At 37.6% G+C, this 144,179-nt stretch overlaps 2 protein-coding genes across 2 annotated transcripts; one reads left to right on the top strand and one right to left on the bottom strand.

Moving 5' to 3' along the window:
- Window positions 1-19,566: 19,566 nt before the first annotated feature.
- On the bottom strand, window positions 19,567-23,946 carry LOC122738799 (60S ribosomal protein L38-like). The gene is made up of 2 exons (XM_043980707.1): window positions 23,887-23,946; window positions 19,567-19,761 (listed from the first exon to the last, which is right to left on the bottom strand). Exons 1-2 carry the CDS (start codon window positions 23,944-23,946, stop codon window positions 19,567-19,569), a joined length of 255 nt encoding a protein of 84 aa, XP_043836642.1.
- Window positions 23,947-35,989: 12,043 nt separating this feature from the next.
- On the top strand, window positions 35,990-125,257 carry PRELID2 (PRELI domain containing 2). The gene is made up of 7 exons (XM_043980963.1): window positions 35,990-36,189; window positions 62,882-62,939; window positions 64,280-64,353; window positions 66,588-66,748; window positions 90,485-90,590; window positions 120,035-120,104; window positions 121,675-125,257. Exons 1-6 carry the CDS (start codon window positions 36,115-36,117, stop codon window positions 120,092-120,094), a joined length of 534 nt encoding a protein of 177 aa, XP_043836898.1. The 5' UTR covers window positions 35,990-36,114; the 3' UTR covers window positions 120,095-120,104; window positions 121,675-125,257.
- Window positions 125,258-144,179: the final 18,922 nt, after the last annotated feature.

Here is a 144,179-nt window from a genome sequence, read left to right as displayed (position 1 = left end):
GAAAGCAGATGCCAGAGTTTTTATGGAGACTTTGGGAATGGATTAGATATGTTGGGGTCGGGGGAGGCAGGAGGATTATGGAGAAAGAAGAGTCAAAGATAACCCTGAATCTGTATGCCTGGAAAGATAGTGGTACCCTTAAAAGGAATACGCACATTGGGAGAAAGGGCAGGTTTAGATGAAAAGACAATTCAGTTTTGAACATTTTGCATTTGAAGAACCTGCAGGGCATACAGGTAGAGGCAGTTGGTAATTTGGGACCACAATTCAGAGGAGAGCTCAGATTTAGATATATTGTTTGCAAAGTCATCTGTACAGGTATAATAATTGAATGCATTGAAGATGAGACTGCTCAGGAAGACACTATAGAGAAAAAAAGGGAAGAAGGCCTATAAGAGAACCTGGGAATAGGAGTAGATAGAAGCCAGAGGAAAGCTAGTAAAGTACACTGAGAAGGAGCAGTTGCACAGCTAGGAGAACCATGTAAGGACATTGTTGTGATTGTTGTTTTTGTTATTTATCCTTCATTCTTTTTGGGGGGGCAATAAGGGTTAAGTGACTTGCCCAGGGTCACACAGCTAATAAGTGTCAAGTGTCTGAGGTAGCATTTGAACTCAAGTCCTCCTGAATCCAGGGCAGGTGCTTTATCCCCTGAGCCACCAAGCTGGCCCATCCTTCATTCCTGAAGAGGACCAATGACATCAGGAGGGTGATGGGTGATGTCTTGACTTATAGGTGAATTGGAGTGAAGCAGAGCTGTGCAAAGTCATTAGCCTCACTTGCTCTTCCAGAATCATGTGAATACGGTGTTAAGAGATATGACTAGTGACAGCCCAGGATGCAGTGGGAGACCTTGCCCTTTTTAAGCTAACATCTTTTTCAGGTCTCAGTTTGTCTGAAGCAACACACATTCAGAGATTAAAGACTAGGTAAGAACGGAGGCAAAAGAAGGCCTAATTTTCCTTCACAAAAAAATCATTCTGGGAGGGGAAGACTTTCAGAGTTTCTGGCCAGAACAGAAACAATTGCTATTTGTACTCACTCTGAGCCAAGAAAACCAAAGAATGGGCAAGTGAGGCTTGGGCTGGGACCTATTATTGACCAATTAGTGAGAGCCAGAGTGATTTGGGTTTAAAGGCATAATCAAGTAGCTCCATTTGAATCCCAAAGTACTTTATCAAAGTCTGGTTTTCCAGAGCTATATTTCAAGAAATCATAAATAAAAGCTACATGAGACAAAAGAGTTGACTCTTCCAGTTTAAAAAAAAAAACACCCAGTAACAAACCAATTATAGAATAAATAGTGAAGAAAAAAAAATCTAGTCTCCGAACTCTAAGATAGCATGTGAAATATAAGAGATCTAAATTTATATTCCTTTGGATGGAGCCCCCACATGTAAGGGTATGACTCCACACTTGAACAGAGGAAAAAGAGGAAGAGAAAGAGAAGGAAGATGAGGAAGAGGAAAAAGACCGTGTGGTAGAAATCAAGGGAGTAGAGGCTATTCCAAAGAATCGTAGACTTATGGATGTAGAACTGGAAGTGACCTTAGTAGCACATTTACTTCATTCCCCTAATTTTAAAGATAATGATTCTGAGATTCAGGGAGGTTGTGTCTTGCCAAAGATTACATTGTTGTTGTTGTTGTTGTTGTTTGTCCTTCATCCTCAAAGAGGACCACAACAGATATCACAACTTTCAATGAATTGGATTTAAGTGAGGAAAGGCTGTGCAAAGTCACCAGCCTCACTCTTTCCTCTAGAGCCATCTGGGTCCAGTGACAAGATATATTATCAGGAATACTGGAGATGGCCCTGTATATTTTTTAAGGCAATTGGGGTTAAGTGACTTGCCCAGAGTCACACAACTAGTAAGTGTCTGAGGTGAGATTTGAACTCAGGTCTTCCGAATTTCAGGCCCAGTGCTCTATCCACTGTATCACCTAGCTATCTCAAAGGTCACATAGTTAGTAATGGTCAGAGGTAGGTTAAAGCCAGGTCCTTGAGAGCCAGTGCTAATTCCATTGTGCTACAGACAAGGTGGGTCACAATATAGAACCCTGAAGAAGTGGCAGAGAGGATAAGCACTGAGAAAGGCTATTGGATTTAACAATTACAAGGCAATTGGTTGCCCTTTATTTAGCAGTTTCAGTAGAGTGATGGGGTCAAAAGCCAAGTGGCCAGAAGTTAAGGAGCACTGAAAGGGTAGTGAGGAAGTAGAGGAAATGAATATAGATTACTCTTTCTAGGAATAGAACGGTGAAAGAGAGGAGGAATATAGCACAATAGCTTGAGATGATAGTAGGGTCAAGTGAAAGGTTTTAAAGGGTGGGGTTATGTTTATAGGCAGTTAGAAAGGTGCTAGGAGCTAAGGGGGTAATTGAATATGAGAGACAAGGGAATAATCAATGGGTAAAGATTTCAGAGGATATAGGAGCACATAGAACCAAAGGCACAAGTAGATAAGGTATTGTTGATAAATTCAAGGACTACTTCATTCTCTGAGACTGGAGGAAACAAAATGAAAATGGTTAAAAAAGATGAAGAGGTTTTGATATGTAAAGTAGAGGGGCAGGAAAGGAAATGAAAATGCATTTCCTTAATCATCACAATAAAGTAAGAGCTAAAGTTGTCGGCTGTGAACTAAACAGACTCTGGGCTCTGATTTTTTTTTAAACCCTTGGATATATGAACTATTGCTTGTGTTAGTGCCCTTGATTACATACCAATAATTGGTCAGTTCAAATTTTTTCAATTGTAGTTACTTTTGCTCTGCTGGATGTCTTGACAAGTTTTACCCTCAATTACTTCTATGAGACGATTTTGCTGAAGTGGTAAAGCATTCTGAAAGCGATATAGGAGATAGCATGTGTCAGACAAGTCAAATCATCTTAATTATCACCTCCCCTTAGACCTTAATGGAGACAGTCTAAGATACTAAGCCCAAGAGTCCTGGAAACAGCAGTCCCCCCCAACCCGACCCCCACCTCCTCTTTCCCCTCCTCCTCCTCCCTTCACCCCTAAACACTGTCTTTTTCAGCCCAGCTCTGAAATTTAGGGAACCACCCTCATGAAGATTAGACCTAATAAATTCTTCTGCAGTTGCTGCAGTTTTTGTCTCTTCAGTAGCCACATCTACTGACAAAAAGGAAAAGAAAGTTTTTCCCACCAAATTTTTTTTTTCTTTTTCTTTTTTTACCCTTTCAGGGCAATGGGGGTTAAGTGACTTGCCCAGGGTCACACAGCTACTACGTGTCAAGTGTCTGAGGCCGGACTTGAACTCAGGTCCTCCTGAATCCAAGGCTGGTGCCTTATCTACCTAGCTGCCCCTCCTACCAAATTTTAAAAGCAGTTCATCCTCTGAAATGGATATAATTTCATTAGTAGAAATAACATTAATGACAAAGCATTACCATCTACTTTGATTCTGCACCCTAAGGACCATTAGGCCTTTGCATCTTACTTGCAACTGAAACCTCATAGATGTGTTGTCTCCCCCTATTAGAATGTGAGCTCCTTGAGACCAGGGACTGTCTTGCTTTGCATAGTGCTTTGCACATAGTAAGTGCTTAATAAGTATTGTCACCAATCAACTGTCATTCATTCATAATAATCTATCATCTTTATATGATTTTTCAAATGAGTTTATATTCTAATTTGATGTTCCTTTTGGCAGCTATCTCTTTGCATTTGGCAAGTAAATCACATCTGTGAATTAAGGTGCTTTCTGGATCCTTTTTGTTCTCCTTGTTGTGGAAATTAACTTACATTGGGTTAAAGTCCTGTACAAAAGCACAACAATCAATGTTGATGTCATTTCTCATTAATTTCCTATTTTTGATTGTCCACTACTTGTTTAAATAATTGAATATTGGATTGTTTCAATGCCACAACTTTTCCCCATTATAATTTTCTCCTTCTGGCTTTTAACTCATTCTGATCTTAGTTCTGATAAGTCCATGGTCTGTCTGTACATCGAAAACTGATTCAGGGAGAAGACCTATATCAATAAGATGTTTTTTATCCTTGTTTGTTAAAATATCACCTATTTTATTTTTAATGATTTTTGGGGGGTGATCATCATGTCCAGAGCTTACTAATTCTTTTCTCAAAAATTTAAGGCATTAAGGAGTAAAAATGAAAGGGCAATAATCAGAAGACAGTGGAATCTGGGGCAGCTAGGTGGTACAGTGTATAAAGCACCAGCCCTGGATTCAGGAGGACCTGAATTCAAACCCGGCCTCAGACACCTAACACTTACTAGCTGTGTGGCCCTGGGGAAGTCACCTAACTCTCATTGTGAACAATGGAATCACCACATATGGATCCTAACATCATCATTCCAGATTTGTTTCTAGAAGTAGGAATGTCACAAAAGAGAACAAAGATGGGGAAAGCATCTGGATTCAACTAAGTACTTGCGGAGGAGATTCATGCTGGAGATAACACAATTGTAAACACATTAAACAATAAACAGATGAAGTTTCTAAAGAAAAAGAAAGATGTCAGAGGCTTGGAAATTTTTTGACTTTATTAATAATGAAAAAGGATACATAAGAGAATATCAATATTGATGTCACATTGTGTCTGCCCACACATTTGGGGTCATCTATGAATTATGGGTATCCTCAATGAGGGTATGGATAGGAAACTAGTGGACTTTATTTTTTTTTTCAGGGCAGTGAGGGTTAAGTGATTTGCCCAAGGTCATACAGCTAGTGTCAATTGTCTGAGGCCAGATTTGAACTCAGGTCCTCCTGAATCCAGGGCTGGTGCTTTATCTACTGCACCACCTAGGTGCCCTACTAGTGAGCTTTCTTAAGAAATATTCAACTATAAACTATATTTTTTTTATCATTTTGCAATTAGTTGAACAATGTAAGTCTCTGCTTATCAAATGTTGATTGTGAAAAAAATACTTAAGTGTAGCAAAATGCCACCTCATTGACTCCTCCTCCCACAATAAAGTACCTCCATTACATCAACATTATTCAAGATTTTATGAAAGATAGGGACTTAATGGTAGGGAGAATTTTCAGTTAAGGAAATGCCTTCTTCCTTCAAGTCAGCATGTTCTCTTCAACTTATCATCTTAGAGAAATGCTTAGAGCACTAAAATATATGACATCCTCAGGGTCAAACAGCCATATGCCTCAGAGGCAGGACTTTAATTCAGGTTTTCCTGATTCTAAGGCCATTTCCCTATCCACTATACTAGGGCTGCCTCTCACTTAAGAGATATAACAAGTTAAATAATCTTGTTCAGTGACCCATGAGCCACAGATGGGACATAAAACAGTATGCTCACCCAGTGTTCATCACTGTGAAGGGGCCCAGGATAGAATCCAAATCAAAGAGAGATTCCCTGTGTATGTTGAGTTCCTTGAGATACTACTATTCGTTGATGTCATTGTATTAGATTGCATCAAACACTGTTGTTATTGTTGTTTGTCCATCAGGGTAATGTCTTGACTTGCACTGAATTGGATTTGAGGGAGGGCTGTGCAAGGTCACCAACTTTACTCTCTCCTCCAGAGCCATCTGGATCCAGTGGCAAGATATATATCAGAATGACTGTATCAGAATAACTGGAGATGGACCCAGATGTTTTAAGCAATTGGGGTTAAGTGAATTGCCCAGGGTCACACAGATAGAAAGTGTCTGAGGTGAGATTTGAACTCAGGTCCTCCCATCTTCAGGACCAGTGGTCTATCCACTGCCCAATCTAGCTGCCCCTATCAAACCCTAGAATATTACAGGGAAGAGTTCTGCAATCACTTAAAGGAGTTTGGCCTGACCATCCATACAGTATAGACTAATTTGATAAAGAAACCCATTTTTTCATACTAAAACATGCATTTGGATAGATACCTTATAGAATGTGGCCAGTATATATATTGGGGATAGGCAATATAGATAGAGAATTCAGAGCTGAACAAGAAGAGGAGGACAATGAGATGGAATGCTGTTTCAGGAAACTGCAAAACTCCTTTAATGATGCCAAGCTTCAGTGTCTATTTACAATAGTCACAATTTCATCATCGCTGCTCTATGGCAGCAAAATATGGAATAGTCCTACAAGAATTAAAAATGGATATTGCATAGAGAGCAATAGAAAGCCACATGGCCATTATGAAGAGGCAATATATAATTAAGGAGGAATTCTGGAAAAGAACAGGAGTAAAAAATACTGCCAAGGAATTGCAGGATGGAAAGAATCTGGTCACAAGATGGGGGAAGGGTTCAATGTAGGCATTTAACCAGCATGCTCCGCATATACTCTAGCAATTCCAAGAGAAGTTGAAGAAGGCCTCCAACATGTTGGGTGGATCCTTTGTTACAAACTTACAGGAGGACATGGCAGGAGTCACAGAGGAAGGGAAGCCATGTATGGGTTGTGATCTTCATGTTGGAGTGAACTTCTAGATCAATGAGATCAAAGATCCATTTGGGAATCTGAACTACTAATATTGCTGCTGTGCCACTGCCAGTGATCAATCAATCAACAAGTATTTATTAAGTACCTCCTAGGTGCTAGATACTGTACTAGGTGCTGGGGACATGAATACAAAAGTGAATGAGGAGTTTACATCCTACTGTATGGAAGATACTGAAACAGGAAAGTGTGTATTGATACTTTGTTTTCCTCTTAGTAGGAATGGTTTTGCATTGAACTAGTCACCCTAACCAGCTCCTTATGGTACAAAGTCAGTTTATTTATAAGATAAATTCTTTGTTAAGTGTCTATTGTTGGGGGCAGCTAGGTGGCATAGTGGATAAAGCATTGGCCCTGGATTCAGGATGACCTGAGTTCAAATCCGGCCTTAAACACTTGACACTTACTAGCTGTGTGACCCTGGGCAAGTCACTTAACCATCACTGCCTCAACAACAACAAAAAAAGTGTCTACTATTTTCACTGCACAATGTTAGGTTCTGGGGAGATATAAATTTTAGATGAGATAAAGTCCCTACCCACATAGAATTTATAAGTTAATAGGGCCATTAGACACCAATCTACATAGCTTATATATATATATATATATATATATATACACAATTATATGATATATACTATTATATGATATATATGATAAGGGACACTATAGATTTACAAAATGAAACATAAGTTGAGAAGGAAGGTCAGCACTGTTAGAGATCAGTGAAAGTTTTTTGGAAGAGGTTCAATTTCTATCAGGCTATAAAAGATAAGCTGGACTACAACAGGCAGAAAGAATATCCTAAGCAAAAGTATAGTTATAACAACAATTACATCAATGACAACAACAGCTAGGATTTATGGAGTTCTTAATATGTGCTAGAAATTAAGCTAAGCACTTTGTAAATATTATCTTATTTGATCCTCATGACAATCCTGGGAGGTAAGTGCTGTTTAATATCCCCTTCTTCTATTGAAGAAATTGAGGTAAACAAAGGTTAAATGACTTGTCCAGGATTACACAGCTGGTGTCTGAAACTGAATTTGAACTCAGTTCTTCCTGACTCCAGGATCATCACTCTATCCATTGTATCACTTATCTGCCTCAAATGAGGTGTTAAGGTGTGTTTTGATTTGGGGTTGGATCGTGGTACAGTTTGGTGGGTGCCTAAAAAGCATGGAGAGATAGTAATATGAGAAAAAGCAGGAAAGGAAGGTTGGCAATAGATTTTGGAAGGTCTCAAATACTTGTCAGATAAAACTATTGTCCAGGATTAGGGGTAGAGTCTATGGAATGGGTAGTGCACTAGCACTCTTAAGTGGCTCTTCAGCCATTGTATTGTTTGTACAATTAAAGGTAATGTTATAGGGTCAGCTAGGTGGTCCAGTGGATAAAGCACTGGCCCTGGATTCAGGAGTACCTGAGTTCAAATGTGACCTGAGACACTTGACACTTACTAGCTGTGTGACCCTGGGCAAGTCACTTAAAACCCCCATTGCCTCGCAAAAACAAACAAACAAACAAAAATGTAACATTATATCTTTGAAAAGAAACTATGGTGTATTGGAGAGTGGATCAGGAGTGAGAGGGCCTACTTTGATTACTGGCTTTGCTACTTCTTGTATGATCTTAGGCAAGTCAATTCATCTCTCTGGGCCTCAGTTTCCTTATCTGCAAAATAAATGCATTGAAATGAATGAATGATTTCTAAAGTCCCTTCAATAGAGTGGTGTGCTGGTAAATGTTAACAACAAGATCTGGGAAGGAAACATATACATAAAATACTTTAAAGTTTAATCTGCATTATTAACATTCTATCATTTTCTTAAATTTAGAAAATCAACAATAAGTAAATTAAGTTCTGGTTTGTAGTGATTGCTGATTTCTTGGGTATAAATATAAATGTTGAAAAATTAACACTTGGCTCTAGGAAGCAGTTAGGAGCTGGCTCCAGCACACTCCTGCTTCCATCCCTCAATCTGATAATTATTCTCCAAAATAATATTTGGTAATAATAGCTAGCATTGAAATTGTGCTCTGAGGATTGCAAATTGCATTACAAATATGATCTCATTCTAGCCTCACAATAACATTGGAGGCAGGTGCTAGTATTATTCCTGTTTTGCAGATGAAGAAACTGAGACAGAGAGAAGTTAAATGATTTGTTCAGGTTCACAAAACTAGTAAGTGTCCAAGGCCTGATTTGAACTCAGTTAAGTGACTTGTCCAGAGTACAATGGTTAGTAAGTGTCTAAAGGAAGATCTGAATTCAGGTATTCCTTTCTCTGGGTCCAATGCTCTATTTACTTGGACATCTAGCATGCCTCTGCATGTTTTTCCATTTATCAATACTTCCATAGGACGCTTTTTGCTCTAACGTTATGATTCTATAAAATGTATTATGACTTTTGGTGCTAACCAGCTCGCAGTATTGATCAAGTTCCCATAGTTACATGTGATCTTGGTGCTTTCTTGGGCACCATTAACCTTCAGGTTGTGTGCAAAACACTTTGGCAATTCATTCTTTCAGTTAGACTGAAGACAACTACATTTGTCAAAAATTTACGTGGTTCAATATAGTTTAATCTGGGTAAATTTATGGTAAAGGTAAACTCGAGAGAAATGTTCACAGTTGTTTTTATCACCTGCACTCATTAGCAGCAACTCCTCATTTTCTAATTAAACAGGGTAATTATAGAGAGTGCACATACATACAATTATGTGAGAGGGAAATGGAGTTATGTCAGTGTCATGATTAAGGTGTATAATTACTGCCTGTGTTAAAGAACCTGCAAAATCTAGTGAAGAAATGTCTTGGAAGGGCAATAAATTGGAATCTTCTTTTAGCACTATTGTAGTTAGAAGACCAGGACCAACCTTCAGCATAATAATGAAGGAATTGAAGTCTGTCTTTGTCTCTGGCAGCCTCCTCTTTCTGTATCCTTCTCTCTAGCCCCTGAAGACTCAGTGGCCAGATGTTCTATCTCCTTCCATCCTGCTAAACTGTTCTCTCATGTAAATTAATTTATACTAAAGTTCAAGTGACTGAAAACCCTTAATGTGTTACCTTTATCCATGCTTACCTTATATAATAAATCTGTTCTACTTAACATTTTTAAGGACCCATAATTTGGTCTATGTGGTTGTTCCCTCTCCCACCATAGATACAATGCCCTTTACACATTAGTAAATTGTTTCATGAGTTGCTGCTGCCCTACCCCCAAACACCCCCCCAAAACCCCAACAACGGCAACCACCACCAACACCACCACCACTACCAACACTACCACCAACAAAAAACTAGTAACTAACCTTTTGGTATTCTGTTTCTCCAAACTCAGCCGGATTGTTCCTGGGATGACATATGGTTCATCACCAGGCATACCAACTGAAGAACCTCCATCTTGTTAGGATCTTTTGAAACTATCTTTTGAAATATCAGAGGAGAACTTTAGTGGTTAGACCATGTTATATTAAGCATTTTAAATGAATGAACATGATTGTCCCACAATATAGCAATTTAGGCAGTATATGCTACATAATCATCTTACAAGAAAACCAATCTTATAATATGGTTATTTGGGTACTTCAGTACTTCCTTTCAGGGATCCAAGACACACCAGTAGCCCGCTGAATAGTAATATTTGAGATGCCAGCATGGTTCTGTCTATAGAGGAAAGAGTTCAGAAGCTATCTCATCCAACCCTCTCATTTTGTAGATGAGAAAACTGAGAGATAGAGGGGTTAGGTGACTTGCTCAAAGTTAGATAGGTAGTAAGTAGGAGAGTTAGAATTCAAACCGAGGTCCTGTGACCTCACATTCGATGTCCTTTCTGCTGTATCATGCTGCCTTCTACACAAGTTAATCAATATATGTGCCTTCCCTCTGTTCATTATTTCCTATTTATTATGTATATAGCTTGCTTTGAATATATTTGTTTGCAGGTCGACTCCATCTTAGATTGTAAGCTCTTTTTGTCTCCCCAGCACTTAGCACAGTGCCTGGCACATAGCAGATAAATGGTTATTGATCAGTTGATGTCCAAATTAGTATAATAACAGGCTGATATTTGTATAATATGTGCATATTCATTAAATTTTTGCAATATCTTGAATTTCAATCAATTCTGTTGTTCAGTTGTTATCTACTTGTGTCTGTATGAATAAATGAGTACACTATCTTGACTTGCTTGAGTTCCCTAATTATCCAGGTAACCAAGAAAGAGCTGTATGAAGACTGGTTGTATTGACTAAAGAGCATAATTGCTTGACAATCCTTTGCAGTGACTGAGAGTAAACCTAGCTGGTTATGCAGAAAGCTAGTAACTCAGAAGTCAATTAAACTCCTATCAGCTTTGAAGCAGATCCTGAGCCATTTGGTGGTGGCAGTTTATGGACCTTTAAGAGACATTCTTATCTTCAAAGACTTACCCGATTGCAGGTTATAAGATTATGAATATATCTGTTTATGGTCCCTTTTTTTTTTGAGACAACCTTATCTTCAGCAACTCCCCTAATTTTGGATATGGGGCTTTCAGAATTATCCTGTTTTTTCGAGAAATCTCCTTATCAGGACATCTCCTAATCCTGCTTATCTCCAAGTATACATTCTGAGTTGTGTATCAGAGGTCACATTCTTGATCCCTGGAATTCTTCATTTCCCCCTCCCCCTGGGGAATGGGACCCACTGATGCATTCCTTTCTAAGCCCACCTTTCCCTTGAAAATTCCTTACCTCCCTTTATTTAAAATGTATATAAACCCACACCATCTATTACCAGATCTCCTATTCATAGGCTGGATAGTATCCATGCAGTGTGTTAAATTTTTATTTTTTTCTCTGCTTAATAAAACCTTTCTCTAATTTCACAGGCATTGTCCTTCCCTGGTTTCCTTCTGTTTGGAATGTAATAAATCTGTCTCTGCTTGACTTGGTGGTCTCCTCGAGTTATTTGGGTAAACTGAGGCAGTTTGCCCCAAACAGATGGGGGCGAGTCCGGGATCTCTTTGGGGATCTTTGGAGACTCTCAGGAGCCCGTCCTTCTGAACAAGGACATCCCTGCTGAGTTCAGCGGGTTCAGGGGTCTGGCTCTTGGTGAGGCTTCTCAGCATCCATGCCCGGAGAGAGAGAGAGAGAGAGAGAGAGAGAGAGAGAGAGAGAGAGAGAGAGAGAGAGAGAGAGAGAGAGAGAGAGAGAGAGAGAGAGAGACTTAAAAGCCAACCAGACACAGGGGTGCCGGCTGAAGTAATGAGGAGTATCCGGATTGATTCGGTCACAACGTGTGCACAGACCCAGATTGGTGAGTAAACTGGGTGACCATTCAGGGGGATTTCTAGGAAGAAGTTTTGCAGGGTTGAACAGGTCACTAGGACTAAATAGACACCCTGATACAAGACACAGAATTAACCTTAGGGTGCCCTCTAGGCCCTATTGAGTTTGCGGGGTTGAAAACGGCTGGGCATGCCCAACCAACAATAGACACCCCGAACAAAATATAGGAACACTCCTGGGGGGGGGTTAGTACCTGTTGTGTTTGTGGGGTTTAAAAACCGGCTAGATGGTAGAGACCTTTTAAAGGTGGAGGTCCATGCTGAGCCAGGGTTAAATAGACATCCCGAGCAAAAACAGGAGCCTGGTGAGTTCAGGGTTAAAAAGTCCACATCAGGCTGGGATCTTGAACAAAATACGGGTAGAACATCTAGAGTAGGGCAAGTTTAAAGAGCCAGAGGAGGCTGGAAAAAATCTTGGGTTAGATAATTGGAAGGAGACCTTTTCAATTGAAATTAAATGTAGAGGTCCAGGAGTAAAAAATTTCCATCAAAATAACTGTATTGACAAAAGAAGAAGAAAGGGAAATTGATCCCTGCAGTCTGGGTTAGAGAAGGGACTGAGAAGGGGATTGTAGAATTGGTAAATTACTCAGAATTTGAATTTTTGGAATGTGATCCATCTGCAGCCTTAGGTAAAAGGCTGGGGACCACAAAGGAGAAAGAGTGAGTGTGAAGTTTGTTCTTAGGGAACACCTAAAGTTGGTAATAGGCAGATTAAAGAAGAGAATCCCCTGGGTCTATCTTAAAATAGATAAATGGGGTTCTTTAGTGAGATATTGGCTAAGCTGCCACTTTGTTAGTTTCAGATGGCTTAAGTGTGTTGAGAAGGTATGAGGAAGTTTGATTAACTAAGTAAAGAGGAATGAATGGTTAGGAAGCAGTTTGCTGGCTTACATAGTCTGAAGTGCTGTGATTCAAGTATTTATGATTGGTAAAAGAAAAGTGTGCCCTGTCTGCATTGACAGTGTGACTAGGAACATGAGAGTGAATAGTTGGGAATTTTTTTAAAGAAAGAAAGGAAAGCCACCCCCTTCCCCTTTTTCTGCTGTGGGGGGAGGAGAGAGCAAAAGTCTATGCTTGGAATCTAGAAGGAAAAGTTTTGTTTAATTGAAGAAGCTACCCTTAAAAAAAAAATTGGCTAAGTTAAGGAAGTGGGGGAGGAGCAGGGGGAATCTTGCTGCTGTGGCATTGTCTTTCAGACTGATTTGGAGGACTAAATGTGGCATTAAAATATTCCTTTAAACTAGCAAAAGAAAAGTTTGTGTTATTAGGGAATCAAGAACGGTAATTGATTTTGATTGGGCTATCTATTTAAGAAACTTTAGGAATCATACAAACTATATACTGCCACTTTAAAAATTCTTTTGTAATGGAACAATTCAAGGAAAAAACCAGGAAAATAGGAAGTGTTTAGATTAAGTGATTATGGGATGAATTAATGCTAAAATGGAATTATCAATGAGGTTCTATATGATACCATTCAGAAAACAAATTCAGGTTTAATTGAATTAATTCTGATCTAAATCTAAGTGAAATATATACTGTTCTATTTGTGTAAGTTTAAGCTGACTACCTCAAGGTGATTTGTAATATGTAAAGGAAAAGTGCCCAATAGTTTAATAGTTTATTGTATTAGAGATATGGTCAGATTTGGATTCTCTAAATTACTTTGGGTTATGAATTTAATTGAATGTGATAATGGTTTTCTGTGAAGTGGGCATAGTAAGAATATTCTCAGCTGTATATTAAGGCTTTAAGATCTAACAGATCCTCAGTAAAGTATAGTGATTTGCTTTTTTCCCTAAAAGTTAGAAGTTTCATGGGATCTCTTTGTGAAATGTAATTTGGCATTAGAGGGGGATGGGACTTGAAATCCTTAGCTCAGTCTCTTATCTTGAAGGACAGGAAGAAAAGAAATCTAGAGATAAAGAAAAAAAACTGGCTAAAAAAAACCTGCTGCATTACTTTAAGTTGTATTGTGATCTGGTATACTGTAGTTTGAAAGAGCAACAACTATAACAACAACAAGAGATAATGAGGGGATTTTAAAAGGGTCCTAGTAAAATTTGTTATTATAATTGGAATGGGTTATTTGAATATTTCCTTTTTGGTTTAGAAGAAGCTGAAATTCCTCCCCACTGCAAACACTTTAGATGAGAGAGAAGGGGAGTAGAGATAAAGTTAAGCTAATTTTTTGCAATGACGATTTGATATTGATAACAATCATGTCCAAACCTACTGTAATTTGTGAAATTGTATTAATTAATGGAAAAAGCTTTTCTGGAATCCTGAATATTTGAATATTTGAATTTCATTCTTAAGGTTTGGTGTATATTTCTATTATGAGAGTAGACAAAGTAGAAGTTTATTATTGCAACATTGAATTAATACTAGAACATCTAAATAATTAGTAAAGATCTTGCTGTTTTGATCTGGATTTATTGGTGCTAAGCAATAGTTAAATTGGTGCCTGAACTTGTCCTGTATGACATGTTAGTGAACAATAAGTAACTTATGAGCTATCTTATATCATCTTAATGGGGAATCTGAAGTTTACTTATATTTTTAATTAATTGGAATTAGAACATGTGTAGAAACACATGCAAACTAGTTGTCACTTTAAAGATGTTCCCATTGCTTAGAGGAATTCTGAGGACAGTATCTTATGTTTAACATCTAAACCCATTTTACCATGTGCTATTGTGTGGGATATTTTCTAGTTTGTTCCCAGTATGCAATTTGGGATTGCTTACACTTATTTCAACTATTGCTTGTTATTGAGCATCTCAAAGCAGATTCATTTGTGCAGTACTAATCTAGGGATGAGAAACCTATTTAAGTACAAGAAGAGTTAATACTTGCTGTCTAGGATATGTGATCCTTGAGAAGTGAATTCACTTTTAGTGCTGATTGTTGGGACTTGCTATTTAAGATGTTATGGGACTATTAATCATTATTGCTCTGCATCTGACTCCAGTTATTACTATTAAAGAATGGTGAGCCATATGATCCATGATACCAGCAACCCTATAGGGTTTTACATGTGTGCACTGCAGGTGGAGTTCTCTTGGGAAAGGATGGGAGACCTACTGTTTGGCAAAGGCTGAGGTAGGTGTCTCCTGACTCGGTTTCCCCAAATATTACATATGGAATGTGAACTTTCCCACCTGGCTGATGTTAAGTTTGGCATATTGCATTGGCTGTCTACAAAACTTCTACTGGGAGTTGGAAAGTACCTTTCCCCCAGAGCTTTGTTCTTTTTCTTTTATGGCAAGTTCCTATAAACATGTCACTTGATAAGCATGAACACAGTGCTGTCTCTTCATCCCTAGATTAATACTGTAACATCTAGGTGAGATGCAGGATTAAGATTCAAGCTATTTGGCTTAGAAATTCTAGTCCCTTTCAGAATCTAAACAACTAGAATGTATAAGCATTTAGCCTTGTCATCTGTCTGTTATTAGTTATGCACGTTAGAAACTGAACCAGATACATCTCAAGTCTGTTTCAAGAAAATAGAGAAGAGTAAATTATAGAATTTTTGTTATACCTATGGAGAGGTAAACTATAAGTTTATTGTGTAATGTAGAAATAATATCTGTCTATAGAGCATGTCCTGTAATACAAACATGGTTTATTATGGACAACTTATTTGACATGCACTGTTTTGAAATTAATTGGTTAAATGTCATCCTAAGCCTTTTATTAGAACTGAAGTTAACTTGGTAACTCTTATGTAAGTTCATTTGTGGTCATCTTCTTACAAAGGTATTTTGTAACCTAAGTTTTATGTGAGGATTAGATCTTAAACAATTGAGTGAAAACTTTTGGAGAAATAAAGTAAAATGGATATAGATGTAATTTGGAAAGATTTAAAGGTTCTGCCATCAGTGGCATTTTGAAACATTTAGATTATATGGCTTGCATGTAGCAAGATAGTGGTAACCCTTTGATTTGTTGTTAATAATGTCTGTCAGATACAGAACTAAGTAAAGCTTGGAACACCACAGGGCATTCGTGACACCTTTCACTGGATGAAGGACATTTGTGAACAGCTTTTTGCTCCTGATGCAGGATCCTGGGGTTCCTGGATTCACTCTTTTGGTTTGCCCCTTTTCCCTATTGTTGTCCTTTTTAATGTTTTGTCTTTGTCTCTTTAACCTCTTGATAGTTTGTTTTATCTAGGCTCAAGGCTTTCAATTTTATGTTAGCAATTCCAGCCTATATACCCCCTTCACCATCTGGACGAGGCCTGCAAGGATTTCTGCACCTTCCACTGTCAGCTCTACACACATATTCAGCTGGAAGCAGTTACAGAAGAAGAGATATTTGCCCTCTTTTCCTTTAGCTATTGGAAGGAGGGGTGGGGAAATTTAGTGGTAGCCTGGTGGGCTTGAGTCTAGTTGGGGATACTCAGACCTAGAAGGGGCCAATTAGAAATTACTCTTTCCTTAGATAAAATTGGGAAACAGTTGTATTTGCTATTTAAATTTGTTTTGTAAAAGGTTCTAATAGGAGCATCTGAGGGTGTTAACAAAACCAGTCTTGAGAGGACACCGTTGGCTTTGTGACCAAAAACTACTTACATGTCTTCCCAAGAATTAGACAAGTATATGGTATATTGGGATAATTAATTAGACCCCAATTTACCTCCTGAAAGATACCTATGGGACAGGATTAGGTATTCATTTGTAATTTTGGAGTTCTTATATTTGTCCCTGTTTAGTCCCTTGCTTTATAGGTTTGATACAACGTGCAGTTCAACAGATGCAGCTGATAGTGACTCAGTAGTTCACTGAGAAAAGATTAAAGACCCTGATTCTGAAACTTCACAAAGGAGAGACTGGTGATGAGTTGGACTTGGACTGGTGGGCTAAAATTCTGCATGGCTGAAGGGCTCGACAACCATGACTCAAATCCAGAATATGCTCTCTGAGCATAAAAGAAAAACAGGGGATTGTATGAGATGATTACGGATTTGAGTCAGATTAAACTCTGAGGATGGGGTCTGGAAGGTATCCAGCCCTGCCCCAGTATAGTTAGTTTAAAAGTTTATTACTTGTCAAATTCTCACTGTCTCCTTTAAGTTTTATTGCCAATTAACAGTATTTTTACTTCTGCTCAGTCTCCCCACTTGTCAGCTACATCTTAGTTTTATCTGGAATCCATCATGTGTCAGAACCCCAGTCCCTGTTGAGTGGGTTGGGGAGTTTGATCACCAATTCAATACTCGGGACTCAAGAAGAAAGGACGGGGCTCAGTACAGTATGCAGCAATTAAGTTGAGACCAGATGTTAAGTGACATGTCTCTTTTTCTCAGCAGAATCCCCTTGACCCTAGGGTTCCAACAATGGATTATTCTTTTATTCTTTATTCTATTTCTTTGATTTCCCAACATAGCCGAAGATAAATTTTAACCCTGTCATCCTTCTAAAATTAACACGACTACAAAACAATGCTGAAACACCTGAGTGACTCTTCCTGTTATTCAAGTTGAATATCTTTAGAGATAGAGACTGGGAGAGGGGAGTCAGTGGGAACTGTGAGATCTGAAACATCTGACTGTCACTCCCCCGTTCCCTCTTCCTTTGGTTTGACCTTGTTCCCCCTCCCCTTTTCCCCCTTGTTCCTGGAACACGTATGAATGTCTCCATACATTGATCAAGAGCTAAACACACACCCTGGGTGAGACAGGATTGGATGTTAGATTGTGAGCTCACCCTAGTGTGCATGGGGACATCCCCCCTAACATTCCTATAAAAGGTCAAGGCATGTATTAGCTATCGAGGCTCAGGCATTGAGTTTGCCCATTCCTACAGGAATGTAATAAATCTGTCTCTGCTTGACTTGGTGGTCTCCTTGAGTTATTTGGGTAAACTGAGGCAGTTTGCCCCAAACAGTTCCCTTTTAGGAAAAAGGGGATTTAAATCTCAAGAACTGGCCTTTGAGTTCTCCCGTATTCCTATTTTGGGAAAGAGAGATCTAAATTCCCTCAAGAGAGCGTTTGCCTCAGTTTACATGTCAGATTTTTTTGTGACCCCATTTGGGGTTTTCTTGGCAAAGATACTGGAGCAGTTTGCCATTTCTACCTCCAGCTCATTTTACAGATGAGAACACTGAAGCAAATAGTCCCTGAGTGAGTCACACTGCTAATAAATGTCTGAGGCTGGATTTGAACTTGTGAAAATGAATTTTCCTGACTCCAGGCTGGGTACTCTATACCCTAGGTGACCTAGCTTCCTTGACAAAAAAAAACAGATAATTATAATCAAAATGTTTTTGAACCCTAGACTTTCAAGTCATATTATTATTATTATTATTTTTTTTTTTACCTTCATCACATTCACTTCACCCTTAACACTCAAAGCATTTCCCTGATTGTGTGCTTAGTTCAGTGAGTGTCACATGGTGGGTACTTAAATAATGTTTGTTGACTGATTGAATTGTGACATCTCCCCACCCCCCTTAACTGCTTAGGCAATTTTGTATAATAGTTTCAAGATAAGCCATTGATTAGCCCATAGATTCTTAGGTCCAGAAGAGATCCAAGACATCATCTAAAATTCACCTCACAGCAAAGATACCAAAGCTGGAGAGGTGAAAACTCAGTCACATTCACCAGCTAGGTGCTAGTAGAGCCAGAAGTCTCCCCACTCTTAGTTCACATTTCTTTCCATTGTGCAATGTGACCCCTGATAGGGATAGGTAATGGACCTGAAATCTTATTGGTAAAGAGATGTTTTCCAGATGAGGAAAGTCCTCCTAGCTATGTAGGTTGCACCTTTTCCAACTTAGACTTTTGGAGAGTTGCCTAGGGTACTGAGAGGTTAAGTGATTTGCTGAAGTTTATACAGCCAGTGTGTGCCACACAGGTGGTACTTGAATATAGGTCATTGTGGTTCCAAAAGTCAGTAAGTATTTATTAAGCACTTATTATGAAGCAGACACTGTGTTAAGTGGTAGGAATACACATATAAGCAAGAAGAAAGACAGTCCTAGCCTTCATGGTTGAGGGCTTCTCTCTCTAATGGGGGAAGACCACTCATAAAAGGAAGCTAGAGGTGGAGTGCTGGGGCTTGATAAAGTTCAGAGTATGGTGGGAAGGTGGCCAGCCTGGGCAATCTCCTTAAGTTGTAGGTTCTGGAAGGAACTATCCAATCAGAGGGAAGGCACAAGAGGCTGAAGGTATTTCTGAGGTGTGAATTCCAAGGGCTGAAGTGATCTCCCCTGATGAAGAGGTTTCTGGGCATGCTGCCTCTGAACCTTCTTAAAACACCAAGGTCAGTTACATGAAAATGTGTTTTGCATGACTACACATGTATAACTTGATGTCAAATTGTTTGCCTTCTCAGTGGGGGAAAGTGGGGGGGGAGAAAAGGAGAGAATTTGGAACTCAAAATTTTAAAGAAAAATGTTAAATATTTTTATATGTAATTGGTGAAAAAATAAAATATTTGTTGGTTTGTTTTGTTTTTTGCTGGGCAATGAGGGTTAAGTGACTTGCCCAAGGTTACACAGCTAATAATTGTCAAGGGTCTGAGACCAGATTTGAACTCAGGTCCTCCTGAATCCAGGACCGGTGCTTTATCCACTGCACCATCTACCTGCCCTGAAAAAAAATATTAAAAAAAACCCACCAAGGTCAAAATGGAAAAAAACCCAATAGCTATATTACTCTAGCAAGGCTAGGCTTATGTAAGAGTAAATCCTGTTTATACATTTATTTGGAGTTTTGATTCAAATGTAGGGGGTTTTTTCTTCCACATTTTAATACAAGTGCAGCATTGAATGATTCCTTCACTTCAGCTCCTTCACAGCCAAACCAGGAGGCAAGGACTGCTTAAGTTTCTCTGCCTTCTCTTTGCCTGTAATGGCCAAGGTGTATAGGTACCTGCTGCAGCGAACCTTAAACTTCAAATTGTCCTTGTTTTTCTTGATCTTGACAGATTTGGCATCCTTTCGCCTGGCTGTGAGCAAGAAGTCTTTTATTTCCTCATTTTTTCAGGGCCTGGTGGTGGCGGCAGTGGTGGGACGAAGGGGCAGCCCAAGGTTCGAGAGATTGAGCAATTGCCAAAGGGCCAAGGAAGATGGAAAAGCTCAAATGTAGTTTTAAAAATCACCTGGAATGTGTGTGTTAGCAAATAAACAAACTGCAGTTAGATAATGTAGAGATAACAAGAAATTGGTTCGATAAAAGATTTTATTATCTATTGCATCTGCAAATAACCTTTAAACTAAAGTAAAATGAAAAAGGTTGCAAGAAACTACAAAGCAACAGAAGATACTTGTTTTGTTTTTTTCACAGAAAAATAAACAAATTCATACACTCTCCTCATTCAAGCTCTAACTGTCCCCTCCCCTCTGAATTAAAAAAACATTTTGGCTACATGCATACATCAAAATATGTGTGTGCCCTTCAGTAGATCACAAATCTTATCACCTGCATCAGCAAGCATTTATTGAGCTTCTGTTGTTTGCTTAGTGGCTGAGGTACTAAGAGGTTTTGTTCCTTATTTTCAAGGAGCTTAAAAACTACTTCATAGATTCAGATTTAGAGCTGGAATAAATTTTAGAAACCTTTCAGTCTAATCCCAGTCATTTCTGGAGATAGCTTTCTTCCCCATTCCCTTCATTCTACATTTCTCCCACCCCTAGTCATGTAACAAAACAAACAAACCAAAAACAGTTAAAGCAAGAAAAACTGCAAGAGTGAAATGTCTGGAAAATACATGAAATGTTTTGCCCCTGTTGTCTCTCATCTCTCTGCTGGGGAAGAATGATGTTTCAGTATCTGCTCCCTGAAAATCACCTTTATTTTATAGAGGAATAAACTGAGGCAGATGAAGTGTTCTACCCAAGGTCACATGGATAGGAAGGGGAAGAACTAAGATTTGGGGAGTGATTTTTCTAAAATCATACAGCTTGGTAAGTGATAGAGCCTGAGCTATACTCAGAGTCTTCTGATACCCAGGTTCTGTGATTTTCCCATTCCACCGTACTTTATACTTATGGAGAATGACATAAACCAGGAAGTTACATTTGAAACTGTTGTTTTTCCCAAGTCAACTCCAGTGGTGTGTTTTTATTTTTGGTGGGAGTCTAGTTGGATCCTCATGAGAAAAGTAATGGCAATAACTTAAGAAACCCCCCCCCCAACTCAAAACAACATTCAGTAATTAATAGATTAATTGCTATTAGCTACTCTTTACTTTCAGAAACGCTGTTCTCAAACTGAGTACCTTTTTTGTTGGCTTTTTTCCATAGAGCTGCCTCTTCCCTATAAGGGGTAATCAACTCAAAAGCTATACACTTCTTCCTACAGTGAATTCTCACTTTAGTGTGGGTGGTCCATGGAGGAAGACTGGAGGCTTAAGCAGGAATCCACATAATCAATTTTCTCCTGTTGAATTAAATTCTCTCTTGCTAATATTGGCTATGGACTCCAGTTCCCAGCTTGCTTCTTCTGTTTCCAAATACCCTTTTCTCATTTATACTTCCAAATAGAATTTTTCTGAAAACCATTTCACTTGTGCAGTTGTATTCGCAATGTCATTCATCTCTGGGTCAAAGGGCTGTTTACTAACCTATGTTGAGATGGATGAATCAGTCTTTTAATAATTATACTCTTTCTCCTCTCATACTGGCTCCTAGCCTACAAAAACAGCTGCTAATAGGGTAATTAACACTAGGGGATTTGGGGTGTTTTACCATGAATTAGCAGCTGTTCCAATAGCTGACTTGGGGAAAGTTCCCAGAACAGTTTTAGTATGAAGTATGATTTTTTAAAAAAAGAATTCAGGTCAATTTGTACTTCAGGTCAGTTTACACCTGAAAATATACTGTAGGATTCCATCTCAGGTCATGCCATTCCTGCTTTTTTCCTTCACTATATCATGAAAATTCTCCTCTCCCATTAACTCATCTTAGGAAAAATAGCTCACAGAAATTTCTAGACAAAATTGTGAATCAGGTGAAGTTTGTTTGGGGTTCTCCAAGAGTATCTCATCCCAGTGCCATATTCCTAACTTCCATAAGAACACAGTATCCCCAAGGTCTCTCTCTCTCCATCTATCATTATCATTATTATTATTATCATTATTATTGTTGTTGATGCTAAATGGAGTCATGAAAAGATAATGGAAAAGGCTTAGACAATTGCTTTGCTACTGCTTAGACTATTTGCATTTTGATGTGTATAAAAAAACATTCTATGGATTCAGGAGTACCTGAGTTCAAATCCAGCTTCAGACACTTAACACTTACTAGCTGTGTGACCCTGGGCAAGTCACTTAACCCCAATTGTCTCACAAAAAACAAAACAAAACAAAACAAAAAAAACCCATTCTAATTGTGGAGTTTCAAGTGGATGGGTGAGGAGCTATTGTTATGGACAAGAGGAACTTCTTTTGCCCTGATTTCACATGATGTAGCAACTTAGTTTTGCTGCCTATTGAGAGCTGCAGGAATCAACTCTTAAGCTGATTATCATCAGAATTTCAGACATAAAGAGTCTGAGTGTTGTCCTTTAATACTCCACAGAAAAACAAGTCACTTCCGCAAGAAGAAAAGTTTATAACTCAGATTCCAAAGCCATTTTTACTTGACTCACATTTTCCTCTGTGTGCCTTCTGCAGGTTTGGCTTTGTTATTATCTCTAGTGTGACCAAAAATGCCCTTTGATGACTTTTGGCCTTTAGACCTGGTGTGAAATCTGTTTTGAAAATTGGTTTTCCTTGACAGAGAGCATCTCAAATAGATGCTTTTAAAAAATGTGCCATTAATTGCTACTGCTTTCCAAAGAACATTTTCCCTCTTGTCCTTATACTCTGAGGTGAATTGGTCATGAAGGACACACTTTTACCAAACAAACAAAATGAATAAAGCTTTTATAGAACTTCCAAACAATCAAGGTGAAAAGGGTAAAAAGGGAGAGATGAAAATATCAGAGCATGTAAAAGGAAACCTCACTTATCTTAAGCCTCAGAGGCTCAGATAATTAGAAGACACGCAAAGATGAGAGGTCCACTGTTTGTGGGGTGGTGTATTAGCTTATTATAGTTAAACTTTTCGTACAGATCTAAATAAAATCTCCTATGTCCCCAACTTTTTGCCAGTGTACAAAAAGGTCACCAGCCTGGATTTCCTTCTGGGGCATCATAAAAAAGAGCAATCTAATTCAGCAAGCATTTATGAAGCTTGAGTGAGACGCAATGCTAGGCTCTGGGAATACAAAGACAACACCAAAAAAAGCTACTGCTCTTAATGAGCTTATCATCTATTATTCACACAAAAAAACGGTGCATCTTACCAAGCATTTTTGATTGATTGTATATGAACTAACCATTGCTGTTCAATCATTTTAGACTCTTTGTGACCCTATTTGGGATTTTCTTGGAAAAGATACTGGGAGGAGTTTGCCATTTCCTTCTCTGGCTCATTGAACAGGTGAGGAACTGAGGCATACAGTGCAAAGGGTCACACAAATAGTATGTGTCTGAGGCTAGATTTGAAATCTAGAAGATGAGCCTTTGTGATTCCAAGCCCAGTGCTCTATCTACTGTGCCACATAGCTACTTCAGTGAGACATAAATTAATTTGGGGGGCAGCTAGATGGCACAGTAGTTAAAGCACTGGCCCTGGATTCAGGAGTACCTGAGTTCAAATCCGGCCTCAGACACTTGACACTTACTAGCTGTGTGACCCTGGGCAAGTCACTTAACCCCCATTGCCTAAAAGGAAAAAAGGAAAAAAAACCAAATAAATTAATTTGGGGGTGAGGGAAGGAATAAAGGGGAGAAATTCTTAGTGTTTATCAACCATCTCAATCAATTTTTCAACAGTCTGAAAAGTACCAAGAGAACCAGCACCACATAATATAGAAGCACCAGGTCCTAAAAAGCATCATCAAACAAATATCTTTTTATTTGTGGACCAAGCTCATCTCAGATCTTTGGAGCTGAATTCTATATTGCTTATTTCTTGTGAACATTCTGATATCTGATTTGTACTGGATTTTTGGCCACAAACATGAAGGGCCAATGAGGGAGGAGGACCAAGATGACTATTGACTTGAAAGACTGACCAATACAACCTTTAGTAGTGACCTTCTGCACTTACCCAAACAGAAGATGAGAGGAGGATGCAGCCAGTGTCTGTAACTGGTGGGATGAATGCCATGTAGTAATTAAGATAAGTTTTAACCTCACTCCCCTAGAGAGTGAGGTGGTATAGGGGAGAGTATGCCCTCTGAGATGTGGGAAGGAAACGTTTATGCTTTATTCTCATTATATTCCTGAGAATGGAACTGGGACACTAGTTACTGGCCCCTAACAGTGGGGATAATAGCTTGAGCTAGTGGTGGTACAGAAGAGAGCTATCACAAACCCTCAAGGTTACTCCCACCCCTCCCAAACCCTATGGGGTCTATGTAGAATTGCAACTCCGAGAGAGAGTGAGCGATAATATATATGCTATAAAAATACTTGTATTATCTATCATGCAAGGTTATTTTGAGGAAAGCATTGAATGGATAGTAAAATGTTACATAAATATGAGTTTTTAGTAATAATTGAATTTAACAAACATTTATTAAGCATTATGTTCTAGGAGTTTAGGGAATATGAGGATGAAAAATGACATAGTCCTTGCCCTCAAGGAGTCTACCTGTGATACATACATTGACAGATCTCATACAAAGTAGAAAATGATAAAGGTGAAAGGAGAGAGATTCATATGAAATAGTCCATGAAAATTTGAAGAGTTTTTGTTAGGGAAAAATTATTATGGAGTCTTTGGTCAAGATTCTTGAATTCTGAGGACCAGGGACATCTGTCTCACAACAGCATCATGGAAGCTCAATTCCATTTAACATGGTATAATGGAGGGAGCAAGGGATTTGGTGGGGATCAGGGAAGACTTCATAGAAGAGGAACTGGTTTGATGGGCCTTGAAGCAAGAGCAGGATTTAAGTAAGCAGAGATGAGGACAGATGTGGAGGTAGTCACATCTGGGGACCACTAAAAGGATTTCTCTCTGTATTCTTAGTAGAAGGCAGGAGTACATGCTTACTCTCATGAAAGATGCACTTTGAACAAAGATTTATCTTCATAATCCATGAGGGGCTCATCAAATGGGTTAGGAACAGGGTTGTGATAGTAAATGTTTAACAACCAGCTCTCTAAAAAGGTATGCCACATTTTAAATTTTAAGCTACATTACTAACATTTTCTCTCTCATTTTCTTAATTCTAGAGACAATCAACAAAATAATGAATCAAGGCTTGATTTTTAAGGTTTCCAGATTTCCATGACATAAATGGTTACAATGAAAATTTAACAGTTGGTTCTCCTGAACTGGTTGGAACTGGCTCCAGCACACCCCCTAGCACAGCTCCCCAAATTAATCTCCATCATACATATTCTCCTTTGGGGAAGAGAGCTATTGAAATTCTGGAGAACTACTTCTACAGTGAAGATTATTTTATCTTTTGTCAGATTGTATCTCTTGTCTTTATTCATTGCCTCAGTAGACTTGTTTGTTCCTGACTACCTTCAGTGTTATCTTCCCACCTTACACCAATCTCTCTTAGACTGAGGTAAAGAAGAAAGCATCTGACAAACTCTGGTCCAGTGGAAAGAGCAGTGATTCTAGATTCAGAAGATTTGGGTTCAAATTCCACCTTTGAGGCCACCTGAATGACTTTGGGTAAGTTACTAACTTCTCTGAGTTTCTCATCTTTAAAATAAGAAAGTTAGGCTATTAGGACACTTTCAGGTCTTAATCTTTAAACTCCTGAGAAGAGAATGATCCAAATATGTAGATGAATGGAAAGCGTTATGGGAGAAATAGCCCCTTTGAGTTCATGTGGTAGGTAACTGTTGCCAAATACATATTTACCGCCATGCAGAAACCTAGGTGAAAACCTAGCTTTTATTATTATGCTCAAGCATAAAAGGCTTCAGAGAAAACCTGAAAAAGCATGAGGATTCTGACAAGGCTTCTCATAGGTAAAATTATGTCAGAGTGACAGAGAAATAACTCTTTTACATATTGCAATCTTGTACATTTTGCTTAGCCCATAAACGTTAAGAGAAATCCATAATTCTATGCTTTCTTCAATGTCATAAAAGTTGAACAAACTTGGGGGTGGCTAGGTGGCGCAGTGGATAAAGCACTGGCCCTGGATTCAGTAGTACCTGAGTTCAAATCCGGCCTCAGACACTTGACACTTACTAGCTGTGTGACCCTGGGCAAGTCACTTAACCCCCATTGCCCCGCAAAAAAAAAAAAAAGTTGAACAAACTTAAACAGTTATAATCTCATATATCCTCTAGGAAACTAACTTCATCAAACAAAATCTATAGGTAAACAAAGTCAGGTTACAGATTAAACTTTATTTAGAGGGTTCACAAATAGGATAATTAAAGAGGAAGAATTACATATCATCAAGGAGTCAGGGACAGTTGAGATTCCTCTTCTGGTTTCTTATATAAGGAATATTTAAGACTAAGTGAATTTCCATATCCCATGGGACAGGTTTTGGTCTGGTGAGGTTGATATTAAGACAAACTTTTAGTTAACCAAAATTTGCAGGAAGAATGGCCCTGAGTACTGAATAACAAAGGAAATAAAAATTTCCTATAATGAATGAGCACTGTCTTGAAGTTAGGATAGTCCGGGGTTCAGATCTTGACTCATACTTATTAGTTGTATCACCACTAAGTGGCAAGTCACTTAGCCTCTGTTCACTCATCTTTAGCATGGATTTCTACATCTGCATAAGGTTATTGTAAGAAAAGTATCAGGGGCGGCTAGGTGGCGCAGTGGATAGAGCACCGGCCCTGGATTCAGGAGTACCTGAGTTCAAATCCGGCCTCAGACACTTGACACTTACTAGCTGTGTGACCCTGGGCAAGTCACTTAACCCCCATTGCCCCGCAAAAAAAAAAAAAAAAAAAAAAAAAAAAAAAGAAAAGTATCTCATAAACTTTAAAGTTTTTTAAAAATGATAGTGCTTTCTCATCTAATGCAAAGCTTCTTTAACTGTAGTAACTGAATGTGGGGGTCTCAAAAAAATTGGCAACAGCAAAAGGTTATGTGTACCTATTTAATATATCTATATACCTGGGGTTGTGTACAAATTTCTTGGGCAAAAAGGGGTCCTGTGTGGAAAAAGTTCAAGAAGCCCTGCTCTAAGGTACCTTAAATCCGCTCTGAATGTATCTTGTCTGTATCTATGTGGAAGTTGTCTTCTCCATTAGAAAGTAAACTCCTTGAGGTCAGGAGCTGTTTTTGCTTTTCCTTTGTATCCTCAGGGCTTTGTACAACACCTTGGTACATAGCAAGCACTTCATAATTTTTTGCTTATTAATTGATCTATGTAAAATGTGGGTTGTTATTTTTAATGTATTAGAAATAATATTAAGAACTTAATATTTTCCCTTCCCTAAAGTATTTATATTTTAAAAAGATTAAAAAAGATACGGTATTCACTTTTCCACACTAGTTCAGGCCTTCATCTCCTCTTGCTTGGATTATTTAAATTTCTTCCTCATAGGGCTCTCTGGTTCAAGTATCTACCCTCTGCAATCCATGCACTGCAAACAGCTGCTAAACTGATATTCCTAGAGCATGTTACTTCTCTGCTCAAAAAGTTCCAGGGGGTTCTTCTTGTTTCTAGTATACTATACAAGGTCCTCTGTTTGGCTTTGAAAACATTTCATAATCTGAAGAAAAGTATTCATAAACTTTAAGGTGTTTTTTTTTAATGCTCTGTTTACCTTAAATCCATTATGAATATATCTTGTCTGTATTTTTCTAAGTTGATTGGTTTTTTGGGGGGGAAGGGTAATGAGAGTTAAGTGACTTGCTCAGAGTCACCCAGCTAGTAAGTGTCAAGTGTCTGAAGCCGGATTTGAACTTGGGTCCTCTTGAATCCAGGGCTGTTGCTTTATCCACTGTGCCACCTAACTGCCCCTGTATTTCTCTATGTACAAGTTGTCTTCTCCATTAGACTCTGAAGACTTCCTTGAGGTCAGGGCCTATTCTTGCTTTTCTGGTTGAATAATCTGGTTTTAGCCTGCCTTCCAGGTTCATTTCACATTATTTCCCTTCATATATTCTATAGACTGGCCCACCTAGCCTGCCGGCAAATACCTGTGCATTACATTTTATCATCCATCTTCATACCTGTACATAGGCTGTTTCCCATGCCTGAGATGCACTCCCTCCTTTCTTCCATCTTGTAGAATACATGACATCTCAAAGATCAATTCAAGTACCATTATCTACATGAGGCTTTTCCTAATCCCTCAACTACTAGTCCCCCCCCCCCCATCATTATTTTATATTTAGGAATAAAGATTAAAGCTAGGCCTGTGATTGCAGGGAATTTCCAGGTAAGGAAGCTTCCTCTATTAATGCAAGTTGGCACCTTCTCTGAAATTTATAGGCACAGAGAGTTGCCTAGAACACTTAGAAATTAAGGGACTTGCCTAGGGTGACAACACAGATCACAGATCACACAGGTCATACTCATAAGCAGCAGAATCTGAATAAATGTCCTCTGACTTGAGGGACAATTCTCTTTCAGTCAGTCAATAAACATTTATTAGCACCTATTATGTGCTAGGCACTATCCTAAATTCTGAGGATTGTGGATACAAAGAAAGGTAAAAGATAGTCCCTGTTTTTAAGAAGCTCACAATCTAATATCGGACACAACTTGCAAATAACTATGTAAAAACAAGCTATGTACAGAATAGACTGAAAATAATTCACAGAGAAAAGGCATTAGAATTAAGAGGGATTGGGCAGCTAGATGGTGCAGTGGCTAGAGCACCGGCCCTGGAGTCAGGAGTACCTGAGTTCAAATCCGGCCTCAGACACTTAACACTTACTAGCTGTGTGACCCTGGGCAAGTCACTTAACCCCAATTGCCTCACTAAAAAAAAAAAAAAGAATTAAGAGGGATCAGAAAATGCTTCTTGTAGAAGGTAGGATTTTAGCTGTGAGAGAAATGAGTATCCAATAACCAATTATTGAAGAGATCCAGGTTTTTCTCCCCTTCCTATATCCTTATTCTCTACTGTTTTTTCCCTTTCTATCTCTTCATTCTCTACTGGGTCAAGTCATCTGAAAGACATTGGGATTATGGGATTGGATTAATTTTCTCCTCAATCTTGTTCAGATCCCACCCAAGTGGGGAAGCCCACTGTGTTCTACTCAGGCCCTCCTCTGTGTGTGTGATCTTTTGTCTAGATTGCCCAAGGCTGGAGGTGATCTGGAAGGAGAGTGATCAGTGACATCCACCCACTTCTCATTATAATGGGTCCATCTGTCATTATAATATTCATTCTTCTCATTAATTGTTATTCAATCAGAGTTGATTGCCACCCTTAGGAACACCCATTTTTCCAAAGGCAGATGAGTGTTGAGTGGGTTCCATAAAGGGTCTTTGGCATACATGAGTACCACTGACCCCCTTTTATTATTTATATTAGTGTAGCTAATAAAGTGATTAATTACCCAGCAATTACATCTCTCAAACTTTTTATACCTCACAGCTGGGACTTGAAAGAAACCAGTGAAGTTAGGAGGCAGAGATGAGGAATGCCCAGAGCCACATAGTGGAGTGTCTTATTAGAGGACCGGCAAGAAGATTATTCTGAACTGGAGCAAACTTGTCCAAGGCTACTGAATAACTGTTTGACCTTGCTTTTTCCTCAGGGTAACCTACATTTTTTCAACTTTAAAGGGAAATTGAAGGAAGCAGTGTGGAAGTTGGAGTATGTTGGGCTCTAAAGTCCTTTCCAACACTAACATTTCATGATTCTACAACATCAGCTGAATCTGGGAGACACAATGAAAGCAGGAAAGGCAAGATCATAAAAGTAAGGGTGGAGTTCTATAATATCTGCCTGCTGTGCTCTCAGGATCCTTAGGCCCAGCCCTGAGAGTTGGGACAGGAAGCACAATTTGTTATTGGCCTCCTGACTAAGACAATCCACACAGTCAATAGAGCAGACCATATTGTACAGCCCTATTTCATCTGTGGTCACAGAAAGCCCCAGTGCTGTGGTCTGTCAACTAGCTCACACTGTGTGATCTATCTCCATCACAGGACCATAGAGTTAGAGCTGGAAGGGACCTCAGAGGTTATCTAGTCCAACTCCCACATTTCATAAAGGAAATTGAAGCCCTTAGAGATGACATAGTAAGGCAGGTAGTAAGTGCTGACAGAGCTGGGTTTCAAATTCAGGCCTTTGAGCTCCAAATCCAGAAACTGCTCTTTCTATAATATTGTCATGGGGCGCAGAGCACCCCAGAATTTCTCTGGGGCACACCGAGGAATCTTCTCCTTGAGAAACTAAACCAGAGGACAGATAAGGCCTAGAGGAACCAAATTGGACTGAGCTAGCTTGGGATTCCTACCCTTCATTCCGGTCTCCCTTATCCTGGGGAGATAAGTTTGGGTGTGGCTTCGGCCTTTGTGTTCTGAAGAGGGATCCTTAGCCACCCCTCACCCAATTCCTCTAGTCACTACTAGTGGGGGATGGTCCTCCACTCCTCACCCAATTCCCCCAGCTACCACCAGTGGGGGATGGTCCACCTTCATTAAAGGAACTTTTCACGGGCAGATGGTCCACCCCCATCAGTCCTCTATAAAAGTACCTTCCGGTCTCCTGTTCGAGGAGATTTGGTACCTCTGAGCCATGTGCTTTATGCCAAATCTCCCCATGAAAAGTCTAAGGATTTCTTTCATGGTTTCCCTCCCCCCACCCTTCCCTTCCCTTGCTCCTAAATAAACTATCACCTTGTTCTAACTAAGTTTTGTGTGCAAGAGGGTGTAATTCTTTAAAGAGGAATTCCCAAGAACCCCAACCCCAACCCGTACCCCATTTTCCCACCATAACATCTGGCGCCCGAACGTTGTAGGGACGTGGGATTTTCCTCTTTCCTCTTAGCACACAAAACTGGGGGGTGGGAACCTCCCTTCTGGGTTTCCTTTCTCCCTCTCCCACCTGACTCAACCTCCCGTTTGAGTCACAGAGAGGTAGAGAGAGGGTCAGCTTTCGCACGCGACAGTGGAGGGCAGCCTGAGTCTCCCTCCCTCGCTGAAAGCTCAAACAGACGTCTGGACCACGCTTGGCACAGAACCTGGAGGTAAGGCCCTACCTTCTGGGTTTCTCTTCTCCCTCTCCCACCGGACTCAACCTCCCGTTTGAGTCACAGAGAGGTAGAGACGGTTGGCGTCTGCAGGACAGCAGAGAGCAGCCTGGGACTCCTAGATGTCCGAACCACGCTCGGACTCTCAGACTACACGTTTCTGGGTAAGAACATTTATGCTTATGTGTCTATCCCTTACCAGCTCTCTGCTCTTGGTTCAGACTATTCTCCTTAGACAGTAGTTATGGGACAGAAAGGGAGTGTTCCGAAAAATTCACCTCTGGGGTGCATTCTAAGAGGTTGGACTAAATTGGAACTTAAAAACCTGAGAAAGAGGTGCATGATACATTTTTGTAACAATTTATGGCCACATTATCCTCTAGGAAGTGAAGGAAATTGGCCTGTACACGGCACCCTTAATTATAATACCATCTTGCAATTGGACAGGTTTTGCAAGCGTGAAGGGAGATGGACAGAGATTCCATACATATCGGCTTTTATGAGTTTGAGCCAGAAGTCAAAGGGAAAGGATGAGGTCCCCTTGCCGGTTGAGAATCACCACAAGCCCAAGCAATTCGCTAACTCTTTGGGCACCTACTCTGAGACCTCAGCCTCCCCTCCTCCTCAAACTCATTCCCTACCTGTTTCTCGTTCCACTCCTTCTTCGCCTGCTTCCATACCTATGGGTCAACCACAGTCATATCACTCTATGACTGAGACCTCTCCTTGCCCACCGGCTGATCTCAGAACCAATTCCCTGTGCCACACGGGGAGTGGATATCAGTCTCCTTCTATCCTGCTCTACCCCATTTACAATCGGGGGGAACTCCAATATGTTCCCATTTCTCCTGTTTTTTCCATTCAGCCAACCCCATCTGCTTTACCTAATCTGCAGTTACCTACGGCTATCTCCCTTTCCCCATCTCCACCCATGCTGCAGCCAAAGACTGTTTCCCCTCCCCCACCTACTCCACAGCCAAAGGCTGTCACCCCTCCCCCCACTGGGCCCTGCGCCCAATCCTCTGTCTCCACCTGAGCTATCTCCCCAACCCAGGTCCTTACCAGCGTCTCCCACTACTTCCCTGCTTCCATTAAGGGAATTTCCCATTGGGAAGGGCACAACAGTAAGGCATGCCCCTTTTTCTATAAGCAGGTTATCTCAGATTAAAGAGAAATTGGGGAGCTACTCAGAGAACCCCACAAAGTTCATAGATGGCTTTAAGTCTGTGACACTGGAGTTTGACCTTTCCTGGACTGATTTGCAAATTATTCTTGCCAGCTGTTGTACCCCTGATGAGAAAAAACAGATTTGGGACCTGGCGGTACAAGTTGGGGATGAACACTCGCAGGTTGGAAATTGGGTTGGGGTCCCTGGTTTTACAGCTGTCCCGGTCATAGAACCGAGATGGAACTATGATAACAGGGAAGACAGAGCTCGTAGAAATCACATGATCACCTGCCTAGTTGAGGGAATGAGAAGGGGGGTTAAGAAACAGGTCAATTATGGAAAGGTGAGGGAGATAACACAGGGGTCTGATGAAAATCCTGCTGTCTTCATGAGCCGCTTAGCAGACTCTCTGAAGAAATATACTAACCTAGACCCCCAAAGAGATGTAGGAATTACTGTCCTCAATATTCATTTTATCAGCCAGTCTGCTCCTGACATTAGGAGAGAGCTCCAGAAGTTAGACTGGAGTCCCCAGATCCCATCCTCACAACTCCTTGACATTGCTTTTAAGATTTTTAATAACAGGGACCTTGCCGTAGCCAAAGAGAGAGAAAAGATGGCTCGTGCCCGCTCCATAGACCAAGCTCATATAATAGCAGCAGCCATCACCACATCTGCTACCAGCAGAACTCTGGTTGGCCGAGATTCTGGCAGCTGCAGTAAACCGGAACACAGAAGTGGGGGACGCCGCACGAAGGTGAGGTCAGCTCTCCTACCTCTTTGTCCCCAGGGCAGCACCCGAGAGATCGGCTTAGCAAAAATCCAGGGCTCTGCAGCTTGCTCTCCTGACCAGCATCGTGTCAGGCCTATGGCCAAGCTGGATATAGGAGGCAAGCCTAGGAATGGTTTTGGGGCGACCTCTGTCTTACTCTCTGGTTCAGGTCCTAGCATACAATCAAGGCACAAAGTGGGGATGGGATAAAAGGACCCTTAATGTAGACAGACACTGCCTATCACAGAATTAGGCTTGAACTCCCTCCTGTAAAGCAGGCCACACCCTGTCCTGCAAAAAGGTCCCACTTGACTCCTGATCTGATAAAGTCCCTTTTCCTTTTGCTCTGGTCAGTTTTAATTTTTTGTTTAAGTCTGTTCCATCTAGGCTCAAGGATTCATGACACTGTGCCTACGTGTTGCCTCTGGACTCTCTGGGCCCCTCACAACTCCGAGCATTCCAGGCCTTCTCCACTTCTCTCCCCTCCCCCTCCCTTGCGCCGTGATTTCTTCGACCTCCGGTCAGCATGAAGCAGTTTCAGAAGAATCTTCGTCCCCTTTCCTTATATATAGAGAAGTGGGGAATGTCATGGGGCGCAGAGCACCCCAGAATTTCTCTGGGGCACACCGAGGAATCTTCTCCTTGAGAAACTAAACCAGAGGACAGATAAGGCCTAGAGGAACCAAATTGGACTGAGCTAGCTTGGGATTCCTACCCTTCATTCCGGTCTCCCTTATCCTGGGGAGATAAGTTTGGGTGTGGCTTCGGCCTTTGTGTTCTGAAGAGGGATCCTTAGCCACCCCTCACCCAATTCCTCTAGTCACTACTAGTGGGGGATGGTCCTCCACTCCTCACCCAATTCCCCCAGCTACCACCAGTGGGGGATGGTCCACCTTCATTAAAGGAACTTTTCACGGGCAGATGGTCCACCCCCATCAGTCCTCTATAAAAGTACCTTCCGGTCTCCTGTTCGAGGAGATTTGGTACCTCTGAGCCATGTGCTTTATGCCAAATCTCCCCATGAAAAGTCTAAGGATTTCTTTCATGGTTTCCCTCCCCCCCACCCTTCCCTTCCCTTGCTCCTAAATAAACTATCACCTTGTTCTAACTAAGTTTTGTGTGCAAGAGGGTGTAATTCTTTAAAGAGGAATTCCCAAGAACCCCAACCCCAACCCATACCCCATTTTCCCACTATATCAATATCAAGCTGCAGACAATATCTCTCCTTCCTTCTATTTCTCTTAGCACTTTGGAGCTCTCTCCTTTATACTTCTTCAAAGTTTTCCTTAGGTCATAGTTACATTGTATTTATTCTGAACATATTCTAATATTAATTAGATTATAAACTCTTTGAGAGTTTTCTATTATTATTTTATTATTCTTTATTATACAATTAATATATTGTATCAACATATTCTATTAATATAATTCTATTATATATTATTATTGTCTGGTATATCTATTATAGTATAAAACCTTACACATTATAGGTGCTTAATAAGCACATTGAAGATATGATTGAATTAGATTGAATTGTTTAGTGTACATTTTGCCACACTTAGATAGATTATATGACAGTTTCCCAAACCTGAAAAGAAAAATATGTTTCCTGACATAGAAATATAGATAGTGAGTTGGAATGGACCTTAGAGATTATTCAACTCCATTTCATTAGAAGAGGAAACTAGAGCTCAGAGGAGTTGTGATTTACCCAGTAACAGCACTTTATCAATGCAAGCATCATCAAAATAAGTGTATCTTCTACTGTGGTGGCTCCTTTCAAAGGGAGAGTATTTGCCCTTCCATCCTCAGCCTTTTCTCCATTCCTGGTCACTTATCTATGTACTTGTTGCCCCTTCCCTCTCCACCCCCATTAGAATGTGAGCCCAGGGGCTTTCATTTTCTGTCTTTGTATTTCCAGTATCTACAAAAGTACCAGATCTATAATAGGAGTTTAAGAAATACTTGTTGAATTGAATGGATTTGCATATGAAACTTTCATGTGGAAATGGAAATTTGGTACTAAAACATTTTTTTTTTCTCTTTACCAGTGACTACAACCACCTAAAAATTGGTGCTGGCTTTGGTTGGGGGAGGGCTCCTTTTTCACTTTTTTCTGCTGGAAGTTGCTTCCAAGAGATAAACTAATAAGAAGATGAGACCTCCTGGAAGGAGGTGATGGTGGGGTGAGGAGGCATTTGTCTTTGATATTACTTTTTGGGAAGTGTTTTCCCCTCTATTTTCATATTGATAGAATCAATAATCCTGCTCTCCCCCCTCAACACCCCTCCCCCCAACCCCACCATGCTGGACCAGATCAGACACAATGTGACACTTCTCCTTGTGTTAAACATCTTCTGGGCAAATTGTTTGCATTTTTCTGTGAGGAAGATGAGAACTAGCTTCAGGGTATAGTGGAATGTGTGTTGGATTTGGAAGAAGAATGAGTTCGAATTCTGGATTTACTCTTTATTTTCTATGTGACTCTGGGCAAGTCCTAGTTTCCTTATCTATAAAATGAGGGATTTGGATTGGATAACCCTAGAGGTTCCTTTTAGTTAACTTTAGTGAACATTTTTTTTTGTTCTTTTTATCTTAAGCATACTTTTGCTATAATAGGGTTTTCACTCCTTTTTCCTCCTCTCCTTGTCCTCTTTCTCACCCCTTTCCTCTCTTCTCCCCATCCCTCTTTTCTCCTTTTTCTTTCTTTTCCACCTTCCCTAGTTTTCTCTTTCTTTGCTTAGTTAGTCATAGGCTTGTGTGAGGATGATACACCCGCCCAGAACAGACCCCACCCCAGGCTGCTAATACAAGTGAGCTGTCTACTATCTCGGGACTGGGTAGAACACCAGCTGCAAAGAACAAAACCTGTCTGCAGTCTGGGAGAAGAAAAGAGCTGGGCCGTTCTGGTCTCTAGCCTCTGAGAGTCAGGGGTTAGGAAAAGGCACAAATCCCGCTAAGCCTGATTTCAGTTTTTCTTTGGTCCGCCCACCCCAGCTTCGGCCTGGAGCAGAGTAGTCTTGATGGATTGTTTCTTAAAGGAGCCAATAAAGTTTTAGAAGTTTGAAAAGAAGGGGAAAAAAAAACACAAAAGGAACTTGCCCTCAGCCACTAGCGTGGCTGCACTGCAGGCTCAGACTGTGAGCCCGGGAGGCTTGTGGGCAGGCAAGCAGGCAGGGCCTGTGGGACTCAGAGAAGGACCGACTGGCTGGCCCAGAGGGACCATCTCCAGCCAGAAATGGGAGTCACTGTGGATGTACACCAAGTATACAGATACCCATTCGAGCAAGTGGTGTCTAGCTTCCTCAGAAAGGTAAAGAAGTAGCAATTTTTATCCTTTTGATCTTCTTTGTCCTCCCTTGGACTGTGGGTGTTACTTCTGCCTGCTCTGATACATAGTAGCTATGTGACCATGTGCAAGCTCGTTCCCTTGTCAGTCACTTCCTGCCTTCTTCCCCAAACTGAACTGTCAAATAGAGGGGGCTGGGAGATGCTGTCCCCTTTTTATTTCTTTCTGGGACTGGAAGTGATCATTCCCTCCTTGGAAGTCCCACAGTGTTATGATTATACCTCATAGGGACTTTCATATTCTATTTTGTATATTTATTTGCATAAGTGTCTTACTCTTAAGTTCTACACTCAAGTTCCCCGAGATAGGGGTAGTGTCTATAAGTGTTGACTGAATGAGTGAATGAATGAATGGAGGAGAAACTCCTGAGGTCTTGGCTCTGTATCTTATCTGCCGGAGGTTTTTTCCTTTTAAATCTGCATCTGCCCTTGTGGTGAAAATAAAGGAAGCTTCTGAGTCTTCACTCATCCACAAAACTTTTTGAGGAAAGAAGCTCTTGGGGCCTTCCACTGGGGAGTTGGAGACTGAGAGGACAGTGTTCCTGGGAAGGAACAGAAGGTAAAATGAATAGCTGAATAGCTGTTATTTTTTGCACTCATTTACCTCTGTGGTGTATGGGCCATGGAATTTAGAGTTGGAAGAGTCTTTAGAAGTGATTTCATGAAACCTTTTCTTTTTACTTTTCTGTTACACCATCCCATACTGACCCTTCATCCAGGAATCCCGTCAAAACTTCTATAAAGGATAGTTACCCTACCTAGTCTGCCATCATTTCCCCAGGGCTATCACTCTCCTGTTAATTGATCAATAGCCCTAGCTTAATGTGAAGAACCTTAAGAGAACAATATGCTATTTTTATAATTGCCTTCCAAGGTAAAGAACCAATGGAGTTCCTGGCTGAAGATCACACACTTCCTTAGTAGCACATATTGCATATTTAGGTCTTCTTATTTTTCATTCCACTGCTCATAAGAAAACAACAACAACAAAATCAATCAGCATTTATTGAATATTTACTACATTATCTGTTTGGCAATGTTAGTTGTTGGGCATACAAGTACCTATTCACTAGGAGTCTACATTTTAAAAGAGGAGCAAAGAACATACAGAATAAATATAAAGAAAATATATATGCAAATACTTCATTGAATCTGTGATCTCTTGATTTGGGAAATTCTTTAATCATATAGATTGAAATGTATTCATGCTTGTGTACTCTGTGTGATTGTGATTCATATTCTCCCAAAAGTTTGCCAATGGAGGGTCTACTTGACACTCGAGTTCTTTGTTGTTTTCTTCTAACATTGTGATAGGTAGCAGTGGAGACTAGGTGGTAGAGTACTGGGCCTAGAGTCCTAAAGACCTGAGTTCAAATATTAGTTCAAATACTACTATCTGTGTCACCCTAGGTAAGTCACTTAACTTCTGTTTGCTTCAGGTTCCTCTACAGTAAAATGGGAATGTTGATAATACCTCTCAGGTGTTTTGAGAATCAAATGAGATAATATTAGTATAGTACTTGGCACATGATAAACAATAAATGCTTGTTCCACCTTTTCATTGAACTCAGCTTAGTTAATTGTTTATTTTGGCTTAGATATGCATATTGTTCTACAAGCTCTATAGGCCATCCATTCAGATGCATGTTGAAATTTGGGCAATTAACATTTTTTATCCATTTGATTTTTCCTCTTAATGAATTAGTCAAACTCCTTAGAGTAATTACTGGTATCTTCCAGGAGGTTGATATAATCAACATAGACATTTAAAAAACCAAAGAAATCCAAAAACAAGTATCTGAAGGACCTCTCCATTTATTTGTAATCCTTCCTCAATCAGGATCCTACATTCAATCTACTCCATCACATCAGTAAATATCTTTGTGGAGCATACATATCCCAATTTTATGCCTTGCCTGCTTTAACAGGGTTATTTCTATTATGTTTTCCAAGGAATCCTGAATGATCTAGATACATAGATGAGATACCTTATTGTAAAAAAGACTCAAACAATGAAACAATGTTTTATTTAGTCTAATGCTTTTTTCCCCAATCTGTAAACAAGTGCAATAGTATCTTATACAGCAAGTTCCAAAAGTCTTAGTGTAGTATTAAATTCTTTTAGAACACCCTATATTTTCCATATTTTTCACTCACTCGAGATGGTAAAGATGTGATCCCTTGTTAAATAGTTGCAAAAGTCTATTTGTTCCCTAACAATACTGTCATCGAGTAGGCTTTCTTCTTCTCTTCTTCTTCTTCTTCTTCTTCTTCTTCTTCTTCTTCTTCTTCTTAGGGCAATGGGGGTTAAGTGACTTGCCCAGGGTCACACAGCTAGTAGGTGTCAAGTGTCTGAGGCCGGATTTGAACTCAGGTCCTCCTGAATTCAGGGCTGGTGCTTTATCCACTGAGCCACCTAGCTGCCCCTAGAGTACGCTTTCAAATCAAATATAAATGACCTTCATAAAGATTTGGTATAGATGGGAGATAGAGCATATAGGTCAGTAGATGTTGATGTTTTCTTGGTCACTTTTTTTTCTTTTGGTAGCAATAGAATCTGCGGGTTTTTCCCTATACTTTTTATATCTTCTTAATCCAATATATACTTGATCCAATCTGATTATTTCCTTTAGTGTCATTTCTTCTAATGAAAAGAATGAATATTAGAATGAAAGGTCTACCTTTCTAATCCATTATAGTGAGGGCCTGGGGGACAGTCACTTTGATTATGTCACTCTTACTCTCAAACCACCTGCCCAGGTTTGGGCAATCTAGACAAAGGATTTAACCCTCCCCTCCTCCAAGTCTGAGCAGAACACTGTGGGCTTCCATACTTGGGTGGGGTCTGAACAAAACTGAGGAGAAAATTAATCCAGTCTCCTTATCAGCAAAGCCCTTCAGATGCTGCTTTGACCTAGTAGAAAATAGGAAGGAAAAACCCTGGATCTCCCCAATAATTTGTTATTTAATAATAATTTTTCTCATTCTTCTGTAAAGTTCTCTCTGAGGTTCATTTGGAATCTAATCATCCTGCAAGATTGAATAAGCCTTGGTACTCAGACCTCAGCAGTGTACTCTTTGCCCTTTTGATTAGAGAGAGGAGCAAAAAGCTCCTCCCCAAACTTCCATTTAAGAAGGACATTCAGGTCAGCCATCTCTTCATTTCCTACCTCTCCATTCTCCTTTGGACTTCTTTATCATACTCCCCTTACCTGGTGCTTTCCCCTGTTTTCCACTTCCTTTTGTGTGTTATCTCCCTTGTTAGATTATAAAATCCTTGCACTATCTTTCATATTTGTATCCCCAGTACTTAGCACAGTGCCTGGCACATAGAAGGGTCTTAATATTTATTGACTGACTTATTGATACTTTAAGCACTTGAGCATTTGTGATGCTAGGATCCAAATATGGTGATCACATTATCTTTTTTTTTTTCAGGGCAGTGAGGGTTAAGTGACTTGCCCAGGGTGACACAGCTAGTAAGCGTCAAGTGTCTGAAGCCAGACATATTATCTTTTTATTAAGAAAACTGTTTGTAATAATACTTTTTGCAAATATTTTCTATTTTTTCTTTTGTTTGTAGTTCTCTCCCCATTATCCTTGAATGCCCTTGAAATAACTTTGTTTTATTAGGTATTTTGCCCATCTTTCTTTAACACAATTCCTGGCATATAATAAGCACTTACTAAATGCTTTTTGATTGATTTATTAAGACAGGTTTTATCCTCCATTGCTTGTCTCTGCTTTATGAGACTGTTCATAATTATTTATCATCTTTCTTTGTAAGATTTTACAGGCTAGTTTATATTCTAATTTGTATTGCCTTTGACAGCCATCTTTCTAATTAGCAAGTCAAATGTCTGCTAAGGTACTTTCTGGGGTCTTTTGGTCTCCTTGTTGTAGCAGTTAAATTATATTGGTTTAGCTTCTGGATGAAATTATTATAGTGAGTGTTGATCTTATTTCTGTTGTCCATTTCTATTTTTTATTTTCAATAGCTTATTTAAATAATTCTGGGTTAAATCTTTTAAATTGTACATTTACTTACTACTATTTACTTACTACTATTCTTCTTTATTATAAATTCTGGTTTTACCTGAGATAAGTCCATGGACAGACTGTTCACAGGCATTTGACTCTGATAACACCCATATCGACATTGTTTTTTTTCTGCCTGTTTTAGTATAGTAAGTTTCATTTTTTTTTATAATGTTATTTGGTGCTCATCTTGTTCAGCACTTTTCAATTGTTTTTGTGTTTACTTTTTAAAGAAATTGTTCATGAAAGAGGCAGAGGTCCTTAAATTTTTGTGTCTTGGACCCATTTGGCAGTCTGATAAAACTTATGGACCCCTTTTCAGAATTATATCTATCTATCTATCTATCTATCTATCTATCTATCTATCTATCTATCTATCTATCTATCTTTTTTTGTTTGTTTTTTCTTTTTTCTTTCTTTCTTTTTTTTTGCAGGGCAATGAGGGTTAAGTGACTTGCTCAGGGTCACACAGCTAGTAAATGTCAAGTGTCTGAGGCTGGGTTTGAATTCAGGTCTCTATCCATTTCGCCACCTAGCTGCCCCCAGAATAATGTTTTTAAGTGCACAAAATAAGACATAGAATTACAAAAGAAATCAATTTTATTGAAATGTAGTTTTCAAAATATTAAACTAGTTAATGGACTCTGGGTTAAGAATCCCTGATAAAAGTGAAATAAGGCTTCTGTGTAATCTATGAGTTTTTGTCCTTTCATTTATTTTTTTGGAACTATATTTTCTTATATATTTCTTCCTATCCTCAGCTTTCTATCCTTTTGCACTGAGGTCACCAACTATCAGAATATAAGTTGATTTGATTTGGAGGATATTACCAAGTTCTGCACAGAAGTTCTCTGTCATTTTGTCTTTAGCAATTAATGTTGTTATGTAACCTGCTATTATTTTCATGGTTGTATTCCCCCCCCCCAAGAAGAATAATTACAAATAAATGCAAGATAGGGAAGGAGAGGACTAGCAGTTGGGGGTGGTTTAGGAAACATTTCACATAGAAAGTAGTGTGTTAGCTATGTGTTGAAGGAAGAGAGATGTTCTTTGAGGTGATAATGGGGAGAAATACGCATATTTCAGATGTGGGACAAAGTCAGTTTCAAGTCATGGAGACTGGATTGAGTGCCAAGTGTGAGGAACAGAGAGAAAGATAGGCTGGAACACCATGGAGTATGGGATGGGTATTAATGATGGCTCCACGTTGGTTTTTGTTTCACTAGTACTAAGTACAATGCTTTTAAGTGCTTACTAATTGCTTATTCATTCTGTGAAGCTGGAATGATTCTGCAGATTGGATACAGGTCATGAAACTTTAAAAGCTAAACAGAAGCATTTATATTTTATTCTAGGGGCAATAGGGAACCACTAGAGTTTATTGAATGGAAGAGTGACATGGTCAAATCTCTATTTAGGAAAATCAGTTTGGGGGCAGCTAAGAGGCGCAGTGGATAGAGTACGGGCCCTGGAGTCAGGAGTACCTGAGTTCAAATCCAGCCTCAGACACTTAACACTTACTAGCTGTATCACCCTGGGCAAGTCACTTAATCCCAATTGCCTCACTAAAAAAAAAAAATTAGTTTGGCAGCTGTGTGGAGTAGTGATTGAAGTGTGGTGAGACTTGATGGGAAACCAGTTCGAAGGCTGCTGAAATAATTTAAGTGAGAATTAGGGCCTGAATTAAGGTGGCTGCTCTATGAATAGAGAGAAGGGGTCAGAGTAGATAGTTGTAGAGTTAGAAATGACCAAGACTTGGCAACTTATTAGATGTGTGTTGTGAAGAAGAATTAGGAGTTGAGGCTAATACTCACTTTATGAACTTGTGGGACTGGAAGAATGGTGGTGTCTTAAAGTAGTCTTAAAGGTGTCTTAATAGTAAATGCTTCTTGAATTGAATTGTTGAATTACATTGTGTTGAATTTCATTTATACTGTGTCAGACATAGTAACGAAGCTTAAATAAAGCTTTTTGAAAAGTAGATTCTTTAGTAATGTAAATCATTAATCCTCCCAATTTTGTTTTTGCTAGTGAGGGGTTTTATGCATGGGATTATTTTTTAACTGAGGCATGCCAATGTGATAAATAAAGGTTCATCCGTTACACAGTCTTAAAGAGTTTTGAGTAATTGCTGTGTGTTTCTTATAGTTAAAAACATCAGCATATTCTCTGGGGAATTTCCTGTCTCTTATTTCCATATTCTGTTTTGTTCTATTTCAGTAGGGTACAGTGCTAATAAAGGTGAGGGCAGGGGTTGGATCCCCTTGTGAGCCAGTTAGCTTTGCCTTCTTCCACAAGTACAGGCTATAATCTCAAAGTAGGCCAATCATTTTCAGAAAGTGTCTACCTGATTACAAAAAAGTCTAGGAGATAGAACCGTGCAAATCCCTACCCATTCCTTAAAAAACTGCTGAAAGCAAAGCATATGGTAGTAAATATGGATGAAACATTTATTCTTCTTTGTCCTTGTCTTGGCCAAGGTGCAGTCTTGTAAAACTCCCTCTTGGCTTCCTTGCATAGTGTCTTCTCTACTCTTTGGGCACTTTGAAAGTGTCTTAGCAGTTATTGTCTTTTCTTAGGGGTAATTAGTTTGTCAGTGGTTCTTAAACTATGGGCTATGGACTGTTTGTGGCAATTGGGGGAAGAAGTTATTGCAAGACATTAACTCTTTGAAAGGGATTAATCCTAAAAATGTGCCCCAAGAATGGTCACCAGAAAACGTGTAATGACTAGGATAATGAATAAGCAAACATATTTTCTACAATGAATACTTAGCAGATAAATATATCTAGGTGCTATAAAACACAAATTCATTGCAATTCAGTAGTTTACTGAATCTACAGTAGTTTTTTACCATGATATATTTTCATAACAATGGATACCAATAGTATAATTACTATTGTGTTTGGTGCCTGAGAAATTTTTGGACACTTAAATAGGTTCCTTAGACTTGAAATAGCTGGGAACCACCAATCTTAGTTTATTACACAGTATAATTTTGCAGTTTATTTTTTCTCAGAGAAAATTAGTTTAAACCAGTCCTTTCTAACTTGTGGAACACAGACCCATAGAGAAGAAGAAACATTTGTATTCTTTAAAGGTTTGAGAGTTTTGTTGTAATCTGAAAGGATTTACTTGGAGTGGTAATTTTCTTGTGGGTTGGTTAAAAGAACACTGAAGTATGCATCAAGAGGCATGGATTCTAGTCCTGCTTCTAACAAGGACAACATATGTGACCTTGAATAAGTCATATTCCCCATATATAAAATGAGAATTATATTTTCATGATCTGAGAGGGTTGTTGTGAGGCCCAAATGTGATAATGCCAATTCAGTTTCAATAGAGATTCATTAAGTACCTACTGGCTTCCAGGCACTATAATTTATAGGATAGAGCTTTGAAAATTTTATGGCTTTGAATAAGTGTAAGGTGGCATCATTCTCTTTTCAGTGGAATCCTGTGAGGATTATATGAAAATATTGGCATCTAGGAAAATATTATTTGTACTTTTGGGAAGCTGATTTATTTTATCCTGATGTTGGAAGTTGTTAAATACTGCGCAAGTTGTATTTTAAATAGTATCTTGTGCTGTGGCTTCTGGTATGTTATTTCCTCACAAGTCATAATGCACTACTATTTTTAAAACCTTCAGAGGCATTAACTTTCTTTATTTACACTTGTGTGTAACAGATCACTCACATAAAGACAGTGTATGCATTAAAAGTTTAGGTGGTATCTTTAAAACAAACAAACAATGAATTGCTCCCCAAATATTATGGTTTTTTTTAGCTGATTCTTAGTGCATGAATGGATTCATGCTACCAAAAACAATGTATTGAATGAACTATGGTGTTCATCTGGGCTAGAGCCTAAAGTAGTCTCGGCTTTTTAAAAAAAATGATTTTCTCTCTCCTATTTTGCTTCTCTTTTTCTTCCATTCTTCTTTCTCCCATCTTACTTATAGTTGTTTCTCTCTCTAAAATCATTTACAAAGAGTTTTACAAAGTTAGGTAAGTGACTTATAACTGTACAGCAGAAGCATCTCTGGTGAGCTCAAATGACTGTATTTAACGAGAGCTTGCCTTTTAGGAATTGGCATCAGAGAGAACTAATGAGGGAGGGATGTACTATGAAATATCTGCTTCTCAAATCTCATGTACATGAAATCTATTAAGTCAGTAAAGAGGACCAGGGACCCAGAGGGCCTTTGTGTTGAGTTAGTTTTCTTATTTATATATCAATTAAAGGCCAGATAAGACTTTTCCTATAGAGTTGTTGGTGTTGATTTATTATTACATGGACAAAAGAAACATGACGAATATTACTCTTTAGCGGTAAAGTGACATATAATTTCAACCTTAAATTGCTTTGGGATTAAATAACATATGTAATTTGGATAGCTCTAATAAAGTACATACAAAAGGCTAAAATAATTTCTTTCCTGTGATACAGTGACCCAAAGCTCTAATCTTATTGGAAAATGTAAATGCTAGAAGAAATTGTTTGAATAGTTATAGTTAAGCACATAAATGGCATTTATGAATGGTATTTCCATTTCTAGTTAGAAAGTTGATTAGGAACTTAGTAATATTTCCCTTTTCATACATGTGTATGGAGAGGGGCAGGGGGAAGGACTGAAGCAGGAAGAGAAAAGGGGAAAATGAGAGAGAAAGAGAGGGAAAGAGAACTTGGTTTAACCTTATGCTAATCACTTAGCTTATGTTTCAGGCAAAGTAATAGGTCCTTATGTTTGATAGATAATTTTCTGCATTTATGAAACTACAGATACTTCATGTACTGATGATCTATAAATAAGCATTTAATAAATGTCTATCATGTGGGGCCACTTTACAAGTTTCTGTGGATGGGATACAGACAAAAATGAAATCATCCTTGATCTCAAGGAACTTATATTTTACTTGGAAAGACAACATGCATATGTGTATGTATACATATCCCCCCCACATGAATACATGCATGCATACATGTAGGGTTTCATGCAGAAGGGATTGAACTAAGTCTTCCCTAGAGTGCATATGAGAAGAGAGAGCATTCAAACAACACATGAGGATAACCAGTGGAAATGTATGGTGATGGAAGGTGTAGTGCCCTATTAGAGAAAGAGCAAGAAGGCTGGTTGTACTGAATGATAGAGTGTGGAAAGGAGAGAAATGTGAAATTAGGCTGAAATAGTAGGGTGGGGTTAGGTTATGAAGAACTTTAAATGGCAAACAGAGGAGTTGTATTTGAACCTACAGTAGACCTAGGTTCAAATACTACTTTTAGTAAATACTAGCTGTTTCACTACAAGCAAATGACTTAACTTCTAAGTTAAAGAGGAGTTAACAATCTCCACCTGTAGTCATCCTGAACCCCTCACTATCTCTCCTCACCCTTCCCTCTTTCCTGACCATATCCAAACTGTTGCCAAGGCCTGTCAATTTCACCTTTGCAACATCTCTGGATTATACCCCCTTCTCTCTTCTGACAACTCCACTACTCTAGTGTAGTTTCTCATCACCTCATGCTTGGATTATTGTAATAACCTGCTTTGGAGGGGAGGGGGATCCTGCCTGCCTCAAGTCTCTTTCCACTCTAATCCATTCTCCCTTCAGCCATCAAAGTGGTTTTCCTAAAATGCAGGTCAGAACGTATAGCCCCTCTACTCAACAGATTCCCGTGGCTCTCCATTGCCTCCAGGAGCAAATGTCATTCAAAGCCCTTTATAACCCAGCCCCCTCCTACCTTTTGAGTCTTACAACCTGCTCGCTGACATGTACTCTTAGATCCAGGGGCAGTGGTGTTCTGGCTGTTCCACAAACAAGGCACTCTATCTCTGACTCTGGACATTCTCTCTGGCTGTCTCCCAAGCCTAGAATGGTCTCCCTCCTCCATTCTGCTCACTGACATATCTGGCTTCCTTTAAGTCCCAACTAAAATCCCATCTTTTACAGGAAGTCTTCTCTAACTCCTCTTAATTCTAATGCTTTTCCTCTGTTAATTATTTCCTATTTATCCTATAGATAGCTTGCTTATTTGTTTATGTGGTCCCTGCCCCCCATTAGATTGTAGGTTCCTTTAGGGCAGGAACTATCTTTTGCCCCTTTTTATATCCCTAGCACTTAGCTTAGTGCCTGACATATCAAAGGTGCATAATAAATGTTTATTGACTGATCTATGGAAAATTAAAAAAACAGGTCAGCAAAACTAGCCAACACACTATTAGAAGGTGCAATGTTTAGAAATTTGCAAACTTTAAAAATAGTGTTATTTATTGTTTAGTTGATTGTCTAGACCAAAGAAAGTGATGAAGAAAATGTTAACAATGCAGATTAAACTTAAAAGTGTGTCATATGCACGTTATTTTTTTTTTCTTCTGGAGAGCTGCTTATTAAACATTTTCCAGCACACAGATAAATATGAGGAAAGGACCCTTCTGAAGAAAAACTGGATCTGATTAATTGTAAAGGTAGGGTCAAAATCACACGAACCCACTTAGTCTTGTTACATTTATCCAGTAAAAACACATTTCAGTTGTTCATTTGGTTTGAAAAAAGCCTGGACACTTCTCTAGGAATAATAGGAAGTCTCTTCATATTCACCAAATGATTTTTTCATGTCTATTGTGGCCTCTATGAAACCATTTAGTTATTTGGAATCTAAGATTTGTTTTTATTTTATTTTAATTTAATTTATTAAACTTTTTTTTTTTTTGGAATCTAAGATTTGAGCTAGTGGGAACCAGGAGAGAGGTCATCAGCCAACCTCCTTAGAAAAGAGTACTTGGGGGTAGGATTGGGAAGGGGTTGCCCCATCATCAGATCCAATTAAATCTATAATTTCAATTAATCCAAATAGAATTCCTGTTGGACCTAGGGAGGTGTCCAAGGCTTGTTTGCATTTGGTGATTGACATCTCTTCTTACCTGATAAATATACCTAGATTAGTTCTGAATGTTGTGATTTTGACCCCACCCTTTATGTACAGGAAAAAAAAAAGTGTGATAGAAGTGTCAACATTTTAAAGACACTAAGGGATCAAGTTGGAAAATTTCCTAAATATCCCAAAGGGAAGATGATTTCAAAAGAAAGGAAAATAAAGTATTATTTTTTAAAAGGTAACTGAAAAGACTTCAGTAAGTTTCTACCTCCTTTGTTTTGTTACTTTGATACTAATTATGTTGTATTGAGGATATTCATGATAAAAGTAAGAGAAGGACACAGGTAGGGTTTTGAAAAAGATTTTCTACCCTCAGCTGCATCTTCATAGTTATAGAATTGACTGAGAGGTCTAGAGTCATAATTCCTGAACATTAGGACCCTGAAATGTTAAAAAGAATTTCATAGATCTGCAGGAAAGTTATACTATTATTATCTGTTAATTGAGAAAGCACATGATAAGAAACTATGAATTCAGCAATGCTGTGAAATTAATTTGGATTTTATTAATCACATCTTTTACATAAACTTGCAAATGTAACAATAAATAAATTAATGGTATAGTGTAATAGAAGGCTAGGCCTGGAGTCAGGAAGGCCTCCATTCTAGTTCTGCCATTTTCACATATTAGTTGTGTGATCATGGGCAAACCAACTAACGTCTTATTGCCTCTGCCAACTCTCTTTAAGTTACATATACATCACTGATCTGCATTAGTGGAGGGAGTTAGTCTATTGGGAGTTCCTAATACTAATGAATCCCAGGTGCAGAACATCACTCCCCCCTAGTCCCAGAGCATATATATGTACAAATGTCTCAAAACATTTGGTTTGCTTATTTATTATTACACCATATTTTGTTGTCAATGAGTAAAATTAAAATGACAAGTGATACTTAATGTGCATATGGATTTAAGAATCCTTTGTAATAACTCTTTGCTGAACCTTCTCTCTCCCACATGATAGGATACAAAGCTCATAGGTTAGGAAACACTGGTGTAGATAAGTTGAGGTCTTGCTGTGGTCATTGTTTACTCATTACAAAAAGTTTTAATTCTTTGTAGCTAAATATAATCTTAAAATCCCCCTTTCTAACAAAATGTCTCATACCTTATTGGGATCATAAAAAATGTCTTGGATGCAATCACAGACAACTTGATTTAGTGATTTTCTGCGTATCATCATCAAGAAAGACATAAAATAGGGAAAGTCATGCTCATCAAAGGGGTTTACCACTGCCTTCAAGAGCAGAAGAGGTGTTCCACATAGATAATAAGGTTTGCCACATATTTCTGTTTGTAGAGGACATTGTGCTGATTTCACAAATCCTCAGAATAATGTAGGGCCCTCATCGGGATCCATGACTCTTTAAGAGACATCCATTTGTTAATTCATCGAGAAAAACCAAGTAAATGCTGAATGTCTGCATTATGACATACATTTGGACTTTCAGGTACCACATGGAGTTTTGACAGGTATTGAAGATGGGCAGCTAATTAGATCAAGAATTGTACAGAAGCTGAAAGTCATGAAGTACTTTCAGCAATTCCAATTTGTTCCCTGCAATAAAAGCCAATTTTCTAAAAATGCCAGCATTCTTCTGTTTATGCTTTGTCTAAAAATCGTGTTGTAGCATGATCTCAGAAGAACTAAAATTATGTGTGACCTAAAGGATAATGGAAATATACATATCATCATAAGGAAGTTGTAGTCTATTACTATGATTTGTATACCAGAAGTGTTGTAACAACAATAACAGTAACAATATCTAGCATGTATATAGCATTTTATAGTTTTCAAAGTACATTACAAGTATTATCACATTTACCTAGACAATAGTCATAGGAAATGTGCATTATTATCTCCATTTTACAGATGATGAAACTGAACCAGACAAAAGGTAAGTGACTTGCCCAGGTTCACACATCTGGTAAATGACTGAGGCTGGATTTTAACTCAGGTCTTTCTTCTTGATTCCTGGGCCAGTGCCTTTTCCACCAACTGCCTATAAAAATGGAGGACACATATAAATAGAAAAGCAAGTAAATATTTCATACAAAGAGAGTAAGGGATAATAGATGAATAGCTAAGTGAGTACAATAGGACTCACAAAACAGTGAAATTACTGTATAATCGTTCAAAATAGCCTAATAGTGCTATATAATAGAAGTCCTGTTTTCATGAGTAGCTTAGAATTTTGATGATCAACATGTTAAAAAATGAGAGTTTACAGTGTGGTATATAAGTGGATACTTTTATACTTATATAAGTGGGAGAAGCTAGGTAACAGTGGGTTGAGCACTGGGTCTGGGCTAAGGAAGACCTGAGTTCAAAGTTATCCTTAGACACTTCCTAGCTGAGTGACCCTGAGCAAGTCACTTAACCTTTATTTGCCTCAGTTTCCCCATTTGCCAAATGGGGATAATAATAGCAAATACCTCCCAGGGTGGTTGTGAGGATTGAATGAGCTAATAATTGTTAAGCTCTTGGTACAATACCTGGCATATGTCAAGCTCTTTATAAATGATAGTTATTATTATTATTTCTTTAATGTTTCAGAATCATTTGTTCAACATTTATTAAATGCTTACTCTCTACCAGGCACTGTGCTAGTTGCTGTATATGTATGTGGAAACGTGTGCATATGTGTATGTGATACAAAGGAACATAAGATTTAACAAGTAAATATTTCGTTGGCAATTTTGTCTATATTATCATTCTTTAACAAGTCCTTTGTTGATAAAGATAAACTTCAGCTCAGCTTTCCTCTCCAGTATATCACAAATTCTGAATCAAAGTAGGTTTTTCTTTTTCAGAAAACCCACAATTTTTTTTCTTTTTCTTTTGGTTCTGTACTCGAATACCCAACAAGAACATTTTCATCTAAACAGCAGCGCACAAAAAGATTACTCACCATGCCATTACCTTATACTGCCACTTCTTCAAAAAGTATATAATAAATTCCGTTTGTTACTCTCAAAGATCTACTGCCTGTCTCTCTGAACTTCCTGTTCTGCTCTGTGCTTTTTCAGAAATATTTTAGGGCTCTCTCTTTGGCATCATCATTACTGCTCATCTACGCACTCCAAGTAAGCAAACACAAAGCTTAGAAAAAGAAAACAAATCCTGCTGAAAGTTAAGCACAGTCAAACAAAGTGAATATACACACTGACCATGTCAAAAAATTTATGTTTTTTTTCTGCCCCCTTAATTTTATTACTTCTTCATCATGAGATGGCTAATATGCTTTATCATAAGTCCTCTGGAGACTGGATTGGTTATTATATTGAGTTCTTTAGAATTTCAAAGTTGTTTTTTCTACTTACTTTTGTCCTTGTATAAATTATACTCCTGGTTCTGCTCACTTCCTTCTACATCAGTTTATACGTCCCAGGATTATGAAACTCTTTCTCCATTGCTTATGACACAATAATTATATTCTCTCCTCCCTTCCCTGCTAGATTCCCTTCCCCTCAATTTCCCTTGAGTTTAACTGATATTTTTCTACAGCAAATAGTGTGTCTTTCTCTTCTTAAAACTCTTTGAATGGAACCAATCTACCCCAAGCCTTTGATTTTTCTTATTAAATCCCCTCAAATCCCCTTGTGAGAATATGAGCATTCTAAAAGGAATGCTTGCTTTTCTCTATAGTAGAATGTTAGTACAATATCATACAGTTCCTTCTAATTGCTCAAATAAACTTATCTTTATAGGTTTCTCTTGATTCTTGTATTTCAAAGTTTCTTCTCAGCTCTGGTCTTTTCATCAGGCATTCTTAAAGTCCTCTGTCTCATTAAAAGTTCATTGTTGGGGGCAGCTAGGTGGTGCAGTGGATAGAGCACTGGCCCTGGAGTCAGGAGTACCTGAGTTCAAATCCGGCCTCAGACACTTAACACTTACTAGCTGTGTGATCCTAGGCAAGTCACTTAACCCCAATTGCCTCACTAAAAAAAAAAAAAAAAAGTTCATTGTTTCCTCCATTAAGACTTATCAGTGTTGCAAGATGCGTTTCTCTTCCTGGTAAGCTTGTATCTTTTACCCTCTAGAATATTGTATTTCATGCTCTTCTCTCAATTTTAGTTGATGCTGCTAGGTCAGGTGTGATCTTGATTGTGATTCCTTGGTATCTGAAGTGCTTCTTTTTGGATGCTTGTATTATTTTTTTCTTGTAGTGTCAAGGCTTTTAAAAAAATCATAATTTTTCAGAGCATTCAATGTCCTAGAACAATGTTTAGAGAGTCCTGAAATTTTCTCTCCTGATTTTCTAGGTCAGTTGGTTTTTGATGTGAGAAACCTTATTTTTCAATCTTTTGATTTTGTTATGATATTTCTTACTGTCTTATGGAGTCATTATGTATTTCTCACTCTCAATCCTATATCCAAGCTGTTGCCAGGGCCTTGTAAATTTTACCTCTGCAAGTTCTTTTGAGTATACTTCCTTTTCTCCTCTGACACACCCACTATTCTAGCACAGGTTCCTTGTTTGGATTATTGCAATATCCTGCTGGTGGGTCTGCTGCCTCATGTCTCTCCCCACTTCAATCAATCCTCCATTCAGTCTCCAAAGTGGTTTTCCTAAAGCACAGATCTGAGCATGTTATCCCTTTATTCAAATAAACTCCTGTGACTCTCTTTTGCCTTAAGTACCAAATACAAAATTGTATTTGACATTTAAAACTTTTCATAACATAGTCATTCCCCCACATTCCTGCACCTTTCTAGATTTCTTACACTTTACTCCTTGACATATACTCTTTGGTTCAGTGACACTGACTTCCTGGTTGTTATACAAAAGAGATAACTCCATCTCTCTTCTTTTGGCATTTCTCTGGCTCTACCTCATACCTGGAGTGCTCTCCTTCCTTTGCTCTGACTACTGACCTCTCTGGCTTCCTTTAAGTCCTGACTAAAATCTTATTTACAGGAAGCCTTCCCTAGCCCTTCTTTACTCCAGTGCCTTTTCTCTGTTGTTTTTTAAGTGTTTCAGTGATGTCTTACTTTGTGACTCCATTTGGGGTTTTCTTGGTGAAGATACTGGAGTGGTTTGCCATTTCCTTCTCTGGCTCATTTTAGGAATGAGGAAACTGAGGCAAATAGGGTTAAGTTACCTGCCCAGGGTCACATAGGTAGACAGTGTCTGAGACCAGATTTGAACTCAGGAAGATGAATCTTTCTGATTCTGAGTTGGGCACTCTATCCAGTGTGCTACCTAGTTGCTCCTTCCCTCTGTTAATTATCTCCTATTTATCTTGTATGTGTCTTGTTTTCAAAATATTTCTTTGTATGTTGTCTCCGCAATTAGACTGTAAGCTCATTTAGGACAAGGACTGTCTTGCCTCTTTTTGTATCCCCTGTGCTTAATACAATGGCTGGCACATAGTAGGTGCTTTAAAAAGTTGAGTGATTTCTTTTTGTTCTAATCTAATTTTCAAGGAGTTTGTCCAGTAAAGTTTACTACTTTTTATAATAGCACCTCTTGGGTGCTTGTGAGGCTCAAATGAGATGATTGCAAAATATTTAGCACAGTTCATGACACATAGTAAGCACTATGTAAAGTTAGCTATTATTATCTGGATCTGCAATTTAAAAATATTGGTTGATGTGTTCTTTGGTTTACTCATCTCCCATTTTTGTTCTTAAATTTTGAGGATTTTAGCCAAGGCCAGGTTTTCCCTTTGCTGCACTTTTGGTCATCTGGATTCTTATGCTGACCTCTAGGTCAATATGACATTTCTGAATAGAGTGCTAGGACTTCAGAGTCCTTGGGTATCTGGGCTGTCCTGTGTTCTGAACTCTGCTGGTCCTTCTCTCTAGGACTTCCAAGTTGCCCACTCTGGGGCTTTCTGGGAAAGAGGTGAAAGCTGATTTTGATGCTTCCAGATGCAGAACACTGCAGGATACATGTATCTGAGTACTATCTCTGGTCTTGCTAAGAGTTTTTTGGCTTTGCCTACACTGACACTAGCTTTGCCATAAGCTTTCCCTGTTCCAATTGCTTATGTGATCATGGACCATCTATCTATCTATCTATCTATCTATCTATCTATCTATCTATCTATCTATCTATCTATCTATCTATCTATCTATCTATCTATCTATCTATCTATCTATGTATCTATGTATGTAGCTATCATCTATCTACCTATCATCTATATATCATTTATCTATATACTATTCTGTTAGGAAGAAGTAATTTGTAATTTATCATTGGCTTCCTTGATCATTACAAATTTTGAGGTTTTTCCTGGGTAGATGTGAAGGAGCAGATCTGTCCATCACTGTTTAGGTAGCCATCTTGGTGAGGAGTTCAATTGAGCTGTTTTGAACTTATCTTTAAATGTTTAGATTGATGAAGATTATCTTTAAATGTATAGGCTGATTTTTTTCTTTGTAAAAAATAGATAACCAGTATAACTTTATCTCTCAAACAACTGGAGCATATTGAAGAGTAGGCTGGGTTAGCATTGATATTTTTTGTTTTTCTCAGTAAATGATAGCAACTCTAAATATTTACTGATTCTAATGAGATATTTTAAGAATTTTTTTCTCTATAATTCTTATTACTTGATGTTTGATTTGGCTCTAATGTAAAATTAACTTTTACAGGTTAAAAAAGGAGGAGAAAGTCATGCAAACATTCTGACTGTGTCTGGGTCTAAGACAAATTTATGTCATATGCCTTTACCTGGGCCTTCACTGCTGCTAAGCAAGCCGTTTGTATTTCCATAATGAACTCATTATCCCACTGATCACAGCAAATTTTCCAAACTTTAAAAAAAATCATTCTTCAAACCTCATAGCTCCCCTTTTTCCCTCTCTCTCAACAGAGAACCTTGCCTCGTATTTTGCTGAAAAAATTTGAGGCCATTCGCCAAGAGTTCCCGTTTCTCCCCTCCTCATCTCACATCACTCAAATGTCCTTTGCTGCTCTCTCCTACTTTACCCCTGTCTCATATGAAGAGGTGGCTTTCCTCCTTGCCAAGGTATACCCCTCTACCTGAACAAATAATTCCACTCCATCCTGTTTCCTCCAACTGATTGCTCCTTTTATCATCCCCACTCTGTCACTTACCTTTAATCTCTCTTTGTCTAGTGTCAGGTTCCCTTCTGCCTAAAAACTTGCTTATGTCATCTTCAACCTCAAAAAACCTTCCCTTGATCCTTCTATCCCACTATCATCCCATATTTTCTTTGCTTTTTGGTGAGAAGGCTGTCTGCAATAGGTAGTTCTTTTCCCTCTCCTCTTACTCTTGGTTCTCTGCCATCTTGTTGTCAACCTCATCATTCAACCAAAACTGTTCTCTCTAAAGTAACCAATGATCTTTTAATAGCCAAATCCAATGAGCTTTTCTTAATCCTCATCCTTGACCTTTCTTCAGTTTTTGCTACTGTCCATCATTTTTTTTCTCTTGATACTCTCTTCTCTCTAGATTTTCAGGAAACTCGTTCTTTCCTGGTTTCCCTCCTATCTATCTCACTTCTCTTTCTTATGCTATTTTGTTAGATCTTCATCCAAATCATGGCCACTAACTGTTGTAAGGGGCTAAAATTCTAGCTAGTCTGTCTAAAATATCTAATGAGTGGTCGCCAATAAATTAGAAACTTTAGCAAGGGTTTAGACTTTTAAGCATTTATTAAAGAGAATAAAAATTTGGCAAAGAGAGAGAGGAAGAGGCCTAGATTCATCTATCTATCAAAGGGAAAGTGCATTTTAGCTCCACTCTCCACGAGAGTCCAGACAAAAGAGGGTGAGCCACACTTCCTTCATCCCACAAGCCTCCTGTGAAACTGGCAACATCCCATTCACATGCACATACATCTCCAAGCTAATTGGCTAGTAGCCTTGACAGATAGCACCCATGAACAAATGTCACTTCCTGACACCAAGGACCTGACCGCATGGCTTGCCCTCAGACACCTTCTCCTCATGGTGGAGCTTTCCTACAGTAGCTCTCTAGCAGGTGGTGTCATTCCAATCGTTACATTGTGGATGTTCCACCATGCTTTCTGTCCTGGGCCCTTTTTTCTTATCTCTCTATACTATTTTACTTGGTGATTTATCAGCATGCATGGGTTCAATTTTCATCTCTATGCTGATGATTCTCAAAACTACTTATCCAACCCTAACCTCTCTACTGGACTCCAGTTTTGTATCTCCAGTTGCCTATTGAACTTCTCAAACTGATTCACCCAGAGAAATCTTAAACTCAACATGTCCAAAACTATAAACTCATTGACTTTATCCCCAAACCTTGTCCACTTATGAACTTTCCCATTACTATTGAGGGTACCACCACTTTTCCAGTCCCACAGGCTTAAAACCCAGGTATCATCTACAACTTATTGTCTCTTACCCCTGATATCCAACTTGTTGCTTAGGCCTTTTGGGTTTCAGTTTTACAGCATATCTACAACATTCCCCCTTCTCTTGTGATATTGCCACTATCTTGGCTCATGCCCTCATCTGGTTCAGGCCCTGAACTATTGCAAGATCCTGCTGGTTGATCTTCCTACCACAAGTCTCTCTCCACTCCAGTATACTCTCTATTCAGTTGCTAGAGTGATTCAGTTCCTGTTAGACCATTTCAGGCCCCTACTCAATAAACTGCAGTAGTTTCCTGTTACCTCCAGGATCAAATCTAAAGCCCTTCGTAACCTAGTGCCCCCCTCAACCTCTCCAGTCTTCTAATCTCCCCTTCCCAAGGCCATTCACAATTCAGTTCAGTGACACTGGTTTCCTTGCTCTTCCTCAGGTAAGACATTCCATCCATCTCTCATGTCTGGGCCTTTTCTCTGGCTGTTCCTCATGCCTCAAATATTTTTCTTCATCTTTGCCTCCTGGCTTCCTTCACATCCCAGCTAAAATCCTAAAAAGACAGAAACTGTGTTTGGCTTTTCTTTGTATCCTCAGTGCTTAGCAAAATGCCGGGCAAAAAAGTTGGTACTGTTAATATGAATATATGGATCACCTGGATTTGATGGAGGTACCTTATTACCCAAAAGGAGTTTTATGAAGCCCTGGATTAATAGGAGTAATAGGAGCAAAATAGCCTTCAACTGAACTCCAGGCTCAGCCCAGATAGCTAGCAGATAAAAGACCCTACCTAGTACCTTCTTTTCCCTCAGGATAGTTAAGTCCCTATCTTATGGTAACATCTGAGCTTCCTCATCCTTGCAAAACCCTTTTTTGGAATCCTCTAGCCTTATCATGATGCTTCTGTATTTCCTCCATGCTTGTTATAACTGACATTGTTAAACTACTTATTGCTTCTGGGTTGATTTCTGTATTGAAACAGACAACGCCCTGTAATCAGTGGACTAAAACCTAATATACCCTCAGAAACGGGGAGTTCTCTGAGCTTCTCTCTTGGGAGGGAAGTCTCCACATGATCATGTTTTGTTAACTTTCTTCTTGGGACAATAAAATATTAAACTGACATTTATGTTTTTTCTGTCTGTTTTTGTAGGAGGACCAGTATGTTTTTTCTGTCTGTCTCTGATTTGTAGGAGAAATTAAACATTAGTTCTCTGATCTGTTTGTAGGAGATAGGCAGATATGTCATGTTCTCTGATCTGGTTCATTGTAGGAGATATAAGCTGTAATTTCTCTGATCTGTTTATTAATTTGTAGGATAAATTAAACATTATTTCTCTGATCTGTTTGTAGGAGGCAGGCAGATACAAAAGCTATATTTTAATTATTTGACAGTACTTAATATTTATTGGCTGAGATGAGGAAATTTGAGTCCTAGTGAGGTTAAATGTCTGGCCCAATGTCGCACAGTGTTAATAGTAATGATTTGGACCAAGGTCCTCTCACTCCAGGACCATTTCTCTTTCAACTGTACCATACTGTGTGCAGGGCTATCCAGCCTCAGCTGCCTCATTACAATGTCAACCACCATTTTTTGTATAGCCTATTATTTAAAGTCTTGGAAAACTACACTTAGAAGGGGGTAAACAATGAATTTTATGATAATAGTTGACCTCAATTTCAGGGGAAGATTCTTTGAATTTCAGGTTTTTGAATAGTTGATATTTAGAATACATTTAGGAATACTAGACTATTACTTTCTTAAAGTGCTTAAATTTGTCATTTAAATAACAAAACAGGACATTATTATTCTAATCATTCTTGTTTTTTCTCCTTAAAATAAAAAAAAAAACTTAGAAGCCATGTGTTATAGGGGCAGCTAGGTGGCACAGTGGATAGAGCACCGGCCCTGGAGTCAGGAGTACCTGAGTTCAAATCCGGCCTCAGACACTTAACACTTACTAGCTGTGTGACCCTGGGCAAGTCACTTAACCCCAATTGCCTCACTAAAAAAAAAAAAAAAAGAAGCCATGTGTTATATAGTAAGTAGGAAAAGCACTGGATTTGGAGACAGAGGAACCAGGTTTGTCATTCAGTCCTGTTCAACTCTCGAGTCACTCCATGGACTTGTCTATGGGGTTTTCTTGGCGAAGGTAATAAGTGGTTTGTCATTTGCTTTTCCAGTGTGTTCTCATTTTACAGACAAGGAACTGAGCCAAATAGGGGTTAAGTGGCTTGCCCAGAATGACACAGCTAGTAAGTATCTGGGGGTCGAATTTGAACTCAGATCTTCCTGACTCCATACCCAGCATTCTGCTGACTGCACCACTTAGTTCTTCAGCTTAGTAGTTGCATTTCATTGTACTTTTCAGATTGTCACTTTTCTCATCTGCAATGTGAAAATGGGTCTAGATCTTTCCTTTCGGCTCCTGTGAACTTTTGACTTTTTAAGATCTCCACTTTTTTCCTAAACCTTTTCCTTAAAATAAGTTCTTTTCTACACAAAATGCTAGTTTTCAACCTAAGTAGTTCATGTGTTCATTCAATAAGCATTTGAATGCTTATTATGCAAATTTTCTATGCTAGTAATGCAGTGAGAAATGATGGGGATATGTTGTTTTTGTCTCCCCATCATTGAATTGAATATAGTCTTTCAAAAGTTTGTTATACAGGGGCAGCTAGGTGTCGCAGTGGATAGAGCACTGGCCCTGGAGTCAGGAGGACCTGAGTTCAAATCCGACCTCAGACACTTAACACTTACTAGCTGTGTGACCCTGGGCAAGTCACTTAACCCCAATTGCCTCACACATACACACACACATGCAAAAAAAAGTTAGTTATATAATCTGATATAAACCAATTAACATTTATCAAGTGTTTACTTTGTATGAAGAACCATGACATTATATGCTTCTTTCTACATTTGTTATACTTGTGTATTCATACAAAGTATAATTTGTTGCCCATCATTCTTATTTACTTTAAATAAGTAATGATATCAACTCCCATAATTTGTTATATTATAGCACTTATAGGAAAAAAGATTTTCTACTTTTAATTTACTGTTAGGGTTTTGTTTTTTTGTTTTTGTTGTTTTCAGTGAGGCAATTGGGGTTAAGTCACTTGCCCAGGGTCACACAGCTAGTAAGCATCAAGTGTATGAGGTCGGATTTGAACTCAGGTCCTCCTGACTCCAGGGCTGGTGCTCTATCCACTGAGCCTCCTAGCTGCCCCACTTTTAATTTATTGTTGCATGTGATACACTGTTATACACAGTACCCTCTGCATTCATACATATAAACAAATACAGTATACTTTCATATATTACCATGTTTCTTGAATCTGACAACGTAACACAGTGATCATGTTCATTATCTTTTCTTAAATTCTTAAATTTTCTTAAAATCTTAAATGAAATTCTAAAACAAAAAAAAAACCCATTTGAGATACTAAGAATTTTAATTCAATAGAAGCCACATCAATCCAGGTGACTACTATATTATTGGTCGTTGGTAGATATTAGGTAATAGAAAGAATTTCTTTGTAAAATGATCACATATTTATATGTGCATATCCACATCATCTCCAAGCCTCCTCTCTTTCATTATCAGCTCTCAGATAAATTTCCCTTAATCTAGGTAATGTTCAAGTATTCAAGTTACCACAAGATGGCAACAGATCATTTCATGCAATTTTGGGAGTATACAGTGCTATAATTTCTAACTTTTAAAAATACTGTAGAATGAAAGACAGATCATTTCATTTAGCTATTGGTGAATACATTAAAATAAACCTGAATAATTTTATTTTTTACTTTATTGTGTGGAAAATTGTTTCATTTCCAATTAATATAGTTGGCTTTTTGAAAATATTTATGTAGCAAAATGACTTGAATCTCTGCCAATGATTGGACTAGGGCATGTGCTTCCCAGTGTTGTGTGGTAATGAAATTCTGATTTTAATTTTGTTATTTCAAACATCATGTTATGCATGAGACCTGAGTGTATAATGAAATGTAATTTCATGATTTCCTCTGGTTCTTAAATTAATCTGAAGTTTTAGTAAGTACCAACCAAATACAGTCAAATGTTTGGGTTGCTTTTCTGTGCTAGAATTTCACTGATGGGTAACCCAGAGAAATGATCAGAATTTCAAAGGTGCTTCAGATAATAATATTATTGCTATGCTTCTTGAGTGATGGATTACCTTTCTTGCTTCTTTCATTGCTTTATAATCTAGTCTAATAATCCCCCCCCTTTTTTTTCAAAAACCAATGTGTTTATAATATCCACTTGGCATATGTATTCTAACATCCTCATTTTTTTAACATCCCAAATTTTAATGGAAATTCTATGGACCGTAGTACATTAATTATCCCTGTTTATCTTATTATAATTATTTATGCTCCCCTCCTGCCCACTTTCTTCAGAGGAGTTGAACAAATTTCAGAATGGTCCATGTAAAATAATTGTCCTCAATATGGTATGATACAACTAAATCTTTTTCACTGTGTCAGAGAATGTTGACCTTCTGAATAGCATTGTATGACATAGACAGATTTTATAGAATTTTAGAATATTAGAGCTATGTGGGATCTTAGAAAATAGAACATAGACGTTTAGACTTGGCAGAGATCTAAGGACATAGAATGACAGAACTGGAAATGATCTCAGTGACTGAGGTAGTTTCAACCACTCAATTTACAAATGAGGAAACTGAGGCCCAGAGAGGGAAATGACTGCTGTCCCTTACGTCTGGAAGGTATACTCTGCTTACCTCTATCTCAGAGTCACTTTCTTTCTTTAAGATGCTATTCCAGTACTATCTTCTAGTGGGGAATAGAAAGAGGAAGGGAAGGGAATAATCATGTATATAGTGACTACTATGTACCAGGCATTGTGCTAAGCACTTTTTACAAATATTATCTCCTTTGGCATCTTTCACATAAAACTTTTCCTTATTCCTCTAACTGGCAGTAGTACTCTCTCTCCCAAACTACCTTATGTTAGCTACTCTGTATACATTTGTATTTATTTGCTTTACATTTATGCTGTATATAATTTTATATGTACTTCTTAATTTCCCCAGAAGGATATAAGTTCCTTATGACTCAGAATTATTTTATTTGTTGTACTTGTGTTTCCAGTCCCTTAGCACAGTGTAGGGCACCTTGTAGGCCCTAAATAATAGTTATTGATTGAGTGCTGAAAGTAATGCAACTTGGTCAGTAGAGAAGCCAGGATTCTGACCTCTATTGCCATTTTGTATCTTTCAAAACTCATATAGAAGAGACTTCTTGGATCCAAGCAACTTTTTCTAGTGGGGGAATTATTTAGTTTTAAAAATTGCAGTTGTAAAATTTAGTCATCAATTTGGGTGAATGTTGTGAGCTTTCAGTGCTGCAAAGACTTATTTGTACTGTTAGTAGAATTAATTCTATCCTTAGTAGAATTGTGAAGTTTGTCTTGTATCTTCTCCTTATTGTATTCTTTCTCATTCTTTGACATTTACTTCCTTCATTAAACTCCCTTCCCTGATATGTTGTTGCTGTTGATGGATGCTGTTGCTGATGAGATAGATAACTCATTTATATAGTGCATTTTAAATGTTTTCAAAACACTTTCCTTACTACAACCCTGTGAAAGCGGGAAGCACATTGTTCATTTCTTGATCTTTCAAGGTTAGGGTAAAGTGTATTATCTTTATTTTTATGGATGAGCAAACAGACAGAGTGGTTAAGTGATTTGTCTCAGGTGATATAGGTTATACATATCAGAGCAGACCTCAAACTTAGATCTTCTCTAATACTCTTTTAAAAAAAGTTATAAAATAGACAACCATGCTTTATGAGCAACAAGCTTTGAAGACACAATATATAAACAGGGCAAAGAGTAGGGATGGGTTGTGAGAGTTTTTCTGGTCCTTAATTTGTCAAGAAATAACCTTCCAGGCAGCTAGGTGGCGCAGTGGATAGAGCACTGGCCTTGGAATCAGGAGTACCTGAGTTCAAATCCGACCTCGGACACTTAACACTTACTAGCTGTGTGACCCTGGGCAAGTCACTTAACCCCAATTGCCTCACTAAAAAAAAAAAAAGAAATAACCTTCCAAGGTAGGAGTGTGGTGGGATTAGCCAGGGTGAGACTGGGATCAGTGATTTTTTCCTAGGACCAGTTCCTTAGTTAGGGCCCATTCTTTACTTTGTATAGTCACTTGGGACCCAGGTTAACCCATGTGTCATCCTCAGGAGGGCAAAAGATGTTACTAGGCCTGGCCAAGAGGGGTGAGCATAAGAGTTGCTATGAAGGATTGGACAAGGAAGAGCTGATCTGAGAGGCAGCATCATGTAGTAGATAGAATGCTGGACTTGGAATTAGAAAGACCAGGTTTTGAATTCTTCCTTAGATGCTTATTAGTTGTGCCATCCTTAGCAATTCACTTAACCTTTCTTTTCTTTTCTTTCTTTTTTTTTTTGGTGAGGCAATTGCGGTTAAGTGACTTGCCCAGGGTCACACAGCTAGTAAGTATTAAGTGTCTGAGGTCGGATTTGAACTCAGGTCCTTCTGAATCCAGGGCCAGTGCTCTATCCACTGCACCACGTAGCTGCCACTCACTTAACCTTTTTATGCCTCAGTTCTCTCATCTGGAAAATGAAGGGGTTGCAACAAAACAACCACTAGGCCTATATACCAAAGAGATCAGAGAACCCAAAAGACCCATATATAAATATATATACTTACATATGTATATATAAAATTTGGTAGCTAGGTGGCATGGTGGATGGAGCACCGGGCCCACAGTCAGGAAGACTTGAATTCAAATTTGGCCTTAGATACTAGCAGTGGAACCATGTCCAAGTCATTTAATCTCTGTTAGCCCCAGTTTCCTCAGGTAAAATTGGGTTAATAATAGCACCTACCTTGAAGGGTTGTTGTGAGAATTATGTGAGATGATATTTGCAAAGCACTTAATACAGTGCATGACACATACTAGGCTTGTGATTTCTCTCTTAATGTATCAATAGTGGACCTTGTTCATTTGTTGGAAGTGGCTCTATTCTCTAATTTGATTTTTGGTGATTATCATCTCTTTGATAAATGTAACCTATCAGCAAATGGTTTCTGAACGAATATTCCCCATATGAAAACAATGCTTATTTTGTAATAAAAGCAAGTGCTATCATAACGGAAGAAATGGGCAAGTTAATTTTTTTTCAACCAAATTATCTTCCTTCCTTTAGCAGGATAGCAAATTTTAGATATTAGACAGAAAACTGGTCTTTACTCAGAGACTGCTTAGAAAATAATGATTCTTTAAATAGAAATGTCCATTTTAGTAACCAATAATTCTTTGTGTTCTTTCACTTAGTACCCTAACTCCATGGATAAAAATGTGATTGCTGTGAGAACTGTGGAAGAAAGAACAGGTGAGCTGCAGTCATGCTTGTTATGAGGTCATTGGTGGTTGTTATCTTTTCTTTTAAAAGAGGGATTAGGCACGAGAGATGGATTTGTGGTCTAATGGATTTTCAACACCAAAATAATCAACAACCTCTGACAGTTAAGTTTTGTTATTAACTTTTCCTATGGGTGACAGTAGATTAATAATCTTTTATTCTACTCTTACCAACTTCGATGACAATGACCAGATAAAGTTTGTGTCTGCCAGAGGTCAATCGACTAGTTAGGGATAGAGACTGGATTCCAATCTTGCTGGATAATATCTGAATAATAGAGATAAAGAATTAGAATGATAATAGAGACAATGTTATCTCACTGAATAATATTTCCCAATTCTCAATCTTATGTTCTCTCAATATCACTCAAATTATTCTTGTTCTCAGTGTTTGCATTTAATTATTTTAGCCATGGTTACATGGTTGTCATGTGTACCAACAGTGAAAACAATGACACAGATAATCCAAGATGGTAGATACTAAAAAATCCCCTCCCTGCTTTTGTTTTGGCTTTGGGATGCTTTAATGAAAATAATGATAACTTACATATCTGTAGTTTATAAAAACCATCTGAAATATGTAGTGGGAGTATATCATTGCCCTCTTTTTTTCTTGGTTGGGGGAGGGGATCAAGCCTGTGACTTCTAATGTAGAGAACTACTAATACAAATTGACACCTGCTCTACAACATTTGATCTTATAGAGTTGCCTCAGTAACTGAGAATTTAAGTGACTTATCTATGGTCATACAGCTAGTAACTCGAAGAAGTGGAGCTTGACCTCTGACCTCCTCACTCTAAGTCCAGTGCTATTTTCACTATACCATACTGACTCTCATTCACATGAAATGGACTAAGTGAAGGTGGTGGCCCAGAAATATGACCAGGGAAAGTGGATCTGGAATTAAAATTTTCCATGGAACAGTTACACCAATAGAACTGAGAGCTTACTGGATTGACATGAACGATAAAAATACCACTTTTCTCATCTTAGCTAAAATTCCTACAGCATGTACACATGTGTGTACACACACAGGGAGCTAGGTGGCACAAGGGATAGAGTTCTGGACTTGGAGTCAGTAAGACCTGAGTTCAGATTTTTCCTCAGATACTTACTAGCTGATGACCCATGGCAAGTCACTTAACTTAGGTCTGTATCAGTCTCCTTATCTGTAAAATAGAGATAATAATAACACCAACCTCCCAGGTTTGTTGTGAGGATCAAATGAGCTAATATTTGCAAAGCACATTGCAAATCTTAAAGCACTATATAAATACTAGCTATTATTATTATATTGTTGTTATTTTTAGATGTGTCAACGGGGATCATCTACAGAAAGAGAATTGCAATCTGTCAGAATGTGATTCCAGAATTTTTAAGAAAGGTAACAAATTAAATTTAATGTGACTTGGAATTGCATTAGTTCTCCATCACCTACTCTGGTCCACTTAGTCATAGAATCAAAGGAAGGGAATTTAGAAGTTATCTAGTCCAAACTAATCATATAAGGAAACTGAAACCTGACACTAGCTTTAACTTTATTGAGTTAGTGTTAAAACTAGAAGTAGAAGGCAGATAGGTGGTACAGTGAATAGAGCACTGGAATTAGGAGGACCTGCATTCAAAACTGGCCCCAGACACTGGTCAAGTCACTTGATCTTGATTGCCCTGCCCTCTATAATCCCCTAAAACTGGAAGTAGAACCTTGGTTTTAAACCCACACCAGTGCTGTCAAAGAAATAATAGTGGGAAAAGCATGAGTGCAAAAATTCATATGGCCTATCCCCTTTGCCTTCCATCAAAGTTGCCCTTAAACTATTCAGAAGAATGGGAGTTTGTCCAGTACCTAAATTTTCTAGTATGAAATGAGCCTGATCAACCTTCCAAGTACTAGCATCTTATAATCTCTCATGGGCAGTTAGATGGCGCAGTCCATACAGTGCTGGGACTAGAGTCAGTAACACGCATCTTCTTGAGTTCAAATCTGACTTCAGACATGTCCTAGCTGTGTGACTCTGGACAAAGTCACTTAATCCTGTTTTCCTCAGTTTCCTCATTTGTAAAATGAGCTGGAGAAGGAAATGGCAAATAACTCCAGTATCTTTACCAAGAAAACCCCAAATAAGTTCATTAAGAGTTGAACACAACTGAAAAATGACCGAATAACAAAAATAATTCTTTATAGTCAGGGATTAAAAAAATAAGTTTAACTCCAATTCTTTCAGTTTCAAATTAATTCCCTTTTGGTGTTTTTTTTTTTGTCCTTAATGGAGCTATAGAGATGGTCTAAATTAGTCTTAAAAGAAATGGGAAACATATTGCATGAGTGAGTTGGATTTTACATTTTTTTCCCAAAGGGTAAAAGTGACTCTTTATATAAAGATGATCTGAAGTGTAAAAGTTGTACAGATTTAGTCTGACCTTTTAGGAAGGATGATAAACTTTCTTTTTAAACTCATGGTCAGAGATGACAAAAGGAATATTTAAGATGGTACCCTACTTCTTGGAGATCTCCTTTAAATCTTTTTTGTACTCGTGTTTCTATATAGTAATTATGTTACAGACAAAGTCTTTATGATAGCAAAATTATTTTTTTCTCTTTGAAACTCCTCAAAGCCACACTGCTGATACTTTTTTTGGAAGAAGGTAAGTGAAAAGTTTTTTTTCCCCCTCCACATTGCTTGACTCATAAAAAGCATAGTTGTTGGGGTGGGGGAGGAGGCCGAATTTAAAGAACCAGGAATTAAAGCATTCTGATAGACATTTAAAACTTGATTGTGTATCATTCAAGCCCCAGCTCTGCTCCCTAAATGATTAGATTTGAAATTGAATTTCTGTGGTGTGTAAGTGGGTAGAAAAAACAGTGGTTTCTGCCACTTCCCTTATGGAAGATTCAAGATTATCTTAAAGATTAAAGATGACTTTTAGTGAAAGGAGAACCTGTACTCCACAATAGCAATGAGCTTCCCTTCATTTTGAGATGGTAAAATGTTTTGCATTGTCTACTGAGAGTGTGATGGGGATAATTTCTATACACAGTGCATGCTACCATTGCCCCAAATACACGTATTGAATCTATTATTCAAAAATGCATTCAACTTTATCATGCATCTCAAACCCTAAATTATTTAAGGTATTTCTGACTTGTACATTTCTGCTTCTTGTATTTTTCGCACATCTCCTCCACTTAGGAAAGCATAAATTTCCAGGTATTGGGCAGAGGCTAAAATGAAGAAAATATTTTACCTGATATTATCTTGCATGTGATGGTCTGTAAGTGGGTCCTATTAGAATCCATCAATTTAAGAGGGCCATAACCGAGCTAGAGCTGAAACATGAAATAGGCTGATAATTTACTTAGTGTTTAGTGATTAGGGAAATCTGGCCAGGGGACTATACAGCTTGCATAAATCTTGGGCCATCTGCATGTCCTCACTAGCATTTATTAAGGTCAAAGTACATTTGATTACCAAGAGCTTACATCAGTTGGTGAGATATGTCATCTCTGCTTAACAGTCATTTGGCCTCTTAATTATCCAAGACTGAAAGCCCCTCTTTAGTTCCTTTTCATGTAGCTTCCTTGTAAAGATAAGAAGTTGCCGTCCCTTTGTTGAACAGGTGAGCATTTTAAAAGTGCCAGATATCCAGTTAGAGGAGGAATCATGGCTCAATCCTCAGGAGAGAAATATGGCTATAAGAAGTCACTGCCTTACCTGGACACAATATGCATCCATGAACGAAGAATCTCTCTTCAGGGAAAGCTTGGAAAATCCAAATTGGTAAGATTCCCTCCATCCTTTAACATCAAGACTCCTTCCTCTCTCTCTTCTTTCTTTCTCTTGCCATACTTCCACCTTTTAAATTTATGCATATAATATTGTTCTGATTCAAACCTTTTGCCCCCAAGAATGTTATAGTATTCGTTCTTTTTGAAATTACCTCTTAATATTCCTGTAAAGATGGGCTTTTTGAAAGCTAGGTAAATTTATTACCTGTCCATTTGAGCTACTTATGTCATGATCTGAACCTGTGATTTAATTGGTAATATGGCATTCTTAGGGAGGAAAAGTGAAAATCCCTCAACCCATGCAGATTGGCAATTGCCTTGCAATTTGTCATCTTTTGGAGCTGCCTGGGCTAACCTAGAGGTTAAGTGACTTGGTTGTGGTCATACAGCCATTATGCATCAGAAACAAGACTTGAAAGCAAGTATTCTGGACTCTGAGACTGGCTCTTTATCTACTCTGCCATGATGTCTCTCACTTAGGCCACAGTGCCTGATGCTTTACTCTGTTAAAGTACATATGAATAGAAAATGATAAGAAGCAACTCAGTGCTTTGTGGTCATCCTTATAAGAAGATGCTATTGCTCATACACTGCCAAAAGAAGATTCATGTTAAATGATTTCCTTAGTAGTGAGGACAAGTTTGCTCTGAGCAATCCACACTCTCAGGTGGGCCAAATGTTTCCCATTTGGTGAAACAGCTGACTGGAGATAAGATTACCATCTGCATGCATGAAATAAAGTTTTTCTTACTACATAATAGTATGAAAAGTGTAGCAGTTTGGATTTCATAATTTTATGCAGAAAAGTTCTATTTTAGACAGGAACCTAATTTCATCTCAACCTGATATTTCTCAAGCCCTTTTCCTGTTGGTTGAGCTTTCCTCAGTGAAATGAATCTTGACACCTTGGCCTGGAAATCCCAAGGAAATAACTTTTTGGAACCCTTATTTCTTCAAGTTTTTGTTTTGAAATATTCCTAAGAAGTCCTTCAGAGAAATTATTATACTGGCACTTTATTTTTCCTTTTGCCCTCAATTCTAGGGTTTCTTTTTTTTTTCTATTGCAATAATTACCTTTGGTATGGCTTATTGAAAATTATAAAAGACTGTTAGTCAGGCCACTTGAGTTTTTTTTTTTTTTAAATTTTTTTTTTTAAGTGAGGCAATTGGGGTTAAGTGACTTGCCCAGGGTCACACAGCTAGTAATTGTTAAGTGTCTGAGGCCGGATTTGAACTCAGGTCCTCCTGACTCCAGGGCCGGTGCTCTATCCACTGCGCCACCTAGCTGCCCCTTTTTTTGTTTTTTTTTTTTAAATTTTTTTTAAAAAATTTTTAATTTTTTAATTTTTTAAATTTTTAAATTTTTTTTTTTAGGCCACTTGAGTTTTGATGTGGCAATTAATTAATTATGTGACTATGGACAAGGCACTCCCATTCTCTTCATTCCCCCCCTAGAAATTATGGAGATTGGATTATATAATCTTCAAGGTCACTTTTGATTATGACATTCTATGATTCCCTGATCAAGTCTCTAATGTTTGCCCTTAAAACCTTTTAGATTGGGTTTGAGGGTCTTTTTCTGAAAAGATTACTTTTTTTTGTTGTTGTTGTTGAGTCAATTGGGGTTGTGACTCGCCCAGGGTCACACAGCTAGTAAGTGTCAAGTATCTGAGGCCGGTTTTGAACTCAGGTCCTCCTGACTCCAGGGCCAGTGCTCTATCTACTGTGCCACCTAGCTGCCCCTTGAAAAGATTACTTCTGTCTATGGATGGGCTCCTACAGGTGATTTAGGAAGATGGAAATTCTTTCTTTTTTTTTTTTCTGAGTGAGGCAATTGGGGTTAAGTGACTTGCCCAAGGTCACACAGCTAGTAAGTGTTAAGTGTCTGAGGCTGTATTTGAACTCAGGTACTCCTGACTCCAGGGCTGGTGCTCTATCCACTGCACCACCTAGCTGCCCCCGGAAACTATTTAAAACAGGGAATGTTTTGCCTTCAAAAGACTGCAGGGGCATATGGGCCAGAATGTAATACATAATTCTTTCTCAGGGATAAAAGCAGATTTTTGACTTCAAATTTATATGATTAGTGATCTCTATTACAAACTAAGCACCCTAACTTAGAATTTCTTGGGTTTGCTTGCTTCTTGGTGAGTCTTGTTACAGGTTTTTAAGTGTTTGCTATTTTTCTCATGCTAGGATCTATAGGCCATATAGAAATATAAGGTATAGTTCTTGTCCTTAAAGAGTTTAAAACTGAATAGGGAAAATAAAATGGGTATGTGATAAAAGCTAACTAAAAATACAAATATGATTTTAAGTAACAATGGTTAGGGGAAGGAGTATAGGTACAATAGGAATTCAGTGGAGGGAGGAGATAAATCCTGGTGTGCCATGGAAGAGGTAGAAGCTTGGCTTTGAAGGATAGGTATTGCTTTGTAGCTAGAAAGGAGTAGGGAGAGTATTCAAATAGAGGACAGAAGAAAATCTGTTAGGTAATTAATAAACCAATTTATTGATAGAATCTATATTTATTGATTAGAATATGATATATGATGATGATGGAATATTATTGTGCTACAAGAAATAACAAGCAGGATGACTTCAGAAAGCCCTGGAAAGACATGTATAAAGTGATGTATAGCAAAGTGAGCAGAACCCAGAGAACATTGTGCATAGAGACAGCAATATTGCTTGATGAAGAACTGTGAATGACCTGACTATTCTCAACAATACAATGATTCAAGACAATCCCAAAGGACTATTGATGAAACATACTATCCGCCTCCAAAGAAAGAAGTGATATTGATGGAATAGACTAAAGCATGCTATTTTTTCACTTTCTTTTTTTCCCTTTTAATCAAGTTTTCTTGTACAAAATGACAAATATGAAAATGTTTTACTTAATCATACATGTATAACCCATATCTGATTGCCACCTTCCCCCTTTAGGGGGGAGGGAGGGCAGGAAGGATAAAAATTGGAACCCAAAACTATAAATAAAAATGTTAGTTACATTTAAAACAAATAAAAAGTTTAAAAAAAATAGAATGAATGAAAAAGGTATATTTGTTTGGAAGTAGGTGGACCAGGTTTGCTGGGGAAGATAATTTATGTAGACATGTAGTAGGAAGTAAGGTTGGAATGTTAGGTAGCTTAGGGACCAATTGTAAAGGGCCTTCAATGATTGGTTAAGGAGTTTGATTTTTTTCCTTTAGGCAATGGGAAGTCATTTAAGATTTCTTAAGCAGAAAAGTGAGGGAATAAAGCAGTGTTTGGGTTCCAGGGAACTCATGGATTTTAGCTCTTGATATGGTTTTAGGAAGTTATTTCACCAGACACCTTAAAACAAGTAGGTAATTGAGGGAGAGAAGTCAAGGGAAGAAATACATTCATTTTGTCTTTCATTTCCCCCTCAGGAGTTGTGATAGTAATGACTAGTCACTTACGGGGACTAGAAGACGAAATATGAACTTTTTTTTTTTTAAAGAGAAAAACTGTCAAGGCTGTTAAGCCTAAAATTAGATCTACAAGCTGTGTGTTGGTTAGCAGGTGTGGGTGTGTGATGGGAAACCAAATGTCATTCTGTCCCTATGCTCTGCCTGTCTCTTCAATTCTGAGATGGGTTTGAAATGGATTTCCTGCAGTATTTGGCTGAGACTATGCTCTATTTCCCTTTGCATGTCTAATTTCAACTCCCACCTGAGTTTCTCAAAATTGTGTCACCTCTTTAGGCCAACCACCTCCCCCTCCATCCTATTACACTTTGTTAATTTCCAAATCAATCCTGTCTTCACTAAATTAACTCAACATCTCCCCACCTCCTGTCATCTTCTAGGATCTTAGGATCAATGAATTGTAAATCCTAGGCTGTTAGAGCTGGGGGAATGAGGGAAGATCATGAAGTCTGTTCCCCTCAGATTCCTTATTATCTAAAGAGTCTTTATTTACTAGCTTTTAAAAAAGGCAAATATAGTGCACTAACTCTGTGCCTAGCCCTGTACCTGGTGCTGAGAAGAATGCAAAAGAAATGCATGAGATAGTCTCTGTCTTCCAGGAGATTAGAATCCATACAAAGTATATTCTTGCACCAAAAAAGATGGAGACTGAAGACTAAACTCATATCTGGAGACTAAGTTGAACTAATGGAAGAAGGTAATACTTAAAAACTACCTTTTGTTCCTTTAGGCAATACATGTTAAAACAAAAATATCAAGGTAATATATGTCAAGAAACTTACTGGTTTCCAGAAATCCTGAATCAGAACACATTCAAAGCAATTAACACCTCTGCAATATCTGCAATATCAGTCTTAACATGCACAAAGTGGACTACAACAGATTTATAAAGTAATCCAACAAAGCAATTTGAAATATGAAAAAAACACAGAGCCCCATCCTAAAGCAGCTTTGGAAAGATAAGTATTTCCTCATCAAAAAGGATGATGATGATTGATGGATTTTTTTTTTATAGTACACGATAAACTGGCCAGGAACTTGCAGAAGTACTTTTGGACCAAGCAGGTAACACTTTACCAAGCACTAGTAAAGATTGGGGGAAAAATTGTATATATATATATATATATATATATATATGAAAGTGGGTTTGTTGAAAATAGCTGAAAGTAGTTACTTCCAGATGGAGACTACGAAATAGACAAGATCTGAGAGTGGAATCAAAAGCCCTCCACTGGTGACATCTAGATCAATTAAACCAAAAATATCTGGACAAAGAAGCATCAAATAAATGATTGAGCCATATGAATTTGTTAATAAAAAGGAGTGGAGAAGCTTATGATGGCAGTGAAGGACCAAAGCATAATTACTAGAAATTACAGATGGGTTGTGCTTAATGAGTCTGAACTTATTGATCCGTGGAGATTATTCAAGGAAAAAGTAGTACCTTTGCAACATAACTGCAGGATATACAAATTTAGCTAAGATTATACTTTAGAACTTCTCTATCTGATAAAGTAGCAGACAACAAATTTCCATGCTACAAATAGAGATCTCAAAATGTCTTTGAAAATTTCACAAGTAAACTGTCCTAAAATCAGACTTATCACTGACAGTCCACAATTACTTGGGCCCAACACTGACTCTTAAACATTTAAGAACTCTGTTTTTAATAGATGTTACTCTACCAAAATACTTATAACCTTCAGGGTGTGTGGAATAAAAAAGCTAGCAGAAGAAATCAAAATTAATGTGGAACAGTATGAAGTTAATATCGTCCCTATAATCTTGTCTTCTTCTGGAACTGTCCCAAAGAAGCTTTCAATGAACCTACAGAAGACAAGTTCTAACCTCATATTTTTATAAAATTACAAAAAACATCTCTTTTCTTCTACCTATGCAATAGTCCACAGAAAATTTAAAATAAAAGAAAAACAGGATAGCCACTTGTCAGGACCATTCCTGAAAGCTCACATATTATGCATTAAAATTTACAAACACTTTATATCCATTATCTCATTGGATCCTGACATCAACCCTATGAAGTAGGTACTATGTGTGCCATTACTCTAGAGATTTATAGAAACTGAAGTTCAGAAGGGCTAAATTATTCACTCATGATCACACGGTAAGTACCAAAACTGGGTTAGGTCTTTACAGACAAGTCTAGCACTTTTTCTAGTACAAAAGGAAAATGGTTTCTATCTTGCCTCAGACCATGTTTAGCAATATTAATGAGTAGATATGTGCTTTTCCTTTCTTAAACTCAGGAACTGATTGACATCTTTAAATTTATGTGTTCCTTCAAAGCATCTATAATTTCATTAGTCAGTTAATTACATTTATTGAATAACTACTGTTATTGAATATTGTGTTAGAGAGACACAGAGAGGCAGAAGAGAGACAGAGCGAGAGAAGGAGAGAGACAGAGTATAGAACATGTGATCACACAGAAGAACTAGAAGACCTGATTTGTGGCATCAAATACCTTAAAATAAAAGTGGGCCATTTTTGTTACCTTTTGACCATATAGAATTACTGAAAAGATAATTGGTTTGGTTTATAGATAGATAGTTTATTATGCTTTAATTTACACTTTTATTCTCAAAGGTAAAATTTCATTGAGAATTTAGAAACGTAGGAAACAAAAGCTGTTTCTTAAAAAAATTGTTTCCATGAGAACCATGCCTCTTAGATCTCACGTAGCACTATATTTTGTAACTTTCCAAGGTCATTGCAATCAAATATTATGTACATATTATAGATATGTGTCCTGGTGTTACATCCCCCAGTAGACTACTTGAGCATAGGATCCCTTTCTAATTTAAACTTCATTTGTCCCCAGGATATTTATGAATATTCATTGATTGATTGGTAGTAAGAGGTGGTGCTTGACCTCTGGGATTTTACAATCAATGTAGGTTTATTAATGAGTTTCTTTTTTTGTTTGCATACACATTGGGAAGTCTTATCTGTGCTCTTTGCTGGTGTGCCTTGTTCATGTTCTACCTTGTTAATAGGTTTAGTTTACAAACTCAAATATGAAGGAAGATTAATAAATGCCTACTTGCTTTGATTTTAATAATAAACATTCCCTTTACTTGAAGAACTCAATTATAAAATATTTAACTAACTACTCTTCCATACAGAAATATTTATTTTTACTTCCTAACCATAGCAGTATGGAGATTTTTGTATTAAATTAAAAAAAACCATTTATGGCATCTTGAGGGAACATTTAATTTCATTTCAGTACAATAAAGAGTAATTAAATTCATAATATCTAAGAGCCAGGACTATTCTATCTTTAAATAAGTGTTTCAGTTACATGTTACTCATCTTTAGGTTTAAGAAAATCTATTTACTGTTTAATACTTAAAAATAATTTCTAAGACTTCTTAATGTTTACCTATTGGAACAGGCACCTATTTTAAATTTTTGTTGAATCAATGCATATGCACTATGAAGTTCCTTTTGGAACATGATCAGAAAGTTCATGTCCAACTTTAGAGACATTAAATGAATGTGATGAGTGGCTGTCTTTAATTTAATTTAATTGTCAGTGCTGCTAAATTTTGTATGTGGGTATGCTTAGAATATTGGTGTTGCAGTTCCAATTAATAAGGTAAATAAAACTTCATATATTAATAAAGCACATAAAGATAGTAGGTATATGCTTTTAAAAATATTTTTTGATAGTGTTAGTTTTTAATGCCATTTTTATTTGCAAATATATTTCTGCCTCATCCCTACCAGAGTGCCATCCTTCTTAAAAAAGATTAAAAAAGCAAAAGGAAAAAAAAGCAGTTTAGCAAAACCAGTGAGCATAACAACTGCATCTGCAAGTATATAAAATATAACACACCTATAGTACCTCACTTCTGCAAAGGGAATAAGGTACATTTTTTTCAGTTCTTCTCTGGGGTGAACCTTGGTCATGATAATACAGTGTTCAGCTTTATTATTGTTATTTCTGTTTACTTCTTCGCAGTTGTGTATGCTGTTTTCCTTGTACTGATTATTTTACTCTTCGCAAGGTCATATGTCTACTCATTTTTTTGAATTCTTTATATTCATTGTTTCTTAGAGTTCAGTAATACAAAAAAGAAAGAAAGAAAGAAAGAAAGAAAGAAAGAAAGAAAGAAAGAAAGAAAGAAAGAAAGAAAGAAAGAAAAGGGACAGCTAGGTGGCGTAGTGGATAAATCACTGGCCCTGGATTCAGGAGTTCCTGAGTTCAAATCTGGCCTCAAATACTTGACACTTACTAGCTGTGTGACCCTGGGCAAGTCACCTAACCCTCATTGCTCCACCAAAAAAAAAAAAGAGTGTAGTAATACTCTATTTTATTCTTGTACTACAATTTGCTAACTATTCCCTAAACAAAGGGAATTTATTTCACTTCCACAAAATGTGATATTATGAAGATTTTAGCATGTATGGGACCTTTAGTTCCATCTTTAAATTCCTTGGGTTATATGTCTAGCAATGGGTCAAAAGGTAAGAACATTTTAGTTACTTTTTGTTTTTGTTTTTGTTTTTTTAGTGAGGCAATTGGGGTTAAGTGACTTGCCCAGGGTCACACAGCTAGTAAGTGTTAAGTGTCTGAGGCCAGATTTGAACTCAGGTACTCCTGACTCCAGGGCCAGTGCTCTATCCACTGCGCCACCTAGCTGCCCCTTAGTTACTTTTTTAAAAAACCTTAATTCTAAACTGGTTTCCACCAATTACACACACACACACACACACACACACACACACACACACACACACACACACAATAGTAGAGATAAGCCGAAACTATTCTCTTGGGAATTCATTGATATGAGTATATATTTTAAGGGTCGTTGAATTTTTTTTTCTAATGGTATATCTATTTCTTTCCAGAAATGCTGAAATTTCCTTTTCTAGGAGTGAATTTGGCAGATAACTTGATGAGCTCTAGTTTGCCATGTTGCTTGCATTTCCAGTACTTGTCCAAGTACTGTAATAATATATTGGCTGTGCAAACTTTGCTCATGATTTGTTTCTTACCTTAAATTTCAGCCATAGAGGTAAAGGAATTAAAGAGAAAGCTCATGGCTTTTAGAAAAGCATGTCAAAAAATATTGTATCCATGGTCAAAGGAAGCATCATTCTACACATGGAGATACTCTGATCTTGATGTTCAGCACACTAATTAGTGGTCAAACTGTTACTGAAACACGAAGCAATTAAGGAAAGGGGAATAACAGGTTTTATCTGTATAAATAAACACCTGGATTTTTTTTCTATAATGCATTGCCCTCTATATTATTAATTTGTCATTTTTAATGTTTGCACATATGCTTTTTTTTTTTTTAAGTGAGGCAATTGGGGTTAAGTGACTTGCCCAGGGTCACACAGCTAGTAAGTGTTAAGTGTCTGAGGTCAGATTTGAACTCAGGTACTCCTGACTCCAGGGCTGGTGCTCTATCCACTGCGCCACCTAGCTGCCCCACACATATGCTTTTTTTTTTTTTTTTTTGGTTTTTGCTGGGCAATGGGGGTTAAGTGACTTGCCCAGGGTCACACAACTAGTAAGTGTCAAGTGCCTGAGGCTGGATTTGAACTCAGGTCCTCCTGAATCCAGGGCCGGTGCTTTATCCACTGTGCCACCTAGCTGCCCCTGTGCCACCTAGCTGCCCCACGCACATATGCTTTTAATGGATTCTGTCCCTTAATTTGTGTTAACTATCTCCAGGACACTTCCTTCCCTCACCTCCCTTAGTCATTTCTTTATTAAGTCATTTATCTAACAAAAATTTACTCTTTTTATTCATATTAATACATGTTCACTGCAATGTGCTAGGTTATGAGGTTGCAAAGATATTTAAGATACAGTCCCCAAAGGCACCCACATTTTAGAAGAGGAAATGAGATATGTATAACAACAACAACAACCTGGAGGGTGATAAATGCCTAACCAAAGTTGAAAATTCTCTGTACTTTAAAAGATCTAAGATTATATAATTGGTATCCTGAAATTCTTGGAATTTGGGAGTTTAAGGAAATCTTAAGAACCTGCCTTCTTACTTTCTGACAGGAATTTATGGCTGTATGTTAGATAAATGATAATTTATCTGATAAAGAATTTTAGTTTTCCAGGAAAAGTACTGTAGGCAGATTGGCTATCTTCATGTTCTGACAAGAGCTGCTGTTTGCAAGGTTTCACATTTTAAAATGAGGGTATATTTCACCCCCTTTTGATCTTCTGCTAAGCAGAGTTATATTTTTGACCCTATTTTCAAAGTCAGTCATTGAAATTAGCACTTATCTGTATAGCCAGGGCCTTCAAAGTGAGTGGCCCCAAGAGAAATTAGCTATGAAATCTATGAGAAATTTAATATGCTCACCTGTGTTTTGTTCCCTGTTTTAGTTTGGCTGCCATTGGGATCTTTGTCCATGTGGAATATTGAGTATATTGCCAGTAGGCAAATGGTAGTGTACCCTTAGCTTACTGATCAGAAGAAGGAAGCAAAAGGCGAGCACAGGTAAACATGAGAAGAGCAAGTATACATTTTGCAGGTCAATTAGCATTAAGTATCATGTCATTGACTAATTGGAGAAGCCTTCAGACAACAGCTAACCCAACTCTTGCCTTATATAGTATCCTCAACAAGTAGGCAGCAATATCAGGAGAGAGAACCCTGTAATGATGACCTGAGTTTTAGTTTTAGCTGGGCCACTAACTTTCTATGAAATATGAATATGTGAATAGCCGATATATCATTCTCTGTAGCTATATCAAAGATATATTTTCATTACGATCAGCATAGCTCACTCTCTAAATTTAGCATTTTTAAAGGAATGTGCCATCTCAATTAGGATGACAATACAAATCTAAAAATAGATTTTTAAATTAATTGTAAGTATTAATACAATATACTTGCATATATGCAAATTTGCTTTATGCAAACCACTATTAAATTAATTTCTTTTCTATTTTATTTTTTCCAATTACCTGTAAAGATAGTTTTCAACATTTTTTTTTTTTGGCAGGGCAATGAGGGTTAAGTGACTTGCCCAGGGTCACACAGCTAATACGTGTCAAGTGTCCGGGGCCAGTGCTTTATCCATTGCACCGCCTAGCTGCCCCTAAATTCATTTTCTCCAGAAGACAAGTTTGAATCTCATCTCATATATTTACTAGCTTCGTGATACTGGACACATCACTTCTCTCAGCCTTGGTTTCTTTGTAAAATAAGGATAATTATACCTACCATACAGGGTTGTGGTAAGGCTCAAATGAGAACATATATAACATGCTTTGCAAATCTTAAGGAGCTATGTAAATGTTAACTATTATGATGATGTCTCAGAAAAAATCATAACCTTTTCCTCACTTTTTGCTTCTAAAAATGGGAATAATAATATTTATTTTACCTATGTCACAGATGACTGTAGACATTTTTTTTATGAGATATTTTATTTTTTCCGTTACATGTAAAGATAGTTCTCAACTGACATTTTTTTTTAAAAAATGCAAACACTTTGGTGTTGTCATTTTGATTTTTCAATCATTCTCTTTATGTCAATCATTCTAACTTTTCAGAATCCTGAAGTATTAATGAAACTTTTTCCTAAGGCAGAGTAGACTGAATTCCTAGCTTTGTTAATTTAATGTTTAATTATTATTATTTTTTTACTTTGATAACATGAAGGCTGATCACATGTCCCTTCTCTGCCAGGAGATGAGGAACTAAAATGCCCTTTTGAAAAGTTTAGAGAAGTCAAGTGATGGCACTTTTTATCTAAGAGGGACTTGATCACTGGAGACAATAGATAAGAAAGCAGCACAAGGTAAAGAGGGAAACTTGAGTGATCCTGATTACTACCAAAATGATGCAATCTTTCTTTAAGAGTTTTGATAGATGAGACTGAGATTTGACTATAGAAACCCTTCCTTCCTCCTCCCTTCCCCATGTCAACAATATATTTTTTTCTAAACCAAGGTGTTGATTTTATATGCAACATCTTGAAACTCCTTAAGACAGTAAAAATATGAACATAATGCTGGTACACTTAGGATCAAAATCACAGTCCTCAATCATGTTGAGAATCAGCATCTGGTGACTACACTGTCAGTTTTGTAATCAGTGTTAATACTGGTAGCTAAGCAAAGAGACAGAAAGCAAAATTGAGCAGCAAGAGTTCAGTTTCCTACTATGCATTTACAGCAGCATTTGAAGTAATTTCAGATGCTGGAATCCACTGCTGCCACTTTTGATACACGTCCAAGCTCAGAACACAAATTGTAAAACATGCTGTAGCATTGAGAAGAAATTCAATGGCCCTCCCTATTGCATTCTCTCATCTGCCCTAGGAACAAGGCAACAGCCCCTTGTTTAAAATGATAGAGGAAAGAAAACCAATGCTTTGTGCCTCTCCCAAGTTGTGAATTAGACCTATCCATGTCTGGCAGGAACCAGCAGTCATGGGTTCCTAAGCTTTTGAGAAAACTGCTTATGGATGTGCCAATGGCTATTGGTTGTGTGATCTAGATTGTAGTCTTACTCCCCATATCTGGCCCCCAAAAGTAATTCTCACTTCCAATATTGATGCTTTCTAGCTCTGTGACTGGGAAAGTCTTTTCAATTTGAGCCTCAGTATTATTGTCCTCATCTTTAAAAGGGGGTTATGATACTCCTGCTATGACCCTCAGAGAATTATTTTGGGGAAGTACTTTACAAACCATAAAGTACTATAGAAAAATGTTATTGATAATACCATTCTATTGATTCTCAAAGGCCATATATGCTATTGTGTCACAAGCCCTGGAATATTTTACTTATCTAGTTAGAATACTTAGATTTGAAACCCACTGTGTGATCTTGGACAACTCATTGAACCTTTCAGAGTTTGTTTTTTCTTCTATCAAATGATAGAACTTCCACAGATTGTTGAGTGTAACTTTTTCTAAACTCTCACATTTCTGTAGTCATAGCCTTGGGGTACGGTTGAAGAAGCAGTAACTTGGAAACTTCTTGATGTAACCATTTGGTATGACATTATTTGCTATTCAGTGTTTGGCTCATGTAGGGAGGGAGCATGTGGGTCCATCAAACCTTGCAGGAACTGATAGAACACTGAACCTGCTCTCCTAAGCACATGCAGATTTGTTCTCATCCTTTTCTCCACCTTTCCCACTTTGTGTCAATGACCACCCTAAAAGTAAAAATCCTTTTTTTTTTTTGGTGAGGAAATTGGGGTTAAGTGACTTGCCTAGAGTCACGCAGCTAGTAAGTGTTAAGTGTCTGAGTCTGGATTTGAACTCAGGTACTCCTGAGTCCAGGGCTGGCGCTCTATCCACTGTGCCACCTAGTTGTTCCTAAAAATCCTTTTAAAAGAGTATATTTCGGGGAAGCTGTGTGACTCTGGGCAAGTCACTTAAACCCAATTGCCTCACTAAAAAAAAAAAAAAGAGTATATTTCCTTGTAAGCAATCAAAGAAAACAATTAGACATTGATTTGTTTAAAATATTTGCTATTAAAGTGCTACTAGTCTAATCCTATCCTAATAGTGATCATCCTCCTGTACTTCTGGTACTTCTGGTCCTTGTGATCTGAATACTATCTCAGTACTAAGCTCTGTAGATGTCCTAAGAAGTTCTTGTCCTATCCCAACAGAGAATTATAGCTATTTACTTTACTTAATCTAGCTTTGTATAATGAGTAGGGTGCAGGACTCAGTCATAAGAAACCTGGCTTTGTATCCTCCCTGCTATTTAGGATTTTTAAAGTTTTCCTCATGAGATCTGTTACGTCCTTTGCTTTATTATGACTTTTTAGACAAGGGGTTCTTTCTTTCTTTCTTTTGGGGGGGGCGGGGAAATGAGGGTTAAGTGACTTGCCGAAGGTCACATAGCTAATAAGTGTCAAGTGTCTGAGTCCAGATTTGAACTCAGGTCTTCCTGAATCCAGGACCAGTGCTTTTCTCTCTCCCTTTTCTATATTGTTATTTACATATTGTTTGTTAGCATAGTGTGTGTTCCATCAAGGAACACTCTGTTCCTAGAAGAAACAAAGGGGGGAATGTGTTGATAATGGATTTAGCAGAGACTCAGGGACCCACCTGGAGATTTAAACTGATTGAATTGGATAAGGCAGCTGACTGGATTATTGACTCCCAGTTAACTAGATTGTAAGCACATCTGGCTGGTACTTAAGAGTACTTAAGAAAGCATGGTTCTTAGAAGATGACGACTTTGAACTTTGACCACCTTCTGACCCAGTCAATCAATCGGTTGAGGAGCCTCCCATTTCTGGGAGGGAACAGGAAGGAGGAAGCTGAGCCTGCACAGAGGGCTCGCTCTCTTTTGGTTCCTGACATCACAGTAGCGGCGGAGGACTTCACAGAGGAGTTGAGGAAAGATAGGATTGCCAGGTTGCAGGAATTCTGTTCTCAATCTTTCTCTTTCTTTTACTATCTTTCAATAAACCCTTAAAAACCTAAACTCATTTATCAGTGATTTTAGTCAGTTTCCTCCAAAACTGGGGGGGGGGGACAGATTAGAACCTACATTTAGAAATTTAATTTACACAGGCTGGATTTGAACTCAGGTCCTCCTGAATCCAAGGATGGTGCTTTATCCACTGCACCACCTAGCTGCCCCCAAGGGATTCTTTCTTAACCAAAGAATTCATGAACTTATTTTTAAAAAGTCTTGATAACTTTTTCAGTATAATAGGCATTCTTCATAATTCTGTTTATTTTATATTATACATTTAAAAATATTCTGAGAAGGCATCCATTGGTTTTTACCAGATTGCCAAAGGGGTCAATGGTACAAAAATGGTTAAGGGGCCCTGATTTTGTTCCTCCTAATAAAAGACTTTAGGTATGTGATAATTACTGCAATAAGTAGATTGTAAGTAGACAGAAGGGGCTGCAGTTAGATTTATTCATTTGTTTGACAAGTTACTAACCCATCAATGCCTAGTTCTTTTATTCAAGATTGTAAGCAAGAAAAGGTATTTCATTGTACCTATTCAAACTAAAGGTCAAATTTGGTTGTCTTTTTTCTTTTTTTTTTAGTGAGGCAATTGGGGTTAAGTGACTTGCCCAGGGTCACACAGCTAGAAGTGTTAAGTATCTGAGGCCGGATTTGAACTCAGGTACTCCTGACTCCAGGGCCGGTGCTCTATCCACTGCGCCACCTAGCTGCCCCAAATTTGGTTGTCTTAATCTCTTCAGTAAACTCTACTTTCCCCCTCCTCCATCATTGAAAATCCATGGAATCATAAATGTTACAGTCATAGATTTTACCTTGCACAGGGGACTTGTACAGAAAGTGCTTTTTAGGATTTTCTTTTTGTTTTTTCATTTGGGAAAGGAGGAAAACAAATGCTTGATGATTGACAAATAAAGTTAAAGGGGCAGCTTGGTTGTGCAGTGGATAAAGCACCAGTCCTCGATTCAGGAGCACCTGAGTTTAAATCCCTTCTCAGACACTTACTAGCTGTATGACTCTGGGTAAGTCACAACCCTCATTGCCCTTCAAAAATAATTTTAAAAAAAAGGAAAAAAAATAAAAAAGAAAGCATCTTGCAAATAGTGGAACACTATACAAATATGAATTCATTATTTGGATAATAAGTTTCTGTCTGATTTAATTTAATATTTGAGATTAGCAGAGACTAGAAATTATCTAGTCCAAATTGCTCATTTTATAGAGGTGGCAAGCTCACTTGCTTCCCGGAGAGATGAAGTGATTTTCCTGAGGGAACACAATGTGTCAGTAGCAAAACCAGTTCTGGAACTCAGGTCTTCTGACTCCCAATCTGGACGTCTTTTACAATATCACACTATATCCTTGCTCAGAGGAAAAAATGGCCAAGGTTAAAAAAGTTATTTTACTTCAGAACAGGTTTCTCATTAATTGAGATGAAGAAGGAAGAAAGGCATTTCCCTTGTGTATGATATTGCACCAGAAATGTAATGCTTTTTCTCTTCTTTCTCTTTTTTCCCTGAAGCATCTGGTCTAGAACATTGCTAGAGGCAGTATTCTGGGATAGATTGTCAATTGGATTATTCTAATATGACAGCTCCTATGTTTCCAGAGACAAGTAGCTCCCAAGAGGAAAAACTAAAATTTCAATGTTTAGAAAACTTTTTTTTGGTTTCTTTTGTTTCATGGGTTACTTATTTTTGTTTTTTACTTGAAAGATTTGGATGAACCCAGACCAAAACCCTAGATTACAAACTCTTTAAAGTTAGAGGCCTTGATTCATTTATCTTCTTATCTTTCTTATTAGCTCTTACCAAAGGACCTAGTGTGTCTATAATGAGTTATTTGACATAGTTTTTACATTGTGCTAAAGAATAGAAGCTATGTTTTTAAAGGTCTAAGATAGTATATATGATGTAATAACGAACTGCAGAATCTTATTGTAGAAGGCATTTTAAGTGGTTAGGTTTTTTTTTTAATAAATTTTGCATATTTGAAGAGAGGGACTGTGAATGACATGGTACAAATAAAAATAAACAGTTATGGAGGGAGCCACAGTGCTAAATTACATTGTTTTCTCTTTTATTTGAATTTTCCTTTGGGAGAAGTGGAGGAATCCTTTGGATTTCCACAACTGCATTTATACCTGCCACTTGCTGGCAATGTAAATGTTAGATAGGTTTGGTGTCTGCTCTACTAACATCCATTACTATTTCTACTGTTCCCTCCTATCCTTATCTAACCTTCCCTTCCAATACTCATGACCAGTTCCCTGCAATGTCTTGCCATGAGTATGGTTTTTCTTTTTTTTTTTGGGGGGGAATAAAGGTTAAGTGACTTGCCCAGGGTAAAACAGCTAGTAAGTGTCAAGTGTCTGAGGCCAGATTTGAACTCAGGTCTTCCTGAATCCAGGGCCGGTGTTTATCCATTGCGCCACCTAGCAGCTCCTTCCTTACAAGTTATCTACAAGGATTTTTTTAAAGTAATAATGATATTTCTGTAGCATTGTAAAGTTTCCAAAGTGCTTTTCTCACAACAATCCTGTGAGGTAGGTAGTGTATTATTATCTCTATTTTACAAATGAGGAAACTGAAACTCAGTCAAGTGACATGCCAAAGGCCATACAGCTGGACTGCAGCTCAGTACTTTATTCACTATACCAAAGAAACAGTTAGATTAAGTAAAGAGTCTCCTACAGTGCCTTGCCCATGGCTTTCTTTGCTTTTAGTAGATATTGAGTAAATAAGATGAGATGAGAAAATCTTTACAGGCATTGCTTAAATAGTGTGGAAATGTAATCTAGACAGGTAGAGGGAGCCTGGTGTAGTAGCTAGTCAGCCTAGAGCTGAGGAAGAACTGATTTCAGATCCTTTATCTAAGACACCATGGGTAATGCAATTAACATCTCAGTGTTACAGACAACCACTTCCAAGAGTATAAATTGTAGAATAGCTGTAGCCTGATTTGTGGAAGGCATTTCCTCAATGGGAGTACCCAACACCATTGAAATCAAAGGTCTGGTATTTTTTTTTTTTAAACAAATCAAAAGTTTTAAAAATTCACTTAATGGGTCTAATTTGAATAGGAAATTTGTATTAACATCATGAAGTCTGTGTTTCCTTTGGGGGAAGCCACTTCCCCTGTGGTATTGAAAGAAAGACTTGATACAATCTGAATAGAATTATGTTCATGCTCCTTCATCTACTTTTTCTTTTTTCTCCTTTTTTTTCTCTCCACCCCTTCCTTTCCCTTTCTTTCCTCCCTCTTTTTTTTAAATCAAAGGCACTTTAATTAAACTCCCATCATGAAAACAATTAGGCCAGATTTGCCATACTTAACCAGTCAATAATTCAGTGGTGGCATCTCGTTAATAGACTTTGCTCTCTCTGTGACTGCCATCTCAGAGATGCAGGGTAGGTAGCTATGTACTGTAGGGATTAAATAGCGATCAATATTTTCCATGAACTTTTTGTCCTCCACTGAAAGAGATAGAAACACAAAAGTAACCAAATGAAGCTGAGACAAAGGGAGGTTGATTATACCCTGGGGTTTACATTAATAAAGCAGTTTCTAGGACTTGGATTATTCTTTCTTTTCTTTGATCCCATATATTCCATATTTAATTACATCAGTCTCACGGGGAAAAAATTATAGGTGTATCTTAGATACAAGGACTGAATGGGCCTGGAATTGTCAGTAAAATTTTGTAGCTCTTACTGGTCTGTTCATTCATCAGTCAAAGTGAAGACCATCTCCTACTGAATTCAGCAGCATGAATGCCAGCGATGTTTTTCCAAAGAGAAAAGTGGGAAATCTGATATGGAACATGTTCCATGTGCATTCATTTAATGGAGATAACAACTCAGCAAATACAATTTTAAGTGTCTGATATGTTCAAGGCACTGCCAACCCAAATACAAAAAATAGGAAACCATTCTTGCCCTTGAGGTGTTCACACCTGAAGTCTTTTAAAGTCATCAATCATCAATGACTTGGATAAACTAGAAAGAACAGTTCTTTGTAGACGTGTGGGAGTGGCATGGCAGACATTATTTTTGAATAAGGGATAAGGATTTGGAATGACTTTGGTAAACTAGAGAAGTAGATTATAGAACTTTATTCTCTTGTATTTTTTTCCTATAAAGTTAAATTGATGGTAGTTTACATGGGAGCTGTATGGTAGTTCTTTTTATTCACCTCTGATTGACTGTCTAACACTCTTTTCAAGCTCCCAGGGTCTTTTCTATCCTTATATTTCTCTGCAGGTGACTTTAGTTCTTATTGAAAAATTGAGGCCATGCATTGTAAACTTCCTCATCTTTCTTACTTGACATCTTGAAACCTCCCAACATCTTTAATCACTTTCTCTGCTTTTGCTAAAGAAGAAATAGTCTTTTCTCCTAAATGAGGTTATATTTGCACTTGTACTATCCTTTCCTAATTCCTCTGAGATCCTGCTCCATCCATCTTAATGTCTTCTCTTCAATCTATCCTTATTTTCCCCCATCACTGTATCTGCAAACTGTTGATTTTTGGTCATTTTGTTCCCCACAGAGGCAGTGTGGTATAGTGGATAGAGAGGCATCCTTGAGTCCAGGAAGACCTTTTCCACTGCCTTAAAACATGCTTAGGTCTTTTCTTTTTTTTTAAATTTTTTTTTTATTTTTTGGTGAGGCAATTGGGGTTAAGTGACTCGCCCAAGGTCACACAGCTAGTAAGTGTTAAGTGTCTGAGGCCGATTAGAACTCAAGTACTCCTGACTCCAGGGTCGGTGCTCCATCCACTGCGCCACCTAGCTGCCCCACTTAGGTCTTTTCTAAACTTAAAAGTTGGCCAGTATCAAACTGGTCAAGGTTCAATGCCTCTTCTCCTTCACTGCTGAACTTCTGTAAATGGTTGTTTACACTCAACAGTTTTTACTTCTCATCAACTCCTCCCTCCTCAACCTTTTGCAATCTGGCTTTTGACCCCTAAACCCAGAGTAGAAAAACAGGAGGAAATTGAGCTATAATGCATTTGGTAAATTGTCTTAGCCCTTTTAGTGATCCCAGGCTGATCTCTGATTTGAAATTCCTCCATAATAACGATTATATTTTATATACATATGTATAAAATATACATGTATGTTACATGTATATTAATATATTAATATTACATATTACTATTTTACATATTACTAAATGCCAAGCACTGTCTTAGGTGCTGGGGACATACATAGAAAGCATGGTAGTTTGTGCTCTCAAGCAACTCATATTCTAATTGAGAGAGAACACATACTGAAGGGTGGGGTTCAATCATAGACCAGGCTGGATGGGGAGGCTCAGGAGTCCTTAGGATGCATTAGCAAAGTAGTTAGTGGTATCCAGAGGTCTAGAGAATTCAATGACAGGGAAGCTGGCAAGGCTTTCATCTTACCAGAAGGACTGTAGTTGTTGACTCCTTGCTCATATATGTAAACAAATTCAGTGAACTGCCCATCTAATTGTATGTCATGATATGGGACAACAGGTATTCTTCATCTACTTTTCTTTTCCCCATGTGGATAATAAGGAATAGAGACCTGTGCTTTCAGTGATACAGGGAAATCCCAGGTTAGGGAACTCCATCTACCTATGCAGGTAGGTGCCTTTTCTGTAGCCTATAGTCTTTAGTGAATTGCTCATGGTCACATAGCCAGCATGTATCAGAGGCCAAATTTCAACATATGGCTTCTGGGCATAAAGGTCAGCTCTCTATCCATTATGCCACATTGCCTCTGTGGATAATAAACTGATCAGAATTTATCAACTTAGGGATATAGTAAAAAAAAAAACACACACAACAAAATAAAACCCAAAGACATTTAACATTTAGAATACAGATTATAAGAAAACATTCTTTATAATCAGGACATACTAATTAGTTCTTTATTTAGGGACTGTGTCCAGTTCTAGCTCTTCCTAAAAGGCAATATGAAAAACGAATCATCATATCATCTTCATTAGAGGTATGGAGAATTGGGTAATAAATGGTGGGGGAAGGAGAATGAGATGTAGGAGAATAGGTGAAAATGGTTTGAGCTAGCATGGAGAAAAGAAAGCTAAAGGATGATTTAATAAGACTTTAAATACAAGGCAAATTAAAGGTTGTGCTCCTTTGCTGAAAATGGCTTTTAGTAGATACATAAGGACTTTTGAATCAATCTGCAGATGAAATGCTCCTATAGAAAGGTTGGTGATGAACTCCATTACCATCTTCAGTGGAGACAGAATGAAATATATGAAATAATAGTAGTAGCTCATCTATAAAAAGCACCCCAGTTTACAAAACACTTTCCTAATGAGTTCCCTGAGGGAAAAGACACAACTATTATCATAGCTATTACATTTGCCCTGTGTGGGGCAATAGGTATTCTTTATCTACTTTTTTTTTTTCCTGTGTAGATAAGAAGGGATAGGGACCCATGATTTCAGTGGAATAGGGAATTCCAAAGTGAGGGAACTTCATTTACATATTCAGGTATGTGCCTTCTCTGAGACCTATATTCTTAGATAGCTGCTCATGGTCACACAACCATTAGGTTACTCAGAAAGAAACTGAGTCTCATTGATGATTTAATTGGCCATGGTCATGTAGCAAGGAGGAACAGGACTCATTATATTTTCCCCAGTGTACTGTACTTCATCTAGATAAATCATAGCATTAAGGGTTTAATTTACATATGTATAATCCAAAAATTGTTGATCAGGGTTATTAAACATTGGGATTAGGACTGGTTTCCTTCAAATTTTGAGAATGTTCAACTTTTCATTTTAAATATGAAAATCTCTGTAAAGTTCTATGTTGACAATATGTAATCAAGGAAGGGAAAGATTAATGTTTCAAGAATGTAATTTTATATAAGCAAATGATTTTAAATGGGTTTGAGCATGAGAGATAGAGAGAACCTTACCTAGTCCATGAAAGAATGCTGAATATTTGTATAAACTGACCATCTTCTCTCTCTTTCTGTGTGTGTGTGTGTGTGTGTGTGTGTGTGTGTGTGTGTGTGAGAGAGAGAGAGAGAGAGAGAGAGAGAGAGAGAGAGAGAGAGAGAGAGAGAATGTTTTTCCTTTGCCTTATGAATCAGAATGCATAGGCTGTTACTCTCAGTGGAGAGTCCAATCCAGGGCTTACTGGGACAATTTAGACCATGATAACAAAGCTTTTTGGATCCAAAAGGTTCCCAGAAATGCCTTTACTGTGAATGTACATTACTAGAAAATGTGCCTTTTATTTTCTCTCTTATCTATGTTAAAGGAGAAGGAAAGCTACAAATATCCCCTTCTACCTCTTTTGATTGAAAATAAAATTTGGGGGAGAAGGAAGTCTAAATGGCTCAGGAGAATGGTAATCTTTTGTTCCCTATGTCACCAATTCATTTCTTTATTTTTTTTAACTCTGCAACAAACATTTATTTTATTTTTTCCAGTTACATGTAAGGGTAGTTTTCAACATTCATTTTCATAAGATTTAGAGTTCCAAATTTTTCTCCCTCCCTCCCCTTCTTCCCCCCTCCACAAGACAGCAACCAGGTTATATATGTACACTCCACAAGTGCTCTTTTTTTTTTTTTGTGGGGCATTGGGGGTTAAATGACTTGCCTAGGGTCACACAGCTAGTAAGTGTCAAGTGTCTGAGGCCGGATTTGAACTCAGGTCCTCCTGAATCCAGGGCTGGTGCTTTATCCACTGTACCACCTAGCTGCCCTCTAGGTGCTTTTTAAAAATCAGTTCTTTCTATGGGTGTGGATAGTAAGCTTCATCATCAGTCCCTTGGGATTGTCTTGGATCATTGCATTGCTGAGAGTAGTTAAGTCATTCACAGTTGCTCATTGAACAATACTGCTGTCACTATGCACAATGTCCTCCCAGTTCTGCTTACTTCACTATGCCAATTCATTTCTGTTAACCCAAGATGTTTTTTTGGAGGCTTGTAAACTCATTAGTGTCGTGTGTGTGTGTGTGTGTGTGTGTGTGTGTGTGTGTGTGTTTTGGGGGTGGGGTGGGAAAATCTCTTTCTTTCTTTCACTGGGCAATGAGGGTTAAGTGACTTTACCAGGGTCACACAGCTTAGTTGTTTTTTAATGGACATGTAGCCAGATGACAATGATAGGTCTGCTCGAGATAGTTCCAGAGAAGGGCAAAAATGAAAGGGGAATATAATTTAGCACTTCTTTCCAACCTCTGAGAAGTTCTTCTTTTGACATAGTTAGGACATATTAGTGGAACACTGAAGAAGGCTACAGAACAGCCACTCTTTTTCTACCCCCCTCATCCACTGTCATATATTAAAAAAATGAAAAAGATTCCAGATATCAGGAATATTAAAATTCTTGTTAATATGCTATTTTACCTAAAAGGAAACTATTAAAAATTGAATGAGAATGTTTTTGCCTCATTTCAAAAATTTTATTAAAAAAACCCTCTAATACCAAACTAACATGCATGAGTTTGGAAGGGGAGAATTTGGGGACCTTATTAAACCTCCCTGCTATATAGTAGCAAATGCTTTCTAAATGAATGATTTAGTGGCTGTAGCAGAAATATTGAAGATAGCCTATATGCTGAGGTCAAATTATCAGAGTGAAATCTTAGGGTACAGTTAGCTGTCTCTTGGTTTTACAACAAAGTATGAAAACATGACTACAAAATTGAGCTCCTGAGCTACTTTTGGTTAGTGGCATGCCTTGCGAGGCCTGTGGGGTGTCTGACTTTGGGCTTGTCATTGTTCTTACAAGTACCAAGACCACAAAGAAAGCAGTAAAAAAGAAAAGTTGGGGCTTTTGACCCTTCCTTATATGTAGGCTCAGTGGATAGAGTGCTGGGCCTGGAATCAGTCAGGAAGACTTTAATTCAGATCTGATCTTATACGTTTACTAGTTGTGTGACTCTGAGAAAGTCACTTAACCTTTTTGTCTCAGTTTCCTCAATTGCAAAATGGAAACAATAATGCCATCTGTTTCATAGGGTTGTTGAAAGGAGCAAATGAGAATATTTGTGAAAGCACTTAGCACACATAGTTCCTGGCACATAGTAGGCACTATAAAAATGCTTATCCCTTTCTCTTCCTTTCTCCTCAAGAACCTAAAACATAACATTTCTAACATTTCCCCCCTTCTTTTTGATCTTGTTTTAGACTTTCCAGCATTTTAACTGATGGAGAGACAATGTTTTCTTGCTTCTATAGTAACACCTTTGCTTTATGATCTTCAGCAGTATAGTGGATAGGGAGAATGGAGAAAGGGGGAAAAAGGTAGATAGGGGAAGGGCTAGTCTGGCTCACCCCATGGCTGACCTTGTCAATTTAACATTTACTACACAGATGACCTTGGACTGGGTGCTATGAGACATTCTAATCTGTAAATTCCCAGAGTCCCTCTGCATGGATGGCTATTATATATATGGTTACAGCTCGCTGGGATTTTGGGCTAAGAGTCTCATGGCTAAAGTAGGCAAGGGTGGCAAAGAGCATAAACAAACAAAAATGCCATTAAACCTGTCCTTAATACACAACTTAACCCAATTTTCTTCAGCCGGTCTCCAAACTTGAAAAGATTCACTATCTGTGCAGTACAGGGTTAACACTCCCCTAGGGTTTTACTCAGCACTTTGTAATATTGGGGTGTCTTACTTCCGTGAGATGGGTCAGAAGGCAAAGGCAAGGGGAGGAAAAAAAAAGGCTGTCATTACAATGTGGTGAAGGATAAATGATCCATTTCATTTATTGAAAATTTGTATCGTCTTTGTACAGAGAAATAAAATGACATCAGAAGGCTATGTTCTATTGCAGGACAGAGTTCATACAAAGAGGCAGAATATCAATCACCGGGGCAGGATTTCTCAACTACATATTAGAGACTTTTGCCCGTACTTTTCTAAAGCAGGGTGCCCAGAAGGTAAGCTTATTTTCCTTCCTTCTACTAATCACCAGAATTCCCTCCTTGCTGAGGCCTTATTCAAGTCTCTTTAAAGCACTATTCATTCTGATAATTTCACTTTGGATTTCATGCATTCTGTGAGCTTTGGAATTGACTGGAAAAGTCCAGGCCAGAAAAAAATCTCATTCTTCCTCCTTGCTTTTTGATATAAGGCAAACTATATAGCCTTTCAATTTTATTTCTCCAGTTACCAACAGGAACTCTGCTTAATTCAGACTGTTCTGCTCACTATCTCCCTGCATGGTTTGCATTCAATATCCTCTATACCAAGGATTCTTGATTTTTTTTTTTTTTTGGTCATCAGTCCTGTTGGGTACTCTGATGAATCCTTTGGACCCCTTCTCAGAATTAATGCTTTTATCCATATAAAGAAAAAAAATATACGATTATAAAAGAAACCAATTATATTGAAGTAAAGGTATATATTTTTTTTGTCCAAGTTCACGGACGCCCTGAAGTCTATCCATAGACACCAGGTACATCCCTTGATCTATGGCAAGAGAGAGAGCGACTTGATCTTTGGTTTCATTAATATGAGGTGAGAAAAGTACCAGTATCAGTGTAGGTCAACATCCCTGCAACTTAAAATCTTAGAGAGTTTCTAGAGCAGTTAGGTGAAGCAGTGGATAGAGCAAACAAGGTTATGTGACTTGTCACACACAACTAGTGTGTGAGGCCAGATTAGAAACTCTTGTCTTTTTGACTCCAGGTCCAACATTCTATTTACTTCAACACCTAGATGTCCCAAAACCCTTACAAAGGGTCAAAGTCAAAACTATTTTAAGAATAATAAGATATTTTAACTTTTAATACATAAATACTGATAGCTATAATCCATAAATATAAGAGCCCTTGGGGAGGAAGTATCCTCAGTTTTTAAGCACAAAATGGGTCATGAGACCCAAAAGTCTCTGAGAGCTTAAGTGACTTGCCCAGAGCCACACGTGCCAGGGTCAGGATTTGAATTGAAGTCTTCCTGGCCTTCTGATTGGCTTTCTATCCACTATGTCATTCTGTCTCTTTGCCTTTGCTAATTCTATTTCCATTCGACATATTATTTTCTTCACTCCTCTCTGCTTATCCAGAACTTTCCCAATCTTCAAGGTCCATGAAGTCTTCTACCACTTATCTGTTAACAGTAACATTCCCTTCCTACAACTGCCATTTATTGTTTCTACCAGATATTGTGCACAATTATATTATTTAACTTTTCAAGTATTTGTGTCTTGTATCTAAAACTTGACCAAAACTGGAGGACAGGGATTATTTCTTATTTATATAAGTATCTATCAGAGTGCATAATACAGTCCTGAACACAGACCAGGCATTCCCTGAACATTTGTTGAATGAATGAAAGAAAAAACAAAGAATCAACAATGTGTAATCCACAATGTTTTTGATGGATAAGACCATAATAATTTTTGGATGATTTTAAAGCTTTAAAGTAATGTTCTCAAATAGATCGATGCTTCCAAATAAACTTCTCTGTTCTCCATGACTCATAATGTCTTAAAAACAGTATAGCTTTTCTCCTGTTCATATTTTACTTTCTTCTAATTTATTTATTGTTTAATGGCTTTTGTTTAGATTGGAAGCTTTTTAGGGTGTGTTCTACTTGCTTTAACATCTTGATATAGTACCTTGGCATACAATAAGAACTCAACAGATAATGCGAGCCAGTTGAAGTGGAAGGAGTGTAAGACTTACTTAGAGGCAGGAGACTTGGATTAATACCCCAGCTCTGATGCCTGTACCTGTGTGACTCTGGGCAAGTCACCTAGCCTACATGAGTCTGTTCCCTTATCTATATAATGGGCTTAATTATACTATTTACCTCAATGGGGTTATCAACCAACAATTTAATAAGTATACATAAAGAACCTATTATGTGAATAGAAGCAATGCATCCAAAATTAGAAGGGAGACAGAAAACTGGGAAACAATTTTTATAGCCAGTACTTCTGATAAAGGCCTCATTTCTAAAATATATCAGGAACTAAATCAATTTTATAAGAATCCAAGTCATTCCCCAGTTGAGAAATGGTCAAATGATATGAACAGGCAGTTTTCTGATGAAGAAATCAAAGCTATCTATTGCCATATGCAAAAATGCTCTAAATCACTATTGATTAGAGAGATGCAAATTAAAACAACTGTGAGGTACCACCTGACACCTATCAGATTGGCTAAAATGACAAAAAAGGAAAATAATAAATGTTGGAGAAGCTGTGGAAAAATTGGAACACTAATGTATTGTTGGTGGAGCTGTGAACTGATCCAACCATTCTGGAGAGCAGTTTGGAACTATGCCCAAAGGACTATAAAGCTATATATACCCTTTGACCCAGCAATACCACTATTAGGTCTTTTTCCCAAAGAGATCATAAAAAAGAGAAAAGGACCCACATGTACAAAAATATTTATAGCTGCTCTTTTTGTGGTGGCAAGGAATTGGAAATTGAGGGGTTGTCCATCAATTGGGGAATGGCTGAACAAATTGTGGTATATGAATGTAATGGAATGCTATTGTGCTGGAAGAAAAGATGAGCAGAAGTTCAGAGAAACCTGGAAGGACTTGCATGAACTGATGATGAGTGAGATGAGCAGAACCAGGAGAATTTTGGACACAGTATAAACAACATTATGTGTTGATCAACTGTGATAGACTGGATTCTTCTCACCAATACAATGGTCCAAGATAGTTCCAAAGGACTCATGATGGAAAATGCTCTCCAGATCCAGAAAAAAAGAACTGTGGAATCTAGATGCAGATTGAACCATACTATTTCTACATTTTTGGTTTTCTTTTTTGAGATTTTTCCTTTTTGCTCTGATTCTTTCACAGCATGACTAATGCAGAAATATGTTTAATGTGATTGTACATATATAATATATATCAGATTGCTGTCTTGGGGAGGGGGGAAAGAGGGGAGGGATGGAGAAAAATTTGAAACTAGAAATCTTATAAGAACATGTTGAAAATTATCTCTAAATGTAACTGGAAAATAATAAAATACTTATATGGAAAAAAAGAACCCACTATGTGTCAGGCACAGTGTTGGGTGCTTGATCTACAAAGATTAGAGAGAACTGGTCAGCAAATCCCTGAATTAATGGAACTTTCATCTGATGGAGGAGAAAACATGCACATCTAGTATATTAAAAACACATGCAAAACAGGATGCAAGGTCATCTGTAGGGGAGGCCATTACTATCAGGGAGGGAAACAGGAAAAGTCTCAGGCAGAGGAGGTAGAGCTATGTCTTGAAAGAAACAGGATTTCTTTCTTTCTTTCTTTCTTTCTTTCTTTCTTTCTTTCTTTCTTTCTTTCTTTCTTTCTTTCTTTCCTTCCTTCTTTCTTTCTTTCTTTCTTTCTTTCTTTCTTTCTTTCTTTCTTTCTTTCTTTCTTTCTTTCCTTCTTTCTTTCTTTCTTTCTTTCTTTCTTTCTTTCTTTCTTTCTTTCTTTCTTTCTTTCTTTCTTTCCTTCTTTCTTTCTTTCTTTCTTTCCTTCTTTCCTTCTTTCTTTCTTTCTTTCCTTCTTTCCTTCCTTCTTTCTTTCTTTCTTTCTTTCTTTCTTTCTTTCTTTCTTTCTTTCTTTCTTTCTTTCTTTCTTTCTTTCTTTCTTTCTTTCTTTCTTTCTTTCTTTCTTTCTTTCTTTCTTCCTTTCTTTCTTTCTTTCTTTCTTTCTTTCTTTCTTTCTTTCTTTCTTTCTTTCTTTCTTTCTTTCTTTCTTTCTTTCTTTCTTTCTTTCTTTCTTTCTTTCTTTCTGGTGAGGCAATTGGGATTAAGTGACTTGCCCAGGGTCACACAACCAGTAAGTGTCAAGTGACTGAGGCCGGACTTGAACTCAGATCCTCCTGAATCCAAGGCCAGTGCTGTATCCGCTGCACCACGTAGATTCTCCCCCCCCCCTTTTTAAAAATAAAAGTATTTTATTATTTTCCAGTTACATGTAAGGCTAGTTTTCGACATTTGTTTTCATAGGATTTTTAGTTCCAAATTTTTTCTCCCACCCTCCCTTCTCTCCCTCCTCCCCAAGGTGGAAAGCATTTTGATATAGTTTATATATGCACAATCATATTAAACCATTTCTGCATTAGTCCTATTGTGAAAGAAGGAAACAGGATTTCTAAGAGGGGGCAATGAGGATGGAGATCCTTCCAGGCACAGAGATAGGTGATCAAATTTGTTGAGTGAAGAATAGCATGAAGGGCAGTTTGTGTGCAGTGTAAAGAGCATGGAGGGGGAGTAAAGTGTAACAGACAGAAAAGGCAGGATTTAGGGAGGTTTTGAGAGCTTTAAATGCTAGAGGAGTTTATATTTGATTCCACTGGTGATAAGGAGCATTGGAGTTTGGGGAGTGAATGAGTATATGTGTGTGTTTTGGGGGTGATATGGTCAGGCCTGCACTTAAGGAATATTACCTTGGTAGCTATGTGTGGGATGGTTTGAAAAGGCAAGAGACCCAAGACAGGGTGTGAAATTAGGAAGCTATTGTAATAGAGCAGGTGGGAAATAGTGAGGCACACAACTAGGGTAATGTGTATGTGAGAGCGCCTTGAATATAGACTCTATGCCCTTTGTCTGTGGACTAACTTAGTTAAAGGAAGGAAGGAAGGAAGGAAGGAAGGAAGGAAGGAAGGAAGGAAGGAAGGAAGGAAGGAAGGAAGGAAGAAAATAAGCATTTATTAAGTTCCTGCCATGTGCCAGGCATTGTATTAAGTGATCATCTCATTTGATTCTCTCAATAACCCTGGGAAGTAATATTATTATTACCTCCATTTTACAATGGAAGAAACTGAGGCAGTCAGAAGTTAAGTGATTTCCCCAGGGTCACACAGTAACTAAGTTTCTAAGGCTAGCTTTGAACTCAGCCTTTCCTGATTCCAGCCCCAGTGTTCTATCCATTATACCACCTAGCTGCCTCTAGTTAACTTCAGATATGCTTCTTTCCAGAAGGTTGGCCAAGAAGCAGTGATTTACACATTCCCCTCAAACCCCCAGTGAAGTATTTATTGAGGCAGTTGTTTTCTAACCTTAGGGTTGTAGACTCCTAGGGGCCTTGGAGTTGTTACCAGGGATCCAGAGAGTTTTTGACACTACCAAGCATTGACTACCAAGCAAAATCTCTTTATACAATTTGACTCTAAGTGTGGCAGGATGTTAGTCTGGGACTCCTGACCATTCACCTCCCTTCTACCCACCTGCTCTCTACCCCTTATCTTGCTAGGTGTATGGGGTGTTCAAGGAAGACTAGCACCTGTGGTGTGAGGGCTTGCTGAGCTCTTTCCATGGCTCTTTATTCACCTTTAGTGTCTGCCTGGCACTGAAGTCTCACCTGTAACTCCAAGAAGCTGTTACATGCTCAGTGGCCACATCCCATAAGCCATCTCAGCAGATGACCACAAACTTGTTGGTGAATTGGGGAGGGTTGTGTACTCCAGGAATGTGATGACTTCCTCCAGCAGAATGGATGGATTAGAACAATTTATTCCAATGGCCACGAAGGGGGCTGAAGCAGGAGCTGAGGAGTGCTTAGAACTTGGTCCGACATTGAAGATACCAAGGTCATGCACTGTATCCTGGGTCATTGCCAGGCATCCTGACTTTGTCTGGGAGAGAGTTCAACTGATAACTTTGTGCAGCTTTGCCTCACAAGGATATCACACCGTGATGTCATTGGTCCTCTTCAAAAATGAAGGACAAAAAAACCTTGCTACAGAATAAAAAAAGCAAACATAATGTTTAGAGACTACAAAATATAATGTTATGTATATATGCTTTCCTGAGAAGCACTATGGTTGTGGTGGTGAGAGGGTCCAATTTGGAATCAGATTAAGCTGGGTTCAGGGCTCACTGCTGACTCCTACTGGCTGTATACTCTAGGTCATTCTAAGGGAGAGATTTTTGTGTCATAGGCACCTGAGCCAGCTAAGTGGCACAGTGCATAGAATGCTTGGCATGGAGTCAGAAAGCCATGAGTTCACTTCTGGACTCAGACTTAATAGCTATGTGACCCTGGGCAAATTGCTTAACGTCTGTTTGCCTCAGTTTTCTCTACTATAAAATGAAGAGATAATAACAGCACCTACTTTATAGAGTTGTTGGAGGATCAAATGAGGTAATAGCTATAAAGTGCTTAGCACAGTGCCTAGCATATAGTAGTAAGTAATTTATTTTCTTTCCTCCTTCCCTTCATAGACCTCTTTTAGCAGTCTGGTGAAGCCTTAAGAATCTGTCTTAGAATCATTGTTTTTGAATACACAAAATAAAATCCATAGGATTACAAAGGAAATCAATTTTACTGAAGTACAGTTATAAAAAAAAATAAAGTTCATAGACCCCAAATTAAGACCCTTTCAGAGTTTAAGGTTTTAAGTTAGTTGTTGATCTGAATTGGTAGGTGGTATTTCCTCACTAGGAACTCCTTACAGTCAATCAGTCAACTAATCAACCAGCCAAACAGCAAGTATCTATTATGTACTTACTAAATACCAGGCAAAAATCACATGGTATCTCTCTCCAAGGTATTGGGTTTTGTTGGTGGAGATGTGTTTATATCAGTTAGTTACAAAATAAATGCCAGATAACTTTGTAAATCTCTCTCTCTCTCTCTCTCTCTCTCTCTCTCTCTCTCTCTCTCTCTCTCTCTCTCTCTCTCTTCCTCTCTGTAGTGGATATCTATTAACATGTAAAATGTATGTAGATGCTTTTGCAATTGAGAAAACAAAATTGTCTAAAAGGGTTTTGGAACTTATAGTGCCTTTCTTCATGTTATTTTCTCAATCAATGTACACTAATGGTATGATTTTATCATGTGGGCATCTACAAGGGGTCTCATGTTAAAAAAAAGGCTTCCTCATACTCACAAAGGTTGGGAACTGCTATAGTAAGGCATGAAAGGACTTCAATGGAAGGGCTGTCAATCATGGGAAAACCCATACCAGTGAAATCTTGGATCCTTGAAGGATGTAATTGTTTGCAAATTCATAAAATATAACTTTAATGAAACTCACAATATAGCTTAGGTATATATTTTTATATGATTTTCCCCTAACAGTCAACTTAGAATTTATGAACTAAAAAGTAATTTCTAATAATTTTGTATTTATCCAAGTGTTGCAACCAATAAAGAATTTGGGGACTGGTTTTTCTAACACAACTGTTCTTTTTTTAGCCTAGTATTTCTGAGCACTTAGAGACTAGGAGAGATGCTATGGAAATATGGAGATCTCATTTTGCATTTATGTAGCTTTTTTTTAAGTAAAAAAAAAAATTAGGTTACTGAAATACATTTGCAGCATGTGCTAAAATAATTTAAGTTATTCCACCCCCTCTATTGTCAAGATCCCATCATTATTCCCATTGTATTAAGAGGGAAACTGAACTAGAAACAGACTGAATTCAGCAGCTTGTGAAATCACAGTGTGAGGACTGTAAGGGACCTTAGAGAACATCTGGTTCAACCCTCTCATTTTACATATGAGGAAACAGACCCAAAGAGTTCAAATAATTTTGAGTGGTATGTGGAATTTCTTGGGGCAAAGTAAAGTAATTAGATTTATTGACTTAAACAATAGACCTTACGTATTTTTTTATATCTTAAAGAAACATTTTTTAACCTGTAACAATTTTTCCTCTTAAGGTAATCACTTGTTTTGTATGATTTGATATTGAGCTCACAAGATTTTGATACATTCTTAAATTCTTTATCATAAAACCACACTTTGATCACAGGATAGTAAGTACCGATAAATAGTCTCAGTTTAGCTTTAATTGTAACTTATAAGTTTTCTTTTAAAAAATTCATTTTTATTGTTTTCAGTTCTGAACGCTTTCCTCCCCCACATTGAAAAGTCAAGAAAAGTAAAACACATTACAAATATGTATAGTTATACAGAACAAATTCCTGCATTAACTATATCCAAAAAAATCAAGAAAAAGTAAGAAAGAGAAGAAGATATGCTTTAATTTGTTCTTTGGGCTTATCCATTCTTTATCTGGAGGGGTATAGCATGTTTATTATGAATTTCCCTATAGGTTTTCAATGGGGTTTAAATAAGTTTAGTTTTTAGATGACTGAATCATGTTAATTTCTAACTCTTGGACAGGTTTTTTTAGCAGTTGTGAAATGTGACATGATGCAAAGTCCTTTTGCAACATTCTATCTCCATTTGGGAATTATGGTAATTCTGAAATAATTTTATTTCTTTATATCAGTATATTTTTCAGGTTCATTATTCTTTCAGTAGTGTTAATACTTGTAGACTCACTAGAAGTAAAAACAAATCCCCAAAGCATTTTTGGATGTTTGTTTACCAGTCTGATGAAGATGATCAGGTCTTACAGGTGTATTTACACTTTTGACAATGATTTTTGCCCAGCATTAATGAAAACAATGAGTTTCACAAGTCAAAATAAATGTATATATTTTTCTAGTCTCCATTCTGCAGTGCTTTGTATTGTCTTGTCTAGGACAAAAAATTTTTTTTCTTTATAGCAATGATTAACATGTATATGTATATATATATATATATATATATATATATATATATATATATATATATATATATATATATAACTACCAGGAAGACAATTTAAACCTATATATATATATATATATATATATATAACCAGGAAGACAATTTAAACCTATATATATATATATATATATATATATATATAGGTTTAAATTGTCTTCCTGGTAGTTCTTCCAACTTAAAGAAGCCTGTGCCACACTGTAGAAGAATCAATAACAACCCTTCCAGCTGCCTGATTACTATGAAGGTCTTAGTTTTCTGAGTATTTAATTAGATTGTATAGTAGTCTGTTGGTTTTTGGCATTGTTTTTCATTTTCAAACACACTTTCCTCTGTTCTTTGGCATGACTGATTCTGTTTCACCATTGACTTGAGTTGATCCTTGAAGCACTTTTACTTCTTCATAGAAACATATAACTTGAACAATCATTGTAGTGTGCTTTGTAAGAATTTTTGCACATTTCCTTGGAGTAATATCCATTCTTAAAAAAGATAGAATCAAAAACACAACAAAAGAGGGAAGTGAGATATATGTGCTTTTCATGAAATCCATCATTCAATTAGAAAGAACTAACTGAAGGTGGGGAAGGGAGGTCCATTCCATTTCATATGATGGTCAGATGTTTTCTGTCAACCTCGTGTCAGTAGAAGCAGCATGTCTATTGCTGTCACAAAATTATTACTTGTCTCAAGTAATTTGCACATCACTATTTTCCCATACTCATATGATGCAATTGGGTCAGTAATCTTCCTGCTATAATTGAAAAATTAAAAAAATACCTCAAATAAGCCACCAAGTCATCTTCTTATACCTCAGTAAAATTTTCCTAGCCTGAATGAAACTCTGGGAAGCTTAAATTAATAACAAAGGGTCTCATAAGGTCAGAAGCCATGATCTCTTCTAATCATGCCAAGTTGTTAAGCAATCACTGTTTTTTGTTTTTTTGCAGGGCAATGAGGATTAAGTGACTTTCCCAGGGTCACACAGCTAGTAAGTGTCAAGTGTCTGAGGACAGATTTGAACTCAGGTCCTCCTGAATCCAGGGCCAGTGCTTTATCCACTGTGCCACCTAGCTGTCCCCCAATCACTGTTTTTCTACCCCATAGAACTCTTGTCCCCTAAAGTGATCTATGGGAAGGGGGCAGTGACTGTAGTCTGCTTTCGCACTGCAGGGAGGGAGTGATGGCATAGTAGTGGTTAATTATTATAATGATTAGACAGATTCCAGGAATATGAATAGTGGTCTAGACAAGTTGCCACTAAAGAGATTTGGGCATGCTGCCTTCTATATAGTATAAACTCATTATTTTACTGAAGCCAATTTTCTTAGTATGGGCAAGGAGTGTATCCTGTAGAGGATATGTTTAATGCTAGATGGACAGACAGACACAGACACACACACAGAGCTAGCTTTAATTTGGTGACATTTTTCCAATTGGTTTACCAATTCATCAACAAAAAACACATCTCATTATACTCTTCTATCACAGAGATTAATTATTCATTGTGTAAGGGGTTTTAGCTGCACACTGCCCACTTCTGGGATTGCCATGGGTCCACAGCTTTTTGAAGACTCATTTTAACAAAACAACTCCAAATGTCAGTTTGTATTTTAGCAAAAAGGACCTTTTCTTTTATTGCAGTGGATAATATCTACAAATATGTTTCACTGTGTATAAGCATTTTTAACAGGCATCTGCATTCCAACATCCACTGCATAAGAGGGAAAAAACCCAAAAGGATAAACCTGCCATTTGAAGGAACAAATAAATATTGCAAATAAGTTTGACATAAAGAACTGCAATGTTGTAAGATACCTTCCATATATCAGGGGATTTCTCCCCTCCCCCACTTGTTATTTTTATGAAGTAAGCCTTTCAAGATTCTTCATCTGGCTTAGATCACTTGACAGTACTGATGAAATATGTACTCTCTCTCCAATTTCACAGGGTTGATTTCCGGGCTGTAAAGTCATCTCTGATGATAAAACTTTTCAGGAGCTTTATCCATGCTTAATAAATTGGCAATCTCTTACTAAGGGCAATTTCAAGTCCACTATTGAGAACTGAAATGGATTGGTCTATTTTATTTTCAGATCTTAGCTATGATGAGAATAATGCAGAGACTTTTGACTTTAATGATTTTTTTTCCTGGTCAATTTTCTTTCTAAAATTAAAGAAAATAGTGGTGCCCATGATCACATATATTCCTTTTGCAACAACTGCCTGTCCTGCTATAATGACTAGAGTTTGGTTCCCTTGGATAATATTTTTTGGGGAAATGTATTCTTTAAAACTGAAAATAAGGAAGGTTTCTTTCTAAAAATGAGTATTCTGTGGCAGTGGTATCTTTTTTATCTTCTGAGCCTAAATTAACATCTGCTGTACCATGAATGAAGCTTAGGAATCAAAGGTCCCTCAATGACTCATTTGACTTCATCCCAGTTGTATAGGTTTGGTTATCAGTAATACTTTCAAGAATCCTATAAATCAGATCATCAAAATTCTGAGCTGTTACATTTGATGAAACTTATTTGAAAAGTGTAAAGCTAAGCTCTTAACTGAAATGACAAGGAATGATTCTTATAGACCCAAGATGAGCTGGTATTTTTCTCTTGCAGGGGTAAGGGATCAGAATGGTTCAGCATGGTATAGCGGGAAGAACACTGGATTGAGGGTCAGGAGATCTGGGTTTTAGTACTTACTTTTTCATTAACTTGCTATCTGGCCTTGAGTAAGTCACTTCAGCTTGTTTGGTCTTCCTTTGCTTCCTGGTAAAATGACAGGGCTTGGCTTAAATGTTCTTTATCATTTCTTCCAAATCCTAAATGCTGTGTTTGATGTCTCTCCCCTTTCTCCTAACCAGCATCCTGACCCCATCAATTTATGTTAGATTTTTATGGTGAGGATATGCAAATATCTCTGGAATCTTCTGAACAGGTTTTAGTCTTTAAAGTTGAGAAAGGATATTGAGAGTTGGAGATGGTCATATAAAGTGGAATTGAAGTGGGAATTTTGTGGGAATAATGAAAAATCACAATGATGATGAAAAATAGGCCTAGAATGGTTAAGTGACTTACTCAAGGACACTCAGATTGTAAATAGAAAGATGAGATCTGAACCCAGGTTCTCTGCTTCTTGCCATTATGCAATAGAGTTCTTATTTTGTTGAAGCTTTTCAGCTAGATAGGGAGATGATAGTCTGATTCTGTAGTCCTCATTCACATCAGAAATGTCTGAATGGCATGCTAAGTCTTAGAGGAAAGGAGCCTAAGAGCATGAGAAAATGCTAGTATCCTTTTGGGCACATGGCTGAACAAGCAATTTCAGCCATGACCAAAACAGGTAGAGCTGGAGACCCAGAAAGAACTTTGCTCTGACGGAATGAAAAAATGGCTAAGGAAATGGTTCAGCCTTGGACTAGAGGGTGAGAACTAGATGGACTCCTAAGGAAAATTTAAAACCTTAAGGGTTAGGACCTAGAGATTGGGCCAGATGATTAGTCTGGATGATGAGAGTGAAGGAAGTATCATTTTATGGGTCTGGGATTTGGGGAAATAGAGAAAGCAGGGGCTAAGATGAAAGCAGTGATAATGATAATATACAATATTACATATAGATGTTAGAAAATTACACAGCAAGATGCCATGTCAGGTGTGAAGGGAATTAGAAATAATGCATAATGAAACATTCATCCCATCATCCTTATTTAATATTCATTGGGTATGCACATGACTTTGAACTACATATGTTGTAGAATGTAAAGAAGACATGATTTCCTGACCTCATAGACATATAACTAGCTGCATGTCTTTCATGAAGGGTGTCCAATGGGAACTTATTAGTTTTTGAGAAAAAGACTTCACCTGAGCTATTAATGTTCTATGCTAATTTTTTTTAATTAAAAAAAAATTTGGCAGGGCAATGGGGGTTAAGTGACTTGCCCAGGGTCACACAGTTAGTAAGTGTCAAGTGTCTGAGGCCGGATTTGAATTCAGGTACTCTTGAATCCAGGGCTGGTGCTTTATCCACTGCGCCACTTAGCCGCCCCGCCCCCCATGCTAATTTTTCTACTTTGTCCTTGCTAATCTCAAAGAGAAAAAGAAAAGAATATATGCTACCTATAAATCTTATTCCATGCAAACTACCTATAGGCTTTTGTAAGAGTATAGAGCCAGATAAGAAATGACAAGCAGGATAATTTCAGAAAGGCCTGGAAAGACTTGTGTGAACTGATGTATTGTGAAGTGAACAGAACCAAGAGAACGTTGTGTACAATGTGGTTTGATGAAGAACTGTGAATGACAACTTATTCTCAGCCATACAATGATCCAAGATGATCCCAAAGGACTAATGATGAAGCATACTATCCACCTCCAAAGAAAGAACTGATATTGATTGAACACAGACTGAAGCATGCTATTTCCACTTGCTTTCATTTTTTCTTTTATTCAAGTTTTCTTATACAAAATGACTAATATGATGTTTTATGTAATTGCACATGTACAGCCTATATCTGTTTGTTTACTTCCTCAGGGAGTGTCTAGGGGAGGGAGGAAAGGAGGAACAAAATTTGGAACTCAAAACTTTAAATAAAAGTGTTTATTATTTTTTTAAAAAAGTATAGAGCCAGGCCAAAACTGAAATCAGAAGCCATATAAAATAGCTTGAAAATTGGGACTGCATCTGTAGGTTGTAAAGGGACAAAGGTCATCTGATCCATGGGTAAGTTACTGATCAGAGATCTGTACATACTACGATGCAGGTGGAGTCTTGATGCTTTCAGACCCTCAGTTTTACCACTGGGGTCAAGGACAAAGGCATCTGAGTATTTCAGAACAGTCACTTACAAGGAATTTTGGGTATTGGAGTCTAACAAAAACAGTATAGTTCTGAGAAGGTGGTGCAAGGGCTGAAGATTTTGAAAGATCCCTGATTCTTGTCCTATTTTGGTTATTTGAACTTTGGTTACCTGAGATGTCATAACTGGCTCCCCTGACCCTTCTTTCAGACTCCAGAGTCCTCCATGTATCAATTTGTAATTGGACCCTCTGTAACTCCTAGTGCCAAGTTGCCAGAAACCCGTATTAGACACAATGCTTAAGGAGGAAAGAGACATCTCAATCTGGGGGAAAGACAGAAGAACTTTTGTTCACTATGGATCTTGTTTGAATGACTTCAAATTCTATACCTCCATGATTTACCTGTGGGATCCTATCTACCAGGACTCAAGGTAGACAGCTGGTCAATCTTAAAAAAAAAACAAACCAAAAACAGCTCCTAATTTATTTTAATCTGAAGTAGCTAAGGAAAATGAATACCTACTTGAGTTGATAATTTGTTTGCATAGAAACAACACCTTTCTTACTGATACAGCCTTAAGTCATTTAACATTTTAGGAATATTTTTAATAGTTTTTTTTTTTGTCCAATGTCTAAGTTACAATAAAGTAAGGACTATGTTGGGATACAATGACAAGGTTTGGGAGTCAGAGGACCTGGGTTTAGATCCCAGCTTTGCCACTTACTACATATCGGTGTTAAGCAAATCACAACCTCCCTGGGATTGTTTCCTTATATATAAAGTAAAAGAATGGACCAGATGATCTGTTAAAGTCCCTTTTAGCTCTAAATTTATGATACAATGAATTTAGATGTTGAACTACATGACCTAAGGTCTCTTCTAACTTATTAATGATGCATTTATTAATGGCCTTTTAAAATATGTTTATTTATACCCAACACTTTGGTGTGTATTATGATTCCAACAGTGGGGGTACTTATTCCCTCTCTTGATGCAGATTGTAACCCATCCATTTCTTTTCATCTTATACTCTCATAGATCCATGCTATCTGTTAGAGGACTTACTCTAAGCCTTTTTATATTTCATGAGTTTAATAATAACCATAATAATAGTGAACATTTATATAGTGCTTTAACTTTTGCAAAGCACTTTTCATAGGTTATCACATTTGATCCTCTTTTAAGAAATTGAAGTTTAGAAAAGTTAAGTGACTTGTCTGAGAATATCAATGCAGTACTTGACCTGTCCAATAATAATAATGATAATAATAATAATAATAATAATTCCATTCATAGAGGAAATGCTTGCTTTAGCATGGAGATAGACTATCCTTTCCACATCTAAGATTCTATAAAGTGTTTTGGTCATAAAGGAGAAGAATATGACCACTATTCAGTGAGATTTGGCCTTTTGAATAGTATTTTCAACACTGGGGGTGGGTTTGGTTGAGCCATCTACCTTCTTTGCCTAACTAACAAACATGCATTTCACAGTGGCTGTAAGTATAGATAGGTTCCAGCACAATTATTTGAAGGACAATGTGAAGGAACTTCTCAACCCTCGCTTTCAATTCTGCCTTTTCATCTGCTTAGTGAATTGCAGTCAGCAGCTGGAAACATTGCCTTTGACAGTCTCATCTTCCTATATTCATAGAATCACAGAATTTACAGTTAGAAGGAACCCTAGGGATCGTCTAGTCCAATCCAAATAGATTAAATAGAATCTATTTATTTAATAGATAAAGAAATTGATATCCAGAAAAAGGGAGGTAACTTCCCCAAGGTCACACAACTAGTTATTAGAAGAGGTAGGATGAAAGCACAAGTGTCCTGATTACTGGTTTAGTTTATAAACTTCTCTATTTGGCATTTGAAGCTTTTAAAAACATGGCCATGCAACTCACCCTGGATTCTTTTAAGTTCCAACTTAATGCCATCACATACAGGAAGCCTTTCCCAGCACCTTAATTCTGGTGTCTTCTCTTTGTTATAGGTCAATTATTTCTGTATATCTTTTGTCTATACATGTTTGTTTATTTGTTGTCTACCTCATCAGATTGTGAAATTCCTGAGGGTAGGAAATGTCTTGCCTTTTTTTGTATTGTCGGGATTTAGCACAGTGTACCAGTGTAAATAGTAGGTGCTTAACAAATGTTTATTGATCGATTGTACTTATTTGGGCCCATGTAGACTGGCATAGCAGTTTTGATGTGTTTTTCTGACACAGACCAGTTTGCCTCTCATTTGGTGGTCTAGTGGCCCCTGTGGTTTTTGGGGCTCATGCTGAATTTCGTGTGAACACCTGGTTGGCTTAGCCCATTGCAGCTCAGAAGACCCAAGCTTAATAAATCCTCAAACCGCAGTCTTCCTAGTCGTGAGGATTATAGGTATGCTATACCATCTTCATTAGACTTATTTTCTGTTAAAGACAATGGGTAGATTTAGTATATCCATGTTGGAATAATTAATCCATATAGGAAAATCTGGTGTCAGAGTAAACAATGACAATGAAAGGAAGAGAAATTTTTCTAAAAAACAAATGCATAAAAATGAATAAATGATTGCCCTTTTTCTCCTACCTCGTTTTTTTTTAAGCTGCAAAGAAGCAGTGGAGTGCATTTGAATTTGTGAGCTTTAGGATTTTATTTTTATGTATTTTTATGTTTCAAATGAGTGACCTAATCACAGCAGCTGGATTCTCCTTAGACAATCTGTGTACAGAGGTTTTTATATTTTTAATCTTTTGGTGGTTTTCCTTCATGTAGCTTTTGTTTTGATTGCTCTTGTTAATGTAGGGTGTTAAATGATTGATTGTTTTTAAAAAAACATTTTTCTTAAACCTTGCTATGTGTTCATTGTTTTGCCACTTCACAGGTAATTTGAAGGATGAGGAATAAAGATGAGCAATCTTATTTTTGTTGCTAATGATAATTATAGCAATTCTGCTGTAAGTTGTAACCTGATATCCTGTTTAACCTCCAGAGTCTTTGTTTCTTGGAAATAAAAAACCTGTTCAGCTCCAACAGCTCCTTCGTATAAAGTGAAGGGCTCTCCTATCTTAGTATTTTAGATCATCAACTAAGGAAATATAATTGGCAGATTTTGTATCGAAGGAAAATGGTTCCTATAGGTGAATATTTACCTTCCAGCTCTACTGGAGCATGTGGGTAAAAATAAATACATTCAGATCTATAGCTAGGTGTTTCTGTCCTTGGGGCCAGTTCCAAGAGCTTCTTACCTTCCCATACCCAAATTTGAAGAATTAAAATTATTCCTATTGTGATAAAATAATGGAATTTGGCAGATGCCCTGGGGGCCCCACCTGATTGATTTAGTATTGTTTACATTGGGTGAGAATGAGAAACAGACTAAGTACCTACTTAAGGATGATTAGATGGAGGCCACACCTGGCTGGCCCTGAGTGATGTGTTGGTGTACTACTGATGTCAGCAGGAGACTACTCTCAACCAACCAGCTTGAAGGACCTTCCCTTTGGGGGGAGGGAGAGAGAAACTAGGAAGTAGATGCTCACTCATAGAAGAACTCTCTTTTTGGTGAGGAGGAACAAGCGTGGCAGTAGAACGGGGGTGGGGGCCTCTTAGTTGTTCAGACACTGGCTTGGTGGTGAGAGATTTCACGTGGGCTGCTAAGAAAGGAAATTGCTTTCTTTCTCTTTGGCTATACAGAATTAGATCTGAGCTAGGATTTCCATGCTATAATCTCCCTCTTCACTAACTTATAATATATATTTTAATCTTTAAAAGCCTAAACTCTTGCTGAATTTATCAGTGATTTTAGCCAGCTTCCCCCCAAGACTGGGGGGGCAGATTAGAACCCACAATTTAGATTTTAAACAACACACACACACTATATATATATAATATATGGGGGGGGGAGGGGGAGAGCCATAGCCATCTAGCTGTGTTGTACTATTAGAAAAAAATGTTAAGAAACCAACTTCAGCATGATATGATGGGTTCTATGAATAGCAGAGCATTATTTCCTTGAACTTGGAATTCAGATTGTCTTATATCGAGTGATTTGTTAAGGAGATGCCTGTGAAAGTACCAACTGTATCCTTTTCCATTAAGGACTATGAGAATTTCATATTCTCATTAAAGATGGGGAAAAAGTTTTGTAGCATGAAATCGAAATAAATCTGAATTATTGTGTCAGTTTACTGTTCTGGCCTTGACACTTAAGGTGTAATGATTTGGGTTGCCTCTCAACACAAAAATGAATCATATCCAAGACCGAGTTTATAAACCTCTAAGAGAAAATTATATTATGTCATATATTCTAATAAGGTATTTGTGTTTGATAAGGAGCCCTCTTCAGATGCTTTGGAGGTGTGATTATTCAAGGGAGTCAGGAAGAAAAGTACCTTTACATTTTTCATGGACATTATTTACTTTAGATTCTAAAGTCCTACCCCCATGTCTTGTGATGTGATGATTCCGGGTTCTTGAGGGCTATGCCAGTAGGAGCAAAAATGCTGGTGGTTCCTACCATGTGGGAAAGACTTCAAGCATGGGCCCAGCCACAAACTGTATAACTGGTAGCTGAGGACCATGACTCTGGCTGAACTCAGTGAAACTCATGACTGGTTTGGCTCTGGGGTGATGAATTTTTTTAATCATAGCCATTCTCCAAGCCCATCCACTAAATTACAGAATGGATTGCAATGTGTACAGTGAAGAGAGTATTCAAACTGATGCAATTACAGATCTTTGAAGTGTTATCTACTTTGTACATATTATAGTGTGGTACAATGGAAAGAGCACTAGATTCAGACTGAGAGGACAGGAGGAGGGTTCAAATTACAGCTTTCCTACTTTCTATCAGTGTGACTTTGGCAAAAGGTGTAAAATCTTTGGAAAGCTTCAGTTTTCTCATCTATGAAATGAGATTGTTGGACTGGATGATACTTAAGGTCTATATTAGCTCTAACTCCAGTAAAATTTTAACCTGTTGCCTCATCATGATATGGATGAGATTCTAGGTTTTCAAAGGGTATATCACAAACTCTGGATTGAAGGAAAGGTCCCTCAAATTGTCCTGGTGATGAACTATGTCCAAGGACTGGTCTATTTAAATTTGTGGAAACATGTTATTAGAAGACTGGTTGGTGTGGCTTGGTGGTATAGTGGATAAAGCACTGGCCCTGGATTCAGGAGGACCTGAGTTCAAATGCAGACTCAGACACTTGACACTTACTAGTGTGACCCTGGGCAAGTCACTTAACCCTCATTTCCCTGTCTTTCTCCCCCCCCCCCCAATATTGTTTACTAAAAGTTGATTTTTTTTTCAGGGGGTGGGGGTGGGTAGGGATGGAGAGGGGAGGGGAGCACAGTAACTCATAAAAGATTGTATTACAAAGTTATGCATCTTTTGAAATATTGAAATAAGTATGCATTATTTTGAACTATTATTGTTATATCTAACAGTTTCTGAACATGAAGTTGGCCATTTTTTTGGAAAATAAAATATTTTGAAGATAGAATTAAATTCACCTTAATTATTGTTTCCTTCTGTGAATATGTTCAGATGCTAGGCCAATTTGCTCTAGTTTGGTTTAATGAAGACATTTTTTAATTGCCATATAAGGTTTCACCCTGTAACTTCTCTTAGCACATGGGCCCTCCTTTCCCTGGAATAGCTTACCATTCCCCTCCTTTGTGGCTTATTCACCACAGAATATCCTTCCACAAGGTCCCCCTCCTCCTTCTCTAGTTAGTAAATTCCTCTTGGACCCTCTGTTTTGTGGGGGGGCTGTTCACAACCTGTCTTCATTCTGTTCTTAGCCCTATTCCTGACCTTCTCTGGACCTTAAAACCATGCCTCCATACAGAGTACTTTCATTTCCTGCTCACCCCCTATCCTTTTCATCTTCCTTTTTATGTGTTGTTTTCTCCCATTGATAGTCCTTGCTCCTTGAGGTCAGGGACTATCTTTTTGCTTGAGGCAGATAGGTGGTACAGTGGATAGAGCATTGGGCATGGAGTCAGGAAGACTTGAGTTCAAATACAACCTCAGATACTTTTTTTTTTTTTGCAGGGCAGTGAGGGTGAAGTGACTTGCCCAGGGTCACACAGCTAGTAAATGTCAAGTGTCTGAGTCCAGATTTGAACTCAGGTCCTCCTGAATCCAGGGCCAGTGTTTTATCCACTGTGCCACCTAGCTGCCCCCAACCTCAGACACTTAATAGCTGTTTGACCCTAGGGAAGTCACTGCACCTCTGTTTGCCTCAGTTTCCTTATGTGTAAAATGGGGATAAGAGCACCTTCCCCAGTGGGTTGTTGTGAGGATCACATGAGAGAATAGTTATAAAAGCACTTAGCACAGTGCCTGCTCGTAGTAATAATTATATAAATGTAAGTCTTGCAGTTGCTGGTCCATATTAAGAACTTAATGAATGCTTGTTTTTTCTTTTTTTCTCTTTCCTTATGAACACATGAAAGTACAATATTAGATAAAAAGCCACTTTCCTGTGATATATAGTGTTTTAGGAAAATAAGGATAATAACAATTTTAGTAGTAATGACAACATTTTGTGAAGTATTTCGGGTTAATTTTCCTCCTTTTCTTTCTTAGGATTATAGGAGCAGGGATTCAGAGCTTAAAGGGACTTTTATGAAGACTGGGTTGAACATTTTTAGGCAAAGAATGACAAGTTAAATTAAAATATCACAGGCCTATAGATAACTATCATAGGATCTAGAGCTGGAAGGGATTTCAGAGACTACCCCCCCCCCCTTTTTTTTTTGGGTGGGGCCAATGAGGGTTAAGTGATTTGTCCAGGGTCACACAGCTAGTGTGAGGTATCTGAGGCCAAATTTGAACTCAGGTCCTCCTGAATCCAGGTACAGTGCTTTATCGACTGTGCCCTCTAGCTGCCCTGCCTCTCATTTTATAGATGTGGAAACTTCGACTCCAGGAGGCTAAATGACTTTCCCAAGGACATGCTGATAATAAATGGCAGTTGGGATTTGAACCCCAGTGATGCTGTAGTCACTGTTTTTTTCCACTGTAGTACCTACCTTACCTCCCAGAACAGACTCCAATCTAGTTGTGCTTTAATTTTCATACTAGATATTTTGCTGAAAGCTGTACTTCAAACACTTTTTTTTCTTTTTTCTTAAATTGCAAAAACTCCTTCCAAAGTCCCCATCTAAAGAGGGCTCAGAACAGGTTGGGGGCAGCTCTTCATTTCTCACCAGCTCTATTATTTGGATTTGCCTCCACCTTCTTCATGCTCGCTGGCTAGATACTTTTCTGGTCCTCTCCTTTCCCCCTTTTATGTGCTTTCTTCCTCTATTAATCTATGGTAAGGTCCTTGAGAGCAGAGACTGTTTTACTTTTTCTTATACATACCTGTAGCGCTTTGCTCTATGCCTACCTACAACACTGTAGGTGCTTAATAAAATTTTATTGTGTTGTAAGTAAAATTCATTTTAAATGTATGAGGGGAGGTAACCATTTAAAAAAAAAGAGTCCTGATGTGAATTCTTTCACCTAGAGAAGAATCCTTTTAAAATAGAAATCCTAACTGGCATCTGAATGCTTTTCCTCTATATCTATTGAAATCTTTCTCATTCTTCAAAGTCTGTCTCTGATCCGACCTTATATGTTACAACTTCCATAACCACCATAACTCACACTGATCTGAACTCTTATAGCACTTGCTAAGACTGCCTATTTCAGCACTAAATCCTCTGTTGTCTTGGACTGTAACTAAATTGTTTTAATAGATCTTGTGTCCCCAACAAGATTGTAAGCTCCTGAAGATTGAGAGAAAAGGGAGGCTATGTGATCCACCTGCTTTCAGAAAGGTGGTCATGAGGAATACTTTATTCTAGAGGACAAAACTAGAAGCAACATATAGAAGTTGCAGAACAGCAGATTTAAACCTTTCCTTATATCAAAGTAGCACACAGTGGGGCAGCTAGATGGCACAGTGGATAGAGCACCGGCCCTGGAGTCAGGAGTTCCTGAGTTCAAATCTGGCCTCAGACACTTAACACTTACTAGCTGTGTGACCCTGGGCAAGTCACTTAAGCCCAATTGCCTCACTAAAAAAAAAAAAATTAGCACACATTTCTTAATTTTCTGAGAATCAGGGCTGTCCCTAAGTAAAATGGACTGTTTCCAGGGATAGTAGAACACATTGACCCCTCAATGAAAACTTTGAACCTGATGTTGGATGGCTATTTCATAGTCCATAGTTTATAGAGCTAGAGCTGGAAGGGGCCTTAGTGGTCATCTAGTCCAAGTTCCTCATTTTACAGATGAGGAAACTGAGCCCCAGGGAGATTGGGCACATCATAAATGAGAAATTCTTGTGCTGGTATGGTTTGGAGTAGATGGCTTCTAGGTTCTAGGTCCCTCCCAGAGCTTAGAGGTGGTGGTTTTAAAATTACTCTGTGACTCCGGGCAAGGCATTTCACCTGGGCCCACCTTTCTTCACCTAGAAAATGGAGATTATAATGCTTGTACTACCTTCCCTACCTGCCTGGAAGGGTGGTTATAACCAAGGCCATTTATAGACTTTAAAGTACTCTAAAATTTGAACTGTTATTTTTATTATCATCATCGGCCTTTTACATTAGCGGGCATTGTTCCTGAAAGTACATAATTACAGACTTCAGCATGATAGAAGACCAAAGATGCTCTCCATCACGATACTTCTCTGAGATAATTAGCTCCCATGATTATGCCACTTATTATTCAGAAGTCCAGGCTCTTAAAGACTGATAATAGTAGGGCAGTTTACACCCCCTCAAAGCAATGACCAGCAAGAAAGCATTATTTCCAGAGGGGTCTTCTGTACTGATTTGTTATCATAGTGATAATTAAGTGAACGTTTCCATTTTGTTAAGAGTTCCCTTCAGAAATACCTATAAAAGGCTGGTTTTGAAACCCTATGGTTCCTCATTGGATTTAATGGTCCTACTGGGGACCTCCTAGCTAAATCATGGTTTCCTCCAGAAAGCATCATATTGATACTTATGAAAAGAGTTTTGACCTGGATTTAGCTGACTTTAGTTCCCAACTTCCCTGATCTTTCTTTCAGGCAGCCTTTGAGTTTTCAGTAATGATCACTTATTGCTTAGGGACTCTTAAAATGGGAAGCTTGTAAAGTGTTTTGCATCTTAAAAGCTCTGCAGTTCTTTCAGGAGGATATATTTGGCAAATGCTGCTCTGCAACATTAGGAAAATGAGTCTATGAGATAGCCCACTCCATGTTCTTTTGCAAATGGAGAAAGATTGCTTTGTAATAAAACAAAAAATCCTCCAAGGGGGAGGAGAATAATAAAATGAAATTGTTTTATGGTTTGTCAGTCCAAGAAGCTTTTAAGCCATATCTATAAAGGAGGACGTTTTAATGGGGCATCAATGTTTGTTCTGTATTGGAAGTGCAGAAACATATTATAAGGGGTGTGATTTAGCTCCCTTAAGTTGGATCTCCTTGGGCAGAGATTTAGATGTTTGAACTTTCTTTGACAGAACTATATCAAGTAGATTTTTACCTTTGACCGTTTCAATGCAACAAGCATTTACTTTGTTTATTTTTTAAAATTTGAATCCAGGTTCTTTGACTCCACATTTAGTGTTCTTACCCCTATATTAGACTGACAATTTGATGAGGGAGAAAGCATTAACAATAGAGACTGGTGTGTGTAGTATGAGACAAGGTACCTTCTAATAGGTGAACTGACCCTTGAAGGAAGCTAAGGATGCTATGAGGCAGGGATGAAGGTGAGTTCATATCAGGCATAGGTGAAAGTCTGAGAAAAGCCAAAAAGGTACAAGATGGGATGATAAATTCAAGGAACAACAAGTAAGTCAGTCTTGATAAAATACAGTGTGTGAGGAGAGTTAGACAAAATACAGGTGTAATGGGAGGATGAAGCCAGGTTGTGGAGAGTCTCCACATTACATGACAGACTGAAGAGCTTGCATTTTATCCTAGAGGTCATAGGGAACAGCTTAAGCTTTCTGGGCAAGGGTGTTATGTAGTCAGACTTCTATATTTCTTTCTGAAAAGATCCTAAGCAATGGCTTGTCCCCTACTCCATTAAAGATTTTTTTTTTAACAGATTTGGTCTCACTCCATTTACTCACCTTTTTTTTTTTTAAATAATGGGGCAATGAAGATTAAGTGACTTGCCCAGGGTCACACAGCTAGTAAGTGTCAAGTGTCTGAGGTCGGATTTGAACTCAGGTCCTCCTGAATCCAGGGCCGGTGCCTTATCCACTGTGCCACCCAGCTGCCCCTCAATCATTTTGTTTAAAAGACTAAAATGGTAGTAGAAAGGGGAAAAAAAGAGAAAAATCAGCTGTCATATTGTGAACATAATTGATTCAATAAATAATGTTTTTAATTCCCAAGGCAAACCTTAGAGGCTTCACTTTATGTCAATTAGTGTTCTGTTCTGTAAATGGCGGCCTTCTTTATTTAGACAGATGGGCACAGTTCACCCATTTCTCACTTTCTGTGGAAGAAGCATGCTTTTTTTTTTTAAAAAAGAAAGATCATCTAAATTTATGTGTATAATTTAAAAAAAATGGAACTTGAAAAGTTTCTGTGAAATTAGTATTGTCTTTATTGAGCTTATAATGGCACACATGGTTTTCTTTGTATAATAGTTTTGTTTTTTTTTTTAGGGGAGAAGTAGAGGAAGTAGAGGCCCCAGATTGGAACTATATAGTTATAGGTTCTGACCTGAAAGAGAACTGAGAGCATTTTCATAGCACTGAAAATTTTACTTTATTCTCTCCCATTTCCATTTGTTTTGGAAGGAGGCTGGCCCAGGGTCTGCATAATGTATAGTATGCTTTAGCATTTATTTTAGAGAATCTCAAATTTCTGTGATATTTGGCACTTGTTCAACCAGAGGTTTCCATGACGGGCATTGGGTCTTGCCAATAAAGTAATTAATGCTCCTTGTGATGACCATACATGTTGTTACATTGCCTTGTGTACCATCCAAGAAATTTGTTCAGTATTTTGTCCAGCTGAATTTCTTTGAATTTTCTGTATGATCCCATGACCTTCCCAGAGTCCATATCACTGGAACAGAATCATCATTCAGTCAGTAAGGATTTTTTAAGCACCTACTCTATTTCAAGTGTTGTGTTAAGTGCTGGTGATTAAAAACAAAATTTTAAAAAATGCCCCTGCCCTCAGGGCAGCTAGGTGGCGCAGTGGATAGAGCGCTGGCCCTGGAGTCAGGATGACCTGAGTTCAAATCTGACCTCAGACACTTAACACTGGCTGTGTGACCCTGGGCAAGTCACTTAACCCCAATTGCCTCACCAAAAAAAAAAAAAAAAAAAAAGAAAAACAAACAAAAAAAATGCCCCTGCCCTCAAGGCACTAGCATTCTCTAGGGGGAAAGGATCGCTTTTTCTTTGTATTCCCCAGTGTTTCCTACAATTCCTAGCATGGAGTAAATGGGTAACACTTGCTTGTTGATTGATTGATTCAGAACTCCTAGCCATCATCTCCCTAGTTTCCAGGACACCCAAATTAGAAAATTTCCTGGAGGATTTAATACTTTCATCCTTTGGTTCCTGCGGTGGCTGTCTCAGGTGCCCTCTACACCTGGGCCAGGCTCCAACCATGCTTCAGTTCACTGCCAGGCCATCTCCTTAACAGAATGCTGCCTTGAATCATCCTTCACAACTGTCCTTCCTTGATCTCTCCCCTGTTTAGAGCCATAATCACACCAACTCCTTGGTCCTAGAAAAGATATGTCAAATCAAGCCCCATAGAGACCCCTTAACATCTGTGTAACTTTCCAAACCAAACTCCACCTAGATTCTACTCCCCTATATCATTGCCTCCCCATATATAAGGATATAAATTCCTTGAAGGCAGGATTGCCTCTATTTTTGTATTTTTATTTACAGTACTTAGCACTTATCATAGTTCTTGAGATGTAAGCTTGAAAACTACTTTTTCATTCATTCATTCATTCATTCACTCATCTTCCAGTTTCTTGTAAGTCATGTCTTTTTTTTTTTTTTTTGTGAGGCAGTTGGGGTTAAGTGACTTGCCCAGGGTCACACAGCTAGTAAGTGTTAAGTGTCTGAGGCTGAATTTGAACTCAGGTCGTCCTGAATCCAGGGCCAGTGATATACCCACTGCGCTTCCTAGCTGCCCCAGTCATGTCTTTTTTTTTTTAAAATAAAAGTATTTTATTATTTTCCAGTTACATGTCGAGATAGTTTTCAGCATTTGTTTATATGATTTCCAATTTCAAATTTTTCTCCCTCCCTCCCTCCCTCCTCCCCTAGATAGCAGGCAATCTGATATAGGTTTTATATGTGTATATATACACACACACACACACACACATATGTATGCATATATGTATGTACATATATATGTATATATACACACACACACACATATATACATATACACATACATAACATTAAACATATTTCTGCATCAGTCATGCTATAAGAGAAGAACCAGAGCAATAGGGAAAAACCTTAAAATAGAAAAACAACAGCACCAAAACCAAAAGAAATAGTATGGTTCAATCAGCATCCATATTCCACAGTTTTTTTTTTTTTTCTGAATTTGGAGAGCCTTTTCCATCATGAGTCCCCTGGAACTTTCTCGTACCATTGTATTGGTGAGAAGAATCCAGTCTATCATAGTTGATCAACACATAATGTTGATGATACGTTGTATAATGTTCTTCTGGTTCTGCTCATCTCACTCATCATCAGTTCATGCAAGTCCTTCCAGGTTTCTCTGAACTTCTCCTGCTCATCGTTTCTTATAGCACAATAGAATTCCATGACATTTATATACCACAACTTGTTCAGCCATTCCCCAACTGATGGGCAATCCCATAATTTCCAATTCCTTGCCACCACAAAAAGAGCAGCTATAAATATTTTTGAATATGTGGGTCCTTTTCCCTTTTCTATGATCTCCTTGGGAAAAAGACCCAAGAGTGGTATTGTTGAGTCAAAGGGTATGCAGAGCTTTATAGCCCTTTGGGCATAATTCCAAACTGTTTTCCAGAATGGTTGGATCGGTTCATAGCTCCACCAACAATGCATTAGTGTTCCAATTTTTCCACAGCTTCTCCAACATTTATTATTTTCCTTTTTTTGTAATTTTAGCCAATCTGATAGGTGTCAGGTGGTACCTCAGAGGTGTTTTCATTTGCACCTCTCTAATCAATAGTGATTTAAAGCATTTTTTCATATGTGTAAAGAAATTCACTAGGTTAATCAACTCCTGGCTGGCTCACCAAAAACTGTGGGGACCAATTTTTAATTGGGGAGTGCTAGCTAAGTGGCTCACCGCAATATTTGGGCAAGGAAGGAAACTGGCAGCCTCCCTCAAAACAGAACAAGATTTATTTTAATAAGAACAAACTTAAAAAAAAAACACAAACAGGATCAGTATGATCAAGGGAAAGGAAATAAAAAATGGGGAAAGCGGGGATAGCTAGATGGCGCAGTTGTTAAAGCACTGGCCCTGGATTCAGGAGTACCTGAGTTCAAATCCGGCCTCAGACACTTGACACTTACTAGCTGTGTGACCGTGGAAAAGTCACTTAACCCCCATTGCCTAAAAAAAAAAAATGGGGAAAGGGAAATTATAATATCTGAAAAATACCACCACCCAGGAATCAGCTGAAAATACTCAGCAGAACGCCTGTGACTTTCCAGCTTCCACCTAGAATGCCCAATTCTCCCCAAATCTAGAAACACCCCACACAGTCCCAGCCAATGGGATGGCTGCTCTGACAGTCACATGACTGCCCTCACTAGGATTCCAATCATTATAATTTTTCCAGGCCCATGTAGGCATCAGTGAGTGGTGATGATGTGAGGTGCCAGAGCCCTGGCAATGGCTACAAACAGTGAGTGGAGCACCACGCAGCCTGTGGAGCCCCAAGCCAGTGTGCACTAAGGCATAAAAACCTCAAATAACAATTAATTCTTTACATATGGGAATAGATAGCTTTAATTTCTTCATCAGAAAACTGCCTGTTCATATCCTTTGACCATTCCTCAATTGGGGAATGACTTGGATTTATATAAATTTGATTTAGTTCCCTATGTATTTTAGAAATGAGGCCTTTATCAGAAGTACTGGCCACAAAAATTGTTTCCCAGCTTTCTGCATCCCTTCTAATTTTGGATGCATTGCTTCTGTTTGTACAAAACCTTTTTAATTTAATGTAATCAATCAAAATCATCCATTTTGCATTTTATAATATTCTCTATCTCTTGTTTGGTCATAAACTGTTCTCCTTTCCAAAGATCTGAAAGGTAGACTATTCCTTCCTCTCCTAATTTACCTATGGTATCACCTCTTATGTCTAAATCATGTATCCATTTTGACCTTTTTAGTATAAGGTGTAAGATGTTGGTCTATGTCTAATTTCTGCCATACTCTCTTGCAGTTTTTGTCAAATACTGAATTCCTATCCTGGAAGCTGGAGTCTTTGGTTTTATAAGTCATGTCTTTTTACTGTACCCTTAATTCTCTCCATAAAGGAGAGACATTTGACCTTTCCTCCTTTTTCCTTCATCTAGTCATTGACTTCCTCGGAATCTAATTTTGATTATATTACTGTTTATTTTTTTCTGTCTCTTACAAATCACTTAACCTCCTAATGCTCTATATTGGGAGGAATTTGCTTCTTTGGGAGCTCTCTATATCAATGAAATCACAGGTCTAGTTCCTATCTCTTCAGTTTAGAATCTCTTTTTTTTCTCCTCTGAGAGTTCTTCTCTTACTCCACTGATTCAAGGCCTTGTGATAACTGTGCCAATAAACAATTGGTGGTAGCCAGGTAGGTTGTTTCCATATTTATGCTCCCCTCTACTGGATGTTGAAGTACAACTCAGTCAGGCAGCTCTCCATAATGGAATTAGTTTTCTCCCTGTTCGTCAGGTTTTTTTTTCCCTTCAATATTCTTTGTTCTATCATTCCTTATCTGGTTCTCAGAGTAGAATATTATCTCATATTTAAAAGAGACTTCAGAGATCATCTTGTCTAATGTCCTCATTTGCAGTAGAGGGAAACTGAGGCTCTGAGAAGTGATTGACTCCCAGGTTCATGCAGCCTGTTAGTTGCATGCAGTGTTGGGCCTAAACCACAGTTTTTCCGATTCCCACTGTCCCTCTTTTCCTTGATGCTTTTGCTAAGGTTGCTGTCTGCTTGTTGTGCTTTTCAGAACACAACTCCTTAGGGAGGCAAGGCTAAGTGGGACAGAGATTTACAGTTTTGTTTTATAGTTAGTATGTTTGCAACAGCTAGAGGCAAGGGGAGGAAGAGGCGACATTTTTGTTTCTTTTCTTCAGTAGCTCTCCCAGCCTCAATACCCAGCTGTGTCAGAGCTTCACTTTCTCCTTGCACCTGCCTCTTAGGGTCCCTCTCTTTAAGATACACCTTAGACACCATCTTCTGCATGATACTTTTTCTGATCTACCCCCAAATTCCAATGCTCTCCCTCCTAAATTACATTGAATTTAACTATTTCATATATATTCATATTTTTTCCACTTCATTTTTATGCTGTATATATTTACATATGTACTTGTCTCCTCCACTAGCATGTAAGCTCCTTGTGGGTAGGGAGCATTTAATTCTTTTTTAAAAACAAAATTTTGTGGTTTAATGAGGGTTAAGTGACTTGCCCAGCATCACACAGCTAGTTAAGTGTCAAGTGTCTGGACCCAGATTTGAACTCAGGTCCTCCTGAATCCAGGGCCGTTGCTTTATCCACTGCACCACCTAGCTGCCCCATGTTTTATTCTTTATACTTATACCTACAGTGTCAAGCACAATGCCTGGCACCAGGCACATAGCTTGTTGATGAATGGGAAATTCTATATCTGTGGTATTGTAATGAACCTAATTCTTTGAAACCGAAAACATGATCATATATTAATACCCTTGGACTCCTTGAAGGAAAAAGGTTTGATAATTATGAAAGTACATGTATATGTATATGAAAACTATTGGTTATGTTTATTAATATATGAAAGTACATTCTTTTTTCACTCTCACAGGGAATTAGAATAATGGAAACTCTTCTGAAAGAACAGTGTGGGACCCCCTTACCTGAGTAAAGAATAATCAGTGAGTAAAAAACCAAAGTCTGAATCTCTTTCTCTAGCCATTTATGGTAAGCTTTTTTGAACCTGAGTTGTAGCTCTATGTGCCGAGGCCTGTTTCACATGCGTGGTCTTTCCTTACCAGTTCAATATTTGTAGTTTGCATTGTTCTTAGGCAAGATTTAGGATCATAGCTGAATTTGATTGAATAGTGGACAGCTAATTCTGGTTCTGCAGCTCTGAGCATGGCATGAACCTGTAAGAAAATTCTCAAAGCAAAAGACTCACAATGAACTGGACCTCATGAAATTGCTAAAAATAATGAAGGGGGCTTTAAAAACTATGTTTAGAGCAAGAAGGAGAAAGAAGGGCCAGCTCTATAGCTTGAGGCAACTGCCATGATATTAACAGATGACAGAGAGAAAACAATCTTGTTCCCTTCTTGGAGACAGAACCTAACTGCTTTAAATGAGCTTGAGTTTCTGGTTCCAGATAATAAACTGCATTCCAGGATACTGAGAGAACTTACAGATCTGATTATATAATTATTGTAGGTAATCATTTAATCAAAAAGAATTAATCAATTAATTAAATATGTCAGGCAGACACTGTCCTAGGCACTGGGGATACAAATGGAATGAATTGCATGATTCCTAGTCACAGTACTAACTATTGAGAGATACTGGACTTGGGCGCTGGAGGTGGCCTTCTCTTTTGTTCTTCATGCTCGTTTGATACCTTTCATTATGTAGCATAGCAAAAACAAAAACAAAAACAAAATTGGAAGATGTGATGTTCAGTTTACTTCATTGTCTTTTGCAACTCATTAGTGATTTTGATTAAATTTTTTGTTATAGGATAAACTTGGGTGGCTTGTTTAAAGTTGCTAGGTGTATCCATGATCTTAAATTACTCCTGTTCTCATTTGTAAGTGGTGAGGCCTGTACTGTTAAGCCTACTCTTTATCTTATTGCCAAATAATATCACTTTATACTCTTATGTAAGTATTATGCTCACATTCTGGGATCCTATACAGAGTTTTTAGTTTTGGTGGGAGTTTAGTATGGATGATACTCATTTGAACAACTTGGCCTTCTCTTCAAGTGGGTATTGGAAAAATGGGAAGTTTAGAAGGCTGTTTCATCATGGGCCAGAATAAAAGTATATAAATCTCACCAACCAATTTGCTTGTGGCATTGCTGCTGACAAATCCATTCGACATGTTTTTGATTCCTTGTCAGTTTTGAATAAAACAAATAGCCTGGGCATTTGTTTGTTCATGCTTCTGACAGCTGAGAGAACAACTGCTTGTTGGAATTTGATAACATAGCAAGGTCCTATGCTATCACTATGATTAAGATCTCAATTTAAGCCATATCTTTCTCTTCATTTAGCCATTACTATTGTAAAGTTAGACTTAAAATGATATGCTGACTTTGTTTTAAGATCATTACTCGACAGAAATATAATTAACTCAAGAAGGGCCCATAGTCATTGAATTCAAGTGAATATTAAAGAGTTACTACAGAAAAAAAGAAGTAAATAACTGTTGTGTATTTATTAGATGATAAAATCTGCTTTCTTTTCCTTACAAGGGGAAGTTGAGTCCATGTCTGCAGTTCCAAGAGAACAATGCCTTTGTTGCCACTGAATTTCCAGAACCTTTGGCCATTCCAGTCATAGAGTGAGGAGGGCTCAAGCATACAACACGGACAGCTTAAAGAAAAGGAATTAGTCTTCTACAAGTATTTAAAAGGATATACTCTGGGGCAGCTAGGTGGCGCAAGTGGATAAGCACCAGCCCTGGAATCAGGAGTACCTGAGTTCAAATCTGGCCTCAGATACTTAACGCTTACCAGCTGTGTGACCCTGGGCAAGTCACTTAACCCCAATTGCCTGACCTAAAAAAAAAGAAATCATACTCTTTTGGGAACACGGTTCTTTTTCCATTTGCTGAAAGAAAACCTGACTCTTGGAGATAAATTCTACAATTGGAATTTTATTGGAATTTTACTTTTTTTTTTACTTTGAAAATGAAAAAGCATGTGATGTTTAGGATAATTTTTGCTAGTGATGCCTAGTATTGTCTATAATTGTCTAATGCCATGAAAGAATCAAGAATTGTTTAAGAAGAACAGATGGTGGTCCTCCATGTACATGAACATCACTATAGTCACAGGATCATGAGGATTAGTAAATTTAAATTTAACCCTTATATGAACAAAGGAATTGTGTTTTGAACCTGAGATGGCCTGTGGTAGTCAGCCTGTTGTTGGACTATGTTAAAACAAATTACCTTTATAGAGCATAGATTATGATGGTTTGGTATCCTTTTCATTACTCTCAAGAAGCACATTAGCCATTTTTCCTATAATAATAATTTTATATTCTGATATTCTAGGTGAATCCATGACATTTAGTAGAGCATTAAGTTGGATATAAAGAGATGAGTTCTAGTCTTGATTGATATTATCAGGTCAGTTAACTGATTTTCATTTCCTTATCTCTGTTAAGTGGGATAAGACTTGCCCTACTTGTGTCTACTATTTGCAAGGCAACACAAAAATCTTTACAAATATTATCTCATTTTACCTTCACAATAGCACTGGAAGGTAGGTGTTATTTGTACCCCCATTTTATAGATGAAGAAACCTAGACAAACTGAGGTTAAGTTACTTGCTCAGGGTCACACAGCTAGGAAGTGTGTCTGGGACTGGATTTGAACTCAGGTTTTCCTGACTCTAGGCTCAATGCTTTATCTGATGTGCCGCCTAGATCAAGTCAGATAATAGATATGAAAGCACTCTGAAAAGTTGAAGACAATAAAATTCTTTCTTAAAAACCACAGTTCAGTACTGATTTATTCTATGAGATGAAGACAAAGTAAGCAAAACATAAATGAAACATGTTAGTTGTGAAAGAGAATAATTTTGAATTCATCCTAGGATAGAGAAAATGGCCCATCATTGAAAGTTTCAGAAGATAATTTCTTATTCTTAATATTCAAACCTTCATTTCACTTCATGCATTGATGGGTTTTATGGTTATTGTACTTTTCAATGCAGGCTTTGAATTGTGAACTTTTATTTCTTATATTTGTGTTGCTTGATTTTTCCCCCCCTTAGGATAATTTCCCCTGGGTTTTTTTGCTATATCATTTAGCCTTCAATTGTACTGGGAAGAAAATATGAAGGACAGAACTTAGAGGTTACTTTGTTTTTTCCATCAATATGTGGTACCTGGACTTTTCAAATGACAGCCTAGTTCCAAAAATAAGACGTTATAGTATTGCTATTCCAGTGAAGTTGTATCTGATTTGCTTCCTTTCCTGAGGAATTTAAGGTGATTTACAGAGATTATCTTACTCTCTTTTATATGACTCCTTTGAAGAACTTAGGATCTTTAGTATTATGTCCATTTTAGAGATGAAAAGAAAACAAAACTAACCTAAAGTACAAAGAGGCAGAATTTCCTTTATAACTGAATTGGTTTAGGAGTTTAAAGGTCAGCCCAAAACCCATCAGGCACCATAGTCTTCTGCAGAGTTGCTTCTTCCAATTTGCTGAATTTCATCCTTAGATGCATTATTTTCTCAAAGGTCACCTTTACACTAAGGTTATATCTTTTACATTTGTGATAATAATTTTTGCCTACTCATTTTATTTTCGCAGATATTGGTAGCTTTATGTATCAAATCTGTTCTGATATGCCATTTAAAAATGGATTATGGCTTATAATTTATTTTAATTCTATATACTTCTCATTGTCATGTGATCAGACATCCGAAAGTCCCTATTTGGCTGTCCTGTTTTCTCCCCACCTCAAAACTGAGATGAAGGTATAATTTGCAAAAACAGGAATAATTTAGGAAGGTGTCAATTCTCAATATTTGGCTTGAGTAACCTTTAATATACTTGATGACTTTAGGTCACCAAACAACAGACTAAAAAAAAATGTATAAAAGACATCTTTGCTAATCTATTCAATTGTATAATTCATAGTTCCAGTTGTTTTTGAAGGCCTTGTAATTGATTCAACTCACTGGTCAATAAAGTTTTTAGTTCAAAATATGGAAAATGCGGAAAATCCCAATTATGAGGAAATTTAATTTAAGATTTTGCCTTACAATTGCCTGTTAGTGTTTCACCTTCGTAAAGTTTTATCCATTTAATCATACTGATGAAAGGTACTACATTTTTATATAAATGTATCATGTGTTTTCTATTCAGTAACACCTTATTTATCTGACACCTTGGCAGGATGAAATGATCCACATAAATTAATTTTACAGATAACCAAAGCTTGCTATCTTAAGTGGCAATCTTTTAAAATTTTCTGATGGAAATCTTGCCAAAATGTACGCCATGCTTCTTAAACAGTATTCTAAACATAGTTTTAATATCTTGTTGGTTAGCACCATGAATATCAATACTTTACACTATTTTGTAATTCAACAAAACCCTGAAGCTGCTATCATGATATATCAAGGGGTTTACCCCTATACTAAATAACCCCAGACTGCAGTATTTTAAAAAATTTTACTTGTTTATCTGTCAATAATGTTCCATTTCTAATATGCTGAAGCTATAAATCTAGATACTGAGGAATGCTATGTAATCTTATATAAAAGAAGAGCCAATAGTTTCTAATGGAATGAGGTGCTATCCTATGAACTTGAGTATATGGACATCATGATTTTTTTTGGTTGCCAAGAGACATTTTTTCATTGTCCTCTGGGTTCTTTTCTATAATGGATATGTATAATTTAGTATCATAAAATAATAAATTTAATGCTGGAACAGACCTCAGATGATGGACTAGGTTCTATCTAGTCCATCCCTGAGAGGTTAAGTGACTTATCCAATGTATGGTAATAAGTTTATAAGTAACTTTCAGATAAGTGTGTGACATTCTGTGAATTAATTAAATCCACCAAACTATTGTTTGATGGTTTTACTTAAATACATTCAATAATGGATGGATTAAAATACAACTGAATATTTCTCATATGAAGCCCATTATTTATGTAGTTAGAAGATTCCTGATGAGGTATTTTGATTCAGTGTTACTGCAATTTAAGAGGAGGAGGCAAATCTGTTGAATGCTTTGTGTAATATCCTTGAAAGGAATAGTTAATAGTATTGCTATCACTATGAAATAAAGGTGTTTCAACTACTGTGTGAGTGTGACTTTAATCTTATTTCTTTGGGTATCAAGTCAATTAGCATAGATTTTCTGTGGGATTCAAGTGGCCTTTATCTGCTAAGTTTCCTTTAGGCATTGTAAGGATGAGTTAGCCACCATGTTCTAATTTCCAGAATTTTCATAGAGAAGGATATACCAAACTAAATGGCATTTGCACTCTAACCCTTATGACACTATGGGGCTCTGCTAGTCCCTAGAAGTTTTCAATTTAGGTCTGGATCTCTTTGGTCTATTATTGGGTCTGGAAGGGCCTTTCCTACATGTAATAGCTCAGAAGCATATGTGGCAAGTATTTACATGCCTCCATAGGGAAACCAGGATCATTTCTGCCTAGGAAGGGGCTTACCAAAGCTAAAACAAAACAAAAGTAAAACAAAGCAAAACAAAAAGCACTCAGCAGTTGATTCAGGATGATTCCTTCTGCCTTCTACTGATTAGTATGTAAGCCCTTGAACTTTCCTGGTCTTATAAAGGCTGGTTTAAATCAAGAATTAACTGAACCTGCCACCAGTGTTACTATCAATGGGAAGATAAACTACATGGTCCTTTTGGGTCAGGATCTAAGTGCTGAATTTATTTAAATTTTGCATTAACTATCATAAACTCAGCTTTATACACTTGATTCAGTGACCTTTGATTGTATAGTGCTGTGGAGCTGAATTGTTTTGATTTGATAATCAAAACATAATGACCATATTAGTTAGTCAACAAATATTCATTAAGCATTAAGTGCATACTTTGTGCCAGACACTGCTAAATGCACAGTGTTTGAAGAGATTTGGTTTTTTATTTGGCACCTGTTAAGCATCTAATATGATCAGTCCACTGGGTTACATGCTTTATCTTTGTTTCTTTTTTGTGTTTTTATTTCTATTTCTTAACATTTCATACTCCAAAGAACTTATATTCATTTTGATGGTTCAGGAAAGAAAGTGATACAATAAAGTCATTTTTTATAAAAGCCAATCTAAAATTTCAATCTAAATGTAAAAAAAATGTTAAGGCAGATTAGAAGAACAAAAGTTAAAAATTATTGTCTATTATTTCCCTTGGAGGTTAATGCTTGAAGACTTAAAAGGAAAGATAAAATCCTATATTCAAAACACTATAAGGGTCTGCCTTTGCTCAAAACTATTGCTTTTGAGCTCCCATCAATTTATCTTTTTTGGTCTGCCAAATGATAGAACTATTTCATAGTAAAAGCATTTATTGAAATAGCATAATAAGAAAAGTATCAAAACCAGAACGTTTACCCCTAAAACCCAGGAGGCACATTTTTTCTTAGTGTGCATACCATCAGTGAGTAGAGTGGACACCCAAGGAACATTTGTGTGGAGGCATGTAGGGAATACATTTGGCCAGGGTATATATAATGGGACAACTCATATCACTGATGTTAAAAGACTTCTAATATCTCTTTTAATGTCATCACATTGCTTCTACAGGGTCTATTTCTGGTATTGTTATGTTTCTCCACCAGGAAATGAGATAATGGTATGTATTCTCTGTTCAAGTCTTATAGGTAGGTGCTAGATGGTGCTCCATTGATTTTGGGGTCACTAAGTTGTTTCCAGGTGAGGTGTCTTTCTACTTTCTACTTCTGTCTTCAGATTAGAACCCTTAGCTGAGAATACCTTTTCTTTCTAAAAAGGATACTAGGCTCTGCTAGCTATCTTTAAGTTGAGTACTTACATGTTTAAGCTACAGTTATTTTTAGAAAGGTAAGGTCTTTATATATAGTATTTGGACTAGTGGTAAAAGGAAAAAAATAAGCCAAACCCTTAGCATTTTGGTTTTTCTCCCTCATAAAAAGTATACTGGTTCTCAGAGCCTTGCTTATAGTAGGTATTTCCTCTCTAAAAGCAGATTCCATGTTCTGGCATCAAGACCTTTGGGACACAGAAAGGACCCCCCCCCTTCCCCAATAGCTAAAGAAATTCTATAAGCTTTAAGTTTATTTTTAAAAACATCTATATCCTGTTCACTAAGGGTAGTGTCTCAGTCCAAAGCATTAATTTGACTTGTGGTTAGAAACTCTTGGAAAGTCTCTGCTTAATGTATAATTACTAAGTAGTACCCAGCCTTTCCAAACAAAATACAAAGGCTACTGGGTCTGAGGATACCAATTTTTTCTTAATTCCCAAATTCTTTTTGTCTTTCCTTCAATTAAAAGGGAAGTAGTGAGGGAGGATAGGGAGGAAAGGGAGGGAGGAGAGAGAGAGAAAAAAAATCTTCTGATTGTAGGATTCATGCCTTTATTTATTTATTTGTTTGTTTATTTATTTTTTTGTGGGGTAATGAGGATTAAGTGACTTGCCCAGGGTCACACATCTAGTAAGTGTCAAGTGTCTGAGGCTGGATTTGAACTCAGATCTTCCTGAATCCAGGGCTGGTGCTTTGTCCACTGCGCCACCTAGCTGCCCCCCATGCCTTTATTTTTATATTCAATTGGCAAACCTCTTTCAAGGCTTTGAATCTATCCTGAATTCTTTCCTTAGTGAAGAATATAATCCCTTAGCTACAAGATATTTGTAAAAATAACCTTACATGGGTTAGCATGGCATAGAATTACAAAAAACATAGAACATAGTTAACATTATCACCCTCAGTATAATTAGCACAGTTAACAGAGACATTACTGTCAACTAAAATAAAATACAGATGTGGGTACCTAATATATGACATTCATATTAGAATTGCCAGCAACTAGCCAGTCATTTCACAAATACATTTCATTGCATATAATTACAGAAAATGTGAGAATGTTACGTGAATAAATGAATGAAAAAGCATTTATTAAGTGAATAATATGTGTTAATCAGTGTGGTAAGTGGTATGAATGCAAACATCTCTAAATAAATACTACAAGACAAAGGAAATTGAGCCAATAAGTGATGAAATTTAATAACCTGAGAATTCCCAAGAAATTATGGAACTATAGCAGGGTGTTCCAGATTTGTTCAAGAGAAAAATCAGAACACTGAACAAAGAATATAGATGAGAACAAATGTCAGATTTTATGACCTGCATAGCAGAAATAATTAGCAGAATAGAAACACTTGAATTAATGATGATGATTCCTTTTCAGGCCACACTTGGTAGAGTTCTAGGCTACATTCTGCTTCAATGTGTTTCTCATCTGTTCTAGTGGATCTTCTGTCATTTCAATGCTTCAAGGGATTTTACTGAACAAGCTTCCTGGTATAGGTAATACCAAGGGATTAAAAAAAAACAACCAAAAAAACAACCTTTCAGTTTCTCCTTACCCTCAGCCACCAAAGAGTAGCTATAAAGAAAAAGAAAGGAAAAAAAGAAAAAGATGAGAAAGCCATATACTAGAAATCCTAGGCTTTTCTTTCCCCATTTTCAATCACCGAGTCTTAGCTTTCAGTGATCTGACTTATGTGACGAGTGATGCCACATCTTCTTTGCAGTTCCCAGTGGGTGTGCTAATGCAAAGTCACATTGATGAACAGCACCAGCAACATCAGAGTTACAGCCCAGATTATGATATTTCTAGCATAGTCAACAATTCACCACACATCAGTTTATCTTTAGTAAAGGGGTTAAGAAATCATAAACTTCTTGCATGCAACCTTTCCTGGAATTAAGTTGATACCTAGGCTCCACCAGTACCACTGCCCACTCTGTATTCCCTGGTTTACCCACCAAAACTTCTCATTCCCTGAAAGCCACCTTAGGGGAATAATACTCCCTTAGAGGCCTCTGGAGAGTTTTCTTCCTTCTTCCACAGGAGCTAAATGTGTATTCTCTCCCATCTAGGGATTCAGAATTACCACCAAGGCAGTTAAGGAGACACACTTCTTCCAAGTAAAGACCATTACCATAGTTATATAGTAAGACTTTCTCTTCACCCATGTTACTAGAAAGAAAGACACCTTCCATCAATATTACCTCTTAGTCCCCCAAGAACTTCCTGGGAAGGAGTTGTCCAAATTATCAAAGGAGAAAGCCCACTAATTAAAGGGGACTGAGGTATTTTCCAGGATATACAGAGGCTCTGAGGGACAAGGACAATCTGAGGACTGGAGAGGGTCAGCTGGGACTATATTAAAAAATAACATATTTATGAAGTAAGTTTTCCTGGAGCCTGGATCCCAGAAACCACTGGAATAGAGTTCCCTTCCCCTTCCTAAGGTGGCAATGATTGGTCACAGGCATGGCTTCTATTAGGTTGGATTCCCTAAACAGTAAAATAAGGTATGTAATGATGCAGCTATTGATTAACTGGGGGGGGGGGCGGCAAACCTCTTGCCTCAAGGATAAAAGTACCATTTTGCCCATTGGAGACAGGTTGAGGGCCACTTGGGTGAGGTGGGTTCTTGGACTGGCACCTTAGGGAGATCATGTGGCCCCATGCTCAATACTACATAGCATCAACACTCCAAGATCCATAGTGGTAGTGGGCTTACTCTGCACATTCTAATGTTTTCATATTGACTCCAACTTGGTTGTTTAGATATGATGTCTCTGATGGTTATTGATATGCTTCACAAGCAATTTTGTGCAATGGGAAGCACTGGCAAAATTGTTCCATTGATTCTGACCCCAAAGAGTGTCAAGCTATGTAATCTGCAGGCAAGAACCAGACCACTTATATCTAGATCCATGACCACTAATTAGAAATCAGTGTAGGTAAAGATGTCTGCCATCCTTCAAGGCTTTCTCACATTCTAGCCATACAACCTGGAGCTCAGCCTATTAGAAAGACTTGAAAGCACCTCCATTTCCCAAGGTAAACACTGTTAGATTACTACTGCTAACAGATTAGTACTACCAGTTGCATCTGCCTCTTTTGTACAAGACAGAATCATTACCAAACCAGGTGAAACCGTGTTCCTCAGGAGTCACATCTTTATAAGTGGGTAATTGTATGATCCTTTGTAATCTATTTAGTGGCAATTAGTGCCCAATAACATGCAAGTAACTGCTTTTCAAAAGTGGTATAGCAAGTGGCTGCTTTGAGAAACCTATAGCTCCAGAAGCCTAATAGTGGCCTCTTGCTGTCTGTCAAAGACTTCATTTATCCTAGTCTTTTATGGTCAGAAAACTCCAGAAACATGGACCTTGTGGAGACATGGGCCCAACGGTATGGAATCACCTGCTATAGATCTTCTAGGCTGTATCGCTTTGGGGCTCCATTTGAAAGATGTAGAGTTGCAGGTGACTCAGTAAATGGGGGCCAGCAGGATAACCAGGTGGGGAGTGTGACTTCTCCAAAACCTGAAGATTTCCATAAGTCTGGGATTCCTTCTTAGATTGTTAGTAGCTTATGTTGATACTATTCTTTAGACTTGGGTGGGTCTGAAAGATCTTTACTGCCCCAGTGATAAATTTCCCTGTATAGTTCTGCTAACATCCCCTTAGAGTGGCCATCAATTATTTTCTTATCAGTCCTATATTTCAGAAGCTACTCCCAAAATTCCATCCAGAACAGGGTGTCATTACCTTTTGCCCGCTCTTAGCAAGAAAGTAGGCTCTGTGACTCCTATTCCCAAGGTGACTGATAGATTTGCCTAAGCCACAACTGTCCTGACCTCTTCCTTAAATTTTGCCAGTTGATCAGTTACCCAACTGTATAGTTGGAATAAAAATCCATTCTGGTGGAGCTTCACCTAGAAGGTGGGATATAATTGACCTGAGGCATATTTGTCATGTATGACAGGTCTTGGTGGGGTGGGGGCATATGAATCCAATCTATTCCATTTTTTTAAAGAAACTTCCCTTCTTTGAAGTTCTCCATCTGGGTGTTGGCTGTGATGGAAATTAACCTATAGAGGAACAGATGTGAATAACTCCCCATCTCAGCCATCCAAAAAGAGACAAAGGACCATCCTTTCCCAGAGTTTCTAATAGATTTAGTTGACTTTAACAATAAATCCTCAGATAACTTCCCAAGCCTCTGGATCTCACATGTGGAGAGCATTGACTCCATTAGACCACATCCTAAGGAGCAATTTCTCCAGTGATTCATCAGGTTTCTTTTTGAATTTCTCATTCAATCACCTCAGTTCTTTGAGGATGATAGCTTGTCCATCCTTTGCTCCTTAGGGCAAAGAATCACTCTCCTCCTAAGAGCAACAATAAGATAATTCTCACTGTTTGCTTCCCAAGTCTCTTATTCTTAATTCTTTCACCATTCTAAGGGCTCCAGTCTCAGATGCAGTTCCATCTCAGATGAAACCATAAGGTAGGTTTCTGGATATGGCCTGTCAGACCCTACTCCCATCAGGACATATCCTTTCATTTGTTCTGTTACCAGCTCCATTAGCTGTGCCAAACAACAGAAACAGAAGAAATGTAAATAAATGCAACTATCAAGGAAATGAAACAAATATAGTAATGAATGTTATCCCATCTCTAGAGACTATTAAAATTAAAAGAAAAAATACTAGAAAGAGAAAAATACAAAAATCCTATAAAGATTGAGAAAAAACCCAGAGGGACCATCAAGAGATTTCTTTTTAAAAAGTACACAAAGGGATAAATTTGAAAGCAGAACTTGAAAAAAAATAGAAGTGAGAGTGGAGGAAAGAGGCTTGAAACACCATTGACTAAATCTCATAATTCTCCTACTGGTGAGCCCATGTATTTTGTGGGACTAGATAGCAGAATGGGAGTGTGTATTAAAAAAGGAAAGAAAAAAATGAACAAAAGAATTTTTAGGAGAGAAAGGATTTTGAATTAACCTCAACTGGAGGTAAAAAAAGAGAATTAGATAAAAAATAAAAAGGAAAAAAAAACAGAATAAGTTAAGTAAAATTCCAAAAATTGGGGGAAAATGGGAAAGAGTATGTAGGGAAGAGCCTGTGGGAATAGTATTGTTTTAAAATACATTAAGCAAAATCAATTGTAGGTAGAAAGTGAAAGAACAAAAATCCTAATTCTGAAAAAAAAACCTTGAAAAATAAATAGATGAAAATATAAAACTAACTCTCATAACTTTAAATATAAATGATTTAAGTAATACAATAAAATGAGAGAGAAGATAAACATAAATTTTAAAAAATGAATGAGAGAAGGAAACAAAAATTCTTTTGCTTACAAGAAACATGCCTAACAAAGTAAAGACATGAATTGAATAAAAATGAGAGCCTGTAACAAGATTTACCATGTGCTAGGTAAATAAAAAAATCAAACCCAGGAGGTCCAATTGTTCTCTCAGACAAGGACAAAACTAAAATTCTATAAACTAAAATTCTAAAAATAAGATAAAGTGGAACCTTTATTATGTTGAAAGATATCATGGACAACAAACAAATTTTAATATTTGCTTTAATGTCATAGCATCTTCTTCCGTAAAGAAAAAATAAAGTAAAATTTCAAGAAGACATGGATAGTAATAGGAAACTATACTGTTTCTCTCTCAGATAAATGTAATTGAAAGATCAACAAAAGGGAAAATATAGGACTGAGCAAATTGTTCAATAAATTAGACTTAAAATAATTATGGAAATTTCTGAATGGGATAGATAAAATATGCATATTTCTAAATACCACCTGGACTTTTTGCAAAAATTGAGTATATATTAGGGCATGGAGACATTGCAAATGTATGAAAAAAGACAGAAATATTTAAAACTTCCTTTCTAGACTATAATGCAATAAAATAGTAATCAATATAGGGAACACCTGGAATGACGTAAATCAGGGCTTAATAACAACATTTTAAACAATGAATGGGTCAAAGAATAACTTAGGAATAGTAACTACATGAAATACATTAAATTTTCTAGAATGAAATTAATTCAAACCTAAGTGGAAAAAATATATTCCTAAGAAAGAAAAAGAGAAGATCAAATAACTTAATATACAATGAAAAAACTTAGAAAACCAGGAAATAAAAACCCCAAAGAAGAACAGAAGAATAAATCCTGAAAATTAGAGAGAGATAAATTGGAAAACAAAAAGACTATAGAACTGGTAAAAAAACAAACAATCCCCGCCCCCCCCCCAAAAAAAAACAACTAGAAAAAACCCTTTAAAAAGGGGCTAGCAAACTTTTAGTGAACCTGATTAAAAAGAAAGTCAAATTAATAAAATTTCAAATGAACAAGGTGAAATCACAACTAAAACAACTTTAAAATAAAATTATCTAATCCTACTATACAAGTTCTATGCCAGCAACTTTGAGAGTTCAAATGAAAGTATTATTAAAAAAATTTCAAATCAACAGACATTTGAGATCTTAAATAATCCAGGTTAAGAAAAAGAAATTAAAGTACCTGAAAAAGAAATATCAAAGAAAAAGAAAAACATGGCACAAAAGGATTCATAGGATAATTCTTTCAAAATTTTCAAGAACCATTATTACCTATACTATACAAACTAGTTTAAAAAATTTTAAAAAGCAAATACTCTAGTAAATTCTTTTTGAGACAAATGTAATCTTAATACTTGAGATCAGTATCATTAATGAATATCAATTTTTAAAAAATCCTGCAAAAAGACTATCAGACTTTTTAAAAAGAAATCATTACAAAAATCGATATCATAAGTTGTATTAAAAACTCTTTCAAAATATATGATCATAGTAATAGATATAGAAAAAGCTTTTGACAAATTTTGATTCTCATTTATGCTAAAACCATGTGAAATATAGTTATAAAATGATTTTAAAAAGTGTATAACTCAAACCAAACATTAGCATTATGTGTATTGTGGAAACACTAGCATCTTTCCTAATAAATGTGAGTAAAACACAGATACACTCTTTTCCCACTGCTTTATTAGAAATAGTAAAAAGATAAGAGAAATTAAAAGAATAAAAAATAGATAAAACACTATCATTGGATCATAATATATTTTATAAAGAAAATTCTAAGGAATCATCAAAGAAGTAATTGAAAATAGCTTTATCAAAGTAGGATACAGAATAAATCTATTAAATCAATAGCATTTTGATATAGCAATAACAAAATCCAGGAGAGAATCATAGGTAGTGAAGTCCCATTCAAAATAAATAAAAAATACAAAAAAAAAAATCCGAGTCAGTACATATCTCATATTTACATACATATAATAACAAAATTCTTAAAGAAATAAAGAACAGCTTAAACAACATAAAGGATATTCAGTGATTCTAGTTGGATCATGGAAATTTAATAAAAATGATAATATTGCCTAAATTAAATTTTTGAGGAACAAATCTAAAACATCAAGAGAAACAATAAAAAATAAGAATGAAGGGGTAATAATACTTCTAGTCCTCAAACTATATTAAGAAATAGTAATTCTATAATCCTACTTGATATTCATTGAAAAAAAAGAAAAAAATCAATGTAACAGACTAGACAAAGAAAAATCAGAAATTACTGTGGTCAATACACCCATTGTCTGATAAATTCTTAAATATAAATTCTCGAGGGAAGAACTCCCTGTGTGACAAGAATTACTAGGAAAACTCAAAGGCAATCTGGTAGAAATTGGGTTTAGACTAACACTTCATACCACATATCACAATACATTCAAAATCGATTTGTGACCTGAATATTAAAGATCACAGAAGAAAAAAAAATGAGAAGAAAACCAAAGCAGGGACCTTTTATAGCTATGGTTAAGGATTCTTAACCAAACAAAGGATTAAGGTGATTAAAAAAGATCATATCGATAATTTTGACTACATGAAATTGAAAAAGATTTGCACAAATAAAATTAATGCAGTTAGAGTAAACAGAGATATAGTTGAACTGGCATAAAATTTTGTATTAAATATTTCTGATAAAGGTCTGATATCCAAAATATGTAGGCAACTAACAAATATTTAAGACCAAAAGCAATCCCTTAATCTATAACTGATCAAAGAATATGAAAAAGCAATTCTTTTAAGAAAAGTGTTAACTATATGAAAAAATGATCCAAATTACTAATAATAAGAGAAATACAAATAAAAACATCTCTGAAATTTAATCTTACTTCCAGCAAAATGGAAAATAATACAAATAATGGGCATCAACATTGGAGGGAAAGATAGGTACGCTAATGCACTGTTGATGGACCTGTGAATTGGCTAAGCTCTTCTAAAAAAACATTTGGAATCATATAAGGAAAGTGACTAAAATGTCCATATCCTTTGACCTAGAGATTCCATTGCTAGGTATAGGCCCCAAGGAGGTCTGACAAAAAAAAAGAGGAAGATCTCCAAATACCAAAATATTTGTAATAACACTTTTTTTTTGTGTGGTAGTAAAGAACTGAAAATTAGGCTTTAAAAAGTTCTGTTACATTCACAGAATGGAATATTACTGTTTGTTCAGAAATGATGTATATGACAAATGTAGAGAATCACAAGAAGACATATAAATTGAGTCAAAGTGAAGTAAGCAGAACCAAGAACACAATATACATAATAATAAAAGAAACTACAACAAAACAATTGAAACTGAATACCATGAACTTGTAATGCCCAAGTTTGACCCCAAAGAAGAGATGAGAATCTCTCTTTCTCCCTTCTTTACAGAGGTGAAGAACTATGGGTATAAATCACTAATAGATAATATGATTTTTTTTTTGATGTCTTGGTTTTGCTGAAAAGTTTTCCCCTCCCCCCATTTTTCTTCTTTGTTTTAAGAGGTGATTTTCTGGGGCAGCTAGGTGGCACAGTGGATAAAGCAGTGGCCCTGGAGTCAGGAGTACCTGAGTTCAAATCTGGCCTCAGACACTTAACACTTACTAGCTGTGTGACCCTGGGCAAGTCACTTAACCCCAATTGCCTCACTAAAAAAAAAAAAAAAAAAAAAAAAAGAGGTGATTTTCTGAGTGAGGATAGGGTGAAGGATAGATTACTAAATGTAGGTAAGGTTGAAACAAAATATATCAATAAAATTATTTTTAAAACATTCCATGCTAACATAATATTCAAGAAGCTTTTATTTAATTTAAATCCAAAATAAAAGTCAGTGTCTTCTTTTTTGCCTCTCTTATTCTTGTCTTCCATAGAATACTTTCTGAGAAACATTGAAATCATTGAGTTCTGTTCTTACCAAAACATGTCTCATGTTTTCACTGGTTACCACTATTCTATCTTCGCAATTTCCACTTTGTATAGGAACACATACACATAAGGGTATTGTTTTTAGAGAGAGAACATTTGGGAATATAAAGTGCAATATTCCCATAATAGTTCTTTAGGGGGTGGGGTGGATAGAAGGTTTCTAAGTTTACAAAATTAGCCTTTGCATACCTCCAAATGCAAAAATGTAATATATTAATGGGAAAATGCATTTCCTTCTGACACTAAAGGAATATAAAACTTAAAAGAGATTTAACCCCAAAGGGACAGCAGGGTCAATGGAAAAAAAACAGCAGGAGAGAATTTGAGATGAGATTTTTTTTCCCCAGAGTGATCTGCCTTTTGCCTCTCAGAGAATTACAACCAGAAGAGTGTCAGAAAGACTTCTCCAGTATAACTGCCAAGTAAATGCTAAGACAGAAATGTATGATGGACAGGAAAAATGTCTTGCCATATTCAGCAGCTAAAATCTAAAGCCTAAGTTGTATTTGCTGCAAGATGATGCATCACAGACAGGACTCTGTAATAGCTGAAGGCCCTTGGCTTTTACATTTTCTCCAAATGCAATCCTAAGTGCCACATGCAACTGGACCCAAAGATGGAGCTTTTGAAGCCATGGACAGGCATGCTGTGAGGTGTGCAGCAGGGAGAAAATGATAGTCTCCATCCTGTTAAATTGGGCTCAATGGAGCTTTTCTCCAATGTTCTTTGAGAAGGGTAGAGCTATTTCATGACTGCCATCTGTTCAGGCTGCTGATGAAATCTTTGCTTCTTTGTGTGTTTGCCAGAGTGAACTTCTGGGTATGATGACAAAAGAATGAATGCCAACTGGTTATCTGAATATATACACATCTATACATCTCTATCTATATGTCATATAAATGACATAGATACATGCAGATATGTATATCTATGTGTGTATAGATATGTAGTTCTATCATCTATCTATCTATCCATCTCCATATGAACGGGGTCTCCATCAACTCAAAAGTCATCTATTTCTCAAAATTTCAAAATGGTGGCAGGGCCACTTCTTTGGGATTTGGGTGGAAATTACTTCTAACCAAAAACCTTACTGGTCCATTTATGTTTATTCTGGCCACAATCATTAGAATCATCATAAATAGATATTCTTATTAGTTATTCAAAGTAGCCCTCAAAAGTCATAACTGGGGATCAACAGAAAATAGAAAATTTGGGAAATGAAAGTTGACCCTGAGGAAAGTTAATTACCATGGTGATTCAAGGTGCAAGTAGAGGTAAGGGAGAGAGGGGAAAAAAACCCACTAAGGTCATAACATTCTCTTCTTTCTTTTTTTGGGGGTGGGGTGGGGGTGGAACAATGAGGGTTAAGTGACATGCCCAGGGTCACACAGCTAGTAAGTGTCAAGTGTCTGAGGTCAGATTTGAACTCAGGTCCTCCTGAATCCAGGTCTGGTGCTTTATACACTGCACCACCTAGCTTCTCCCAGGCCATAACTTTCATAGAACAAATGGGGGCTACCATTGTAAAACCTTCTATGCTTGATACTTCCATTTGCAAATCACATTAAAAGGAGTTGGAAAATATATCAGGGAAGTGTTGGACATTAAACTTCTACCCCTCACCTCACTGAGGCATTGAGGTGGTACAGTGGATAGAGGACTGGGTCTTGAGTCAGGAAGACCCGAGTTCAAATCTTGCCACAGACATTTATTTTCTATGTGACCTGGGCAAGTCACTTAACTTGTTTATCTCAGTTTCATCAGCTGTTAAAAGGGATAATAACAGCACCTACCTCACACATTTGTTGTGAGGATGAAATGAGATAACATAAAGCACTTAGCATGGTGTCTGGTTCACATTAGTTCCTATATAAATACCTATTCCCTTCCCCCTACAAACATCCATTGTATTTTATGTTGGAATCTTGGTGATGGGCTGCAATTACCTCATAGATACTAGGTGGCTACAAGTTTTAATTAAAATTATTGCTTGAATTAAACAAAACGCCTCAGATTAGAATTGGAACTATTCCTGTATTGAAAGTGGACTTTTTGTATGTGTGAAGACCAGATTCTGCATTATAATTTGTTTCTTTAGGTGTTAATTGTTCTGTCAAGTGTAGTGATTATTATTTCTTCCTGGCAAAAAGAAAGTAGACAGGCTATACAAATTCTATTGTAGAGAAGATGTAAATTAGAAAGACCCATAGATTTCAGTTTTAGAGATAGAAGGTACCTTAGAGGTTAGCAAAATCAACCTCTTCATTTTAAATATGAGGACTGAGGCCCAGGCAACAAGTCGAGAAATTAATAAGTGATAGGCACTATGCCAAACAAGGGGGATACAAAGAAAGGCAAAACAGTCCTTGATTTCAAGGAACTCACAATCTAATGGGGAAGACAATTTGCAAAATGACCTGGTATATGCAAGATACACACACTCACATATATATGCACATGCATATGTATGTATGTTGTTGTTTGTCCTTAGTTTTGGGAAAGGACCATGACATCAGGATGATGTCATGACTTGAAGTGAATTGTATTTAAGCGAGGGAGGGCTGTGCAAGGTCAACAACCTCACTCTCTCTAGAGTCACGTGGGTTCAGTGGCAAGATATACATCAGGGTGACTGGAGATGGTTCCAGATGTTTTAAGCAATTGGGGTTAAGTGACTTGCCCATGGTCACACAGCTAGTGTTTGAAGTGAGATTTGAACTCAGGTCTTTGACTCCAGGGCCAGTGTTCCATCCATTGTGCTGCCCAGATGCCCCACATATATGTATTTATAATGAAGTTAAGTACTAAAACAATTCACAAAGGCCATATGTGGAAGAACTGGGATTTGAAGTCCGCTTCTTTGATGCTGAATCCCATGCTTTTCCTAGTACATAGTGGTCACCTATTTAAACTACTTCTAACCTGTTAAGGGATGTTAAGGAGTCCCTTGAACTTGGCTTTTAGAGTTGACATATTTTCCAGAAACACTGGACCCAGAGCATGCAGGAGGCCCTGAATATGTCAAGGATGGTTCCCCCCCACCTCCCCAACATAATCTAACATAATTTGTTGTTTATACCCCAAGGACAGTCTGTGCCAGACTGGGAAACTGCTTGTGCAGCTGGGGTCCTTTGACAATAAGTAGACCCTCCTATCTTTGTAGTCAAGTAGTTCCCAAGGGAAAATAATTTGTTTTTTGCCATCACCTTGCTCCTCCTCTTTGGGAGTAGTTTTGTCCTTTTTCCCACCTCTACTATTACACCTTTCCCCTCCCATGTCACACCACTTCCTGTTTTTTCTTGCTCCTTTTGTTGTACTGTCATAAATATGCAAACTTCTGTAAGGACTGTGAACTCTTTGGGTTCCACACGTTCATTTCTCTTGTAATGAACCTGGTTTTCACGTAAGTTTCATGATGTTGTGATTGGCTGTTGACAAACCACATACTCTCCTTCAGGATGTCACTAATACATAAATAGCATCTCCCTACAACTTTGTCTCCTGTCTTGTCCTCATGGAAATTGACAGCCTAATGGATAAAGAAAGTCTGACTCTGCCTGCCTGTCATTTATCATATAACCTGGTGCAATTTCCAGTAAAATTTGGGGTTAATCATTGCCACCAATGTACAGCACAAGGTTATTTTGAGGTTTGAGTTGAGCTGATGTTGGCTGAAAACTCTTACCTCTTGGGAGGGAAACACATAAGTAAAAAGAGTATCTATTGAACATTAAATTATAAATTAGCCACCATTGTAATGGACTAAGCAAATTTATTACAGTTATTGTACCTCCTTTATCCTGAGAAAATTCTAGTTAGGAGAATATAATACTTTAAAAATCCAGTCATGTGGAGGAAGGGACATGTCGGTACATGAAGCCTTTCTCTAACTACTCAGGCTATAGAGTTTAATCTGAGGTTGTTGTGAAAAATCAATGCAAAAGGGTATAATTAGTCTTGAAGGGGTAAAATAAGAAACACAATGAAGAAAATTAGTGAATCAGTGTTTTGATTCCTGATTCTTATAATTATAGTGGCTCTACTTGTTCTGCTATGCTTAAGCCTATTGGCATTTCCATTAACAAACCTCTTTTGGGGTTTATTATCTCAGATATATTTTAACTGTCATCTGGATGAAAATTGTATGGTAGTTGCCCGCAGAAATCTATTTCATTTTTGTTTACAAAACACATGTATTCCTAATGAGAACACCATCTATGGTAGTAATTCAACTTTCTTTGTCTCCACTGCACACCCAGGTAAGACCTATATTTTCCTTCTCAAGTAAAAGGAAAAAAAAGTCGAGGCTATAATAACAGAATGGATAAAGTGGTAGGTGACATGTGAAAATTCTTAAGTGAGTCCATATATTTATTAAAGCTTAAACACAGCTGTATTAAGTAATTCCCTGTAATATAAAAAACCCAGACATCCAATAAAGAGAAGTTAAGATCCTCTTATCCCCTCAATAATTTACAATTATAATTTAGTGGTATAATTGAAAGATACAGAATAGAGTATTGAATATTGGGTTGGCCTGGAGTCAGGAAGATCTGACTTTGACACATACTGGCTATATCACAATGGGTACAACATAGTCTCTCAATGCCTTTATCTTCTCTCTAAGACTATAACTTTCAAAAGAGTCGTTCTGCATTGGCAGAGGGTATTTCCTCACTTGGAGTTCGTGATGTCAATGAAATCATATGTGAACCACCCCTACAAAAAAGAAAAGAGAAAGAAAAAGGTACTGATTTAGAGAACAAGTCTCTGGGTTTAAAGCCTAGTTTTGCTTCTTATGGCCTCATTTAAACCTCTCTATGACTTGGTTTCCTTTTCTGTAAAATTAAGAGGTTGGAACAAATGATTGCTAAGGCTTCTCTGAGCTTTAAGTCATCTGGTATTGTTCTAACTTTATAGGGCATAACCAACATGCCCCTCAAAGCTAAGTAGAGATAATCCTTCACTGGCCATTCCTATTGTAGCGGAAGTGGATTTCTTCCATTCCTGTGTAAAGCCACAGAGAGTTTCTGTTTACAGGTTAATGAGGCCCTAGGCTCTCATCTGAGGCTAAGAGATTCAGGCTAATCATGATTTATCTAATAGGTTTTTTTCCAAATGAAATTGAAAAAATGGGAAGAAACCCAAACCTCCATCAGTAAAGTTAAAGTGAAGCACATGAGTGCAACAAGCATGGTTTAATGGGAATAGTTTTGAACTTGAAGTCCAAAAACATCATTTCTAGTTTGGCTTACTAAAGTCAGAACTATACCACCCTCCCGCTTACCCCCACCCCAAGGCAAAACATGGAATACTGGTGTGAGTTATTTTGGTTTCAGTGAAAATCTTTTGGCCAAGCCAGTCCCATACTAGCTGGCAATTCTACTTCTCATTTTGGTTCTGCTATTGTCTGTGTGATCTTAGGTAAACCAATATAACTATCTGTACCTCAACATTCTCAATTGTAAAATGAAGGATTTGGGTGACATGCACCCTTTCCAGCCTTCCAATTCAATTCAACTGAACAAGTATTCAAAAAGTTCATACCTGCCCACCACTGTACTTGATGCTAGGGATACAATAGTAAAAACTAAACAGTCCCTACCCCCAAGAAACTTATAATGTATTGATGCTATGGAATGAAAGTTAAAACTTGTAAAAATGTGGAGGAAAACCCAGACTCTGGGAGAATATGACCAACCAAAATAGTAGATTAGTCAATCAACTCATGATGTAGCCATCATAGTGGATTGTACATGGTCCTTGACTTCAATGAGTTTATAATCTTGGGGGCAGGGGAGGGAGTTAAAATATACACTTAGGAGACAAATAAAACATAATACAACATGTCTGCTCTAACTCTCTTTCAGATCCAGGATAGTTACATCTCCTCTCATATATAATAGGGATGATCTAGTTCTCTCACCCAGATCCAAGGTGACTATATCTTCTCTCTAAGGTTTTAAGGGACCTTGATGGGATGGAATGTCTCTTTTCTCTGCCACTGACTCAAGCCTCCACTATTTGTGTCCTCATTGTTAGAGGTATGTGACTAGTATGTGAGTTCCATTTGATCACTTGACCCCAGGGTAGTTCAGTCTCTGATGGCAGAAGGCACAAAACTTAGCTCAGTTCCTATGTAACAATGGTCCCATCAAGCTCACATGCAAAAATGGCATGGCTGGTATTTCAACTTGTGCTAGCATGGTCATTCCCAAAGATTGCTCCTTTAGTCAGGAGTGTGTCAAGTACTTGACCTACCTGGCATAGATTCTGACTTGTGGATTATGGGACTCATTCTCCCATGATTGCAGACTCTTGTCTCCTTGTATCTAGAGTGGAAAATGATGAATAAAGAGGCCAATGAGGCCCTATTTCTCAGGGCTGTATAGTCTCAGAGGAAGAGGGTCCTGATGCTTTTCTTTTTACACTATAGTCTTTCATGAGAGGCCATCACATCAACAGAGAGCATTTGCAGACAGTGAGGGCAGCTTGAAGCCAGCTAAGACCTTTTAAATGCCTCAGTAATCAAAGATTCTCCTATTTACCATATGGTTAGCCTACCAGAACCAGTTACAGTGTCTGTGCATGTTCCATAGGATCTCCAAAGCACTTCCCTTACTTGTCATCATGACTGTCCTAGAAGTAGGCTCCCAACTCCTCCATATAGAGATGCTATACTAGATGCTCTGTACATGTATCAGACTCTATTACACAATAGAGAATATGAAATTTTCGTTGTTGTTCAGTATTGTCCAATTCTTCATTACCCCACTGGAGTGGTTTGCCATTTCCTTCTCTGACTCATTTTACAGATGAGGAAACTAAGGCAAATAAGGTTTAGTGACTTGCTCGGAGTCACACTGCCAGCAAGTATCTGAGGCCAGACTTGAACTTAGAAAGATGAGTCTTCCTGACTCCAGGTCCAACATGCTATCTGATGTGCCACCTAGGTGCCCTGAAGCTATATACTTGCATGTAACAGAAAATTAATTCAGGAGTACAGTAGTGTGGAGAGCTTTGTGGAGAAAGTGAGGGTTGAATTGGGCTTTGAATTGTGGGTAGGATTTGAGAAGGTGAGATAGGAGAGAACATTCCAGACGGGGTGACAGTGGGTTGAAAGTCATAAACTTTACAAATAACTTTCCTTTATGAATATCTCTGTATTACTTAAGAAGTCAGAACTCTTTCCCTTCTGATATAATTAAGTATTTTCACTCCTGGGCTCAGGTAGACACGTAATGAAGAGCTTAATACCATCAATGTGCTGATAATTCCCTTGCCCCTCAGCATCATGGTATCTCTCTCAACAGCCTCACATCTATAGTAAAAGATAAGGGATAATGTCTGTGGGACATGGAGTTAAAGCTACATTTTATAAGATTCCCATCTTCAGTTTAATTGATTTGATTGATGGGATCTAAATTGCTGTCTTAAAAAAACCCTTTCCTTTATAATGCACTGAAAATTCCATGGAGAGGGCCCAACTAGGACTAGATTACCCTTTTGCTCTTCTTCTAAATCCCGAACAACATGATGAAACAGATGAGCAAACCTTATAGACACTACCCCTAGAGCAAGGATGAATAAACCTTTCTGTGTCATGTACCCGTTTGGTAATTTGATGAAACCTCTGGACCCATCTCACAATAATGTTTTTAAATATATAAAATTAAATACATAGGATTACAAAGGAAACCAATTATATTGAAATAAAGGTGTGTGTGTGTGTGTGTGTGTGTGTATTCTTCTTTTTTGTGGGGCAGTGAGGGTTAAGTGATTTGCCTAAGGTCACACAGCTAGTAAGTGTCAAGTGTCTGAGGCTGGATTTGAACTCAGTTCCTCCTGAATCCAGGGCTGGTGCTTTATCCACTGTGC

Source organism: Dromiciops gliroides, chromosome 2 (assembly GCF_019393635.1).
Source record: "Dromiciops gliroides isolate mDroGli1 chromosome 2, mDroGli1.pri, whole genome shotgun sequence".
Taxonomy (NCBI): Eukaryota; Metazoa; Chordata; class Mammalia; order Microbiotheria; family Microbiotheriidae; genus Dromiciops; species Dromiciops gliroides.
Note: the sequence above shows the minus strand (reverse complement) of the source record. Positions and strands in the feature narration are given on the sequence as shown.

Bases quoted from the DNA above. Each gene is read 5' to 3' on its own strand.
- PRELID2 (XM_043980963.1), top strand. From the start codon at position 36,115: ATGGGAGTCACTGTGGATGTACACCAAGTATACAGATACCCATTCGAG. The intron at 36,190-62,881 runs GTAAAGAAGTAG...TCTTTCACTTAG, and splicing joins TGTCTAGCTTCCTCAGAAAG to TACCCTAACTCCATGGATAA. The intron at 62,940-64,279 runs GTGAGCTGCAGT...TGTTATTTTTAG, and splicing joins AACTGTGGAAGAAAGAACAG to ATGTGTCAACGGGGATCATC.
- LOC122738799 (XM_043980707.1), bottom strand. From the start codon at position 23,946: ATGGCATTCATCCCACCAGTTACAGACACTGGCTGCATCCTCCTCTCA. The intron at 19,762-23,886 runs GTAAGTGCAGAA...TGAAAAAATGAG, and splicing joins TCCTCTCATCTTCTGTTTGG to GAAATAAAAGACTTCTTGCT.